Genomic DNA, 103,054 nt, shown 5'->3' with positions numbered 1-103,054 from the left:
GTATTACTGTTCCTACAAATATAGGTTCAGTCTTTATAGGGTATGGAACAATGAGTATATATATGAACACCCCTAATCCTGCATCGTACGGATTTTGATGTTTGTGGTTAATCGCCGCATATAAAACGTAATTAGAAACTGGTGATCTGCAACATATGTATTATATAGTGTCTGAAGCAGGGCCGTACTTAGCCATCGCGGAGCCAAGTTCTTTCAAAAAGTTTATGGTTTGGTTTCAGTTCTTATGTTTGCTTTGAAAATTACAATTTATTTGCTTCAGTTAGACTTTCTTAAAACTAAAAATACTTAAGGATTAAAACCTTTTTTTTTTATTAATTTTTAGTTGTTTTATGTCCAGACAGAAGTGTGCGAAGGGCCCGTAGCGATTGCTACTCTTGCTACCAGACTAATACGCCACTGACACGAAGATTTTTAAACCGTGACCACTCGCACGGTGTGCTGTCATCACATCAGAGCTTAATTTATTTTTATTTACATTAATGAAATAAAATAATATATTTGCATTATATGACACTCATATTAAACATATCTTTAATATTGAGTGTATATATAGGGTGGCCACAGAAGGACAAGCGAGTGATCACGGATTAATAAAGTTGCTGTGACATATTATTGAATCACAGAATATGCAATTAGAACCTTTGTCCTGTTAGATATTGACAATTTGTAATAGTATGTGTGTCTTGTACGTATGTACAGAAGTACGTTATTCCGGATAATTATGTAATACCTACATATTATTGAGGAAATAAAAAGACATATTAATGCTAGAAAATGCTTAATATGGTTTGGGTATGACATACATTTTAATGATATTATAAGCCTATATTACATCAATATATACGTACAGTCAGTTTCATATTAATAGAACAAAATTCCACTGTTACTCAGGTACTCGATTAAATTAATCGTATTGTTGTACTCGCATTGTTGCCATAATAATTTCGTCATTGAACCTTTTCAATATTGTCGATGAGTAAGTACTTTAGTTTGTTAGTTTAGAACCCAAAACTTAGCTATAACTTTATGAAACTGACTGCTTATAAATAATCAAAAACAAGTTTTTTTTTAATTCTAAAGAGGTGTCCATAGATAAAATGTAATAATTATTATAATAATATTATAAATAACAAAATCATTCATTTCCAGGAAAGCATTTAGCTAATACCTGCATTACCTACAATTGTTAATAATCCCCAAAAATGAGTTACTATTTAGTTTTGTTACATCGTAAGCACTGTAAAGTGTTGTTGCCCTTTAAAGGGATTTTAGTCATTTTTAAGGATTAAAATATATGTTAATGATTAACGTCCTTATTCATAGTTTATATTATTGAAATATAACGTAGAACTAATCTAAACTATATTCATATTTTGTTATAAACATTTATAATAATCGAATTAAATACTAAAATATGTATATTGTAAGAAAATTACATTCCTTATACATTTACTTTAATATTTCACGTGTGCGCATTATTTGTATTGCGTATATTTGGTGTCATTTATCTACCCAATATATAAATGAATTATTGTCAGTGATAAGCTAGTGTGTCCTATTTTAGGCACATACATAGAATACATATTATTTGCTCCAGGTATGGTGCTAATTATGTAATAAAAATAATGCGTAGACTTGATGAACTGTACTTAAGCCTAAATATGTCTATTGTACTTAGGTCCTTCATATATTTTTATTACAGATAATAAATTATTTTATCGAAAAAGACATATTTTATTATATTCCAGATACTGGTCTTAAATTATTAATATAATAAGAGGCAACTTAATAAAAAAATTAAATCCTTTGCAAATTGTGAAACCGCTGACCTATATAAGCTTACTAAAATCTAAACGTAGGTATAATCTTGAGAGCTAATGCTCAAGACACTTTGTCTGGAATGAATATATTCATCATGATGTTGATGATTACAATTAAAACAAAAATACACACGCTGTATTAGTATAGATACTAGTTGTTGCGCATTATAGCGAAATTGTTCCTGCTCAAGCAAAAGTTCTTCAGAGATCTAGATTCGATCTGCAGCATTATAATGGTTTAAAACAACAATACATTTAGGTACTACCAGGTGGTAGTCAATAAAAATAATAATTAGGAGCCTTGTTGTATTAGGTGTAAGGTTTATTTAAGGGATTAATGTAGATATCGACACATCGGTTCAAAGGAATGTTATGAAATAATTGGAAATTTAATTGAAATAACATGCACCATACTTCTGTCCACTTATTATCTCGTCAGAAGTATTATTTAGATAAAATATAATATCTATCAAGCGGGCCTGATATAATTTACAACGTGATAAACACTACTACTTGTAAAAATGAGATCAGTAAATTGTACCTAGATCGGACACGAACAGCAAGAGTTCCAAATCAAAATTACTTTAAATTATAAATCAGCGTTTATATTGAAATCTAGGCGAACCAAAAGACCAGTTTTACTTACTTCAGGATTAGAACCCTAAAAATGTCAAAAATAATGTCAATTTTAATTGACTGACTGGTATATTTTTTTTTATTAAAAGTATCCTCGCAAGTCATTAATAATATATTTGACATATTATTAAATTTTAAAACTATTGTTACTTAATATTCAATAATTTATTTACTAGTGTTGAAATTAGGCTATTGTCGAGAAAGAATGAAGAAATCGTTGGAAAAAGTATCTTCAGACAGATCGTCTTCAGAACCGGGAAATCTATTTTCCTTCAAACGTTATTTTATTAATAATTTGGACTCATATCATGGCGAATACGTCTTAAAGGAATTTTCTAAAATGTTAGACAAAAATTTGGTTGCATCTTCAAGAGAGTCATCTCTGACGGCCGTGGGAGAGGATGCCGAGCCCCTGTTACGACCACCACCCGAACAACCATATGAAATTATTGGTATATTGTAATATATATTCAAACAAATGTCACAATTGAATATACATTAAGACTCGAATTAAAAATTAGGCTTAGAAAAACGTATTAAAATCCGAATTATTAATTTTAACTGATGCAGGAAAGAGCAGAGAGGCTAGAGCATTACGGAAAGTAGTTCAGTAATAAGGCACTTAATTACATTATCAGTTACATTTAACAAAGCATTTGTAGGATAACAAATTTGAGATATTATGGAACAGAGTGTAATAGCTTTTATCGTTCTTTAATAACGTTTCAGGAAATTTTGATAATAATAATATTACTAACATAATTATCATTCCCAGGTACTGTTAGTGACATAAAAATGAAAAGTTTAGACAATGTTACCAGAATAATTTCAAAAGCTGAATGTTTACCTCAGATGCTTACTTGTGGTACTGTTATTTTGGATATAAGCAGCGATAGAACCGAACTTAATATTGTTTTAGACTATTTGCAAAGTAAGATTATCTATATAAATTAATATTTAGTTCCTTAACAGAATTTATCCGTAACAGTTTTGAGGTTAATAACTTTGTTTCTTTTATGTAAATTGTGAAAATATGACGTTTATACTTCACTGAAAAATTAGAGTAAAATCCAAATCAGTTTTAAGCATACTGAAGGTTCGAAAAATATTGTAAGTAGATTTTTATTTTATAGGTTTTGTTATCTATGTAAATGTGAGGTAATTGATTACAACCTTTAGCATTTTTTGACCTGGCCTGGCTAGCCCACGCTTTAGACCAATGTAAAATGCCTAATAACTAAAAACAAACTGTAGAAAGAGTGTGATTGTATCTACTTAAATGATTCTTAATCATTTTTAAAAAACTACTAGTTACGGACTCATACAGTTATAAACGTCCCAATAAACCATTTTGGTTCGTATTTATTAAATGTTGAATAGTATTAATGACGATATCGAATATACTTATCGTACACATTTAGTACGTAGGTATACCTACCACCAGAGAAGTATTTTTATTGTTCATGAGTATTTGAACTATAACCGATTAAACAGACTATTACTGAATTTAATAGTTCTGAAGGATTTATTAGAAAAACAGACACTGCTAAACACAACATCATCGGTTGTGGAAGACGGAGGAGGAGAGTCGAAAAAACGATATTTAATATTAATTTCAACTGTTATGACATGGGCTGCTACAAAACCGTTGGACCCGGTAAATTGTTTTATATGTTACTTTTTATATATTATATAGTTGCAACCTATTTTATATTCTACCGTACCTATTTAGGTATTTGAAAACTAATTGCCTTTGATAGAGATCTCTTAGTTATGCCTGTGTTTAGTAAAGAAATCTATATTTATAGGACACTCCAGACATGCCATTCATCGAGTCGGATTTCCGTAAAAGGAAGCCCCATTCTAATTACAAAATGCATTATGATATTGAAAATGAAATAATAGCTATCGCGAGAAAGTATAAAACACAAATTGGGTAAGTAATTATTAGTAGAGTGCTATGTAGTTAGTTCCTTCAGAATGGATTCTGATGATTTATCAAAAACTATATATAAGCGTCTTTCTCGTCTGCTATTACTGTATTTTAGAAACTTTTAAAATAAAATTATAAAGAGTATTTTTATAAATTCAATCGCCAGTTTAAAACTACGGGACATAGATATAATAAATATAGTTTAGGATGTATGAAGGAACTCCTTTTACAATTAAATTTTCTTAACTTCTGATTCTAGTGCTCTTGCAAAGGCAGTGTAGATTACATATTTTCAATTTTAAGTAAATTAATATTATAAATGATTATTTTTTTCGTGGGCCATCAGTAGGTATATATAATAATTCCAAATAATTGATACCATTACAATTTAACTATGTTTCTACAATCTACTAATGTGTCTGACCTACGAGTATAACTCTGTAACAGATGGACATATTAAGATGCTATAAGGGATGCGTTTTATCTTTTTGTGTTGTAACAGTAAAAACAACTGTTGCTTTTAATCTTAGATGTAATAAGGTATTAGGTATTCTATGACTAAATAATTAGTAATTTGTATGTAAATTACAATCTCTGCGGTTAGTACGTATAACGTATTTTTGTACACGTAATTGTTTGTGTCATTGACGTCAATTTTTGTAATGAATGTTTTTATTACCACTGGTAGAGGATCTTTGATTTTGTGACATCGTTTCATTTTTAATATGTGATGATAATGGAATGTTGCACCCACCTGCGCTAACGGTTTACGCTGGTGGGGCACCAGTGGAGGATGACAAAATGAGCATGAGGTCAGGTCAGTTAGCCCATTGTAACAAATTCATCAGGAATTTATCACGATGGTTTCCAGGGGGAACCGCGTGGAGGTCAAACTGACATGGTACATTGCTAGTAATGGGGTCATGAGTCCACATTATTAAAAATCCCCTTCACCCCCATTTTTAATATTAAAACCCGAAATTCATTTGATGGCTTCATTTGGTACAATAAAGACTTATTATTTACTAGCTACTCGCCCCGGCTTCGCACGGGTATACATTTATTATATATTTAAACCTTCCTCTTGAATCATTCTGCCTATTTAAAAAAAACCGCTTCAAAATGCTTTGCGTAGTTTTAAAGATTTAAGCATAGATACATATGGGCGAACAGACAGCAATATTGACTTTGTTTTATACTATATAGTGATAATAATATGAAGCGATTCACAATGATATCAACATAGGTATAAAGAAACCAATATCCTTATATGGTTAAAATTTTATAAATTTATTATTTCAGTCTCGTTTTCTTATACAAATCAAAAATATATTTTATAAGACAAATCTTTGAGATTTTTTTCTCTGCTACAAAAGTTAATCAATTATTTAACGAGAATTGTTAATATGGAAATAGATGTCAAAGATCTGAAAAATGAAATACCTAAATATTAGCCCCGAAGGATTTGTAATTGCTGAGAAAAATTAAGGTTTTTGTGGTCAATATTTGCGATGCGTCGCCTTAACATAGAGTATATAATATCGATATGATTTTAACAATTCTTTACATTTTATACAGTATACTCCTGTTGTATTGAGACCAAGTTAATTATGTTAGGTGTGGCTGAAATATTTTTCTTGTGTAATAATATCTTATATTATAACAATTTTAAATAGTGCTTTGGTCGTGAACGCTGGTGTAACATACGGTGGACGCGAAGATGTTCTCTTCTACTGGTTCCAGAAGGCCTGGGAATGTGAAAGGATTTTACCATTACTTGGTCACGGTGGAAATGCAGTGCCGTTGATTAATGTGCTCGACTTAGCACAGTTAGTTTTATTTTTACTTATCCCAGTCAAATATTAGTTATTTTTGTTTATTATATTTATTTTTGACCCATTAAGAGATTTTAATTTATTTGTGTGGGTCGTTTTAATGTCTTTTGCAATTTCAAATGGAGTGGAATTATGGAATTATGTAAGTGGTAAATTTAGTTATTTATCTATACTAATATTTTAAATGTGAAAGTGTTTCTATCTGTCTCTTTGTAAATAACAACTTATAGTCGTCCAATGGTAATAAATAAGTAGGGAGGTACCTACTTATTTATTACAATTGGACGACTATACGGCTGACTGATGGTAGTGAATGATTATATCACGACACTTGTCAAGGATATCTTTTATCTCAATAAACAAATAGGAAGGGCCTGATATAGAGGATGAAAGTTTGTACAGATGAAGTAACGAAAGAAAAAAGTAATTATATTAAACTACCTTTTATAAAATTATAATTGATAGATAAGTATAAAAAAAATAAAGAAGAGATCTTTATTTTTTTTTTGTGATGTGATTATTTCTTATGAGTAGTACATTGATCATCAACATTTTGTTTTCAGAATAATATACAATTTGGTGACAGACTTCCCGAAAAAGCTTTATATTTTAGCAGTAGAACAAAATGTCACAAAACAAAGAGAGGTAATAAATTTGCAACAATGAGATTATACATTCATTTTGATAATAGATAGTACGATAGATAATTTTTGTTCTTTATAGATAATAAAACCACTTGGCCGAACTGTGGGATCGGGAATGTTTAAGTGTATACCCCCAGAAGACGCTTTTTTGATTCCGGAAATTAACGTAAGACATAACTTAATTTAAAAGTAAAAATTTCACGTATCTAATGGTTACACTCACGCGTAGGCGGTGCCCGTTTACCGGCATTCTGCAACCGTTATATATATTGTACAAGCCCTAACCCTTGGTAAATGCTTATGTTTAAATTTTAGTAGTAATCGAATAGATAGTAAAATATTCGTCACCATAAAAAGACATGGGATCTGGAATGTAATAAAATTGGCAGCTGTACGTGAAATAAAAGTTTTTATTTAAGGTTAGATGTGAGCTCGGATGCTCGACTCTTGAACCTTTCATACTAAATTGATGACATCAATTAGCGATATGTTACATCGTCATCGAGTTAATTGTCCAATTCGGAGAATTATCTAATTGAACTATTATTTTATCCTATGCATGATACAGTTGTTTAGGTGAAAACCCTGATTGTACGCCTGGCGTACACATCGTCTTCTCCTATAAAAAATATTATATTTACAGCAAAGGATTTTCGATTTGATGACGCTAAATTTAAATATGGAACCTACCTTTATTGTGGAGACAATGGGACTTCAGTGGAGTTCAGAATTATCCTTTGCCGAGAACGTACCTGTGCTTATGAAGCAATTTAAAAAAGAGAGAGGACTGAAATCGTTCAAAGTAATATAAAACCATAAATAATTTTGTTTATGTTGTAAACATAGATCATATTAAACTATTCTATTTTTTCTTCGCAGGTTATAGTTTATGGTCCGCCAATCGTAGGAAAGACGACATTGTCTAAACTGATATGTGAGGCATATGGATTAGTGTATATTTCACCAGAAACAGTAGCTCAAGATATTTTAGATGATCTTGTCAGTATCCTATCCTATCTATTAAAGACAATATCTATATATAATTTATATATATGTATACCAATCTGGTAAAATATTGCATTGTTGCAATTAATTTTTAAAAACTAGTATATATCGCTATTAATTTGTTAAAAACATATGTCCGCGTGGAACTTAACATCCTTTTTTATTACAAAAAATAAATATAGCTTAAGATACTCCTTATAACCTTAACTATCTCTGAGTCAAAGTTTCGTCAAAACCAGTCCAGGCGTTTCAGAGATTAGTAAGAACAAACAGACAGACAGACGAATATTTTTAATGTAAGTGTACTTTCACATGCATTTAGTGAAAAGCTGTTATTTTGAAATTCCAATCAGACATTTTAATTTCATTTATTTGTATACATTGGGTAGATTTTCTACGTTACTTGTTCTTAAGGCTTGGCGAGTAAATCACTGGGAGGTTGGCGAGATGACAACTGTTGGAATGGCCGTTGGCGATGAAAAGGCCCCTGCGTTGGCAGATAATGGTGACGATATTGGTGATGAGGAAGGTGTGCAGGAAACTGCAAAACAGGCATTAGCCATTTTGCGGTCTGGCCGAATACTAAGTGATGATGATGTCATGGGGTATATCAATTTATTACTAAATTCAAGAGCTTCGGCATCTAGCAGTTTACTACTTGGATCCGAAAGTTCTGGAATTGCAAATTGGTTTACTCTAAAAAATTAACAGTTTGTAGTTCTGTGTAAATCTTCAGTGCTTTATGGAAAATCTAATAACAAACCAAACCAAATTAGGCCACACCATACGAGTAATACGTACTGTGGTCAGTAGGATCACCAAACTGAAATGTGAGATTCCAATGACCGTACTTAGGGAACAAAATTTTTAATAATCCTTGAATGACACAGTTATAATGGGGAGGAAATTCAACATAAACGGAAATTAATAAGGACATTAACTTTCTGAATCCTTAGATTCCATTCGATACTACAATATGTGTATTGTGTTGTAATGATAAGTTTATTGTTACACATATATACGTATATGTTTTTATATAATTTAACAGATATATACGCCAGAGACTTCTGAGTCGTGAAGCTTTGAACAGAGGTTGGGTTCTTGATGCATTTCCTACATCTATGGCTCAATGTATAACACGTAAGTCCAATTATTATAATTATCCCTAATTAATAATTGTTATACTAATAATAAAATAATATAAATTGATTGTCTCCTTCATTCAGCGAGTACGATTGCCGCACAATACAAACATTTGTATTCATGTCTAAATGTGTTTTATTTTAGAGGATGATAATGGAATGGTGCACCCGTCTGCGCTAACGGTTTACGCTGGCGGGGCAGCAGTGGAGGATGATGGCATGAACATGAAGTCAGATCAGTTAGCCCAACGTGACAAATTCACCGGGAATTTATCACGATGGTTTCCAGGGGGAACCACGTGGAGGTCGACCTGACATGGTACATTGCTAGCAATGGAATCATTAGTCCACATTACTAACAATCCCCTTCCCCCCTGTCTAAATGTGTTGGTCTGGGCGTTTTTCTTTGTATATTATGTGTGTATTTATAAAAAAGATGTCTAAAAGTTTTCGCTTTGGGATTGAATGGGTCTGTATGCTTATTTATTTAATTACTTAATATAATGTTTTTTTAAGTTTTCGATAAAGCCGATGAACAAGATTCTGATATTGGGGTTGAAAAGGAAGAAGAGGAATTTGATGAAGACATCGATTTGTTTAGCAATGTTTTGAAAAAGTTACTTCCAGGTATATGGATGATGGACTTTTTGTACATGAGTTATTTATTATAAAATAGACATTCTGTGCAATTACATTATATTTGTAGACATTGTGGTATCTTTAGAAGCAACGGACGATTTTATATGTGAGAAAGCGATGCGTCAGCCAGAAGGCGACTCGCGCTTAGACGAAGAAGCCGTACTGAAACGACTAAGCGAGTTCAGGGCCGGGGACACTAGAGACGTATCGCCTCTTAATTTTTTCGATGAACTGGATATACATCCTCTTGTCGTGCCTGTTAAGGAGCATGCCGACTACTCTATGAAAGTATCATACGCAGCGGTTACTCTACGAATGGGGAGGCCTTGTCGGTACGGCAAACTTATTGGTGAGTTAGACATGGTTTTGTAATTATAGTACTTGTTATTTAATTTATCTGTTCTTTTTTGTGAAAATGTCACTAATAATATTGTATTTTAAAGCTCTTATAGAAGCAGCTGAAAAGAAAGAAAAGGAAGAACTTGAGACGTTGCGCGCTAAAGAAGCCAAAGCGTTAAAAGATCTGGAGAAAAAACTAAAGGAGGAACGTGAAGAGAAAATGGAGTATTGGGTAAGTACCTATAATTAATAATAATAAATAAATTATATTGGTATTGGTTCAGAACTATTTACAAAGATAAGTTGTTTAAAAAAATAGAAGTAAATACAGGTACATATATCTATTCTTTAATGTTATTTAACTAGATAGTACTTACCAGGCGGACGGTGCTGCAGAATATTGCAGAATTACTAAAATGTTCTGTACGTCACATGCTCCACATAGGTTAATCGTCTAATATTTAGCGCAATTCACAGAACACAATGGCAACGTTTTACATTAAGTTTATTTACATACATTATTTTGTTTACAGTCTGAATTATATGCATTGATGCGCGAGGAGGAGGAAGCTGCCCTAGCTGCGGCAGGAGAGCCTATGCGTAATTACTTAGTACATCATATATTCCCCACCCTAACACCAGCTCTTCTCGAAGTGGCTAAATTGAGACCTGAAGATCCCATTGACTTTCTTGTACGTATCTCGTAATATTATCATTGTATGTATGTTAGACTTTCTTTTCCGCATTTAGCCTCTTATTAATTATAGTTCATAAATGTTGTCGTCATACATCGCTCTATTTATAGAAAGAAGTATTTACGAAAGATATTTTAAGCCTTAGTATGATGTATTGAAAACAAACGCATTGCATATAATGTAAAAAATCTTTACATATAGTAATGATAAAAATAATAAAATCGTGACGAGTCGAAAACTATCCGTTTTTTGTTTATGTAATAATATTTCACGTAAAAAGGGCTAGAGAAATTAAGAAGATTTTTTATGGAATATGCTACTAAATAAATATATGTTGGCCTATATATCGGTATAGATTAAACAAAATTGGAAAAAATACCCCCAAGAGGGATACATTCCATTATGTGCGTACATTAAAAACCTAGCTAATTTTGTTAAATCAGTAAACAAATAACAAATGGAGTCATATGTCCTATGGCTATTCATGGAGTGTGATATGAAAATATTAACAAAAAGTTGTACGCGGACACCACTCGATTTTAATAATTATACAACTGAAACAAAAAACGTTAATCACAAGGGAACTGAGTTACAACTAATATTAATTAGGTACATATTTCTGGATATGGATCTCTTCCAATAAACGTAGAATATTATAGCCTAGTATTCCAGTAGTAGTACGTACCTGATTCATATTTTCCTATTTTTTTTTATATGTTTTGTATTTGCCATTTATTGTTCCTATGTATATAGTATTTGTGATTGACCTAAGACAACATTTTGATGACGAAAACATGAGGCAATTCTCACCATACAAAGAAATCTATAAACCGTATACATATGTATTACAGATGTACCTATATAGATATATATTTTCTAATTTCTTGATGATCTGTGAATTTAAATACGAATTAGGTACATGTCCTAATCAGTATTGTAGTATTAATTATTGAATGATTGGTCGTATTGTTGAGTTGGACATTTGATATTTTTATTATGATCATTAAATTAGATTTTTTGTACACATTGAATTTATATGAGATTACATTATTTGTTTCTTTTGCACAGGCTGAATATTTATTCAAATTGAATCCAAGTGGGAAAATGCTTGAACCAGGTTACAATTTACAAGCTGAAAAGTTGTTGGGGAAGATTAAAGTACTAGACGATGCACTTAAAGATTTAGACATTAAAATGGATCCGCTTTTGCCACCCGAAGCTGACGTTGATGAAACCTACATATCAAAAAAGAATATAAACAAAATGAATGCCCTTTAAATAAAAATAAATATGTATATCGTACCGACACAGGGCACTTTTTACAATTTCAATATTGCATTTATACTTACTTATTTTAAATATTTAATTTACGAACCAATACGAATAGTTGAATATTACCTTTGGAAATAATTATAGCAATGCCATGTTTTGTTAGATTATTAATTGTAGTATAATGGCATGTTAGTACATTGATGTTATCTGTATTAGATCGATGACACATACCGTGCTGTGTATTTTCTATATCTACCATTATACAGTTGTGTGTTGTGTAATGTTTGTGGTTTATATGCCACATGTTTCAATATTGAGAATGGAGAGTAATGTACGTAGATATATGATGATATAAAATACCTCATCATGTTGCTATTAATAAAAATATGTAAACAATACTTAAGCTTTGCTTTTTATTTATTTAATGAGTAGTAGATATACTGTTAAATAATTCTAAGTTTCAGTACTTATACATAAACTCGAACACAGTATAATATAACAAAAAACATTTTCCATAAATATAATATTAACAATATATGTATAGTAATTATTATGACGTGACGAGTAGGTAGTTCGGTGTAGTTATATGCTTACTAATATGTTCTACAATATGTACCTATACTGTATACCTAAAGTTGACTGTAAAGAGAGTCAAGCTTTTAATTCGCTTTTTGTACGAGTACGTACCGCAGTTTAAATAAATAAATAGTTTCTTATAAATACGTTATTTAGGTACTTCATTAAAATGTGATAGATAGTAGCTTAGTACGTATATACGTATAGATATAAATACGTAACATGATAACAATCTACAAAAAGTTTGTCATATGAACGTAACACGCAATGGGTGGTCGATAGTTTCGATGTTATCGGAATAGCCTGCTTTAGTTTACGTATTGTTATTATAGATGACACACGAAATGTAAATTTAAAAAAAATGTGAAAAGATAATATGAGGGTGCATCCTGAACCGCTGGGACCACGCGTGAGGAACAAATCGAACAGGACAAGCGGCGACGGAAATGGAGAACGCTTCTCATTGTTGGCTGCCAGTCTGCGTCATCAGACAACAGAATTCTTTAACAACTCTACATTACATGGCGTTCGTTACATCGCAGAGAAGGAAAGACCTTTCTGTGAAAAGTTTGTAGAATCTACAGTATCGATACCTACTATTTTTTTTATATATAGATCCGACTGTTAATTGTTTTTTTCTTTGTTCATTGTAGGTTCATGTGGTTTAGTTTTACAGCAGTAGGTGCTGTTACAACCTGCATCATTATTGTCAGCTTGTGGGAGAAATTTCAAACTAACCCTACTATTACTGGTCAGTTATTAACATTTATATTTTGGCATAAATCTTATTAAGAGGACTATTACAAAATGATGCCGCTCAACTTTAGGTTTAATCGCATGGATTTACGCACACATACAGTAATACACGCACACAGACGCAAATAACCGTGTAGCTCAATCGGTGTGGATTTAGTATGAACCATTTTGATCCTTGTAATATTTTAATTAATAATGTGATATGTTTCTACTTAACTAAGTAACATAAACTACTTATTGGATTTTTTTAAATAACGTGATTTATCTTAATTATCAAAGTGCTAATAATGACCATATTTTTTTATTATATTATTCCTAGAGGGTTGATGTCAGGATGCTGGCCGATTGTACAACTAAAAGCCAAAACCTTAAGTAATATGAATAACAAATAATTGGGACAGGAAGACGAAATTATTATAACATAAATTTACTAATTAATTCTTCTTACGTATTAATTCAGTTTATTTATTAATAGATACAATATAATTTATTATAAGAGTCGGATACATTATTGCCATATTCACTTGTTCTAAATATTATACTTAGCAAATAATTATTTTATTTATATATAATAGTTGTGTTTTCAAGGCTTTGTTTTGATTTAAAGGTCCCATCCTTATATGTATATTAGGTGTGTCTGCGACTTCGTCAGCGTGGTATAATGAAATTGACCAAATAAAGGAAATATATTTAGATTATATCCTAAAAAAGTTTATTTGTTTCACTTAAACAATGACGATACTTTTATACAACCTTTCATCTCCGCTTTTAATCCCTTACAATACTTTTTTCGCACTATAAAGTAGTCTATGACCTTTCTCAGGGTATACTATCTGTGTATATGTATATCTATCTATATAGACTACCTGTGTATATATATGGTAGTGAATTTACAAGGTACAGGGGAATAACACCCGAGTTTTCAGGAATGGCAACGCATGAGGGAAACAATGTGCTGATATGAACATGTCAGGTACTGCTCATGTATATAGGCGACGGTTACCCCTTTCCATCAGGAGAGCCGTCAGCTTGTTTGCCATTCTAAGTTGTAAAAAAAAAGCTTCAACTGCTATCATTGCTGTTCCTGTATCATTGACGTCGCCGCATGATATTGGCTGATATTGCAGCTTCTCGTTCTTGGTTGGCCGATTCTTGATTCTTGATAAATAATTAATTGTTAATGTCAAACCTTTTTATAAATTATTATAAGACGCCTCATTGATTATATGTAATGAAATCACCATGAGCTATAGAGATTTTGGACAGAACCTTAAAAGACCTTAGAAACACCTCTGCTCTCATTGGCGGGATTACTTTTATACTTTTGTTGGAGATTTCTGAAAGACTCTGTGTCATTAACATCGTCTCCCTTATGGACTTTAATTGAAAGTTTAAAACTACTGACAAATTTGAGAGCTCATTTTTATGGAAGCACAGATAGTGATTTCCCACACTAAATGCTCAAACTTGAGGAAGGAATTTCTCAAAAGCATGATCCAGTCATGAAATTTAAGCCCGCCGAACATGTGCAATGGCGTCCCATTGGATATATTGCTTATTAAGAATTGAAAGACAATTTAATTGTAGACCATTATAACCGGTACGTTAGCTGGGCAACCAGCTTATATACCAAGAATACCGATGATTCCAACTGATCTGCCAATACCATTTTAACGGCTTCAATTTCCGGTTAAAATATCATCTACACATGTAATAGATCTATGTATGTTTTAATCTTAAAAAACTACGCAGATTTTGATTCGTTGTTATTTTATAGACAGAATAGATAGACTCAAGAGGAAGGTTTATATATAACGTCCCAATACTGTACACGGATCTTTAAACGCGCGATAACCTATATATCCCATATTCACGCGGGCGAAGCCGCGAGCTAAAAGCTAGTCTCTAAATAAAAACATTCATAATGTTGTTGACTTTTCACCCAAACACGCATAATTATTTGACATAACTGTACAGTAATGAAAGTCCAACGAGTATAATAACAGAATAGCTGCAATTTAGAAATATCTGTATTGTGTAAAATAAAATAAAATTGGATAAAATATCTCTAAACATTAAGGAATATAATTTATATATAATTTGGTAATTTATTTACAATCCACATTGCATACTAGATGATATACACTATATAACACAAGACAAATGTACGTAAAAATAATAATGGTATTTTTATAAACAATAACCCTATTTTAATTTAGAAAAAAAACTACAAAATAAACATAGAGTAAAATTGGTTTACATTTTCTTACATTTTTCTCTCAGATAAGCGTTATTTTAAAAAATACTAAAATGTTCTCTTTTTTAATTTTAACAATTAATTGCCATTAGTGTGACGAAATACCATGCTCTTGTGCTTTTCATAGTCCAGCAGGGTAGGTAGGTTTTATTTGTAGCATAACTGTACTTTTGTCTTGGCATGCTAAAATAAATATTATATATATATATATTTAACAACAACTTTAAATTAATATTCGTAGAAATAAGTATATATTAGTAAAATTAATTAAATATTACTTAAATTATCAAAATTGTTTAGTCGCTCTATACTAATGTTCACTGACCAATGTCTATCTTAGCGGTGTTGTAAAAAATGGCATAGGTACTACCTCGACGAGCGCTAGCGCAGCACTGAGAATTTACTTTTGGCGCAACGGAATTTATACAACTTTAAATTATTATTATTGTTTATTTTTTTCTTAGAAACTTATATTTTTTTTTCATATTTCTAATTTACAAGTATATTAACTTTATTATTATGTTTTTTTTATGCAAAAATTTCGTAGTATTTATGAGAAAATTAGAAATGATTATGGCAAAGTTTTGTTGAAATTTCGGGTTTAATTATGATCAATTTTTTAGATATTTAAGTTGAAAATGAAAAAAAGGACGATGCTGTCTCAATTTATAAAGTAATTATCAAGTTTTAGTAAAGTTATCATATCAATTTATGTTTGTTTATTAATGAACGACGACCCCAAACTTCTGTCATTTAGCGTTTTTGAATAAACTATTTTAGAAATTAGGAAGACTAACAAAGAGAAAATTAACATTTCAAAGATGTTGTTTTTAAGATTAGATATCTATCTATATAATTCAGGAATCAAAATGTATATCCGACTCTTAATTTCTTAGAACCAGAACCCCAAAGACACTGCTTTTAGGCCAAAAAATGTGAAAGGCCTCTTAAATACTAGAAGATGCGCGGAACGTCATCGCCTATATATTTTACTATCAATTTTGTTTCAACGCTACTACGACTTAGGTACCTACGCTTCTTTTGGGCACCTTAATAATCACTATAAAACTGTACTTAATTGCTTTTACAGTCATACAAATCTGATTTTTCATCTTGACAATTTTGAAACCCTTACTAAAATTCCACGCTCATTCTACTCTATTCCATTCAACCTTTCGATATTTTCTATTGTACTATCTGCGTTGTTGTTCCCAATATAGCCCAAGAGCCCACGACGGCCAGACATACGTCTTATTAGTTAATGTGAAAGTTTTTGTATGTGTGTCCCCAACATAGGTAAGAACGATCTCGAAACATGAAACCTGGATCATGGTTCCTTTGGCAGGTAACAGGTACTTACGACATCGATATGAAATTGTGTGCACCGTTGTTACCCAATATACGGTTTCAATGCATCTGGCAGGATGATAGAACCAATAAAACTGTCTGGCAATTTAGGGAACACAGTTTAATAGTTCTCTAAATAATATATATAATTTTCAGCTTTATTAAAATAACGTAAGTTTATTCTTAAATAATCCGGCGGGGGTAGGAACCATACTAAGTGTCCGGCAATGAGCAACGCAAGTTATAATACTGCTACGAATTTGATATGAAAATTTTTACACCTTTGTTGCCTATTACATGCCAAAGGAACCACGATCCAGGTATCATGTTTGGGGATCGTTCTTACCTTTGTTGGGGACACATATACAATAACTTTCACATGTAGGTACTAATAAGAAGTATGTGTGGCCGTCGTGGGCTCTTACTCTACTAGAGCGCCAGAAGTTTGGAAATACTGGAAAACTTAGTCGTGCACAAAAATCTTTCTACTATGTAAAAATTTTTTATCTACCTAAGTAATTATTTATCTAAGTAATTTATTTGTGTTTTTAGTTAATATTTGTTGTTTTTGTGAATAAAAATCTTAAATTGTTTGAAAGATAAGCCTAGTTAATACAATATTTGTTTTTTAATTGCTATAGGTTTGGACACTGACTTTCACAACTGGGATGTACCATTTCCAGCAGTCACATTATGTGATTTAAACCCAGTTGACGATGAATTGTTACAGGAATACATTGGAAAGTAAGTCATAAGTCGCATGAAACATAGCATATTGGCAATGGGGTTAATAGTTCCTTGTATACCCAACCTCTTCTCTTAGCATAAGAATTAGCAGAATATTTGCAGACACGTTTCTGTATGTAATGAGTACTTAAAATTCCATTATAAGTTAAGGCTATTTGAGTTCTGTGGGAATATTAGCAAGCTTGAGATGTTTTCGTTTTCTATCATGAGCTATCATGAACTAAATAATTGCTATGTTTATGTCTGATGTAAGATTATGTCTTAAATTTAGAATACTTTCCTTATGCTCCCCCATAAGGAAAGTATTCTAAATTCAAGACATAATAACACAATCTTTATATAAGAAGAGTTGAGTTTATATTTTTCACATTTCCCACAGTAATTATTATAATATTTTTACATAGTTTTTAAAAATTCAATGATATGTATATTTGTCAGTAAACTGGGTATATGTATGTATAAAAATTGTTACATGTTTATATAGCACATGGGGTGCGGAACCTCCTGAAAAAGCAGCAGATATGATGCGGTGGCTGGCAACCCTGAGCTATACTAGCATTGCGGAACATGCCGCTAAATACGCGGATGATCGTGAACTTTTAGGAAACTCAGAGAATACTCCTACGGAGCCATTTACTAACCCGAAAGATGCAATTTATAAGGTACGAAAATTACATCGGCTATAGCTAGTTTTGAAACAAACATACATTATCCCCGATATTACTCTAAGTATATAATAAATTATATATAATATAATTTGTACTTTGACAACGTTTTGGTCTTGATGTTCTTCTCAATAACTAATGATTTTCAATAACATCATTGTAAATTGACTCTATACATAGGTTGTACGTCGGTGTGATTCATTATTTTTTGATTGCGAATGGAAAGCAGACTCGGAGGAATGTTGCGATTTACTTGTCCCGGTGTTCACCGAAATGGGTTTCTGTTACGCTTTCAATTCCCGGCATGCAGAGAAGACCTGGCCATGGTGAGATGATATTTTATATTAAAATTTATAATATAATATATAAGCAAAAATTAGTCGGCTGAGTTAACTGCTGACGAAAATTCTTTTAAGGGAATATTTACCATTATCGTAATTATTAATCATAAAAAAATTACACTTACCAACGTTCTACCTTCCCTTTCATTAATAATAGTTAGTTTTTTTGGCTTAATTGGAAGGAGGATTCCTTCCAAGATTTATATCGCTAGATTACATTTGATCTTAAATTTTAGGCAAACAGAATCACAGCCTGAACAATTCTCTGAAGCTTTTATCCACGAGACCGATGCAAAATGGTCTTTTCTGTTCAACTCATATCGTAATGATACTATAATCGATGTAAGTATGTAACCCATTGTATATAGGAGTTACTGTGATAACTTTGTTTTTAGTTAGTAAACCCACTGCATATAGGAGTTACTATGATGACTTTGTTTTTAGTTTATTTTATTAATTAATTGTTGACCCAATATCATCAATTAGCCACTGAACAGATATAGGTACTAAATCAGATAAATAACCATATTTGCGTATTTTTTATTGGGAGACTATAAGTGTCACTTTGTTGTAGTAGTAATTTTGGTAACAATAAATCGAAATAGAGTCCGATCGAAACTAATAGATAAGTAGTTACGGCCGATTTTAGCCGAAACTGGAAGATCGGTCAGACAGTACTGTAATACTTAGATACATATGTAAGTAATTAGGATTTCGGGGTGTTTTTCGTAGTATATTGAAGAGCGAATCGAAAGTAGTATAATTATAAATAACGCAATTGATAATAGCCATCGACATATTGTTTTATAAAATTTATAATAAATAGATAAAAAAGTTGGCAACGCAGAATGTTTAAGTTAAATAGCTTTATCATAGAGTATTTTCCGAATAAAACAGTTCACGTAATGACAACAGTACAATATTCGTAATATTTTTATTGTAGATATATATCCATTCTGCGGAAGAAATGGCCGGCCTAGAGCAAAGCGCGCAGCATACATGGGATCGGCGAGTAGAGAAAGTGTCATTTTCGGTCAAACACACATATACGACCGAAGATGCCCGCCAACTATCTATACGACAACGTCGATGTATATTCGCAGACGAACAGAAACTGGAAACTTCTAATATATATACATATTCAGCATGTATGCGCCAGTGCCGTATGCAAAGAAGTCGCTTGTATTGCAAATGTGTACCACATTTTTATCCTCCTATGAGTAAGATCAAAATGCGAATCTATATTACTAATACCCATATTACAGGCCTTCTCGAGGGAAACCAGTTTTATGGTAATATGATCTAATTTAGAACTCAATCAGATGAGACTAAAAAATGAAATGAAATCCATTACAACAATACCCATATTACAGAACCCACAGATTACCAAGTTCTTTTACGTAAGCTACATTATCGACTTTATTTGACTTCTCTCTGGATTTGTTTGTAATGAGATATTTGGAGTCAAATTTAGGTATTTTTCGTAGCTGACATTCTCTCATAAACAATTGTTTTGTTGAATACAGTACAGGTACAGCCTTCGTAAATGACCTACGGTTTAGTAATTCGCACGCCTGTTACCACACACTGCTATGTAGATATGACGCTCGGTTACATATATATATATATATATATATGTAGGTATTTAGCTACTGTACTTTAAATATATCCGTTTATTATTTAATTGTAGATATGTGAAAATTATAAAGTTACTAATTTTATGAAGCGTTCGATATATTGACTCCTTGAATAAATAAGTAACACATATTTAATTACATTATTATAAATTTGTCGGATTTTAATGCAAGTTACGTAATCCATCTATACTATTTTAAATGCGAAGTTTCTGTCTGTTTGTTTGTTACCCTTTCATAACTAAACGTTTGAATGGAATTAAAATATTATATTACGTGGAGAGACACAGGATATCTTTAATCTCAAAAGAGCAGACGGAATCGCAGGCTACAGGTAGTGGTATAAAATATAGCTAGTGTCGTAACTTTGCCAAATTGTCGAATGTGGTAAAAATTCTATTGATTAAATAATTTGTGTTAAAGTCCGACAAATAGTAAATCGTACTAGTGTGCTAAAATTCACAATAGATATGTCATGTTTGTTTATATAGGAGGATATAAACAATGTTCCATTCAGGAACTAACATGCATCGCAAAACACGTGGCTGCCATTACGGACGTAACACGGTGCCCTTGTGAGCTGGGCTGTTCACACACTGTGTATGAAGTCGAGAAACTTACAGAAATCGAGTAATTATAGTTTACCTATTTACCTATATATTTACTATAACTAAGAGCACATAAAAAAATGTCTTCTTCAGTCAGGACATTTTGCAACAAACTTATTTATAAAAATGATGGGAAAGCAGTAATTTTGTAGGTGCCTACGATCGTAATCTAGATATAAAGTTACATTGTCAAAGTAACATTGTTAAGGAGTTCAAACATATTTTAAACAGTAGATACCTTAATAGTGTTAATTTGACAACTAGTGCTTTTAAACCCAATCAGAGCAATTTGAAAATAATTTCTTCTGACAACACTCTTACTATTGTTTGTCATATGTACCAGCGCGCGCACCGTTTATAAAGGCCTGTTTTTTTATGTGTAGGTACTAAAGTGTTGTATATTAGCAATTGTTTATCATATTAACAAGTTGGTATCTTCACTTATCCAAAAACATTGAATAACTTATTGCTACATATGTAAGGAGAAATATTTAAAATTAAAATAACAATACCTATATTATACCAGTAAACCATGTATGCAGATACATAGATATACCACATAAGTACCATAAAATTAAATTATAATTTCGTGCTATGCATTTTATTGTTATTCTTATAATATCTGTTGCTATAACTTTCAGCACAATGAAAAGTTTGGGAACAACCACATCTTTGGAGACAGAATTTGTTTCCTGGCCAATGGTGCGCTACAAGAGAGAGGTGCTCTTTGGTTGGGTGGACTTGTTAGGTATTATATTACACATTAAGTAATAGCTGTGTAAACAGCCTTTAGTGCTCTTGTCTGTAATCTTAAATGTACTAGTGATTAATAAATCTTTCTCCAGTATCCTTTGGTGGTATAGCTGGTCTCTTCCTGGGCTTCTCACTACTCTCAGGCGTGGAACTCGTTTACTATTTCACACTGCGTGCCTGGTGCGCCGCCGTGAGAGAGACGGATACATTACGACGTGAGCGGGCAGAGAGACTCGCTCAACCTAAACCACCCCATGATCTCAGTCTAGTTCCATGGTAAATATTATACAATAATAAAATAACATCGTGACCTTGACGCATTGGCAGGAGTTTTGCATTTTTTAAGTGAGGTAATGGGTTCGATCTCGGTGTTTCAAGTTAAAATAGTTTTACAATGTGCTTTGAACATTTTTGCTAGGTACCTTAAATGGTATGAAGACGTGAAATCATGGTTCACAGAGAGCAAATGAGTAATTTAGTCTAACATAAGACGTTTTTTATTGCATTGCTCTTGGCAATGGCAAACAAGTGTACGGCTCATTTAATGGAAAGCAATAGATTTATAACAGCACCACATTCTAAGATATACCTTCTGTAACTCGAGGTTGGTATGTGTTTTCAATACTGTTATAAAATGTTACAACATTGCTTATTTTTCCTTAGGTGGAAACAACCTCCAGGAAAGCGCTCACATCGTCCAATAATGGTGCGTTCGAAAGGCGATAGACCTCCGGAATACTCGCCACCTCCAGGCTACAATACTTACCTACCTTAATGAGTTTCTTATCGCTCTTTACTTACTAGAACAGACTAACGTTACTTATTGCATTTCTTTGTGGTGATTCACGTGTATTTGGTACTTATAAATAAAAACTAGATTATAAATTATATTTGCTTTCTCATTTGATCTATATTGTAGTAAATTATAAGATGAATAAGAAATAGTAAATATAATACTTTTTAATTGTTAAATCTATACGGTTTTGTACAAATCATAATCCACCCACTCTCGAAAACTACAATGGTTACTTTCCAAATAATAAATACCATCGACTACCTACCACTGTCTATACCAAATTACTAAGATATTAAACTTTTTTTTAATCTATAATTAGCCATAACATATAGACGATTAACTTTTCTATAAGTAGTAAAAAAAATGAGAGAAATACGTTATATACCCAGTTAATATTTAAATTTGAGGTGGACTAGAATGAAATATCGGATTCCAATTTGGTGTAACTCTTTTAGTTCAAAGTATTTTACAAGTTAATAATATATTTTCACAAACTATAGGTAATGGTTGTAAAGACATATCGTGGATTGCTCACGCAAGTTTTAGAGAGACCCGGCGCGACCTGACCCTAGTTGGCCCTACGGCTACCATATTATTTCTGTATTTTAGGTAGGAATGTCCTTTTTAATGGATAATTATGGAACGGTGTTCACTAGTGGCGCACCAGTGGAGCATAATAAAATGAACATGAGAACACTATTAGGCCGTCGTGACAAATTCATAAAAATTTATCACGATGGTTTCCAGGTGAAACCGCGTGGAGGTAAATCTGACATGGATTACTGCTGGGAATGAGGTCATCAGTCCATATTATTAGGAATCCCCTTTCTGCGTAAATAGGCATGTTATGACCAATAGATATAGCGTGGGACTTTTTACATGGTGGTTTTATATATTTTGAATTAAATATTAAAATGGTATTATAGGTAGGGGAAAGTCCCCTAAGCCCGGACGGCTCCTAAAGCCGGACATAACTTGAATCTGTACGAACAAGCGCGCCAATTGGTTGCTTATGCCTAGGTAAGCAAGCTTCTCTCAAGTGAAATGTTGGGGAGGAGTGTCAACAGCCAGTGCTGACTTGTTCGTCGCGGAGCGTGGTTTAAATTTTGAGGTGAGTAAAAATTTTGTTTGGTTTAATAATATGTAGTCTATAAACAATACATATTTAAAGTATAGAATTTTAATCATTCTTAATAATTATTATTGCTATGGTACTAATTTAATATAAATCATGCGTTTTTATGTGATTCATAACTCACAATGTTAAATAGAATTTTTCTTGTATGTATCTAAGGGTCCCTAAGTTCGGACACTCTCCCAATCAAAGTCCCCTAACACCGGACAGTTTTAGAGCAAGTTAGTTTTTGTTTAATTTCTTATTTTTGTTTTTTTTTATTTTAGATTCAACATGGGTAAACCCAAACCGAGATGTGAGAAGAACATCAAACATGAAATATTGAAGAAGGCCATTGATAAAGTGATCAACAATTTAAAAGATACTTCTGAAAAAAATTATATAATAGATATTGTATTTTTACCAATTGTTTATTAAATAATGTTTAAGTTTAAAAATGAACGAAAAGTTCGCTGTCCGTCTTTAGGGGACCTTTTTGAAAACGTCCATTTTTCTAATTATTCTTTATTATCTAGTATATTTTAAGTAACATTTGGGACTGATGATATATCTGTATTGATTAGTTATATAGCAAAGAACTTATTAAAGTGAAATAAACAAATTAATCTGTAACACGGTTTTTTTTATTTTTGTTATTCCTTAAGTGTCCGTTTCTCGGGGACCTCCCCCTAAATATAATAAGCGAGATATGGCTTAATATATTAAAACAAATGTTTGTAATTATTTATACTATTTATTTTTTTCTTCATCACATCCATCTAAAAGTCACAATATGAATAAAACTTACAAGTATGTTGAACTACATTATTATAATTTTTATTAGGGGCGCAAAAATAGTTAACAATTTCTAAATATTAAATAAGTACAATGATGTTTCCACTAGTAATATTCGTTATTGCTCCCATACATTTGCTGAATATAACCAGTTTTACGTAAAGTTTACTAGTGAATACATTGCTTATTATGAACCACAATAATGTAGTTCAAACAGAATAAGTTCAAAAAGAGTATACAATCTTTCAAAAATTTTGTATCTTAATTACTGGTTGCCAATCTTAATTATTAAGTTAACGATGTATTATGTTTATTCCAGTGGAATTAAAATAAGAATTCATAACTTAAAAATAAAGTTTTGAATCGAAATTACTTTGTTTTAAATAAGTGTATGTCTATACATAAAGTAAATCATAATATAAGCGTAGTTTCTTAAGTATACAATAATGACAGCGTTAAATATTCCTTTACCAACGGTGTATCAACCGTCAGTCTTTAGGTCTTCTAATCGGAAGTACCCATTATGTTAAATGTATTGTATATAATTAAGCATGAAAGATTTTTTTTGGAAAACTTATCGCACTGCATCTCTCAACCTTTGTGAAACAGAAAGAGGTCAATAGAATACACAAATAATGTAATAACAAACTATATCAATCGAGAACACCAAACGAATACTAATACAAACAAGCACCAAATAGCTAATTACTAACTTAACCAATAGGAATGCTATAAAGCGTGTTGCTTGTCGCTTGCATAATCTAAGTAACAAATTCCATGTGTAAGTACTAAAATTCACACTATTTGCCACAATACAGGTTTTAACACGTAATTAAACTTAAAATATACTATACATTAAATAAATTTCAATTAAATACAAGTATTGTGATATCAAATTCAAGTAATATTTTACGATATTTGTAAAAATGATATATAAAGTATTGTATATATCGAATTAACATTAAGTAAATAAATATACACAACCAGGAACATTAGGTAATGAACTTTGGTATTTCCAATTTTGCCAAAAATGTTAATAGGTTGATTTGTTCAAAACGATAGTGTTATTGAAAAAAAAAACACATTTAGAGCACTTGGATTTGGTAATAGTTATTTAGTACCTTGTAGTACCAAGCCTATGATAGTAAATTATTTACTTTTTTCACATATACATATTTTGGACAATGGTAATTAAAATTAAAATAATTTCAACAATCTGCCATACCGATATGAGAGCTAATATCATTTACAATGGCTAAAACACAAGGAAACAGAATCACTGAACATGGATGGAATAAGTGCTAATGAGATTAATGGTACGACAACGAATATAAGGGTATTTGGCACAATCGAGTTCTGCAGAGATAAATGAATATTATTAGTATGTCATGGGTTTAACGATATGGTATTGTTCGAGTTATTTTACGCAGACAATACACCCTAAAATAATTAAATATGTAGTCTAATTTTCGTAATTAGACCATGTACTGGATTTTGTGTACTTATCTCGTGATATAACCATGCAAGATATCTTTATACACATCCAATTATGTCTTTCTTTAATCTAACTTATGTGTCTTATAAATCAAACAAGCATATGTATTTAACAAGAAACACCGAGCATGCGAATTCCCTTGTTATATAGTTTGTATAATAATTTACGTATTTCATATAATAATACAGAACAGATACCACTGCAAGCAAACTCTTCCACAACGAAAGTATGTGTTTTATTTATACGCATCATGGGTGGTGCAGAGAATATAATAATGTTAGTGGCGAAAATATAAATAAAAGATGACACCCACCCATATATATACATATGAGTAAATAGCTACATATATATATATATATATCTATAACTTGAGTAGTATATTTCATCACGAGAAGTCCGTTAAAGAATAGCAAAGGTAATTGCTTGAAGAATTAGCATTACATTGCAAGAAGTAGCCAAAGATATGAGGCAACGTATACAAGAATTATTATTTTATTTTAGTCCCACATAAAGTAGGCTATGATTAATGTTCTTGATATGTAAGAAAAGTGGAAATACAATCTTTTTGTTTACCACCTCTTTACAATGTGAATAATGAATCAAAAATAACGAATAGTTCAGTTTACGGTTTACTTTTACGATAAATTAAAAATTAAAATACATATATAACCATAAAAATTCTTTTCAAGGGGTAAATAAGAAATATAATTAAATTTCATATTGCACCATTATTATTGCATGAATATTTCGTAATTTTACAAGGATACTCCTTGTAAAATTACATACTCCATACACGAAGCTTTTTATTCCTCAATGAATCGTTTCAATAATACTATGTGTACGGACTGCGACTAATGTTGGTACCGAATGGCCTTAGGAGTGGCAAAATAGGTGCTATAAACTGTACAGTCACTGGGTATATGAGTATAGTCCATGAGGGTGTTTATATTCAATCATATCGGTCGACCTTTTGATTTGATTTGCTCCGAAATGTGAAGAAATCGCCTTCGACAAGAAATTGATCAAGCCATGAAATTGATCAGTTATACTGAGTTTTTCATTGACTTTTATATTTTTTGTTTGTGCATTGTTAATGTTATAGGTATTTACTAGACTTATAATGCATACGCTATATAAGTAACAACTGAATCACATTCACGCATAACTAGACCAATTTTGAAATAATCACAAGCATTAATATATGCTAAACTAATAAATATGGTTAAATATACTGGCTAACTACTACATATTTAAATGTTTACTCAAACGACTAATCATACAAAACCTCTATGCTTCTACATTTATTTACAGTAAAATAGGACATTACTTACAACAATATCTAAGTACTAAAATAATTCCATAATTTACAGTATGTTGGATTTGCTAAATCATTTTATCTATTACATATAAATACAAAATATTTTGTAAAAAGGTAACCAGTTGGGAAGTTAATATTATGTTAATTTATCTTATCACTATATATTCGTAAAATTAATACATGTTAGTTAAAAGCACGCGTTAACCATGCTCGTAGCATACGGATAGTATTAAAAACTATTATTGAATTTTATTAATTCCCAGGCAATAATTTAAAGTTGACCTTATAATATACATATCGATTCCATTCCGCATGCTACTATTTTGTATGAGAACACATCAAAATTTATTTCGACTTGACGCGACGGGATTTCTAGTAGGTTTCCAACACACTATGTGTTCGTCGCGTTAAGTCAAGAAATTTAAATAATATGTGTAAAAACGTTGACATTTAAAATCTAAGTACATAGTTTCTATAACAATAATATAAACGAATCTGAAACTGATCCAGTTTTATCTAAATATTGCTAGTTGAGAACTTGATAAATACACTCACTATAAATTTGTAGTAATTGGCTAATGTAGTTTTCCGTGACCACAGAAAGGTCTACTTTTAGAACAAAATAGCACTGTAAGTAATATATTATGCACTAAGCTAAATCCATACTATTGACAAAAAATGGCAACTGCCTAACGTGAAAATAACGCAGTGCACACTAAGTTAGCTACGGGCTATAGATGTGTCGATTTATATATCACAGCCTCGTCACATCGTCAACATGTTCCGCCCACGTAACGGTCACAGCATGATGATATAGTGATGTTAAATTAAATTATAATGTAGAAAATTAAATCTACTGACGTTAGTGTGCAATAGCACGTGACACAATCATATATTTTTTTAGGATTCATACATTCGAACATACAAACTGACCAGCAGAAAGTATGATCAGATTTATAGTATAATTTTAACTATTTCAATATTCGAGCGACGTGGAGACATTCAAATCATTTAATACTCAGAAGCATACATATTTTGTATTCATACAATAAACAAATACCGCCTTGTGTGTCTGCTCGACAAAATATACCAAAATTTATTAATTAAAATATTACGAGTTCTAAGACTTCGAATAATATTAATTTGTAGTAACAATTTATTTCAACAAAAAAGATAGTCACATAAATTATTATCATTTTAGATCCTTTTCTGTATAACTAGACGATTCCAATGAATCGAAGTTAGAGCTCTGTTTTAATTGGTAAAGAGTTACCTAATTGGTATTATATAGATCGAAATCTAGAATAACAAAAAACAATGCCTCTATATCATCACCGTAATACGGAAAGCTTACTCAAATAATATGCATGTACCGGTGCATGCATGTAACGATAACAAATCCAGACCGTTAGTACATACTAAATATTTACTATAACTTAGTTCAGCACTAACACGAGCTGACGAACTTTACTAACTCGTCACTGGGTGTCCTTCGAACCCGTTGCGGGTTCGTATCTCCTATTTTAAAAGGTAGATAAAATCATAATATGTATCCCCACAGTTGCGTACAGGAATGGTAGGGTCGCGTCGGTCAGCAGGCGTGTGCGGGTGTGCGCTGGTCGGCGTGTGCGGGGGCGGGTGCGGGGGCGGGGAGGGGCGCGGCCGCCGCCCACGGCCAGCCCTCGTCGGACCGTTCCTTGCCGGAGCAGCGCCGCCGCATCACGCGGAACATGGCGCTGAACTTCTCCGTGTCGGAAAACGTCGCCTGCGAAACGATCTCATGTAAATTATCTGGCACAATAAGGTCTCTTAAATATCGTTTATCCTACTGAAAATACTTTCATTCGAACATATTTTAACTATTTGTCACTTGTAAAGAAAAAAGCTACGAAACAGTTAAATAGCTAAAGTAAATTTATAAGATGTTTAGTGTGTACACTATAACTAAAATAACATTCTGTTTATACTTTAATTACTTACCTCTATAGCTATAGCCAGAACTAAATGCAGAATTGGCATAAGTAACAAGTATACGCGGAATATTGTTTGTTCATAATCATTAATATTCATAACTTCAACTTCCATGAAGTCGGCGAGCCAATGCCATGGACAAAGCAATAGTACTACCACAAAAACAGCTTGTGTAATCAATGTCACGACCATGTAATCTGTGAACGAAAAGGCAACGTGAAATACCTATAGCTTATTTCTGTAATTTCGCCCATAACTTATACCAAAATTGTATATAAGATAGTTTTTAAAGATTTTGTTCCATATTCACACTCAAATGACTGGATTCGGATGAATATTGGTAACCAGAAAGATAAACAATAAGATACAATAAATAATTTCATAGGTTCGTCTGTAAGTTTGCTTTTCTACTAAAATCACTATTAATTAAAACAAAATTCATATTTACAGTTGGCACAGAAGGGTTGTCGGAAGGGCCAGCCTTTCGCATATACACATGCCATAATTAAATACTGGAACGAGGAGATAATGAATATAACTGTGTTCTCCCAGCACAGTATCACTTCTACATCAGCAGCACCTTCGACAGGCTTAAACCTGAAAATATATATTTATTATTAATGTTAGATGTTCTTGGTACTTAAAAATAAATCTGAAATAACAGGTGTTACGTAATTTTAATATAGATTACCGTGCCTCTGTATTTAATAAAATAAGGTAACAGTTATATTATTGTCATTGAATCGCAATGTGTCGCAATCATTTTTGGAAACCACGTAATATATAAACAGAATCACGGACATCACGTCATCAATCTGGAGAGCTAAGATGTCGACCGTCGTTTCCCTATAATTTTACACTCTCATCCTTCGAACCGAAATGTTTTACGAAGCATACTGCTCGGTGGCAGAGACCCACGCAGACGACTACGTGAAACATCTAAACATAACATAAGTGTCGAATTAGTGCTATACTTGGGGACCGATTCGTTTCGTTTTTAATGTACCAGGTCTGCTCGTAGAGGAGATAGAGTGCGGCGAGCTGGAGGAGCAGCACGAGCGCGACCTGGAGCACGAGCGGCAGCACGCCCGCCGCCGCCACCAGCGACGCGGGCGGCGAGCGCCGCGTCAGCAGCGGGCCCGGCGCCGCGCGGCCCAGCGACAGCGCCAGCAGCGTCGTCAGCACCAGGTCGATGTACAGGAACTGGTTGTTGCCCAGGATCGAGAAGAACTGCCCGCGGGCACGTCGCACATATTACATACGCTTTTACAGTCGAATTCAAAACTTTGTATTTAGGTAACACGGTTAACACGATATTTACTAGGATCTATATAGTAGTTGAAGCCTGCTTTTAAACGTAAGCCCGTGCCAGGAGGCTCTACTCTTCCATAGCACATATAGTGAGTGATTTGAAAAATATAGGTATTATAATTTTCTTTATTTATATAATTCAACTTTAAATGCACACATTGTTGTGATGTGTCTGACAGATCACAGATAATAAAAAAATGTCCCTATAATAAATAGTAGTCTCAGTAAAGATGCAATGTCCAAAACAAAACCAAAACCAAAAGATATTCGACTTACGTTGTAGAGGATGAGGATAGAGATAAACTGTATCAGGGAATAGAGAGCCATGTATTTGAATATAGCGAAGGATGTGCTCAGAGCGCAGCGACCTTCCAATGCGAGCAACTTCACGCATCCGATGTTCTGCACGCGGGAAGTAAACGGGGCCGCCACTGAAATAACAAAAATATCGACATTAATAACACACTGTCAAAAGGTTACATGTCGATTGAACACTATTTTAAATTGAAGTGGATAGTCACAGATTGTAATCTGTTTTACAGGAATAGTTTATACACAATTTTATATGTCACTCCAATGCTTTGTAGTTGAAACTGGAATATAATACAAAAAAGCACCAGCATTTATTTAAATTTTTAAACCAGTTCAATTTATTGGTTTCTCTTAAAAAGAATTGGAATACTTTACTATTTTAAAATAGTCTGTCGGGATAACATTTACTAATTGAGTGTATATGACTAACACTTTTGGGTATAATATAATATTACCTGAAGCATCAGCCTCTGAAAGCGAAATCCCAACGTGGGCAGCTTTGAGGGCGCCACAATCGTTGGCACCGTCTCCGCACATTCCCACTATGAGCCCTTCGCCCTGCAATGCTGTCACTAATTGCGTTTTCTGGTCAGGACCGAATCGACCAAACACCATTCCTGAAAGAAAAGTACTATTATATACTACGTATTACGATACTTCGGAATTTTATTATTATTATTTTAGAAATGAAAATATCTCAATTTGCATTAATCAAGAACGGAACCCTAACAATATGTGTATTGACAACCTAAAATATTTTATTTTCATATTTATACGACATATATACTGAATATGATCACATTTACATAAATAATATCCTAACTAACTTTCATGTGAGTATACTAGTGGATTAATTTAACTAAACCTTTTAATGCTACCTAGGTCACGTATTATAATTCTACTCATGTTGAATGCCAGCATACATACTCACCCTTACTCAGAACGACAGGCATCAGCTCCGGATAATGCGTACGAATTACTGACCATGTCTTTCCTTCTAATGCTAGCACATATGAGTCGATTGACAATTTTGGGGGACCGCCTTCGCCCACTACCTACAATATGAAAAATATTTATTATTTAAGCATATTATTATTATAAAATATTCTGTCAAAAACGGAAATGGACACATATTTATCCTTTCCTCCTCACATCTATATTCCACCACAGGGAGTACATATGTTCAAGCAAAGAACTGCAATTCTATTAATAGAATAGTCTATATCTATATATTTAACCAAATGAACTCAATAATAAAAAGTATAGTACTATTTAAACGGGCTTACGTTTAAATAGTACTACTGACTCATCACAAGAAAAAGAGCAAGATACTTATGTGTTGCCGTCTTAAATAAATATTGTTCAGCATTACATTTTTAAGATTTCGTGTCAAGAAATCTAAGTCAAGTACCTATTTATTATCCATAAACAGTTACTGGTGTACCAAAATAAATCAGTCATAGTTATCCAAGCAGTGCAGTCCCTACAAGCAGCACCCTTTCACGGGTATAACAAGTGAGCCACCCAACATTGCGGTCTACCATATTTTAGGGAGCCCAATGACCTGTCCCAAACAAGATAATGTCGCAAATGACGCAATGCAAAGTCCAGTTTAACACATAAGGTATACTTTACTCACTTCCATACAAAGATGAGGCCTGGATTCATCTGTCTGCTGATGGTCAATGGTTATCAATACTAGTTTTTGGTGTGGTTGCACCATGAAACATCCACGAGCAACTGACATTGCAGTCATAATATTATCACCTGGTAACAACGAATAAAATAATCTGAATAAATTGCTTTAGGGCTGAAAATAAAATACATTGGAATAAGTAGGTTTTCATAACGACGAAAAGGTCCTACAAATGTAAGATACAAGTCCACTGGTGAGTCAACATTAAACATACTGAGCTTAGCTAACGGTTTAAGTCTAGAGAAAAGCAGCTGTAATTTTAATATATAATATATATCTAAGTGAATGATTATGTCTAGTAGTTGCAGTCTTAAAATATGATGTTAGCTTTGAATCATGATATATGACGGCCCCGGTGGTCTAGCGGTTTAGCATACCGCCTTGCCTCTGGTCGCCGCGGGTTTGTTTTCTGTCACGACGTAAACATTTTTATTTATGAATATGATGGTTTGTATTGATCTGGGTATTTTCTATGTACGAGTATATTATCAAGTTCTGCTTAGCTGAGGACTAATGACGCTGTCTAAAGTATCTATGGTTATTATTACTACTATTTATAATAACTCTTAAAATTCAATATCAAGCAAAATCGCATAAGAGCATAAATAAATAAACAAATTTTAAAATATATACCTGTCACCATTATCTGCCTCATATTCGCTTCGTGGAGCTCTTTGATCACCTGAGTGGTTTCTGGCTTCAGGCTATTTTGCATGACTAGAAAGCCTAAAAATGTCATGTCACACTCAAGTGTTTCTCTCTTAATTCTTTGCGCATCCACCCATTTCATTTTGCGGTCTAGTTTTTTATAAGCTAATCCAATTACTCTGAAGCCATTCGACGTATATTCATTGAGGACTGAACTGAAGTTTTCAGGTAAAGCCTTTTGATTGCACATACCTGCAACCTTAAATTGTGCTTTCAAAATAGATTTATGTGCCATGAAACAGCAAAACAAACAAAATATTTTATAATGAATAAGTTTTTTTAAAATTAGTTGAGTTAATTGAGTTTCATATATAATATTATTAAATAATATTTTGATTTATATGTATGGTACGTCATATCATCACCAAAACTGAAAACGGGATTCAGATAAAATTTTGCAATTTTTATGGTTTCCATAACATTTTCTCCGAAACAATATATAATTGCTATTAAAAGAGCAGACTGAGTAATGAACACTATCGAAAGGAAATAAAATTGTTAAATGATAATTTTTGAGTATGGTCAATTCAATATCAAATATTATAGTTAATAATAAATCAAATATAATGGCTTGTAGAAATTTGCAAAGTTGTTTACAACAACAGTGAATTATATGTTTGATTGATCTATAAAAAGACTACTAATATGATGGCCTAAATTATACCGATGGCCGAGATACAATTCAATTCTGATTTGGTCCAGATTTTAATTGGTTATTAGGTTAGATTGTAAGTTGCCCAACTAGTAATAATTAAATTATTGCTATTACACCGCGTTGGTAACAGTTTCAATTATTTATTTTATATAGATGTTATTTATCTAAAATCAATTACAAATCTAATTCTAAATACCTTCTCTGGAGCGCCTTTAACGAAATACACCATCTGTGGTTGACCAAGAACTCTAGCAATAACTCCCATAGATTGTTGAGAAGATGAGAAATGAAATCTCCGTAACAAGCCAATCTAAAAAGAATGATTAACTATTAAGAATTATTAATAGTAATAACTTTGACTGTTAATATTTTTTAAAAAGCTATTGACTACAGGTCTGAGATTTAGGAACTTGTAAAATTATATTCTTATGTGAAATAGAAATTAAAGAAACTTTAAAATGTTTCACATTCTAAAATTTAGGCGCTATATATATATTGGCGCATCAAAGTAGTAAATCGATGAAGACACCTTGATTATGAATGTTAATGTACAAATTTAGTTTGCATTAGTTGTTAGCAAAAAACTATTCGTTTATTGTTAACTTTTAGCAAAACACGACTAGTTTTTGTTAACTTTTCGTAAAACAAATCCAAATTTATTTACACCATCTCTTGCAGGAAGCAAATGATCTACTTATGTTATTGTTTGCATACATATTAAAAAATAATATAATTTGTCTGAGTTCATTATCTTAAGACTCTAAAAATAATAGTTTTAAGTTTATGTCATTGCTACTATAAAATTCTAATTACTTCGTATGGTATTTCCATAGTAAAAGGGTCATAATTTTCTAAGTCTTGTAGGCTTCCATCATGAGTTGCAGTCGGTTTAACTATGGCAGGCGTTAAATTATCATATCTCGTGTTCTCAGGGCCCGGCTCATCGAGTACCTGTCAAGATTAAGTCACATTCATCAGAAGTGCGCCGACACATGACGCAAACCGATCGTTTATTTACTTAGCAATGTTAATGTGGTGACAAAACTGTTTGCTGTGACAATATTAAAGATAAATGCTTGTTTGTTTCGGTTGAATATCGGTTCCATTAACAGGTTTTTTATGAGCATTCCATTCTTTACAACTATAGTAAATCGAGTTTGTTTCGATTAAATCACATTTACCAAGTTTAAAACTTACTAAGATGATTTGGATAATTTGATTTGGCAATTCTTTTAACTTTAACAACACAGACAATTAAAAAAATTAAGATCTAAATGTTTTATGTCTTATAAATATTTAATTACAATAACAATATAAAAAGGCAGAGAGAGAGATTTCATTATGAAGAAAGTAAACTGTAGAATGATAGAAGTGGTATAAATTCTGAAACCAATGAAGTGGCATTGCTTTCAGAATTTATATCACTATTTGAAAGGTACATTATTTCACAAAGATATATTAAGTTGGGTTGGGCCATTACTAATTGTATAAAAATTTTAACTTTGGAATATATTCAAATTACGTTATGAATCATCATAACAATGACTGTTCTGATATATCGAATATTAGTCATTATGAATCATATAAATGGAATAATTAGAAGTACATTATGAAAAATGTTATAAATACTATACTATACCACCAACTACTACTACTAATTTCTATTCTATAGTTTAAAAATTCTAATACAATTTCAAAATCTGTTAATAAAAACCATAAGCCACAAATATTGTAAAATTGAGTTAAAACTTTTAGATGAAAAAAAAATGTGAATGGTATACACTATTGTTTTAACTTTAATAGATCAGAACATTTTTTTTTAAATAATTAATATGAACCGTTATTGTACTTACCCATTGAGTAAATTCAAACATTTTCAAATCCAATGGATCGCCTTTGAGCTGTCCTTGTATACTAGTGAGTGAGTGGCAAGAAGCCAGTGCTTGCATCATAGGACTCTTAACAGGCAGTAAGTTAACATCCACTACGCACGTCCCGAATTTATCATTGGACTGTGCTGGTATCACCGAGTAGAAATCTAAACCGTCTTCAGTAAGAGTACCAGTCTGTCAGACATTTTTATAAAAATTAATAGAAAATAAGTATGGTGATTTTTATAAAATTAGAGGCAGTAATAGTAGAAGTTAAATATGTACCTTATCGAAGCACATAACTTGCAACTTTCCACAAATTATAATTCGGGGTGGTGACACACAAAAGATTTTATTTTTACGCAGACGCTGTTGACTGTACACAATACCGGCCGTCATAGCAGCAGGTAAAGCGGGAGGTACCACGATAGTAATTATATCCAAAGTACGTAGAACTATCGTGCCTGCATGACTCTACAACGAAAATTAATATTTACCATTAAATTAATGGGAAAGGTAGAATGAAAGAATAATAATTATATTATAACAAAATAATTAATAATACAACTTATACTAATAAGAATATTTAGACATATTAAGCGATAGTATACAACTACATGTAGTATAATTTTAATATAAATATTAAAAAAAAACATACTTACGCCTCTTAAAACATAAAGCCAAATTGAATACGCCATTCCAATTGCGGCGATACAGAACATAAATATGACAAATTTAACAGCATCTTTGTAGAACTGAAATCCGAATCTCTTGGGAAAGAGAATACTTTTAATCAATTCTCCTTTAGCAGTGTTGAAGCCAGTTCGTACAACTTTAGCCAGAACCTAGAATCAAATAAATAAAATACATTTATACAAATGGAGAGTAATTTAATAGCGTAATTGTGAAGGAAAACATTATACTGACATCTGTGTGGTAAAATTTGTTTTGAAACTATAAAACATAATAATTATAAACACTGTGAAGACTAAATAATACTATTTACTTTAAAGCTAAATTAATATTTATTAATTGTAATAATGAAATAAATTTTAAAGCTTACCTGATTGTTACCATAGAATCTTGTTTGAATAACATGAGTGCCAGCAAACAGCGTATGCCTTTTGTGTCCCTCCGTTGAATACACTTCGGGAGAAATGCATGGCGGGCCCTTCATTACTGGTACACTCTCACCTATTGCAGTGATGAATAATATGTATTTAATATCGAATTGATTATTATATACTTATTCTGAGTGCAAAATAGAAATAATTTTTGAATCAGCTGCCTACGTCTGTAAACATTTGATAACATTAATATTTCGATAGCATTAAAAACTATATATTATGAGAAGGCGACCTAGTGGTTCATTACGAAAGTATGTTCTGATGTCAGTAATGTTCGTAAGCCACACACACACACACACATTTTACTTACGGGGGTAAGTAAAATGTGTGTATTTATAAAAAAGATAAAGGGGGGGCCTTCATCTTTTTTATAAATACACACATAATAAACAAAGAAAAACGCCCAGACCAACACATTTAGACAGGGGGGAAGGGGATTGTTAGTAAAGTGGACTCATGACCCCATTACTAGCTATACCATGTCAGGTTGACCTCCACGCGGTTCCCCCTGGAAACCATCGTGATAAATTACTGGTAAATTTGTCACGATGGGCTAACTGACCTGACCTCACGCTCTTTTTATCATCCTCCACTGGTGCCCTCCAGCGTAAACCGTTAGCGCAGGCGGGTGTACCATTTCACTATCATTCCCAAAAAAAAAATGTTCGTATGAACTATATTTTTCACATTTTGTATGACACATATTCAAATACGTTGAAGACTGCTAATAAAAAAATTACGTCGTTTTGAACTGTAATAGGAATCATTTTCAAACAATCAACATTAATTTTAAGTCCCAATTTGGAGTAATATAGACGAAGAAATATAAAATTATTCTATTTTGAATTTATTTCAAATGACAATATTTTAGATTATTTCTGTATTCTTTTATAGAGACATTACATTACATTTCTCTTAGGATTGTGAGTATAAAAATAATATAAATCAATAGCATTAGGAGTTTTTTTGTTTTTATATTATCTAAATTGATTTTGGGGTTTTTGTTTCAAAACATGTCAACGCCATTATATAAAATGTATGTAGTGTATGTAGTATGTATGTAGAAATCTTACAACTACTAAACAAAATTAAATAATTACTGATTGAGAAGGAACTATTTATGAAATTGTATTTCATAAACTCCTAATGCCATCGATATGACATCATTTTACTTATTTAATTGATGCTAATTAATTAAAATAAAATATTTATCTCTACATTATGCAATTATTGAACTGTTAAATGGTCGATTAAAAAATATAAATAAAATTTCTTACCAGTGAGCATGCTCTCATTAACTATGCAGGTTCCAGTCAATAGCATGGCGTCACACGGCATCACGCAGCCATCAGGAGGTAACACCAGCACATCGCCGGGTACGAGCCGGCTGGCACTGACCACACACTCCTCACGTCCAGTACGCGATGGACGGACAACTGTCACAGTAAATGCGCTGGTAGAACCAGCCATACGATGCAGGTTGATACTCATCTGCAAATTGTTATTGTAAAATAAGATTAAGCCTTTTTTATCTGAGCAATTTACACATTATTCCTCAGTATCATAATATCAGTAATATAGCAATGATATAAAAAAATAACTAAACCTTGCAAAAATTTATTATTAAAACTATAAAGGCAAAATAATAAAATAGAAGTTATTAACTGTTGTGTATGATAGTGCATTACAGAGTATTTTACCTGTTTTGTTTGATATAACGCCAACATACAAGAAACAGCAGAAAGAAGGAAAACGCAAGTGGCATATTGATAGTATTCATCCAGAGACCAAAGAATTATGGAAAATACTTGAAATAGATAAAATGGGTTGAAAACTTCATTGACGAATAGTGACCAATAACTCTTCACTTCTACTTCCACTGAATTTGTTCCATAAAGTTTGATCCTAAAATTATACAGTACATGGTTAAAATATAATAGTTACACCTATAGTATTACATATTCATGGGAAAGTTCAGAACAATAGTTATTTTTTTTTATATGAAATCACTTACTACATAAACAGTAATTTAACTATAATAGGAAATATAACAACGATATATTATGTTTAATTGGTTTTCTAGATTTAATTGCACTAATGACTGATCTAAATAAAATAGGAAAACAACAAAATTAAAAAGAATAATAGATAAATATTAATAAAATAAACAAACATTGTTAAAAACAAAACTTATTATTACTAATATAGTATGAAAAGTATATATTATAATTGTAATTGCATTATATTTACAGAGAATATAAGAGAGAAGATTGACCCAATCATATTATTAAAAAAAAACGACACTTTCACGTCAAAACTACTGAACCGATTTTAATTAAATTTGGTACACAGTCTAGACCCTGAGAAAGGTCATAGGCTAGCTAGCTTGAAACTTAATTTTGAGGCTGTTGATTAAATTTAAATAAAGAAAAAGTGTTTGTAAGGGGTTGAAAGAGAGATGAAGGTTGTATAAAAGTGTCATCATTATCAAAGCTAGATGCTTGAAACTTATTTTTTAGGCTGTTGATTGATTTATATTGAATTTTGTATCCTCCTTTTTTAAGCTAAAACAAATGAATGAATGAAATTTTTTTATTTGGCTTTCATTGGGTTAGGTAATTAAATTTTTTTTCATTATTTACGTGGACGTAGTCACAGGTACAGCTATTATCTATATACCTGGGTTGCAATAGTTAAAATCTTTATAGAATCTAATTTAGAACTTAGTTGTTATAGTTATTCTTTTCTATCATATCTGGATTTTCTATATATTAAAAACTGTATGTACATTAATGTACAACACACACACAAACAAAATAAAAATACGAGAACTAAATGCAGAAAATACAATTATTTAAAACTGATACCACAGTTACTAATTTAAAAAAAATTGTATTCTAGGATTCAAGAAATTAAAAACATAATTTGAACAGTAACATTTATGTATGACATTTATTAAGCATTATTTCTCAGTCTTACCTAGTTCAATTGCTAAACAGCTTGCTTTGTAATAGCCCAAGAGCCCACGACTGCCAGACATACGTCATTTTAATAAACGTGAAAGTTCTTGTATGTGTGTCCCCAACACAGGTAAGAACGATCCCCAAATATGAAACCTGGATCGTGGTTCCTTTGGCAGGTACCAGGTAACAAAGGTGTAAAAAAATCATACCAAATTCGTTATTTTAAGAAACTCCATATTTTCATATATTGTTCGTAGCACTTAACTTAAGTCAGGAGAAAAAACTGTGGTAGGTAATTATAGGCCTATATCTATCTTACCAGTATTGAGTAAAGTGTTTGAAAAAATTATGCTCAATCAAATGCTACAACACTTTAAAGTAAATAAACTGCTTCACAGTCGACAATTTGGTTTCACGGCCGGTAAATCAACTACTGATGCCGGTGTAGCTCTCATTAAATATATATTTGATTCTTGGGAGAGGTCTCAGGATGCAGTCGGTGTATTTTGCGATCTTTCAAAAGCATTTGATTGCGTTGAACATGAAACACTTTTGCTCAAACTTGAACATTACGGTATTAGATATGAAGCACAAAGCATGATGAAATCCTATCTAAATAATAGAATGCAAGTTGTCGAAATAAATGGTGTAAAGTCTGAAGGAACTAGTATTAAAATGGGTGTTCCTCAGGGCTCTATTTTAGGTCCTTTCTTATTTTTAGTTTACATAAATGATCTTCCTTATATGGTAGAAAAGATAGCTGACATAGTTCTGTTTGCTGATGATACTTCATTAGTATTCAAAGTCAATCGACATATTGATGATTTGGACGAAGTAAACGGTGCTCTTTCTTATGTTTTAAAATGGTTTACGGCTAATAATATGTTACTAAATGCAAATAAAACTAAATGTATCAAATTTACTCTCCCCAATGTAAGGCCGGTAGATTCAAAAATCATGTTGGACAATAAACCTATTAATTTTGTGGATGATACTGTATTTCTAGGTATCACATTAGATTCCAAGTTGCAATGGGGTGCCCATATTACTAAATTAGCGAGTCGACTTAGTTCTGCCGCTTATGCGGTAAGAAGAATTAGACAATTAACAGACGTGGCAACGGCTAAACTTGTGTACTTTAGCTATTTCCATAGCATTATGTCGTATGGTATTTTGTTATGGGGCAAAGCAGCTGATATAAATACAATATTTATTTTACAAAAGAGGGCCATTCGCTCCATTTATAGCATGGGTTCCAGGGAGTCTTTGCGAGAGTGCTTTAAGGAATCAAATATCCTCACCGTTGCTTCTCAATATATTTATGAAAATATCATGTATGCCAGGAAGAATATAGACAGTTTCAAAAGAGTTAGTGATTGCACTAATAAAAGCTTACGTAACAATAACAAACTGATTTTACCTAAATGTCGTTTGGCTAAAGTTAGTAATTCGTTTTATGGCAATTGCGTAAGGTTTTACAATAAAATACCAGAGTCTGTTATAAATCTGCCAGAAAAAAGATTTAAATGTCAAATAAAACACTTCCTTTGCAAAAAAGCTTACTATAAAATTGAAGAATTCGTTAACGATAATAATGTTTTTGTAGAAAAATTTTAAATACATAGCACTGACAATATTATCTGATTACACTAATAATGAGTGCGTAGCGATTTCTATGTTGATTGTCGCATGCCTCTTACTTGTTACACTGTAATTATTTATATAAAAAAAACATCTATCAAAAAGAGCAACACACAAGTTTCTTGCTCATTCTTCTTGTGATGAATCTGCATTCCGAATGAGTGGTAGAATCAAAATATGACTATTCAAAAGTGCTTGTAATGAGTTTATTTGAATAAAGATTATTTCTATGTCTATTTCTATTTCACTATTATAACTTGCGCTGCTCATTGCCAGACACGTAGTGTGGTTCCATCCCCCCGCCGGACCCCCCTAAACTATACTATTTTAGAAATAAACTTACGTCATTTTAATAAAGCTGAAATTTATATATATTATTGAGAGTTCTCTCAAACTGAGTTTCCTAAATTGCCAGACAGTTTTCTTGGTTCCTTATCATACCAGACTCATTGAAACCGTATATTGGGTAACAACGGTGTATACAATTTCATATCAAATTCGTTATTTTAAGATGCTCCATTTTTTCACATATTGCTCGTAACAGTATTATAACTTGCTCTGCTCATTGCCAGACCTCTTAGTGTGGTTCCAACCCCCGCCGGACCCCCTCATAAACTATACTATTTTATAAATAAACTTACGTCATTTTAATAAAGCTGAACCTTATATATATTATTGAGAGAACTATTAAACTGAGTTTCCTAAATTGCCAGACAGTTTTCTTGGTTCGACAACGATCAGAGCAAGTTATAATACTGTTACGAGCAATATGTGAAAAAATGGAGCATCTTAAAATAACGAATTGGGTATGAAATTGTTTACACCGTTGTTACCCAATATACGGTTTCAATGAGTCTGGTAGGATAAGGAACCAAGAAAACTGTCTGGCAATTTAGGAAACTCAGTTTGTGAGAACTCTCAATAATATATATAAATTTCAGCTTTATTAAAATGACGTAAGTTTATTTATAAAATAGTATAGTTTAGGGGGGTTCGGCGGGGGGTTGGAACCACACTAAGGGTCTGGCAACGAGCAGAGCAAGTTATAATACTGTTACGAGCAATATGTGAAAAAATGGAGCATCTTAAAATAACGAATTCGGTATGAAATTGTTTACACCGTTGTTACCCAATATACGGTTTCAATGAGTCTGGTAGGATAAGGAACCAAGAAAACTGTCTGGCAATTTAGGAAACTCAGTTTGTGAGAACTCTCAATAATATATATAAATTTCAGCTTTATTAAAATGACGTAAGTTTATTTATAAAATAGTATAGTTTAGGGGGGTTCGGCGGGGGGTTGGAACCACACTAAGGGTCTGGCAACGAGCAGAGCAAGTTATAATACTGTTACGAGCAATATGTGAAAAAATGGAGCATCTTAAAATAACGAATTTGATATGAAATTGTATACACCGTTGTTACCCAATATACGGTTTCAATGAGTCTGGTAGGATAAAGAACCAAGAAAACTGTCTGGCAATTTAGGAAACTCAGTTTGAGAGAACTCTCAATAATATATATAAATTGCAGCTTTATTAAAATAACGTAAATTTATTTATAAAATAGTATAGTTTGGGGGGGTCCGGCGGGGGGTTGGAACCACACTAAGGGTCTGGCAATGAGCAGAGCAAGTTATAATACTGTTACGAGCAATATGTGAAAAAATGGAGCATCTTAAAATAACGAATTTGATATGAAATTGTATACACCGTTGTTACTCAATATACGGTTTCAATGAGTCTGGTATGATAAGGAACCAAGAAAACTGTCTGGCAATTTAGGAAACTCAGTTTGAGAGAACTCTCAATAATATATATAAATTTCAGCTTTATTAAAATGACGTAAGTTTATTTCTAAAATAGTATAGTTTAGGGGGTCCGGCGGGGGGGAATGGAACCACACTACGTGTCTGGCAATGAGCAGCGCAAGTTATAATAGTGCTACGAACAATATATGAAAATATGGAGTTTCTTAAAATAACGAATTTGGTATGATTTTTTTTACACCTTTGTTACCTGGTACCTGCCAAAGGAACCACGATCCAGGTTTCATATTTGGGGATCGTTCTTACCTGTGTTGGGGACACACATACAAGAACTTTCACGTTTATTAAAATGACGTATGTCTGGCAGTCGTGGGCTCTTGCTCTATAAGTGTTTCATTTGCAAATCGAAATAAGGCAATGAAATTACAAGATAATTTTAATCTTAAAGATAATTTCAATTATAATTAATTATTATTACTAGTATTAGCTATCAATAAATAACATCACAGTAATACCTGCCATTTAACCCCCCCACACTCTCCAGTTACAATAGGTTTTTAATAGGTTCAAATTTAAAGCCTTTATTAATTGACACAAAATTATACAATCTAATATAATATTTAATTTAAAGTTTAAAAGATAAAAGAAATATTAGTTATATATATTTTAATAGGTACTAAAATTCAAACATGTTTTAAAATCCTACACACATACATAAACTTTGTGACTCTTATACCTTCTTGTAATACAAATCCCACCTTAGCATGTAAAATAATTTACGGAGGGCCCCTTAGAATTATTACATAAATTAATTTGTACTCACAATTCATTCTGTTGTCTTTTATTAATTCCAGACATGTTTTCCATTAGAAGGCTGATAGTGATTCTTTCATTGAGCATCAGCACATTGATAAAAATGCCCTGATCATGAATCCAGATAAATCGGCTATGTTGGTAGACAAAATAGCGCAATTTATTACCCTTATGGTTGGACAAGTTCAGCTCAGTTTCCATGATCTTCTCTATTTTAAATAAACCATCCCCATCCAAAACTGCAAAGAAATCAAAATATATTAATAAATTTATAGACAGTCCATATATTAACATTAAGATATTATATTTATAAGACTTACTACAAATTTCTTCAGCCATTTTCAAACTGCATTTTATGTATTTGAACCGGTTGTATGAGGGATAAGAAGCCAAAATAAAATATGGTAGACCACATAGTAATATGCAGAAGGTATGAAAGAAAATTCCTCGTATTTTTGAATATTTCAAACCATAAATTTTGATAATTTGCTCATCTCCACTGTTCTCCAAAGTTTGCCATTGTGCTTCACCGATAACTTCATATTCGTCTGAAATTAATACATAGCATAGAAATTGTTTAATATCGTTTTTAACCTACATATATAAATACAATTATTAAAATTAACTACTTTTTACACATGCCTTTTGTTTGCATATACTTGCATATATTCAGTTATAGGTGTAGTATTAATTCAATATTAATTTTCCTAAAATGGCATATTCTTAGCGTACTATATAAAGCTTTTTAATTGGTATGGCAGCAAGGAAAATATGCAAACAGTAAGACATATGCAATTAACTTAATTTACTACAGATTTCAATGCAATTGCATAACTAATAGATAATCTAAATTGTGCAACCTATAATCAAATTCAATTGATAACATAAAATATATAGTAATGAAACTGACAGTTTACCCCTTATTAGTTACAAATAAAGCCAGCTAACTGCCCTGGATACAAATTTATGACTAATTTAAGATTCTAATATTAATTTTATATGTAACTGATAAGGGACCATGAGTTAATGGAAATGACCCAAATAACAGAACAAAGATCACTAACAGTAATAACTATTTAAGGAGTTCTATAATTGTTATTTCAAGATGATTAAGATTTGTATTGCACAACATTTTGATATTTATATTTCTTATGAATGGGACCAGTGAGTGCTTGTTTTTGCTATATGTAACATATACATTTAGGAGAAAAATAAAACAACAGATAAGTGTTTTTAGAACTTAATATAACAAAATAGACATTCAATTTAAAGCACATCAATATTCAATTAAATAAAAAAAAGGTTAAATACAAGTCCATAATTTTCAATAAAACTTATGACCTCACATTATAATATCAAGTAAATTGCAAGTATTATTTATCACTCTGAATATCGCAAGCTCTTAAATTTAATTTGATAACCTATAGTGATGCTGGATTTGTCTAAATTTGAAGGGTTGACAGATATAATAAAACCAGGTTAGAATTCTCTGTAACCTTGTAACCCAATTAATTAATCTTAGCGCTATAATTTAAATACAATGTTTTAGATTTTAATACATGATTTATTATATATTTTACAGTAATATAAGGTAATAAAATTAATTCATATTGCACAGCGAGTCAAAAGCGAAACGTCTAATTAAAGGTTTAGTAGTCATATTCATTATTGTTTACAATTGAGAAATATAGGAAAATGTAACCTTTTATAATTAATTTCAGTGGAACAAGTTTCAGTGATTCATAAAGTATTTAATCAAGTGTAAAATGCTTACCACTGGCGACGGTGGCATTGTTCAAGTTCAGCATTCCCGCAAAAACTAATGGACGATTTATAACAGAAAAAAATTAAGGCATATTATTTTGTGGTCTTTTTTTAGTTACTGTTTATCAGTGCTACCTCATTGCAAATATATAGTATTTTATTTCTAGTGATTTTTGTTGAAATATCTCGATCACATTACAACAAATAGGTATGGAAGTACCACAGATTAACAGAATACTATAGTCTGTTTTTTTATCTCCGGACAAATTTGACATTAACTATGTTGCCAGTTTTGGGCTGCTCTTGATACTTGGCTGCTCTTCTATAGTGTTGACGTACACTCGAAAATTAATACGAATTATCGATATATATCGGTTACACTCAAATAATATTTGGTATAAAAGTAGTAATTTTTAGTGACATATATTTCACTAAAATAAACAATAACTGCCTTTTTGCAAAACAAATGACTTTCGTACGTTGTCACATTTTATAAATCTTACACCTCTTTAAAATATTTTGCTGTTCGAAAGAAAAAAATATATGGTTAGTTTGTAGCTTATTTCCGTTAAAAATACAATACGTGCGGAAATACTAAATGTATTTTTGTGTGGTTACCTTACAACAATAACCTCCGTAATTGATGCTGGGGCAAAGGGACTCGCCTCAAAGCCCTAACCTTCACCCCTCTAGGGGGATGAAAAAGACCAGTCTCAACCAGAAAGCTTTTTACCTTAAGCCTATTTTGAGAGGTCTACATTAGTGACGCAGCGCAGCTAAGCAATTATGAGTGTCCTCCCGACTGCCTGACACAGTTCGTACACTATCCTATACTTCGTTCCAACAGAACTTATAGAAAACGTAAACAAACATTTTGTCGTCGACAATATTACAGAAGCAATCACATATCATTTCTCTACTTTTAGTAATAGTACTGTAATAGGCAAAGGGAACTGTGCCCATACGGCCATGTCTGCTTGTTATGGATACTCTTAGTTTATTTTATGTCTTCAATTGTCGAGATAATGTAGTTATAGAATAAAAGAAATGTTCTTGAGTTTATAGAGAGTGCGGGATATGTGCTCTTCGATATGATATATATCAATAAGTCTTGCGGATAGAAGAACTTGTTGTATAGAAAAAAATTGACACTAAAAATATCAATGATTGCAAATTTCCTGTGTTGCAGTGGGTACAAGTGGGAGAAGAAATCATATTAAACAAACAGAATACATTGTAATATGAATGAAATATTGATTGACGCCAACCGCAATAAGCTCCATTGTCAGTCAAGATCAAGCAGTCAACTTTTCCATCCACAGATTATAGTAAAACTTATTTTCTCTATATTTTTATAATGTAGGTAGGAATCACAGAACACCAATGCTTAAAAATCTTACTATTGCTATTTATTAGTTCACATTAGAGCACATAACTCAACATAATAAAGCTAATGATAACTGCAGTTTATAAAATATATAGGTAGGTAGTAATAAACATTGAGGAAAATAAAAGTACTGTTTACGTCCTTTTTGTAGCAATAAACAATTGAATATGTTTAATTGATCTCTTCTCCACAAGATGGCGCAAATTCTAGATTTCTGGGGCATGTCGTACAGATTATTGATTTGGCGCGAAGCTGCGAAGTGCGAGCAGCTGAAAAATTCGTAATTTATAATCACTACGAATGTCTAAGGACATATTTACAGTAATTATTTAATTCCAGGGACCTTTAAACTTTTCTAAAATAAAGCATGTCTCGTGGTGGATTACGGTCAATGACAGAATATTTGGAAATCGCCGAATATAATTATTCATGGCCTGGAGAAAATGGTACTTTTCAAGAATTCGGATCTGTTAATTACACAATGCCTTCAGGTAAGCAAATAAATACTTTATTAAAAAAACTGCAAAAAACCTAATTAAATATATAAAAAACTAATAAAAATATACATAAAATTTAATCCTATGTTTTAGGACCATGGTATTGGCCCTGGTGTCCGCTTTGGAGAGTTCCACAGCATCCTTTATTTCAGGTAGGCACATACTGCAATGGGTTAGTATCATTTGATTTTGGCCTTGTTTTGTGTAATATGTTAGGTTTCTAATCTAATAACGTTAGGCTTTTCTTTATTTTGTGGTCACTGTTTATCCTTATATATTATAGTAGGTAATCGTAAATTGAAGTAAAATAATAATTGATAGTGAAGAACACAATCTCTTGCCCAAATGTCAGTTACGCACCTACCTAACAGTTGCATTATCTTCCTGTAGGACTACTTCTAAATCTTGGTAAAGTTTTACTGCACACCAATATGCTTAAATATTAACCTTGGATGCTTGTTTGCGATGCCTTGAATACCTTGAATGCCTGAAGAACTAATGAATATAATGAAAACATTTTAGCTATCCAATGTATTGTTTGTGGCTTCATACTGCGCCCCAAGTACAAAAAAAGGCCAACTCTGGATGCATACAATTTTAATTTTCGGTAAGTAGATAATTATTAAAAAACTATTATTTTGTTTAAAAATAAAATATAATAATTAAATAACATACAACTAACATTATAAGTTACGTTAACTAACATTACAGTTCTAGAATTTATAAAAGTGTAATGTAGATTAAATCGCGTAGATACGTCATGTAGGTACCTACTAGTTGACTTGCACAACTTCGTCTGCGTTATATTTTACTCTTTTTTACAACATTTTTCATTACAGCTCTGATCCTATAAGTCGAAGCTAGAAGTATATATGTTGGTATAGATATCGCCATAAGTTTTAAGCAAGTAATTTTAATATTTAGGACCAAGTTATTTATTGATAATACCTATATTATCATTATACGTAAAAATATAGGTGGTTATTTTATAATTATAAATTTAATTACTTTATTATGAATTCATTAGGTTTCATGCTGTATTCAATATGGGCATGGCATGTAATTTGTTCACCGGATGCATTTTCCTGGAACTTTGGATTTGTGTTCCTGAATCTGGCCCAAGTCGTTTATTTGGTGTACGAGATGCGACCGGTAAAATTTGATCCGGAGCTTGAAGAAGTGTATCATACACTTTTTGAACCTTTTAGAGTGAGTTATATTTTTATAGTGAGATATAAACAAAAAAAATGTAATAGTTTTTTATTGTATATGATTATACTATTTCCCAGGCGTCCACATATTTAATCCCTCGGAAATTAGCATTTCTATTTATATATAAAAATAAGGAACTATACAAATTACTGACATAAGGGGCCGATATAATAAGTATCTTGTACAGTCGTGATACACTGATACACACGCGATATAGTAAGTATTTTGTACTTAATGTACCAACCATAATAATTTCTTTAACTGTATAGAAGTTTTATAAGGCCATAACTATAAGGTGAGACACAGGATCCGAACCTACCGATTTTTACATAGTTGAGTAATAAGGAGATTCAAAGGTAAAATTTTATTCGTTTCATTATATATGACAGGTATCGAGACTGCAGTTTAAACGGATGGTGTCACCGGACTTTGCTCACATTATGTCGCTCCACGCCGGTGAAGCTTATGCTTTGCAAAACTTAACTAAGACTGATCGTTTAGGACTTTTACTGTCTGGAAAGGTAAGTTATTATTAAAATTTACCTTATATATCTATCTGGCCTGGTAAATATGCTCCCTCTAATACGATTATGTGCAATGATGACTGGATCATTTGTCATACTTGCGAACGGGTGCTGCTAGTTATGTAAAGATAACAACCAGCTAGACACTTCCAAATTTAAGATAGTATGTATAGATGAGATAAACCAATAATATGCCGCTCATCTAATGGTAAATTCTCGCAAATAACAGAATATTATACGTAAATTGCAACGGTTAAATTCACGTAAATGTCGTAATTGTTTCAGTCACGTAAACGTTGCGGGTAAAAACTAGTAACCTATAAGTAGAAAATACAAATAGAATGGTTCGATAGATATAGATATTTGGTAGGTAAAATTTAAAACAATTGTCGATGTTCACGTGCCAAAGTTTGTAGTGTATAAACTGTAGCTATTCCAGCCGTTGGTTAACGACACAAACGTGCCTGAAGGCGTCATAAACTCCGCCGCCACATACAAATAAAAAACATCGATATCACTGTCATCAGTCGTAGTAATTTAAGGCAATTTCGTGTCATTTAGTTGAATAGCAATAACGGTACGAGACTTGTTTGAATTAATCAATAGGTATAATTTTGATATAAGTTCATAACCTTAAGCATGGCCATTATTATATATTAATATAATGAGATAGGGTGACTAAAACCATAATAATAATAACAACGCGCAACCTCTCCCACACTTGGCTAAGGCCCGTGTAGGTGAGTATTCTTCTTTATCTAGTTTAAAAAAAGGTCTTTTAAACTAGATAAAGAAGGGGAAAGAAAAGCTAAGTATTATTAATACGTAACTTTTCTTTCCCATAATATGCTTTGCACGGATGCATCATCTTTCAATGTCTTGGATAGTTCTATATAATAACACGCATGTATTATACATATAAAACTCCCCCTTGAATCACTCTATCAATTGCTGAAACTGCATTAAAATCTGTTGTGTAATCTAAAAGATATAAGCGAACGGCGGCACCTTTTTTTTATACTATGAAAAAATTATTTTTTTGTAAATCTAGTGCAGAGATACGAAACCATTTATTAATTATTTTCGAATTTTTTTTTCGAACGGTTTTCTTCGAACATATTTCTCTGTATGTACTATTTGATTATTTTTTACAAAGTTAGATCTTCAATTTGTATATTATTATTGTATTCATTTACCAGGTAAACGTTATGAGTGGTCACCAATTTCTACATCCAATTCTGCCCTGTGAGTTTTTGGACTCACCCGAGTTTGAGTCCAGTAGAGCCACAGTTGACGAAAAGTTTAAGGTGAGAATATAGGTATTACCCTAATGTTTAAATATTAATTGCCTCGCAATAGTATCTACCAAATTAAAACCTGTTGAAAATAGTAGATACTTAAGAAATTGGAGGTTCAAGATACGTAAGTTCAACTATTGTTAAAAGATTTATATATATACCTAGATATGTATGGGCTGGTGTAAATGAAATGTTTGTCTGGTACACTATCGGATTTAGATGTAGTCTTCATGATAAATGGGATAATACTGACATCGTTTAGATATTCAATGTTTGCGTTATACAATGTTTTAGTATAACGTGTAGCTCACTCACAAGAATAATGTAGGCATAGGTATTATAATTTCGTATAGACTCCAATATTACATTTACATTATGCATGCCAGCATGTTACAACATCACGGAGCTGCTTTCATATCATACGCCATCAGAAAGCTTATAACATACCTAATTTTTTGCTTTTCTGCAACGCCATTAAAATGAGATATTGTTGCTATTAAATGCCAACTCAGTTTCATCTCGGGCCTTATATCTTTTATGTCAAATGAAAGCATCTTATTTCACGCAAAAATGCTCTAGGAGGGTTTCACCTTGTTAAATAACGCAATGGGGCTAACTAACACGGCCGGGCGGTAAACTGATGAGATCATTATTCAAGGGAGAGCAGCGCTGGCAACGTTGTCCGAAAGAGCCTCAACCCTCTAACCTATATAAACAAATATTACAGGCGATGGATGGAGGCATAGAGGTCATGCTAATGCCAACTATAGGCGCCAAGTTTGATGAACGGATTGTGCTATGAATAGATTTTATACTATACTAGCTTTTTCTACTGCATACTCTTGAATTTTAAATATTTTTCCTTAGTGAATGCTTACCTAATAATTATATGTATTTATAAAATTTTAACTTTCTGTTCTTTAACCGTTTTAAGCGGTTTTGACTGTGCATTAGTAGTCAGTAATGGCAAGATTAGATTATAACAGTCTGAAACGGAAGATGGACGGTACGGTTAGTACACCGCTTTACTTCCAATTGTTATGGGTTCGATTCCTCGCACAGTGCAAACATTTCTATCCTTCAGAATGATTGTGTGTATCGATCTAGGCGCTGTCTTAATATATTATGTACATATATATTTAAAAAAATGTGTCTATCAGTTTTCTGGTATCCATAACAATCTCTGATTAGCTGGAGACCAAATGTGTGAAGTGTTCAGGGATATTATTGTTATTATACCAATTCTTAATCGTACAAATAAAAGTATGTATGGAAATTGGAAAAATTTAATAGAAATATGTATGTACCACTCGGTGTAGTATTCTTGTTTTAGATACAAAAGTAAGTTAGTATCTATAAATGGTTGTTAAGACACGAGGCAAATTTTGTACATTTTTTTCGTTACAGAATTACAATTTGTATACTTAACTGTACCGACATATAAATATGTATCTTTGCAGTATCATTATTATGTACAATTATAGTTACTACATCTATCTCTACTTAAGGTACATGCGTGAGTTTATTTTCGTGATCAGTTTGCTATGTACCTAGTGGTACGTCACTGCTCGCTTTGGCATTACCTACCTACCCCATTCCGTTGACCTATTTGTTGACTGATATGGCTGTGTAACAGCCAAAGTGGCTATAAATGCAAGAAACGGGGTTAAATATCGATGAAAGCCGAACAACGTTATACTATGTTTACAGTGATTAAATAGAGTCTGCTAGATAATGTTAACAATGTAATTATGTAGTGGAAAGATATGTGATCATCAGAAAATGTCGATATAGTACGTTATTTTTTTACCTTTTTCTTTTTCAATTCACATATATACATTTTATGTTTATATGCTATTGTTTCATGTACGGTATATTAATTTTCTAATGAGATTTTTAAAGATAGACTTCGATTCTCAAATATTTGGACTAGATATTTGAGAATAGAATTTTTATTTTCTGCTCTTCTGTAACTTAAAGTATCCTATCGGTGTCTAAAAATAATGTGTAATTGTAAGATTTATCTTTTGTATGTTTGTTATTTTAATAATAAGTGCAAATTACTTACTTATTCAATTGGGTTTACTTCAGTTAATATCAATTTTACCTTTTAAAGGTGCAAAACAATTCGGAATTCAGCTCCTAAAATTGAAGAGCTTTCGCTATAGAAGATTGATGCTTCATGCAAATTGCGCAGTCACGTGATCGATTTCCTACATACTATAAAGTACATACTTCATTTTCTTTGCTAATGGAGTGATTCTTCGTTATATTTTCATTACAGATGCAGGTAGTTTAATTAGTAGAATAAATTGGATCATTTAGTTCTTTAATTATTTGACGATTTAGATGAATAAAATTAGATATCTATGAAGTCTAAGAAAGCAATATAAATACTAGAATAAAACATACATATAGATATATAACTTTATTATAGCTAGTTGTTTATATCACAGATAAGGGAATATATATACAACTCAATTCAACTTTAAAAAGTAAGGTATTTTAATATTGACTCTTTTATATATGGTAAACTTATGTGTTTTCAGTTTTAAACCCATTTTGTAGCGTTTTAATTATACATTAGGGCTATTTATTAACGAATTTGTGTGGAACAGGTATCAATAGTAGCTGCATCATCCTGCCGCTACGTGTACTGGCAAAGGAGTTCCCTCGAGTATCTGTTCGTGAAAGAGCCTTATCTTGCTTGCGTGATCACTACACTAATAGCCCGCGACATCACCACCAAGCTGTATGCGATGAACAACAAAATAGTAACAGAGAGGGGATCCCATTTAGATATAAGATTACCAAGCATCTCCCACGCTCTAGCTCGGAGTCCTAGAAGACTACGGTCTGCTTGCAAGCCACCACCGCCCACAACCGTGCAGCCTGTGCCACCTGAGAAAAGACCCAGTGAGTACTTTATTCTTTGATCAATAATGCTAAGGAGGTAACCGGGGTATCATAGATAGGCAAACAAATAATAAACACCTAAATAGCATAGCAGAGCGATCAAAGAATAAAAAAGTTTGAGTCAGTTTAATTGTTTTTTAATAAGGTGTAAATTACATGAAAATTAATTAAAAGTATTGGTTCGAGGTAGTTAGAGAATTTTATATTAAAGTTTTTTTGTATTATTTGTTTCTTTGTATGTAGTGATCTAGTTATCAGCGGTAGACTTTCTATAAAGTCGTCGTCGTTGGTTTTGAGGCTCTCGTTCACCCCCACCTATTTATAATATACGGAAGCATAAACTCTTAGTCCTCCGGATTAGCAACATACCACGAGGACAACAAGGATGTGATGTCCATGGTGCTGTTCATGAATATAGGTGATAGTTGCCACTTACCGCCCAATAAACCGTCAACACAGTTACAAAAATAAATATCTTTACAATAATACAGATTGTTGGAGTCGTGAAGCTGATTCCCTGATTAACACAATAAAACGCAATGGCGTTACCACCCCTACATACGGGATAGGAGACGAAGAACTAATGCCCCTAGCAGCGCATGAGGCTCCAGCAGCTTCGTCGGACGACCTGTCTATAGCCGACAGCTGTCCCGATACTTCCTCCAAATACCACAGCTGTGAAGCCGTGGAGACTGATGATGAACTTAGACACTAAATTCTTAATTAGAATAATAGTTTTCAATTCTAGTCGCAGCAGAATTAGTTATATTGTTTTCTAAATATCAGTAGTTACTATACAGCGTTGTAGTATGGTACGAGTGACAGTTGATATTTTGGGATTTTTTTACGGTGTAAGAATTGCATTGAATGAGATTTGTGAAGGTAATATATATAATTGATAATTTCTCGTAAAAAAAGTTACATTGTCGTAGAGTAGAGAGTTACATTGTTGTAGTGAGTAGAGTTTGCTTACCTATCATCTGCAGCTTATTATCATGCGCAAATAATAAAAATAAAATTATATTAATTTTATTGTTTTTATGACCATGAATTGTTGTTGTTAATTGTAAAAGTTTGATGTTTGAATATAACTTTTGAAAGAAATGTTCATTCAGGTTCTTTAATAATATCATGAATACACTAGAACGAACATTCAGACTATATCGAGGTCAAATCAGTGGATTATGTTGGGCCATATTATGTGGTGTTATATTTATTTCATGAAGCTATTAACTGTTTATTCAAACTTATTCTAATCTGGGATTAGTACCCAGTTTTGATACGCACACAGTATTTGCGTATTATACTTGAAATTTATGTCAGAGAAAGAGAGACGAAGAGTAAATTTATTAAAGGACTATTCACATGCCTGCCTTCATAATCGTAATACATTTTAGAGTACCAAAGAATACCAGATTTGATACACGTAATATGTATTGGTATAAGTACGTACAATGGTTAAAATAAACTGTTATATACCATATACAAATCGTGAATGGTATAACTATCAATTATGTTTTCAACATATGTATATAAAGACTGATATATTGATGACCTGATCGTTGTACCAAGAATATGTTGATATATCGACGAACGCGATGAATATGAAAGGATTTGAATGTTTACGCTGTCAAGTATAACGTGGAAGAACATGGATAGGTATTATACATATTGAACAGAGCATATTTTAATATTAAGCACAAGGAATACATATTAACTAACTCGTAAAAACAACACGTTTAACTGAAAGAACCATACGTAAGTTTTAGATGACGATAGTCTATATTTATAAAACCAGGTTTCAATTATTTCTGAGAAAATAGTATTTGTTATATATATTTGTTAAAATAAAAATAAATTCTTAACAACATGTTATTTTCAACATACTTTTATTTGAAATGTGCGTTAACGCAAATGTATGCGATTTATTTATTGAATACATCTAGAGTACTTTATGTATATTGGTTTATCTTCTAGGATCCGTCGCTCTATAATAAAAATATATATTTATGTCAAGGTATGTAATTCACTATAAGGCTCATTGTAACTACAAAATTATTGAATATTGTATCTTATTTCTATAAACATATGGTCGAATAAACTGATTGCATGATTATGATGTAAAAAGGAATGCCCACTGCTTTTTCCAGTACATTATTAATGATAGCTTTGAGGTGGTCATGGATGTGGCACTATTGCCGATTGAGTGCTTTTTAATTTGTATTTACTTATTCTAGGGTTGCCATCTATGAAATCGGAAAATATGTAACCATGTTTTATATATAAAATAGCGTTAACAAATATACTGTACCTAGGTGTGGTGGTAAGAAGTTATCGTGGCCTTTGAAAACTAGCAACACCAGGGGTATCACTTACATGCCTCAAAGTACAAATTATAATACTAACTCAACGTATCTACGTCAGCAAAAATATCAAATAATTGTACAATAGTTATGTACGTTGTAGAGTATTAATTCCCGAAGTGTATCCATACTACAGGTTTTTATTGGTCGAGAGAGTTCATGTGATATTTGTATTTATATGATATTAGAGTAACCAAAAAACTTATGTACATCAGTTTCTATTAAAAATATTTATTGTTTTTAATAATTTGGTGACTGCCTTTGTATAAAGTTGTAGCGCTGTCCTCTAGTCTTCCAAAACTAGGGCAAATTGTAACAAACTCGAAACTTATGACCCTAAACTGGACAATGTAATCAATCAACTTCTTTCCATTTTGTTGTGTCGAGTGAAATACTACGAATACTTATAGAATCATTCCTATGCAGTATATCAAATAACACGATATTATCACTTTACTAAATATTACTTTTGAATATAGAATTACAGTTTTTAAAGCCTTCCTAAACTAGGTACAACTTTGTTATCCATGTTTTAGTAGCGATTGGTAGGCCGTTTGTTCTTTTTTTTTTAATCAGATATATTTATTTTCGGTAAAAAAACTGAGATATCTAAAACCATACCAAAGGTGGCTTTAAAAAATAAATAGTATGACATATAAAGACGTTAATAATGTCTTCTTAAAACAATTGAAATAAATCACTAAAATATTACCTGTAGGTACACTGAATAGAAGCGACTCAATGTGTGACTTTCTTCAGAGGTGACTTTCACTCGAAAACGTATTCATATATGTTTTTTTTTCAATCATTATTTGTAATAATTTTATGACTTTTGAGAACTAAGATATATTTGGAACTGTTTTGCTATTCTATTATAAAACACTCGTTACGTGATATACATATATATATAAACATAGTGATTAAAAAAGAGCGCAATTTGTAAAAAAATCATGAGTGCTCAAACCTGATTTGGTTTATAGAGTTTGTTCAGACAAGATAGAATAATTTCATGAATGTTAGTCTTGTAAGACTTATATAGCAAGTAAGATATTACGTTAAAATAGTTTATTTTATATACCTAAGTCATTGTTACATAAGAACATTGTTACTTCGATGCACTATTACATTTTATATAACCAATATGCTTTATTATTTAAAAAGTACCCTAACATTATTAAATTAGAAGCAATATTAACATTGCTTCTCTTTTTTAATTTTAAAATCATGGTACAACATATATATACATATACATAAAAATGTTCTGTGACTTCTTCGGGGTTAAGAGCTAGTTTGTTTCTATTATAAGCACTGGTAAATATTTTCATTCTAGTTTCAATATTTAAAAAAAAATGTGCTCTTAGAGCGACATTAGTAGAATATTTTGCTATTAAGTCCACCATAAAAAATATATTTAATGCCTGAAATAGATGTTTCAGGTTATTTCTTTTTATTTTATTAATTTAATTCGGATATATATCCATATTATGTTAGTAAACAACTTATAAACTATGTTAATAAATTACAATTTATATTCATTCAAGTATTTATGTCTATGTCCAGTCCAGAAGTACGGGGTTCGCGGCAGTGCAGTGATGTCAAGTGTCTCTGGAGCGAACAATCCGACATATGTCCAATATAAGGTGTGTAGGAGGCTGTTTGCGCTCCCAGATTTCTACACGTCACTGAAACAGTTCAAAGCCATCTATACGCACTGCTACAAACATCTCTGATGCGCTACAGAAATTACGATATTAACACATTGAAAATTATTGTTCGACTTTCGCGTTACTGGATAATTTGACTGATTTAAAAACTTCATTTTAAAAGATTAAATTGTACTAAGTTATAATACAATATAAATACAAAATATATATTCATAATAAATTAGGTAATCTAAATAAGTAAAATACAATAGTGTTTTTTATTAGCGTGCAACTCTGATTTATCTGATTAGTTACCTACATTAATTCCGACAATAGTTTTTACATAATGCTATGACTATAGGTTCCATACATAACTATGAGTATTGATTGAGTTGAATACAACATTATAACAGGTACGTATAGGATCTAGTAAGATTTATAATATTATGTAGGCCATGTTCTAAATTGTCACCACTACATATCTAATTGTCTACCTGCAGTGACAACGAGTCAACTTTCTAATCCTGTGCCATCTGTGGAATTAAACTCTTATGGTCTAGTCGTTTGGCGCGAGCCTTCGGTTATAGTGCCAGCAACAGTAGCAGATATCCGCTCCAGAGTGCCAAACACCAGATGTGGGTCTTACAGCCAAATGAACTAAACTCTAGGTAGAGACGAGTTGACCCGGCACTTTTTGGCCAGTGTAATGCGATGATTTGCAGTGGAGGTTGGTTCTACCTAAAGCATAAATTGGATGATTTAGTACAATACACAAAATTTACAGGAGAATTGTATTAAGTAATTATTTATAATTCATTCCACAAATAATTTTCACAAGCTATATGATTAGCTTTCTCGCACAGATATTCTTGCCCTGTTATGTTAATAAATGTTTTATATATTTATTTTATTATTTAAATAAGGTCGACGCATATTTTATGCCGAAATTATACCAAACAACCCCATAAGTATTTCTACTTCAACAGCGTATTTTCTCACGGGTACCACTTTGCCAGAACAGACAGGCCTTTTTTGTTGTTGGTTATATAATCTAATTCTGGTAATAAAGACCTCGATGGTCTAGCGGTTTAGCACATTGCTTTAGTTTCGATGATCGCGGGTTCGATTCCTCGCCTGGTGCAAACGTTTGTATTCATGAGTATGATTGTTTGTATCGGTCTGGGTGTTTTCTATGTACGAGTATATTATGTATGTATTAACAAAAACATGCTTAAGTATTTATATCACACAAGATCTGCTTACCTTGGGACTAAATGGCGTTGTGTAATCTGTACTAGATTACACAACGCCATTTCAGAATTAATTTGATATTCACTTATTAAAGTTTTATATTCTGATTTATTACGTGACAAAACAAGAGCACTAAATAAAAAGTAATTCATTTAAAAATTTGCAAAGCTACTATAGCTCACCTACATTTTAGATAGCATCGATTTAACATTTACGAACTAGCTGGTTTATAAAAGTTTGCCAATCACGATAATACTAAAGTGCTTCACTAGTTTTGGTTTAGAGTTATAACAGTAAACCAGCGCTTATTAGTAGATTAAAATATGAGCAACGTGTAATCCTCTTAAGAATGTAACTTTAATCGTGGTAGTTACTTAACTCGAGGGCCATAATTTAGAAAATACACATTTGTATATTACGTAAGAGGGTTTTTTGGCTTAGTAAGTAAATAGTATTTATCCTGAGAAGCTAATTTCGAGGGCAAAGGGTGTAATGATCTGAAATTTCGTTTTGATTCACGGTTAAAAATATTTGCGGTTTGGGTAAGGCTAAGATTTATGTAGGTAATAGAGTTAAGTACCAAATATCGCATCTGGATAATTTCATATATCAGGGTTATAGATTGTATTGTATTAGACTGTGATTTACGTCTCATAACTATGTCAGTATGTTTCTTATTGGCATCGATATTGTTGCCAAAATTATTTTGATAATGCATGTGTACCTACCAGTTAATATGAATAATTCACAGTAGGTACATATGTATACGTAAACAAAAAATTTCAACTGATTTAAAAAAGACGTATCGACTGCGTTTTTATATGTGTTATACATATATTATGAAGTAACTGAAGTGATTTACATTCGTATTGGTACTACACTGTTATGACATATAGATACTATTGAAATATATTTGTTTGTGGAAAATAATGTTAAATCATTTAAATATTATATTTCGCTTCTGTTTTATTGTGCTCTACATACCGTTTTTTAATAGGTAAATAAAAGTTTGAGGTATTTTTAAACAAATTTTGTACAAAGAAATAATAAACAAAGAATAACCTTGATGATGGTATGGAATGAAAAATATTAGTAGGTTTTGATTGCATAGTTCCCTGTAGTTAAAAAATAGCTCTACAGCGAGTTATACAGCTATTACTTTGTAATAATTTTGTTATTATTTAATCGTTCTTGCGTGACCACTATTCTGTAGGCCACCAAATGTTTATTTAAAAATATTTATGATTGCAATTTAAATACGATTAACAAACCATATTATAATTCAAAGAAATATGTCTTAGGAATCAGTATTAGATTAGTTAAGCTTTAGTTTGATCCATTTTTAGTATATAAAGAACGTTGTTATAAAAATACATAATTGAGGACTAGTATTATTGATTATGTCATAATTAAGAACCTCGGTTGTCTAGCGGTTTAACACAACGCTTTATTTCATATAGTCGCAGGTTCGATTCCTCGCAAGACATTTTCTTCGTGAGTATAATAATTTTAAAGCTAGTTTGCTAGCTATACTTTATTTTTGGGACTAGATGGCGCTATGTAAATTGTTCAGGGTTATTATTATATTATTCTTAAATGTAATTGGATAATAACGAGTGAATATTAAATAATTCAATGGAAACATTGAACATTTCCAAAACTAACACGTACCAAAACAGTTTATGATTCTGTTATCTATAAGCAGATCATGGTAACTTAGCACGTTTCGATATTAAAGTCGAAAAAGTATGTTATGACATATTCTGTATGTATGTCTTTATGTTTTATATGGAACTTACTTTTATATTTAAATGGTCAGAGACATTATCATGATTGTGGTGGACAATAGTTACATGATCACAAATCACTGTGAGTATTTGAATACGACGTGGAAAGGGCGTGCCAAACATTGTCTCTCCGATTAATTTGGTTTGTCATCGATGTTTTCGATCACCGAAAAGTTATAGATAGGATAACGCGACTTTAGAAGTCTATCTATGTTCATTATATCTCATAAATTAAATATATATCATAAATTAAAAAGTGGATTGTATATGATAAACAAAATTGAAGTTGTTTTATCAAGATACTCTTGTTATATATTTTTTTAACGTTTAAAACCACAAATTGGAACTAGATATTGTTGTTTTATTAATATATCAATTCACTTTATAACACTTCGATAATCAGTACAATGAATGTTATAAGCGTTTACAAAAAAAGATAATTAACAATAACATAAAATAATCCAGAGCATGGGTTAGGCAAATCATTTGCATTGTAAAATAAATTTAAAATATCACTTATGATTGCAAGGTATTTATTGTGTTTTGATTCGCCCGTATTTATTTATAGCAATAACCCACTTCACCTTTATCTGTTCAACCATTGCAATAAAGGTGATTTAACAAAGCGATGTGGATGATAGCATCGAATCAGTTCAGGCCGAGGTGGTCAAGGTTGGTTTGCCCTGCAGTTGAACATTACTGCGAAGCTTCCTTATCCACGATACCGTACTACATTTGAGTATTACGTGCGATTTACCATTTCAAGCCTTATCTGATGACCTGTACCTTTACTAACAAAGGAGCTTTGAATAATAGTTACTGGACTTAGATCGATACGCTCTACCCACCGAGTCTTCAAACATACCACATATTGTATACGATGCCCTAGGAAGAGGAAAGATCAGTTTACACGTCACATGACATAATTTTACCAATTCACCGTCCTCTGCCAATATATATTTTTTTTATTTGTTTATACATCAAGAATAATAATATATTATATAGTTTATCCTTATAGGTTATATAGAGAATTATCATTGAAATATTCTATGGCTTACTAATGTATAAACTTTTACATACTCTTGCTTAAGTACTAAATTTTATATATTCAATTAAAATAATAAATATAAAAAAATAGTAAATTGAATAACAATTTACTATCTTCCTTTACAAGTACCAACGCCAGACGGTTTCAAAAATTTGATTACATATTTGATCACCTTTCAACACATACTTCAGAAGTATGCCTGCCAGATATACTTTCCAAGCATTTGTACTGGATTTAGTGCAACTAGAGTAAGTATCAATACTATTTGTTGCATGTATTTGATGTTAAACTATGCCTGCTTAGGATTATAATTTTTTTTACTTAATTAGAATGGCAAACAACCGGCCCATCTGATGATAACCGTTGCCTATATACTTCTATCTACATGAATAGCACAGCGGTCATATTACTCCCGTGACATAACACTCATGCGTTGCCCTTTCAGAGGACTAAAACGACATGCGTCCGTAATTTCAATCTATTTCACCCTATAACCGAAATACACGCTATTTCGATAGTCGTGTCGTTTAGATTATACGTGTAAATCAACACAATGAAGCAAGATACATTTGCTAATATATAATTCAAGCGGTCTCCGTCTTGCTGTACCGTACAAGTAATAATTAATGTATGGCATTACTAAGTGTGCATCTAGACAAGGAAGCTGCAGGCTGTGGCGCGCGTCTGCGGCTGCAAGGTCCCTCGCTGGCGACGTCACACGTCACGCGCTGGATCTCTGCCAGCCGCTAATCGTCACGCAGTTATATCTATTGTATTCAATCGGAGGGTGCGATTTTCAACAGTTTTAAATGTATGCTTTAAAAATAGGAAATTATGGCTATACTTATATAAATGTTATAAATCGGCTTTGAAATTCGTAAATAGACCTCTTTTTCTATAACTAAATAATATGAAGCTTTGAACAAATATAACATAACCTTTGTTACAATATATATAATATATAAATGGAAGAATACTTTTCTAATTTTGACAAACAATTAAATATTCTAATGTATTATTAAATATTCGCATATTCTGCGTTTTAATGATATTTTCAGGGCTTCGTAATTAACTAGAATGCCTAAAGCTGCTGTAAACATTGAATAGAGTCATTTCATAGTAGTAGTAAAAGTATCTATAAGAGTGACCACGTGTACATTACATACGTTGGTGTATACAAACATGATAGTATTGTCCCCAGCATAATGTCTATCTACATAATAGACAATAACTATACATATGGCATACATTGGAAAAATGGAGTGGATACAAATTGGTCTGAAAAATTACTTAGTCAGTAATATACCTTTTTGCATAGAAATTTCCGTTTTGATACAAATTTGATTATACACCATGAATCTATATTTCTGACAGCTGAGCCTTATAATTTGTACAATCTGATTCTATACATTTATTGTAAAATATCTATTGTATTAATGGAAATTTTGTCGTTGTTAACGAATTATGTATGTACAATATTTTATCAATTTTCTGGAACAAAATACACATGTTATTAATATTATTATTAAATTAAACTTTGATCAATACCAACCATTAATTTATTGCCAAATTACTTGACTTCATGAGCGATAAGCGTAATATTTGACTGGTTGCAGCTATCGGACGAGTTCATGTCGTACAATAATTTTATTGATAATATCTAAGTAGGTAGTAGCGAGATGGGAGTAAGGGTAGGCGAGGGGTGCTGGAAGCGGAGTGCGGGGGTGCGCGCGTGCGTGCGGCGCCGCCGCGCCCGTCTTTTCGGAGAGCGGAGAGAAACGGGTGAGCGGACAGTCAGTAGTGTCGCGCGGCGTCGCGCTCCAACGCCGCCCAGCGCCGCTTGCGCCTCCGGCACACGCTACTATGCAACTCGCGTGCCGCGCTCACTCGTGTTGTGGTGCTTTATGATGGTACGGTATGAGAGTGCAAGATATGCGGACGTTCCGTGAGCGACGAGCAGTCGAACTCGCCACCACCACTGCTACAAGTGGGCGGAGAGACGGGACGCGTCCTCGACTACTCAGGTGAGCGGCCCTTCACATCTCACACCGCTGCACGTTGGGCAAAACCCTGCGAATTCGGGGTTGATATGGAAAGTTCACCTGGTTTTGCTATATGTTAACAGGATGTACTAAAGACATGCAAACTCATTGCTACGAAATACGTAGCAAATGCTACGGACGGTTGTTTTTTGGCTGTAACAAATGTTTCATTCGAAAAGATGTGTTTTGGTACAGAAATGATAATATTACATCAGATTTCATCCGAAATATTGTGTCATATTAACATTTTGCATTATTATTAGGACTTCACTCAAGGCAGCTAAAACAAAATGATCAACAGATGTGCCATCTTACTAAAACGTTTTATGTCTGTAGAATATACAGAACGAACTATCGATACACTTGTACAATCTGTATCCAAATGCAATAACTGAAAACCAGGTAGATAGTTCATGTCTCATTATTTTTATTTGTTAATAATGCTGGTATGCTTTATTTATGGTAAATATACTTATTGTTAATTTTGGTTTAAGGTGTAAATTTTAAGTTGACACATATATAATCTCAGGACAATTCACACAGCGCCATCTAGACCCAAGTTAAGCTAGCTAAAGCTTGTGTTATGGGTACTAGACAACTGATACAAATACATAGAAACCAATACAAACAATCATACTCATGAATACAAATGTTTGTGCCGTGCGAGGAATCGAACCCGCGACCATCGGACATAAAGCGGTGTGCTAGACCGCTAGACCACCGAGGTCGTCGCGACATATGATCACAATAATTAATTTCTTTTAATATGTTTTTTAGTATGGTTGATTTCGTAATATTATCGATCACATAAGACCTTTTTTTGTCAAGACTTTTAAAGGTGTAGGTGTGCCTATTGTTGTATATGAAATTTATCTAGAGTATTCATAGTATAATAAAGCTGTTCATTTCAAGAATGGAGTATAAAATGTTTCTATGTACAAATTAAATACTTAAAGAGTAAGAAAAAATATTTCAAAACGTACACTCTAAAACGATTTTCTATACATAGAAAGTGGAGAGTGAAATCAGCCTGTGTAGGTACGTCAATAAAATCTGAAAGCATATTCGTAAAAATGCTTTGGATCGTGACTTGTGAGTCGTCACGCAATACCGGGAATACACGTTATCTTTGAGTCAGAAAGCTTTCATTCGATCGTCATCAATCTTAAGCCTTCGAACGTCACAGGATTGATAGTACTCTACCTGTACATATTGTATAAATATGTAGGTACAGATTCATTTATATTTATAGTAGTTGTTCATGCATTGTTGAACGCTACTCTAAAAGTAATATATGTTGTTATTGTTATAAAATCTTCTCTTAAGAGACTCTAAAGAGATTGATTTGCCGTCTTCTGTATATGACTATGTATCTACTTATTTTGGGTTTATCTAAAAAGCAATTAAAAAGAAAACGTAAAAAAAATTATTGTGTGATTGAATAAGTACTCGTGGTAATGATACCTAATACTCATTAATTCTCATAATTACTATTGTTTAAATATATGGGTGGTCATTATTAAATAAGCTTAAATATGGCCTTAAATCAATTGGGTACATAGTTAGAATATATCTATATATATATACTATGTACAGGGGTTTGCGCGATAATATAATAGAGTAAAACATCTGGAAAAGTTACGATATAACTGTTAGTGAATAAAATATATAACGTGGTAAATTTTGAAAAGACAAATATATTATAACAATTTCATTTACAAATATATACGTAGAATTTCACTGAATTGTTTAATTTATTCATTTTCAATACGTTCAATGTAGGTAAAAACACAAAAATTTTGCCCCGGCAATAAAAAATAACAAAAATATAGATAAGTTAACTGTAAATATAGATAATTTAATTTAATGAACAAAATTATCTATATTTTTACTGTAATAATTTATATAATATTTATTTTAAAACTATACCAACATGTCACTACGAAGAGCACATCTATAGATATTGTTAGAGATAATATTATTAAAATTTACGCCGTGCAGGCGCCAGTGCTCTTACCGTGCTCTTATAGTGCCGTAACTGACCGTGCATTTGCTAAGTGGCTCATTAGAAATAATTATACACATTTCTTTTCATACTTTAATGCTTGCTTACACTTTTTAAATGACACTAAAGTATCTGTCGAAAAAAATAACATTATCTCATCAAATAAAATAATCAATTAATACTATCATATTATGTCCTATACCTAACCGAGTTACACATTGTACAAAGTCGATTTCTTCGTCCACCTATTTCTACCGCAAAGTAACTTGCTTTATAAGATTTGTTTTCATCGTTAGGCCTCTGAAATTACAGGTTGCGGAGGCATGATATTTTATCCGTCCGGAATGACAATGCAACGTGATATCTATGGTGATGTTTATGTAGCAAAACAGCTTACGGCTTAAGCTTATTATTTAGTGGCTAAATGGTAAGCGGTAACCGTTGGATATATAACCGTTATATATATATATATATAACTGTTGCCTATATATTTACATATGTAACGGTCATCGCTTTCCATCTAGTAGACCGTAAGCTTTTCGCCATTTTATTTTCTTTAAAAAAATGTGCCGATTCAGTAATTAGGTTTCTCGTGAATATTTACCTCCGAATAATTTGGAGCACTTCCACCAAAACTTTGCAATATGAAAATGCATACTGGATTGCCATGTTTGATTAAAGTGGAGTAGTATTTGAAGAGTAAGAAAATACGGGAGTTGGAGACAGTTAGACGGCCGCGACATTCTGTCGCCATAGTTGGGTTCAGTGCCAACCCGCACACCCCGGCATTCTACAATAAAGCCTATTTATTATATACAAAGGAATATTAAAATAATGTAGCTTACCATTATTATTTCACAAATTGTGTTTAATTTTTATTGACTTAACTTTGGTGGACTTATGTATCTCTATATATTAATAGAATATAAGTATTAATAAGTATCTACATATATTTTGAATTAATCCTACCTGGGTACTACTGCTATTCCTAGCATAAAAAGGACTAAAGGTTACTCGAGAATAAAATTTATTCATATTAATTGTATTATTACATAGTACTGCCACTAGAAATGCACATGAGTGTGATATGCAGATAACTTAAAGGTGAATGTATCATTTATGGGACACGTTGTGAGTATGGCGCTCCCATGTAATATCCCTAAGGGCTTTTAAAACTTGCATATCGCATAACGCTTTCTATTTCTACCAATTATATTATAGATAATATTAATATATAGTTCTTTCTTTATGTATATCAAGTCAATAACAATTTTTAACAACTGAACAAGATTTTTCTCTTATTTTTAAATTGTACATTGACACAAGATGACGAATAAAATAAATAAAATTGTGGTACATACACGAATTCATAAGAATTCCCGAAGAGAAGAAAATTCGTCACTGCATTGTCTCTAATAAAATATTTTAGTCTGCTATAGTTTTAAAGCCAAGCCCGTTGCCACTATAAACCATTGATGGCGCTGCACTATAGAAACATTTTACAACTTCGGAATATAATCTAACTATAATTAAAACTAATTATCTGTATGTAGTTCCTAGTACTACTCATATATTATTCAGTTGTACGAACATGAACACATGTATTGTGATTACTATAACATTATTTACCTACTTCTCTTTTAATCTTATCACTTTAAACCTTATCTCTGAAGTTTAAAATTATGACACCCTACAGATGGGCACGGGTCTGGCCGTGAGGTATTGCTTAATGCAGACCTACAATAAGACAGACAGACTGTCTTATTGCAGGTATGTATTTAGCAATATGTCCAAAGTACGGATTTGTTTACATCCAAAAAAAAACATCAGTAAGACATCTGTAAAAGTTTGTTTTATATTTTCTAATTATTTGTCATATGATAATTTAATAATATAATTAATTATTAATTTATAAATAATTTGTCATAATTATTTGGATAATACCTTGTTTCTTAGATTTCTACAATGCACTTTTTGTCTATAGTCATAAAAAGTCATAAAAAGTATTATATTAACGGTTTTGGTAAAATACCGCAGAGTAGAAGACATGCTGTACAATATCGACGTCAAAAGTATAGTTGTTGTGCAGGCCACAGCGAATGCAATTTAATGCAAATGTCGCGATAACCAAGCGAGAGTATAGTGCTATGATTTTCTATAACCGACTATACCTACCTGGTTAATAGCGGCACAACCGCTTGAATTTAGTCTAGGAAAACTACTTAGTATGCGGTCGTATAACGTCTAACCAAAACAGCATGTTCAATCGTAAACAAAATATTAAACTTATTCTAAGAATGCACCTGTGTTAGTATACCATAATTTTACAAACTATTATTACAAATAAGTAGTCCATACTAATATTATAAATTGTATCTATGTATGTAATGTAATATGTTTGTCTATCTGTTTCCAATCTATTCACGACTAAATGGTAGACCGGATCTTAACAAAAATAGTCATTAATTTATTAAACGCAAACTTAGCCGCGATAATCTAGTAATCTATATATTACTGGTAACTCAGCTATTGAAGCTGTTAAAACAACAAAAGTAGTTGATATTCTATAGGTACGTGTACTTACATGCAATATTTCGATGATTGTAAATATCGTGAATATACATTACGCTAGTATACATTTGTCTCATTCCTTTTCATCCTAAGAATGTTGTAAGAGGATAATGAGAAAAAAAAAGAAATACAGCAATGCCAGAGAATAAAACATTAAAATAATCTTCTAAGCCAAGTCGCCTAGGTAACATGGTAATAGTAGATGAAATGCGGGCCCAGTAATGAGACGACAATGACTTAAGATCATGATAGAAATAGGTACAATTGTTTAAAAAATGAGTATTATATATAGGACAATACATTCGTTCATAAATCGATATTCGTTCTAGATTTGGTCTTCAAATTTAATAAAACCCGTACAGAGTTGCTATTACTGGAAAAAATCTCATTTATGTAAATAAGTATTCAAGCTGGCATGATGAAATAGAAGTCTTCATGAGAAAGTGCCCGAAAAAACTTTGTGAGTGTAGAAAAAGTAATATTGGGAGGGCGTGCAGCGCTTAGACAATTGTTACAGCAGGGCTGTTACTTGCTTGAGACTAAACCCGACATCTGGTCGATTTTTATGCCTGCATGCAAGTCATTCCATAATTATTGGGCAATGATAATAGTATTGAATGTTTGGTAAATATGACTTTAGATAGATATGAAATTTCACAATTTTACAATAAATACTTATGTGTAAATCATTATATCTGAATTCTGATATTTGTTGTTATTTTTATAATCATTGTCCCACCAATTTTGTCTAAGATTTTTGGGGTCACCTATGATACTCGTTACCTTATTCCGATACATTTTCTTGATAATATTATAAAAAAAGCTATTTAGTGTAGAGCAAATCACTTTTTTAATTTAGTAGGAATTTATAATGTAACAAATATATGTATATAGTAGTAAGTATAGCAAATTCATGTTTACCTATAATCACCTCGCAACCTCCATTAGACTCGACGCAAATAGCTTCAGGTTTGTTACTACATGGAACATTTATTACTTAGCATAATAATCAAGATCGATCATCAGGAACCTACTATATGTTACGTTTCTTTAATTTAAGTATTTTACATACGATTATTTAGTATTTTAATTATATAAGTGCCTATGCTACTTAATAGCGTCTAAGTGTTGTCATTGATGATTATGCAGAGGTATTATTGTATTATAAATCAGTAAATCCCTGTCATTATATATATGTATATATATAATTATATCTATGTTATCATATATATTATAGTTATATTTATTATAGGCCCAAAAATAATAATAACAACAGTCATTATTCTATTCCGTATCACGCAGTTATGACGCAGACGGCGTAGAACCCGTTAAGTGATGGCCCGTGGGAATATCTGGAATACCTTTTACACTTACTTATCTTGAATGTTGATTCACAAACGTCTATATAGAATTCAGTCAGGCGGTTTCTCTTTTTATGTAAAATAAAATGTAGTTACTCGCACTCGTTCCTAGTCATACTAATACTGTACATTGTCAGGTTAACCAACACGCGTTCCTACTGAAAATGAAGTGATTTCATTACAATGATTTAACACAACGCATCTTATTATCCCCCACTGGTACCCCGCCAGCGTTTACTGTTAGCGCAGACGAGACTTCCATTGTAATCCATTTAAAAAATTTACAGATGTAAAAAATTACTTTTGACGACAATATTATATTACTATAATACTAGCCAGTAGATTATGACATACGATAATATAAATTATTTATAATATGTTTACAATTATAATGTCTAAACATTATTACGCATTTTTCTATAAAAACTGATAATTTGAATAGGGTCTACTCATATTATTTTGTTACAGATAGAAAGGACGCGTTGCTCGTACATGAGGTGTGTTCCAGGGTGTGGTGATGGAGTTGGTAATATTGAAAGCGAGAGCCCAACTAAATCGTCTTTTATCATCGTCGTCGAGTGAGCGGCGAGCAGGGCGCGCGAAGAGCGAGGCGCGCGCAGAGGGCGGCGGCGGGGGCGCGCGGGCGGCGGGGCGCGAGCGCAGCATGGCGCCCGCTGCGCCCGCGCCGGCGTCCGCTGCGCCCTGGCTCAACGCCACGCTAGCGTACAACATCTCGCGCCTCAACACCAGCTTCGATACAGATTACGAGCTACTCAATGGCAGCTCCACCGAGGAACACAACAATCACTGGTTCTGTGCCAAGTGGACCAGTGCACAGCAGGACCTTTTTCAGGTCAGTACTTATAATATCAGTGCAATGTATTTTCTAAGATATATTATATGAATTACGTAATACTTGTCTGTGATATGAAATGAATGGATACGAATAATCGTAAAGTTGTGTATATATAATAACACATTGACTTCTTAACAAAAAAAGAAGTGTGATTTTCATTTTATAACAATCTAGCAGTCCGTCCCGCCTTCTTTTTATTTTAGAATTTATTTTTATGTTGTGACTTTGTACATACTCATCTGAACCTTTCAAATGATGAAAGAGTTTTTCAATTTCCGGTTCCGGGTCGGAGATTACCCTTCACATACACAAAAAACTTCACATCCAACAAAATTGGATCTCTCTATTTATTACATCATATTACGAACTTTTCCATCTACATATATAGTAATTAAGCTGATAAATAGATAATATAATATTTTAATACTCCGAAACCAGTAGAAGTTTAAAATTAAAAAGAACACAATAACTCACATTGTATAATTTAAAGAGCGGTGTTTATTAATGTTATATAGACTTTTTTTAACAAATAATCTACAGATAGGTGAACTTAGGTATATTTGTGTTGCAGTTAGATATAGGTATACATATAGAACTCAGATAGAATAGATAATTACAAATGTTATTGTTGTATACAGGCAGCAAACCTGTGCTTCGCGATCGCATTCTTGGCGCCGAAGAGTTTCAAACAGAGTATCTTAGTGTTACGAGCGCTGGCTGCAGCGGGCGCCGTGCTGATGGGGATGTGGGCGGGCGCCGAGGTCTGCACGCCTGACGTATTCGCCTGGAGCCTTGCGCTTGTTCTCGTCAATTCTGTACATACCATATTCTTAATAATAAGGTAATGTGTGAAGAAATTATTATATTGAAAAATGTATTTATTGTTACGCAATTATATCTTTGCTACCGCAATCATTTAAGTAAATCAAAGGTATAATTATTTGAAATTTAAATTTTCGGTAATAAAGGGGAAGTTTTTACACTTATCTTGCATAGAATTGGTTTGTCTGTAATTACTGAATAAGACCTATTAAAGTTTGAAATATGATTTATTGAATTTATGGATTACGTAAAAAGTTAATGTCTACGGACATAATATACTGCGCAATTCCAACAGATTCCTTCCACCGGCCCTATCGCTGGAACTGACTGAACTGTACCTGAAGTTGTTCAAGCCTTTGAAGGTGAATAAAAAGCACTTCCAAGAGCTAACGAGAGAAGCACGCATTGTTCGACTCGACCCAGGAGAAGCTTACGCGGTAGAGGAAGTCACGCCCGCCGATGAGAGATTATCTATACTTCTAAAGGGAAAGTATGTACTTCCATATATGTATATATCTGTAATATTTAACTATTGTCTATATACTTTACTATATTTTTGAATAAAATAGTAGTTAAAAAGAAAAATGTTTAATAATATAATATTCTTCATAATCTTAGGAAGTCGATATATTATTAGTTATAGTATATATTATAGTATTTTTATATTTATATTAATTAAGATATTGACTATTATCTAGTTATAATTTAACGCATTGAATATTATTACAATTCAACTTACCTACATATATTTAAGAAGCAATAATCCTATTTTTATGTCTTATCAGAATGAGAGTCAGCTGCGACGAGACCCACTTACACTTTATACAGCCGTACCAATTTGTGGATTCACCAGAATGGGAGGCTAATCGAGAACAGTCTGACGATGTCTTCCAGGTAATGTATTACTAATGTATTACGATTTATATAAAAACCACCATATGAATTATTCATATGGTGGTTATATGAAAAATAAAAGTCACGTTGCAGAAGGTAGGTTCATCATCTGTTCAAACTGCCGGTTCTCAACCTACGCAAGCAACACTCCTCCGCTGCTGATGGCGTCAACCTGCTGTAAAAGTGTAGATATGAATTTATGTGTTTAGTGTGTAGGTGTTTTGTTCATAGTATGAATCACACTATGAACAAAACACCTAAAGCGGATAAATTCGTATCTACACTTTTACAGCAGGTCTTTAATTTTCTGTAGGTTCTGGAGTCTCCTGTTCTTGCTCACTTTTTAAATATGTAATTCCTTAGGGTATGGTTTGATAAAAAGAAAACATATATATCATATCCTACATTATGATATGATCAGTTCTTCGATCTAGCTTCGACAGACTGTTATTTTGATTGATTTCAATAGTCTTGGAAACCCACAAGGTATGTTTTTTTTATCAAACCATACCCTACTTTTCACAATTAATCCTAATGTAACGCAATAATCAGCCTTATGGAATAATAATACCGCACACATCGAAAACTTATCCAATAACTCATGGTAACTTGTTCTTCATATTTATTTGAACATTTTATCAACAGCAAGTTATCAAAATTTTGAAGTACCTAATCTTTGTATATTAGTTTTGTTATATACCATGCCCATATATATTTTCAAAAAAACATTGACACAATTGGTTTACCTAACTTGATTGATATCATATTTTGGCTATAAAATCCAAATGACAAAATTGCCAGCATGTTCTAATCAAGTCGATTGACATAAGGTTCAATCCAACAGAATAATTTGCAGATCAGGGATGGCCTTAAAGGCCCAAACGTTGTGATTATCTGTTACGCTCGACAGCAGAACCACTGACACGTCTCATTGTAATTCTGCGCACGATTACGCTAAATAATTCAGGGGCACCTCATGAATAACGCATTATCCTTATGACTGAAGATTTACAGCTAGAAATTAGTAAATGGTTGATATTAACATATCAGGACCTTATAGTTCAAAAAACTATCAAGAGTGCGTTTCTGAGAATATACTGAGGACAGTTTTGTGGTCGTAATTAATTCGTATTTACTGAATTGCTAATAATTTTGTGTTGAGTTACCTGGACATTCCAGTTATTACTAAATTACGCAATACTGAGTCTCCTTAAATATTGAAACATTTACTATTAGTATGTAATATTATGTTATCTGTGCTATTAGTGTAAATATTTTGTTATTGGTTTTTAATTGACCTATGTGTAAAACAAAATAAAAAAGTCGTTTACTTATATCTGATACTTCTCGTATATTCGTCGACAGAACTTTAAAGTTTATATACCTATTAGTGTATTTCGCTCATGATCAAACTCATGACCTTGTTTTGTATGGTACATATACAGAACTAATGTAGCGAATAGCATTGAGGTGACTGAAAACAACCCTTTAAAGTTTAAAAAAAATTTGCTATAGTTATATATGTGGAGACGAAACTGTGTTAGAAATGTACATTAATATTATTTTATTAATTTTTCGTAATAAGATTAATTTAGATTCATTTTAGGGGTCTTATTAATAATTCATAATTAGCATATAATAAATATGTAATATCTTACTCATAATTATGTATATTATTCAGAGACGTTGGACGTTAAGTGAGGTAACTATTTCATTTAGCTTAATTCTATTAAGTTTCTTACGGTACAGCTAGAGATAGTTAAGTGCAAAGTTCTCTCTATATGTTGGCAGGTGCCAGATCCCTCGTCGCTTTTTATCTATATATTAGGGAAGTGCCAAAAACAAGTTTCATTTAACTACGGAATATATAGCCGAATTTCATTTTAGTTATCTATTCAATAATATAGGTTTGTAGGTATTGCTGTGTACTTACTGTAACATAGATTGGTTACATATCATATACTTTTTTAAATATCATGTGTAATGTTATACAGGTGACAGTAGTCGCAGAGGAGGTGTGCACGTGTGTGTGCTGGCCACGCATGCGTCTTGAGCGAGTCCTGCGTCACCGGCCCGCCCTCAAGGTCGTGCTTGACTGTCTCATAGGTCAGTCCACCCGATGTGTTTATTGCTCTCTAAAGAACATTGATAGATCCGTGTTTGCCCAGTTTATAACCGCTGACCCTTTTTTTATACGACCACAAACAGCAAAGAAATTAATGGGACACCGGATGCATGATATTAGTATACTGACATGAATATTATTATGGATAACACAAAATGTACACTGATCCCAGATTAACTCGCAAGCACCGTACTTCGGATGTCAAAAATGTTATGGTACCGTACATAATTATTAACTGCCGCGTGCCCCTTGAAACTGGAACAAAGATTGCATGCAAGCTGATGAACGTCGTGACGCGCAATTCGTATGAAATTTAGATAATCTACGTGCCTAATTATAAAACTGAAATAGGTCAATTTTGAATTCACATACAATGTTTCATTTCTTGATTATAACAATACTGACATTAATTTTCTCGATGGCACTACAAAGAGAAATTTGGACCTGCGCGGACTCTTACCTCAGGGTACCGAGCACTATAGTGGATGTGTATAATTTTATTTATTTGTTTACGCTTTATTGTCTCCAAAGGATACGAAACTTACAAATTGGTAATTGTAGCATGTACTGCAGTAGCTTCATAATTATCTTATTTCATTTATGTACATATATGTACTTATAGAATACATGTCCATAGATTTTCTATTTTTTAAATTCACAATAATATGCATATTTTATATATGGAGTTTAGTATCTACCAATATTCATTCGAAAGTACCCAATAACAAGTCGCCTAGCAAATTTACTGATGGAATCGCTGGCACTTGTTCTGAAGATTACATGCCAATGACGTGGCGTTTCTGCACGAACCCTATTGTATTCGATAGTAGGTATGCCTATATTTAATCTATAATGTTGCATAATATAAAGATCGTTTTATAGGTAGCTAGGTATATTCAAATTATAAGATAAACGGTAATAATTGTATTTTGTTTTATTTCAAAAATATTTGCCAATAGGTATTTGTATTTCAACATTATCTAAATAAGAGAGAAATTGATTCGTTTATATTAAAATATTTTCTTCATTTATTTTAGACGCAATAATATAAATTAGATACATACCTTACAATCTAATCATTTGAAAATAAACGGGGTACACAAGTTTTCTAAGTTATTTATGAAACCTTTGGCCCATAAAGTATGGATTTTATAGCCTACACGTGTTTGCTAACACTCCGACATAGGTTCAAAGGGTTCATAAAATTACTAAGGTAAATCGTACATGACAGGTATGAAATAACAAACTTAGGTATTTGAGCGAAAATTGTTTGTAAATACATAAACGTGCACTTTAGTTCTTACTTTAGTCTATCAAATAACTGGATGATAGAGAAACAACATTGCAAATAATTTAAGGTTTACATAATAGATCTATTTTAACCGCACTCCAATATCAAGCCTCATCTTAAGAAGAGATTGTAAATAACTTGATTGAGGTGATTTTAAAACATAAAACTTACTTGAATGATGTACTAAAATATAAAATTTTACTGTTGTTAATTATATGCTATTATTTTCATGTCCGATCGTTACTTAATTATAAGGTACTAGCTGTGTCTTTGTCTTGGACCACGTGGAATAGTGACCTAGACCAAATAAAGAAAATTATTTAATAATCTAAGCCAAAAAACCAGACATAAAGTATCATCGTTCCAGCTACAAAAAAGACAGTAAAATTTTCCATTTGAACATCGTACTTATTTATATTTATTAAACAGCGTAAAAATAAATTTAAAGCATCATTCACGGTAAAGCTACCATAAAAATGACAATACTTACATACAACCTTTTAACCCCTTATTACCATTTTTTCGCATTAAAAAGTAGTCTATATCCTTCCTCTGGATCTAGACTATCTGTGTGCCAAATTTTATTTAAATCGGTTCTTTAGTTTTAGCGTGAAAGCGAGATAGACAGACAGACAGATATAGTGATTTTCTTTATTATATTATTGATAAGGATATGGAAATAAAGCGATGTACCTATTTATTAAGAAACATCTACAATCATGTGGTTATCTCTATGCTAATCATTTAGAATCTTCTAATTTCCAATGTTCTAGGTAAAGATATAACGCACAAGTTGTATTCTGTAAGCGAAGGGTTGAGTGCGGGAGGAGTGAATGATCGGGAAGGCGCATCGGCGCACCTCACACGCTCGGCAAGTGTGGACGCCGTACACGAAGGTGCGCGAGGTCGTCTCCGCAGTGTTGCATGGCGAGCGCGAACTACCACACCCAAAGGTATATTAAAATATGCATACCTTACTTCACTTCTGAAAGAGATTAAATATAAAATAGTATTGTAAAGTTTTTTTAGAATTTGTTTTTTTTTATTTTGGACACCAGCGTGATAGGATAAGGTGGTATGATCACTTCACCATACGGCGACCATCAGATCACATGACAAGAACAATAGGGACTTGACATGAGTACCTACCCAGCCCAGAAGACGCGACTGACCCCGCCTCACATAAATGTGTTCTTAGTAAGGACCCAAAAACGCTGCATTAATACCCCAGATGACCCTTGACAGACCGTACTGCCGAAGATTGACGGACAGACGGACCGACCCCAAATAAATGACACTAAGGCCAAGCAAAAGAAAGAATAGGATAATTGGAATGGCAAAGACAAACTAGATACCACGGTAAGCGGTAACCGTCGCCTATGTACGCTACGGATATCAAGTTATCATGTGACACCAGTAATACCCCTTATATGTTGCCTTTCCAGAGGGCCAAGATGTCATGCCTTTTAAGAGCTAGAAAACTTAACACACCAAAACATAACAGGATACAGAAAAAGATATAGAATATGGCTTAAACATAAAAGAAATCATAGAGAAAATTAATGAAAATATTAAGGAAGAATTTATAAAAAAAAGAAATATTGTAATCATACTATTATACATTTTATAAAGAAAAACGAAACAATTCTTGTATTTAAGATATTGCAGATTTTATAAAAAAAAGTGTAGAGAATGTGATTATGTATGTATAATACTTTCTGTATAACTTACGTATGAATACGAATAGGTGATATTGAGGGTTTATGTACCGCCATGTTTAATAAACCCCGTATCCTTGTCACGTAACCACTGTATAGTATTTTATAAAAAAATATATATTTTCAGGAAATTCATACTGGCAACCAATAGTAGCTCGACAATTTCTGCGGCAATCGCCATTCGGGCGTAGCGTTCCTCAGCCGCCGCGGCTGCTGACACAGGTGTCGTCGGCCAGCCTGCAGCCGCCGGCGCGCCGCCGCAGCCCTCCGCGCCGCACGGCGTCGTTCCGACGCGGTCGGGAAGTAAAGTTTGCGGAGGTGCCGTCGGCCGCGGAGCCTGCCGTGTGACGTGGGCCGCGGCTCCAGCCCGAGCTGGTGCCGCTGGTCGCGTCACGTCCTGCCACACCCACTTCGCCCACCACGAGCCCCTGACCACAGGACGAGCGAACGATCATGCCACATACGACTGACTTCTAAGTTGGAATCTAATGCTCACACACAAAATAATGCTCCTCGATGCATTTGAATCTTTAATAATCTCTGGACTTATAAAATGGGTGTGCCGATGGAAATGATTCCAATATATTGAGTTATTTAAATATTAATAAAAAGAGCTTCCTGTCACAATATGTAAATCAAAAACACTGTTCAGTTGTTGTATTTCTAACGTTCTGTGATTAACATCGTTCGCTCGAAGATCAGACATTACAGACTGAAATGGTTATTGTGATTGTTGGTAACAAATGACAATTGTGTGAATTGCTTAGTAATAAACAATTGGGTTTTGAGGAGAGAATAAGTAGTGAGTATTAATCACTTGAACTGTAATGTTTGTGTGAGGATTTATATTAGGTATAGCATAGAATGTAAATATTATAATACAATATGTTACGTTGCAATATTACGCTCAAGCACCTCGGATAACACTACAGTAGCGATACCAAAGTGCTAATTTTTATAACTTTAACATTAATGAAACCGTACTGAGAAACATTAGTTAAATTGCTGAATGTGGATTTGAATTTATGATTATTTAGCAAATGATACATTTAAATGTGGCATTCTAAAAGTATTTTAATATTACTGTAATTGTTTAATAGTATTAAGATGTGTTAAATTCGTTATAAAAGTATTTAAAGTTACCGCGAGAATTTATATACAATATTATTCAACAATGTACCTTTTTTCGTTATTCTATTGTAACAAAATGAATGGTCGCGTTATTATCTAGTATCATTCACGCTTTGAAACTGTCAGTGACATTTGTTATGCATAATAAACATGTATTATACACAATGTATGAGCACCATACCAAATTCAACTTGTAAAATCACATAACAGATCACAATACTTCATGTCTAGTTATCTTTACACTACTAAAATACGTATATATGGGGCCTAAGTTAACTAAGACTCCATTAGCATTTCTGGAATTAGGAATTCTTGTAACTTGCTTATTGTTTTGCTTGCTTACGACTTATATGAAGAAATGTTTCTGACTTTGTTAATAGGATTTCGTTATATTCATTCAATTTTAATTCTAAGACCACCGCTTTATAGAGGTTCATAATATATATACTTACACTGCAGTGGTTCGAAAAGACATAAACAAAGTGATATAAAAATGGATAATTGTTGACAACGAATGGTACGTTGTAAGGGACGGATGGCCAAATGTGAGTTGTACACTATACAAGTACGTCGTTAACTTTATTATTAATAAATAAGGTAGAATTAACGGACAAAACTGAGTGCATTAACTAAATGTCAGCAAAGCCACTAATCATAAATAAGATCGAATCATCATTGTTTTTTCAAACTAAATAATAAAATATGTATCAGAAAATCGCAGTTATAATTAATATAAGATTTTATATAAACATACAGAAAACGCACATTGATATTTCTCGTATAAAATTGACATAAATGCTTTAGTAAGTCTTTAATATGTATCATCAGATCACTGGACGAGTTTCATCCTTAGCCGTGTTAAATTAGGTGTTCTCACATCTGCATAATAATTCACGTCGTCGGTGTTTAGTTGATGTTGTTGCTTCATTACTGTACGGTGTCAGACTAGATGAGCAAGTAGTGTTCGTGTTTATTATAACTTTTGTCGAAATAAAAGTTTACCCTTCGTCAATATTCGTTACATCCATAAATTATAAATCCTTTGAAACATTAATCAACCTCACTCATTTGCTACTTACCAAACGAATCTTTTATATACTTTAAAATTATGTAAAACACTTTATAAGAATTTGTACTATCCGACAATAGATACTTAAAAGCAATAGGCATTTAGTGTACGTGTCGATCGTATGTTTTGTTTAGGTACACATACATATCGTTCTTTATCTTGTCATGGTCCCATTACTTATTTCTATAATGATATTATTCAGACGTCCGGAATAGACTGCATTTATTTGTTTCAAAATAATTCAAATAGATTTATCATACTCGTAACTATCATGACGACTATCAATGTCTTCGATGATATCTTAAGACTTCGACAAAGAGAGCAGTGTGAGTTTAAAGTATAATGTCATAAGTATGTTATATCTATGCTACCGTATATTTTTAATTTTATGATCATCTATTACCATAACTAGAGCTTATGCACACTTTTCTCTTTGTCGATACCTTGGATAAACTACAAAAATTTTGGCCTTGCTCTTATGGTGTAAAAATATAACATTGTAAAAGGCTAGTGAAATTTTGATAACTAAATAACAACTAGACTTGAAATTATAAATTGATAAGATGTAAAACATAAAAATTTGAATAAAATAATTATCGTATTACTCATATCCATTAGGCTTTTCATCTCTAAGAAAAATATTATTCTTAGCTTCATATTGATTTTCTAGGAAAGATCAAAAAGGTTAAAGTTACATGCAAACATACCTAAATAACACAATTTCTTTATTTAATTTCAAGAATATTATAATTAAAGTCTATGATACTAAACAAATTGTTCTTAACTTTGACATCTTTATTCAACGTCTTCCATTTTCATTTACCATATATCAAATACAGATTTATCAATAATTTAAAGTGTGTTGTGATTTTTCTAATTTGATTGAACTTCCATTTTAATTAATAATAAATGCAATCCTTTATTATAAACATAGTATTATAAATTTTAACTGTAATCATTGATTTTGTTATTAGATGTATTCAGTGATATCGCTATATACATATAATCACCAATAATTTGTATTGTTACAGCACATTATGGTAAATAAATATATTATATAATTTATTCCAAATAAGAAAAGTTTATAAATTTGACTTTGTCTTTTCACAATGATATTTATGCGTAGAATTCAATAAAATATCATGTAAAGGAAATAACTTACATAAAAGTCCTAGCGGTGGCTATGACTTTTATTACGCATACACACAGTGATGTGCAAATAAAAAGAAATTAAATGATAAAAAATATTTTGTACTGACAATGTATATCGGAATTAACGTCTTCCTTCAAATACGTTAATTTAGTAAAAAAAGACAGTAATTTTATTTCATTAAGGTATTATTTTTTAAAACAATTATACAATTCCAAAAAAATATGACTTAATGATTATTAAAAATAGTAAATTGGCTGATAAATGAACTACGTAATTAGTTATTGAATATAAAATTGAGCATGAGAGAAGAAATTTGGCGTGGACAAAATTACCTAATTATGGGATGCAAATAGTATGTGTATATATAATATAAATTGATTTTGAAAGTGATGAATGAGCATTAGCGTTACATATAGCATTATAAAATATCACTTTTTCTTTTATATTTATATATTATTTTTTAAGTATCTATATATTTTAAAGCCGAGCAGATTCTAGACAACCTGATTAATAAAATGCGTTAATTCCGTTATATGTTCTAAGAGACCGTAATAGGTTCACCTATGTATTAATACCCGGTGAAATACCTATTATAATTAGAAGTTTTCTAATAAGAAAATTGGTGTCCCTCAAAACGTTAAATCGTGAATTATAGTGTTAATTCTTAGAAAATACTGAACTAAATAGATTACAAGGTATTTTTATATAACACTTCATTTAAATGTTAATCTTGTAAGCATATTCTTCGAATACCTTCGTAACCATAAAAATAATACGTGAAGGCAGTTGTAATGTGATAAATATCGGCATTATTTAGTATTGTTCAAGGCGCGAGGCAATCTGCTCAAACATTGTTTTAGTTCTTTTCTAACATAGTATACCTTTTCATTAAATTCTTGTTATGTACAGTAAAATATAGAATTTTTATATTTGCGAAATTCCAATAATATTGTTTTATACATAAGTATATAAGTGGTATACGAAATTATTTGGATACACTACTACACTACCTCAAGAATGACAAAAAAAAGTGTAGACTTTATACGAGTCTGTAGAGGGGCTTGGTATCAATGAAGCTCATACATTTTGCTATTCGTAATTCGTAACATAAATATAGGGCTATACCTAACCTTGTCTGACCCGTTGCCTATATCTGTAATTAATGCAAAAACAGTGGAAATTGTACTTAGTTGCAATAATATGTAGATATATTATTGCAACTAAGTGAATTGCGAAGCTCTCTGTTTACAATTCGTCTAAAAATATCTTACAACTATCCATATCGCAGTAAAAGTAATGCTTTTACTGATATTAATAATGAATAACTATAAAAGGTATTGGTGTGTACAATATCAATATATGTCTTCTTTTTATTTTATTTCGATATTATATAAGTTTACAATCCGCGACCACATGATAGCTTAATAAATATGACACTTTTCCAATTGAAAAGATATTTTGTGTAGAAATCTTGACAGGTTTAGATGCAAGTGTAAAAACTAAAACAATGACAGCATACTCGCGTAAGAGCGCCTCTGTGATACACGTTAGCTATATAATAGGAGTCATCGCGTTTACCATTATTATTGTACCAGTAATCTGTTATTCTATTATAGGTTGCCCTCTGCATCTCATCATTACATTTATCGAATATATATTATTGTATTAATTCACTTTATTAACATGTTTATTATGTCTTTAATAAAACAATTGCTTATTGTGTGGTTTCCTTTTGTAGTGTCACTTTTACGTTAAGTACGATAATATTTATATTACCTTAGTATCCGATAGTTTTTCCAGTATATACTATATGTATAAACTACTAAATTCAATTCTAACCGATAGATATAGGAATACGCTTTTTGCAGCATATCGTACTGTTGAGTCTAGTGTATCTATATCTACACTAGTAAAGTTGCTTTATATATGTTTATTGAATTAACTAACCCTTAAACTAATTTTTTCTGTTATTACTCTATATCGGTCGAAACCAATGCAATCCAGTATGAATTGTAAAGAAAATAGAGATATAGATAGATAGATACTAAAGTTTAAAGCGTATTCGAATTATTTACTTCCTATTTAAGTGCTGGTCGAGTGTAATACAAAAATTAGAACTCACTTTCATATAGAGCATTTCTTTATAACTAACTAGAAATTGAAACAGAAATTAAAAACACCTTTTGTAGGTACTTTTAACCTGCCTGTGGTTTTAACCGATAATATTTATCATTTAAAACACATTACATAATACTGTACACAAAATAGGTTTCAATAACTACTACCTACTTGTCCCAAATAATATTTACAGCCATTTTATTTCATTTCTGGATTTCATATATGTAGTATAGCTATCTAATATTATTACTAATACAAACTGTGACCTCTGATACTTACGCGTCGAACTACTTACAATTCAACTTGATTGTATTATTTAAAGTTAAAATGTTAATCGTGCTCTTACGCTGATAATACGATAGCGTTTATTTAGTTCGACATCGGTCGTCACAATGCTAGCGGCATCTGTCCTCGATATGCTCAGTAAAAATAGTTTTACAATAATTTAATTCTGTAGACATAAATTACTCAAATAATAGTAGATATATTTGTGTTTGTGATTGTATAATTATGTCGTTTCTTACGAGAAAGTGTATAGTGACATTAAAAAATCTCCATAGATTTCAGAAATTGTGCTCGTTGAAATATAGCACCGTAAGTATACATTAAATATTTAAAAAAATAACCTAAATAAAATCTTACTTAAACTTCTTAATATTACATATATTGTAAGTCGTCGCCGCTAACAAAATAGGTAGATAATCATATAATACTGAAGTATTTTTTTATTGATGATAATGGAATGCTCCCGCCTGTTAACTATTTACGCTGGCGGGGCTCCAGTGGAGGATAATAGGATGAGTATGAAGTTAGGTTAGTTAGCACATCGTGACTACTTCACCAGCAAATAATCACGATGGCTTCCAGAGGAGATTACATGGAGGTCGACCTAACATGAAAAATTGTTAGCAATGGCGTTACAATAGCCCGTTTTACTAACTTTAGTCCGTAATACTATATTATATGTAATATTATATTATGTGTGGTAATACTAACAGTTCGTCTCCCAACATTTACCTATTTATTCCATGAAGTGGTTATCTAAGTATATTAATTCAGAAAAGTAAAAAATGATACACTTAACTTATTTACTATTTCAAACACAACTTCGACAAGTAGAATGTGTCTGCATAACGCATGTATTTTGCACGATTACGTCTATGTTCATTGACGTTTATATTGAATATTTACGTAAAAAAACACAAATATTTACTGTAGCTAGGTTATTTAAGTACTTAGATACATCATCCATCCATAGCAGCTATCTATATAAAAATATCTGTATTAACAATTAAAATTACAATTATGATAAACCGGAGATAAAAGTTACGAATATTTAACATGGTCATGAAATTAACATTAATAACGTTTAAAACAAATATACCTACACAATCCTGATAAGCAAGCAATAAGATAACGATTACGAAATAGTATGCTGATATTTCAAACATCTGCTTATCAAGACAGCAAATATAAACACGCTATATACGAAATATAATTGTATTTAATGTAATTACCATCGACTTTGTTAATTAGGAATATGTACCTAAATACTTACTTTACTTACATACTTACATGGACCGAAATATAAAAAAAAGTACAGTGGAATTAAGACAAAAATAAGAAATCACATATTTTTTACAGAAGAGTAATCTGCTATGCTGTAATACCATATTACGATACTCCAGAACAAAAGCATATGTACAGTGGCGCCAGTTTCATACAACTCAACTTGTTAACAAAATTATCGCTTTCAATTTATCTGACATTGGCGAGGGAATACGAGAAGTTGTCATAAAAGAATGGTAAGGCTTCGAGCATACACACTACATACAGTATCAATGTTTTATGTAAAGTTTGTTTTTCTAAGTAAATAAAAATATCTACCCCGATAATGAATCTTGACCAAGAAATCACTAAGCCTAACATAAATAAGAGAGTAATCAGAATAATCCCAACTAAAACCTATCAACGATTAAAACAGGTAGGTAAATACATAGGGAAGTCAAGGGTCCATACACCTCATAACACATACATTAGACAAACTAATTTAATTCGAAACAGAAAAAACGACGGAAAGAGTTCACAATGTAGGTATTTATATTGTAGTAAGAGCAATTACGTTTTCATTTTAGGTTTGTAAAAGTTGGCGATAAAGTTCAGCAATTCGACAATATTTGCGAAGTGCAGAGTGACAAGGCTGCAGTAACCATTACCAGCCGGTATGATGGTGTTGTTAAACAATTGTACCACGAGGTTGATCAAACAGCGTTGGTTGGTCGCCCGCTGGTCGACATCGAGATCGACAACGATGATAATGAAAATGAAGGTAATTTTATTATGTAATTGGAATAGTAAACACGTAATATATGTTATTTACAACAACAGCTATCGTATGACACCCGTTGTATCACTAATGCGTTGCCTACAGTCTACCTATGGAAAATTAATAATTGTTTGTGCAATTTCCAATTATTTTAAATTGATAAAATGATACATAAATAGAATGATTGAATATTCAAGGCATTATTTTATTATTAGTCTATGTAAGAACTAACACTGTTTTAACGAAAATGTCACGGAACATATAAGTATACAGAATGTAAAGCATTAATATAAGGGGACGGAACTCTTACAATTACTAATTTATTTGCAAATAACTCTAGATAGATAACACAGCGTTATTTAAGTCGTATTATTTAATAAAGTAGAAATAATTTTTAACTAATTTTTCTTTTAATATTACAGGTACGTCACTCGGATCAGGTATAGAAACAAGTTCAGAGGAGGTTCCTAAAACAGATGTAAATCAACGACCAAAAGTATTGACTACTCCAGCAGTTAGAAGAATTGCAACACAGTTCAATGTCAGTGTAAACAAAAATTAATATATTATACTCATATACTACTTTCACGGTATTAGTAGTACTAGTTAGTTAGTTATGATTAGTTAGGTAGTTATGATAAGTATGTTATAAGGTTGATCAAGTCACACAGTACATTACAATTAATAAAAAAATTAGACAAGTAAAATGACCACAACAAATTCTTGAATACTTACGAAATAATAATTATTTTACATTGATATCTAAATGAGAACAATAACGAAAAACATTTCGTAAATGTGTTTCATTTTATTCATTTCATTTCATTTTATTTCAATTAAAACCTCGATTTACAGGTAGATTTAAGTACGGTAAAATCAACAGGAAGAAATGGCAGAATTTTAAAAGAAGACCTTTTGGCACATTTAAATATAAGTTCAGATAAATCGAATGAAGTTCCAGAAATAAGTGAAATAATGGCAGTCCCTATATCAGTAACAGGTGCACAGGCTCGAACAGAAGTTTTAATAGAAGATAGAACAGTGCCGGTAACCGGATTTACGAAAGCAATGGTGAAGTCGATGACTGAAGCAATGGTAATATAAAATTTAATTCACATTACAGTTTTTTTTACGTTAGAGTTTGAGTTGTATTACCAACTAACAGTTAAGTAATTAAGCTCTATATCGTTGTGACATTTACGGATAGTCTTTAAAATCAAGCGTATTTCTTGGTCACACTTCTGTGAGATTGTAAATATACAGAAAATAAAATCTAGCAGATTTTATTTTAAGTGAACATATTTTAGTTCAATTGAGAATTTATGCCTAATGAAGAATGTTAATTAATTTTGAATATTAGCTTTCCATATTCTCTGTCAAAAATAAAAAGTATAGTGAAAGAATTACTTCAATACATCAATTCGTTTCTGATTTATAGAAGTAAACATGCGATGCGGACTCGTGTGACGGTGTGACGTCATAGTACAACACTCGCTCTGTCCGCTCGCGCTCTCAGAACCACGTCGTCTTACGTTTCATTAGAAATTATAAATATCTTCAAAAATTAACAAAAATTAACCAAATACTAGAAAATCATGTGTTGTGCCGAAATACATAAATACAACCACCAAAGTAATAGTTATTTTTATAATAATCACAAAAAAATTCAACAAATTTGATAACAGTCGTCGGGTCCTCTCTTTGGCGATGTAGCCACATTAAAAATGCTATAGTACGTTTACAGCCTCTGTTGGCGGCACAATCTTCGCAAGTTAGTTTAAAACTTCTTGGTTGTTTTCATTACATTCTAAACTGCAACGGTACCGTGTGGTACGTTCGCGCGTGATTCACGCTCTTTTTACTTGTATGTAACCTATAGCATCATCACCAAAGCTGTCTCTTGCCGACTTGATAAGTTACAAATAAAAATAAATAAAACGGCCTACGTACTTTATTAATAAGACAAATCAAAATTAAAAAAATATTTAGTATATCTGTTCAACCCACTATAAATCAATATATATATTTAGTTAAATTTACTAAGAGAAGTACCTATATTTACAGATGTACATACGTACTTATAGATATAAAAGTCTAACACATATTTGTTGTCTATAACGTAAAACTTAAAAGTTTTGGTACTTCTGCCTATTTTAGTTGCAATACTTGCAATATGACATCAGTTGGGTATTTCTTTTAACAAAACAATTTAAACCAGATAAATTATTTTCTAAATAGCAAGAAAAGTTTTTTACTTGCCTTTACATTTTTATTCCTCGCATTTCGGCGTCAACGATATCACTATTTGTTGATAAATAATGGGCAACCATTAATGCATCTATTTTAAGCATATTATCCGATTGCTATTTTTCGAATCCCTCATTCAACGTAATGGGCGGATAAAAACAAAACAAAATACTGACGACTCGCTACTAAGCGGGCGTTGTAAAATGACGTCACACGTCACGTGACTGTTAGCGGGACTCGAAATTTATCGTAAGTTTAAATTTCGAGATACACTTTTTAAAAATATACTCTTTTTTTTTAGAAAATACCACATTTTGGATTTTCCGATGAATACAAAGTATCCAAGTTGGTTCAATCGAGGGAGAGTTTAAAGTCTTTGGCACTGGAACACGGAGTGAAACTGACATATATGCCGATAATTATTAAAGCTGTATCATTGGGATTGACCTCGTATCCTATACTGAATAGTAGCTTAGATAACTCTTGTAACAATATTATATATAAAGCAAGTCATAACATAGGCGTTGCGATGGATACTCCCAATGGCCTTGTAGTTCCTGTAATAAAGGTAAAAGAAACCTAAATATTTAAATTTTATAATAATCAGACCGTCTAGTATTTGTAACACTTACATAACTTATCGGTTTTCTTATTTATATGTAACTTGAAAACTTAGATTTATTATGTAAAAGAATTATAGCGATTAACTATACTAATTTTGAAGACCTACCTGCCTATCTAGGCAGTTATCATCTGTATGTTATTTGAAGGCATCTGTATATTTTGAAGAGTTATTGTTTTTCAGAATGTACAAAATAAAAACATATTGGAAATAGCACGTGAACTCAATGTTTTACAAAACAAGGGTTCGCAAGGACAGCTGGGACTTAATGATTTGACTGGTGGTACATTTACTATTTCGAATATAGGCATTGTAAGTCAATTTTCCAATTATTAAAATACAAATCAAGTTATAGGTATATAATCAATATTAAAAACGTTGAAAATATTCTCATTTCAGGTTGGAGGAACTTACACAAAGCCCGTAATTTTTCCACCACAGGTCGCAATAGGTGCTTTAGGAAAAATACAGGTATATAATTATTTTTGTTGTTACAATTGTATTTTGTAGACACAATAAAAAATATTTTTTACTTCAAATTTTGTTTTTCAGGTACTACCGAGATTTGACGTGGAGGGAAATGTGATTAAAGCACACATATTAACAGTTAGTTGGTCTGCGGATCACAGAGTCATCGATGGGGTCACGATGGCACGATTCTCGAATCTCTTAAAAAGATATCTCGAAAACCCTTACACACTTATATTAGATCTATAGATATTTCTTGTTATTTTATGTTAAAATTTTTGTACAAATTTGTACTAAGAAAAATTAAATAATTTATATAATCTCAAGCACTCGTATATTAAAATGTATATGTAGCTTATATATTAGTGCTGACCACTCGCCCTTATTTTTTTACCATTTCTAAGCGTTTAGTATGTCGTACTATTACTAAGGATATTATTATAAATTGCACACATTTTCAAAGTACCAAGTTAATTAGTCCTTTTGTTATATAACAAGGTATAAACTTGTTGCATGTACTAGAATAGCAGTCGACTCTATGTAATTATTGTTTACAAAATCGTTCTGAATATAATGATTTATACAGGCAACATTAATTCATAATATATATTTATTGAAACACTTTTACAAAGTATAATTGTCATTTCACTTTTTACTCTGGACCATAATTATCGACGTAACACTTCAAACCGTGTAACCTTAAAATAAGCAATGGTCCATTCTGGAATACTGTGCGGAGTATATTCGCGATGAAATCTGGCAAATATTTCTGTGAATATCAAAGCATCGATGCTATTTATAGGAGTCCACTTAAGTGCCAAGAACGCCATGTCCACATCACAAAATTTCTTATCTATAAAGTAAAATAGCAAGCTATGAAATTTTCGAAATTAAATTACGATCTTTAATAAGGTAAAGTTTGGGCATGTTCTATATTGATGCCCTATAAAAGCAGCATATTTAATTTTTTAATAACCTGCCCCTGCTTTATGTAAACCGCCTGAAAATACTGTCAGACGCGGCGGGGTGCTGTTCTATATATAAATATGTATGAAGTATCTGCGACAAACATTATGCTTCAATTTTAATTTAATGTCTATATGAAACGTTACCTATAAGTGTACATACCAGCAATTCTAATAAAATAAACCTTGCGCGGAGAAGATATCTGAATATCGTCTCTATGTAATGCCAGCAGGGATCGCTGACGCTCGTTCCAGTTGCGTTCAAGCTCACGCAACAAGCTTTGTCGAGCCGCTTTTGTCAGCAAACCATTCAACTCAGCATATTGTCCTTGGCTTATCACTTGAGTGATTCGGGATATAGCCTACATGCATAAACACTTGTGTAAACAAAAATACTCTAACGTCTACTAAGCAAAAGCAATTTAATTATAATAGCACGACAAAAACGGCCACTATTTTCATGACACATTGCGTAAATTTATTTCAGTATAATGTGATAGTAAAATTACTATGAAGCTATAACGCCTCATGCATCGAAATGGTAATGTTGATATTTCTTTTTCGATTACATAATAGTAACTTTAATTATGCATATTATATCTAACGTCAAATAATTAAAAAAACTGTTCTTACCTGCTTTGTACCAAATTTAAATTCTTTTTCTATAAAAGTGGGATCCCAAATATTTCTTAACACGCTAAAATCAATTTTTAACATTAACCATGTAAATGGATTCTGGACCAATATAAGTTTAGGTACGCGTTTTTTCCGTTTCTTATTATCTCTTTTGCGAAAAAAAAAAGATTTTGGGAAACCGTTAAGGAAATCAAAAGTTCGCTTTGACCGCTTTTGTAATAATTTTGGGTCGATTAGTTGCCTTGGAGGATTGAATTGCCGAAATTGGAGTGATGGTTGAAATTTAAATCTCGATGAAAGTAAGGTGGGAGTGGGTGTGTGCAATGGAATAGGCAAAATCCATGTTGAATTATATTTACAACATGTCAGCAATGGTTCAATTATATATGCAACTGGCCAACTGCATTTTACTAATAATCTTGCTGCACCTGCCATCTGTAACATACAATATAGAAATAGTGTTTGTAACTACTTACAAAACTCTACTGAACTATACTTATTTCTCTTCTTTTTTTTACTCGAAATATAACTATTCTTATAATAATAATCTGACAATTACCGCAATCCCATTAACAAGACATATAAAATGTTTCGTTTATTGTATTTTTACAACTGCATTATTTTTAAACTTGTAAATTTTACCATTTTTACTGATTATTTTTGAGTAATTGTAATGAATTCTGAGTTGTCGTAAATGTCAAAATGATTTCTTTTTATTAAATGTTATAACAAATAGACAGTTATTTACAAATGATTAGACCTATTTTTAATACGTTCAACATATTCTAATAACTCCCTGTGTTGACATCAAAATCTACAACATTCACGTCTGCTCAATCTTTCTTGGTTTTGTCCTCAATTTGTCTTATCATTATGATTAATTTGTAGTATAAGCTAACTAAGGGCTGTGCTAAGAGCTAGGTCATTTCACTACACTAGAGAAATACCTACCTACCTCTAATCGACACGCTAATATATAATCTGCTAATTGGCTTTATTAAATATATCCAGACAGACCGAAAATAAGCATTTAAATATTCTAATGATAATATTGTCGTATATTTGTTATAGAAATAGAAATAGAAATAGAAATAATCTTTATTCAAATAAACTCATTACAAGCACTTTTGAATAGTCATATTTTGATTCTACCACTCATTCGGAATGCAGATTCATCACAAGAAGAATGAGCAAGAAACTTGTGTGTTGCTCTTTTTAATATATTTTTTTTTTATATAAATAATTACAGTATAACAAGTAAGAGGCATGCGATAATCAACATATCGCTACGCACTCATTATTAATGTAATCAGATAATATTGTCAGTGCTATGGATTCAAAGTTTTTCTATAAAAACATTATTATCGTTAACGAATTCTTCAATTTTATAGTAAGCTTTTTTGCAAAGGAACTGTTTTATTTGACATTTAAATCTTTTTTCTGGCAGATTTATAACAGACTCTGGTATTTTATTGTAAAACCTTACGCAATTGCCATAAAACGAATTACTAACTTTAGCTAAACGACATTTAGGTAAAATCAGTTTGTTATTGTTACGTAAGCTTTTATTAATGCAATCACTAACTCTTTTGAAACTGTCTATATTCCTTCTGGCATAGATGATATTTTCATAAATGTATTGAGAAGCAACGGTGAGGATATTTGATTCCTTAAAACACTCTCGCAATGACTCCCTGGAACCCATACCATAAATGGAGCGAATGGCCCTCTTTTGTAATGTAAATATTGTATTTATATCAGCTGCTTTGCCCCATAACAAAATACCATACGACATAATGCTATGGAAATAGCTAAAATAGACAAGTTTAGCCGTTGCCACGTCTGTTAATTGTCTAATTCTTCTTACCGCTTATAAACTCTCTTAATATTAATAAAATATATGATGTGTAATTTGACGTACATTGTCATCTATGAATTCAATAAATTGTTACTACTAACTATAAATACTTATTTTAATTTATAAAAATATTGAAGATACTTCATTAGAATCGAGCCGCATAGCGAGTTTCATGATGTTTATGTTAAGCTGCTTAATTCCATTTAATACTTTAAATAAACTAAACCAACATAACTGTACTTTATTTTATAATATATATATATACTACCTACGTGTTCTGCTGCAAATGAATCATTAAGTAGCCCACTTCCAGTAGCATAAACACGTATTTTTGTATGTTCAAGGTTTGCATTATACGTTTGAAATGCATGCATCTTATATGTTTTTCTTTGTATATATATATATATATATTTTATATATATATGTATTTTAACTTTCCATCGCCGTTATAATAGGTATTGTAAAGGTTTAAACAGACAGCTATTTGTATGTAGCATGCAACTGAAAATGAATAAGTTGATCTAGAGATAATGATCTATTATGGCATTGGTTTTGCGTGCATTGCGTACATGTTATTATGAATTATGATGTCACAGTATAATAATATGCTCGTTATTTAGAAATAGATGTAAGATAATTATGCACTACTAACAGTGTATCCGTTATACAAACGCGATATGGAAACATTATTCACTTAACAGGTTAGTAATTTATTATTACTAGTTTCAAATTTATACGTTATCAAGCTTCCATTGTTAAATACTATTTGTTTATCAAACGAAGTGTATTCCGTGTAATATTTTTTTTAATTTCTTTTGTATTAAAAGAAGTAGCTGATTGATTTTATTTTTTATTTTATTTAAGTAACTTTAATGTACTTCATACATAAGTTAAAAGTACATATGGCGGACTTAACACCAAATGGCATTTTCTACCAGTCAACCATGAGTTGTGCAGAGATAAGTTGTTGGCGGTGCGAATAATGTTATAATATTTTTATTAAAACATAGACAATCAGATATATATAGATATATATGTTTAGCATTATAGTAAAATGAAGAGAAATATATTTGTGTGTGCGTCAGTATGTAGGTATATATGAGTGTAGCGTGTGTGTGTGTGTGTGCATCAGGTAAGAAAGAAGTAAATATATTGAACAATGTTTTTTTTTTATTCGACTCAAATATGGTTTACGTAATGCTTAGAATTTATTAATTACTCCTAAAATTAGACCCCTTTAAATTATCATACATAGCTATCATTGTACGTCTGTAAAATGCGATTAATGGTGTGCGAATGTTATTAATTCTTTCATTAGTTCGATTAAAGAAAGTCTATATATTGTTAACTATCGTGTGACGCACCATTAATTAAAAATGGTAAAGTCAATATCATGTAACCTGAAACGGAACGTCAGAGGCCAGAGCCACAGTAATCTATGTGACATTGACAAGTGGAGGACGGATGATTGAACGTAAGCAGCGGGAGTTTTGGAGCGAAAGTGTTGATATTATTATAAAAACAAATAAGAGATAGGTAATTGTGAATATTGTAGGCATTGAGGTGTTTCTCTCCCTGACTAACCGGCATTACGCCTAAGTCGTCAGAATACTAGTGATTTTAAAAGTTCAGAAGCGGTACCAATCCCGCCTACAAATTCGACCGTAAGGTAATTCTGACTAGAAGTTGTGGTAAGTGAATTTACGTTAATAACACGCATACCATTAAACGCAGTATCTCACTTGTTTTATTGAACTTTTGGATGAATTGCTTTCTACATATTAAATAGATTTAGTATGTACGATAACTTGCGAGAGTAATGACATGACATGTAGCACGATATTGAGGTATACAATATACCTAAGAAAGAAGTATTATGAATACATTAAGTATAAAACAACATGGATATCTAATTAGTTTAAAATACAGAGTAACTATTGTTATGTTATTAATGCCTATGATAGAGTATGATAGGATATCAACAGATTAGAAACAGTTACATCAACTATGTTGACATACAGGTTGAACATGAGAACACATACCATGTTATACATATAAACAGTGTAATGGTATTGCTGAGTTTGTTGCTAATTCACAGTAAATTAGTCAAACTTACTGTTCAGTTTTGTGTGTTTGTTCTACATGAATTGAATTGAAGAATTGTTATTATTTCTTTACATAGGTACACATATATGTTTGATGATCCCATTTCAGATAAATGACAATCACAGGCATAGTCCAGGTATATGTCTTGATTGTGGTTATATTCCCAAATTGAGATACTGTCATATATATATTATATTGGTTGATACTTTGATATGTGTTTATTAATGAATTAATAAAGCATATTAATATAGATAGACACAGTATATTGTTGACATAAACTGATACAAGCTACATAACATGTTATATTTCATAATATTACATATTAAAGACATTTTAGATGCTATCTCAGGATTAGCTGTGAAGCTCTCAGTGAAAATAGTACTTAACTCTGATAGTACAATTATTATATTTATTTCTTGCTGTGTTTTGAATTTTATAAATGTATATCTATATATGTATATATATATAGCAATGGCTAACAATTGGTAGTAAACTCCAATGTTAAAAACCGAATAACTGTAAACTATTATTATTAATAGTTCCTTATTTAATTATTAATTAGTATAAAATCCAATTGAGATCTATTAGGATCCTCGAGGTTATCATAATCATATGATATTGATTATTAATGTGTTGAAAAAGCACCTAGAGATGATATCCAATTCCTCAAAGGTGTCATATTATGCTGGAATTATATATTATATGTATGCTCATATTGAATGTATTATATGTTTGAGCAATTGGTTCACTTCTTTGATGCTTCTCTTGAAATTCATTAGAATGGCCCTTAGCAGCCATTGTTGAGCAATAAAGGTACTTAAAGGTCCTGTGCAGGTACCTGTAGCTATGTACATTTGTCATTTGAGACAATGTTTAGTAAGTGATTGTTGGAATTTATAAGCACCCAATTAATATGTGACATGTTAGAAAGTGATAGATTACAGGTAAGACTATTCTTACATGGTTCAGTTTTGTAAACTATGAAGTTGTCTTTTAACCTAAAGAAAGGCTTTTGGTAAAGCCAGAAATGGATGTTGTTGGGTCTTGATTGTACAAAAGACCTGTTGACTTTAGTTTAGTTTTATAATTTATGAAGTTGTCTTTTAACCTAAAGAAAAGCTTTTGGTAAAGCCAGAAATGAATGTTGTTGGCTCTTGATTGTATTATTGATTGTACAAGAAACCTGTTGAATTTTCTAAACAATACTTGAGCAACAAGTTTGTCTTTAAATTTACTATTAGTGTTATGAATATGAATAAAAGTTTTTGGAAATAAGTTAATATTTGTGTACATACAGAATGTTTGGATATATATATTGAGTCGCAACAGTGAGAGTATTTGCCTTTTGATGAGTTATAACTCTCCATACAGTAAATTGCACAAAATGTCATGATTTTATAATTTGAATATGTACAACATAAGACAATTGTTATCACAATAATGAAAATAGACTATTGTAATATATTGCAATGTATTGCTATATTGTCCAATCTTGTGTACTGCATAAGCTAATGAACTGAAGATTTGCTGCAAGGATCTGAGCTTAAGTTATCCATTGAGTTTTATTATTTAGTGTCATTTGTAGAATGACAGTACTAAGAAACTATAAAGTGGACAGATTCATTGTTAAATCTGTATTGGAATTGAAATGTGAACCAAGGAGGAAATCATAATTGTTTAAATTCAAATTGTATTATATATTTGTGAAGTACAGATAATAAAAAAAAAATAGAATGTATAGAATGTATTATTGAATATTAATATAAATAAATGTATATCAGAAGATGATAATAACTGATTTAAAGCATTCATGAGTTAATAATGAACTCATCTTGAAGTTAGTACATGGATTGTGTCAAACAGTGTGGTCTAGAATTGTGAAATTTGGATAATAAACTTTATAATTCAGATATTATGGCAGGAAAATGGAAATAAATGAGTGCATAGCACTCTTTTGTTGTATATAGGTATGGACAGATGGGAGAGAATTAAGTGAATACATGTAAACTGTGATATGGTGAAATAGAGGAGAAAGGAAAAATTGGATACTATTTTTAAATGGTTTATGTAACTTACCTTTTATGTATTTGTATACTACAGGATTATAAAATATTTTATGATTTGACTAATGAAGTTTCTGTATATTAATTAGTTATTATTAAATAGTCTCTGTGGGAGGCAATGTTAAGATATTCAAAGTACATAAGCTTTAAAATTATTATAGAGGAAAATTATGAGACACAGACAGACAAGATTGTTAGGAAAGTAAAGAGATATGGATATTCTAGAAAACTTTGCTGATGACCTTGGTAATGTGGTTATTAATAGGCTGCATAACTTTCCATGCATGGAAATTCGTTCCCATTCTATACAACCGTTATATATTTATGAGAATTCCTGATTGTTGGTGTTTTATGCTATGCCTTTATAAGCATGTGGTTTGTTTTATTTAATATAACTTTGTTACCAAAGAGGATGAGACTGAAGTTAGTCAGTTTTATGAAGATTCATTTTATGAGAGCACTCCTATACTGTGCCACACTTCCAATTATCTTCTGTGAATCTACTGTACTGTAGAGGACAGTGCATGGCGATTTCGGTATAGCTATGACAGGAATATATATAAAAAAAAAAAAAAAAAAAAAGAATAGGAAAAATCCTCAATATCTTGTGAACACAAGTTAATCACTGCAAATGTAACTTAGATTGAAAGTGAGATGTTGGTATCCGTTGGGATGAACAGTGATTCACAAGCACAGTATCAGTATAATTTATAGAAGAAAAAAATATATAAATAGCAATGATTCAAAAGAAGATTGTATCATATGTACAGGTATAAATACATATAGTAATGCCTATTTAACATTTAAATAGTATTCTGATTGATTGGATTGTATGACGCCATATAATGAAATGAAAAATTTATAAGCCAAGAGACCAGTGATAGCCAAAGAATATATATATATATATATATATATGAAAATGGCAGAGACGACAGACAAAAGAAAAGTAGGACAGCAGAAAAAAAGATAAGCAGATGACATAAGAAAAAAAAAAGGAAACAGCAGGAAAAGACTGGATGCAAACTTCCATAGAGAGAGAGAGAGAGAGACGTGGATAGTCAGTATGGACGAGCTGGTTTATGAATATGGATACTGGCGTAATTTAGGAGATTTTTATATGGTTTCCTGATGGATAATAAACTACTTTATGAATAGCATATATGTAGAATGAAAAATAAATACTGCATGGTCTAAGTTGTAAGTTTTACATGTTACAGAGAAGTATTTGTTGAGAAAATGTTAGCGAGCTGAGCCATTGTTCTTTAATTATAATGGTATTATAGTGAATACAAATTTAAGAAGCACAGGTAGTTAAAAGAAAAAAAAACAAAGAATATATAAGAAAAGTTACTAGAGGATATAAATGAAAGTTAAGATATAAGAAAGTTAAATATTGTTAAGGATTACAGTTTACAGTTATAAATTACTGTTGTAGATGGTTTTGCCAATTTTATTAATTTCTAGTTAACCTTTGTTAAATCTTGAGATATTGTATCTATTAAGATTTTAATTGAAAAAAAAAAGAGAATAATCGAAGCGTATAATGCTAAATTAACGAGCATGTAAGAATTGTTGGTATACATGTTGACTCAATTGACTTGAATATGAGATTGGATGTGTTTAGGTAGGTGTATTAGATGTATTAGGTATTTAGACCATTGTAACTTTTGACATAATTGTTGAGTTGAAGTAAAATAAAAGTGTTAACTAAGGCTTTTAATAGTGAACTCATCAACATATAAGAATTGATGTTGTCACTTGCATAGCATACGAGAACGGATGTATTAAATAAGTGAGGGTGTTTTAATGTTGAATTGTACAAAATTACAGGTGTAGAGATATTGGAAGTTTATAATAATAACGGTGATGTTGTTTTCAAATATTTGGTTGATATTCATCAGATAAATAAGATTGAATTAAATTTAAAGCGTTGTCTTTGACGACGACGGAAGTTAAAATTTTTATAAGTAATGATCAACGCAATCAAATGCTGGGCATTTGATTCCATAGATTAGTCTGAGCACCTATATGCACTTGTATGTGTGGCTGAACGCCCTTTGGAGAAATCGGATTGACTATTGTACTAACTAAATAGTTTAAATTGAAATTAATCCTTTCAGAACTGATTTTATGTGTCGGGAATTTAAATACAACTAATGGCTTGATAACATGGTCTGCTAGTAAGCAGAAAGTTACAGCCGAATACGCAGAATATTTTAGAAAATGTGTTGTAATTAATGGGAAATTAGAAGAGGTGCTAATTTATAGAACCCAGACACCGTATACAGACACTTTTGAAATATTATGAATAAAGCGCTCGAGGTGTACAAGATAGTTACACTGCAAGATTGTAGTAAGGACGATCACAAGGTAAAATTTGATACACCTCGATGGAAAATAGTCGGTAAATATACGCGGTGAAGAGTTGTACATGAACGAATAGATCTGAAAGATTAAGGAATGCTAGTGATCCAATGATGAGTTACAATCGATGACAAGCTGAATTATGAGCAAAATGGCTAAACGGGCGGTTGATATGACAATGAAAAATGATTTGCAATACTTTGATGAAATTATGAGATTAATATAATAATCATATGACTATGAATACGATTTATGGATTTTAAGGTAAATGATGGTGATTTAGATTTGATGATATACTGATGAGATGATTGCGCTGAGATCGCGGCTGATGGTTCCGTATACGTTAGTTCACGGAGAAAATGGGGATCCGCGTGTGCTCAATGCGACGTACAACGAACGACTCGCTTTTTGTTGATGCTACTCAAGATTTGGTAGATAATAATAGGAGTAGGGTATGTGGTAGTAATATATTGCAAGTTCGTTCAGAAATTGATAGATATATATCAACCAGATATATAATTCGAATTTGGTACATAATTAAATTGAATTAACTTATGATTAAATGTTATAATGTCCTTTAAAGCGTTGGAGAAATAGTAAAATGGAACCAGGAAATCCAGTTCTTAAAGAAATGTAATAGAATAAAAAGTAATAGTAAAATTTGATGGGAGTACATATAACCCATAGTTGAGTTGCAATGTAGAGCACTTGACTTGAAGTAAAAATAGCATAGTACCATAAAGAATATGACTAGTTGGAGGCCGTAACTTCTTGTGTGCGCAAGCGGTGAATGCCTCATTGAGAAAATGACCAGTTGTTAAATATTTGATGTGTTTCAGTTGGAGACCGTAGTTCCTTGTGGCGGCAAGCGGTGGCTGAGTCTAATGAGAATCTGACCAGTTTGAGGCCGTAGCTCCTTGTGTGGGCAAGCGGTGGCTGAGTCTAATGAGAATTTGACCAGTTTGAGGCCGTAGCTCCTTGTGCGGGCAAGCGGTGGCTGAGTCTAATAAAATCCAGATCTGTTGAGACCGTAGCTCATAGTGGGCAAGCGGTGGCATTTTTTTAATGTTTTGTTTTAACAGGTATTTCACTAATTAGCTAGGCAGCCGTGTTTGCAGAGATGCTGACTAGTACCTGGTGTGAAAAATTAAGTGATACAACTTAAGGCGGAAAAATATAACAAAGACTGAAGTCATGATGTTGAAATGTAATGTGTAGTTGTCAGTGGCAACTTTCATATTTTAAGTATGTAAATTATCTCAAACTAAATTTTATATGATTTTAATTTTATTATATTACCCGATGTTAACTGTTATGATAATATCGAATGAGGCCCTTCGATAACGTTGGATGGCCGAAGTGGCTACGAATACCATCGATTAAATATAAAGTGAATAGTAGGCTTACTAAACTCACGTTCGTTTGACGAAAGTTAGTAATTCGTTTTATGGAAATTGCGCAAGGTTTTGCAACGAACTCCCAGAGTCTGTACTCAATTTGCCAGAAAAAGAAATCAAATGTGTCATAAAATATTTTCTTTGTAAAAAAAAAAAGAGGCTTATTATAGAATTGAAGAATTTATAAATGTCATCATTTATAAATCAGTGTTTTTTAGAAAATATCTAACTTGAAATTCATAGCGCTGTCAATGTTGTCTGATTGAACGGAGATTAAGTGCGTAGCGGTTTTTATGTTGATTGCCGCATGCCTAATCCTTGTTGTTAATTAAATATAAGTAAATCAATATTTATTTAAAAGAGCAACACACAGGGTTCTTGTTTGTTCTTCTTGTGATGAATCTGCGTTCCGAATGAGCGATAGATTCAAAAAACTTGACTACTCAAAAGTGCTTATATTAAGTTTATTTGAATAAAGATTATTTCTATTTCACATTAATCACATATTGAACATTGGGTTTTGGTTTATGTTAAACTGGTGTTGTAAAGAAAATTGAGATCAGTATCTACAATCTTTTATAGTCCCCTAAATGTACAGGGTTCAAAGGGTGCAATAGATTACTTGACCAGTGAGCTGATGGTATTATTAAGTAAATCATAACTGAAATTCAATGAATTATGTTATATTAAAATAATTCTCTGGTAAATCAAGAGTATCGTCGAAGTAAAATAGTAGTAGTAGTATTGAGGGTATTAGAACCACTTGAATAATATTGACCTGTTATTTTCTATTGGTTAGGTGAAGGCAGGCAGCGATTTTGTTCTAATTTTATGTCACGAGAATATTACTTTCTCTTTATATTTTTTTCTCTATATATGTAGGTAATTAAGTTTTACCTTTTGTAATGTGATATGTTAAATTTATCCGTTAAAATATTCATGATGAGAAATGTCAAGTTCTATTTTGGAGGTATAAAAACAAATGCAATGTTCATAAGATCGGAAACTTACATTCTGATGGTGATATGTTACAGTCTGACTCATAGAAGTCAATCACCGCCAAATAAATGTTTGTTACTCTAAAAGGTTGTTCATGTTTTTGGGTGATTTGGATTATGTAAATTAATATATGTTATGTTATATTTTGTGCATTTCTGAATGCATGCCGAAACTTAGCTCTGTTAGTATTGAGTTTAGATTGTAAACCTTTGACAGTATACTAAGATAGTCAATGTTATGAAAGTAATGTGTATCTTTAGTTTATTTAGTTTAGTATTTGTTATATGATCCTGTAGACACTATATCCTTTGATAAGCATGACTACGCTCATAAGTTACCTATGTGTCTGGGCCAGACACTATTGCAGGATGGCCGACTGTTAACTATCGTGTGACGCACCATTAATTAAAAATGGTAAAGTCAATATCATGTAACCTGAAACGGAACGTCAGAGGCCAGAGCCACAGTAATCTATGTGACATTGACAAGTGGAGGACGGATGATTGAACGTAAGCAGCGGGAGTTTTGGAGCGAAAGTGTTGATATTATTATAAAAACAAATAAGAGATAGGTAATTGTGAATATTGTAGGCATTGAGGTGTTTCTCTCCCTGACTAACCCGGCATTACGCCTAAGTCGTCAGAATACTAGTGATCTTAAAAATATATACTTATCTTTCTCTATTTAAAATTACGAAATATATAATTTTTAATTAGTATTAATACACAAGAAATGATGATAATGAAGAAAAATATTTTATCGAATTTACTATTAGTATGTAATATTATGTTATCTGTTAGTTAGTTATAAAATGGTAATTACAAAATGTTCATTCTATATTTTCGTGTAGTTTATTGATAATAAATGTAAAATTATGTTGGCGACGGTAGGTACAGGATCAGACAAAAATCAATAAAATCAACTCAATAATCAGGTAGGTTTAGACTAGCTCATTATTAAATTGATTTGAATAAATATAGGTATTTACTAAATTCAATTCAATAATGAGATATACCTACAACAATTATATATAGGTATATATTAAAAACATTATATTTTAGATAGATACTTCAAAATATATTTTCAATTTATAAATGGTAGCTAATAACAAGTATAACTAACGTAATTAATTAGTAGATAATGATAAATATAATTGATAATTATTGATTATCTTCGCAGGAGGTTTATTATTGTCACAAATATAATCAATAACAGATATCTATCTTTTTGTCCGGAGTTCACAGAATTCTAGTAAGCAAAATACCAGGAATTCTATTGTATTTAACAGGAGTGACGTTAACGTAGGTTTTTAATTATATCATAGGGATTTTGTACCTACTATTAATTGCGTATCTATATCGTATTATATATACTGATGATTCATTCTAGTAATAATTAAAGGTTACTTAGTATTGGATATTGATATTGACTGAAGATTCCTTTTTCTCTGGTTGGCGGTAGAAGTAGGTAGAAACAGATAAAACAGAAATAGCAAGAATTAATAAAAGTCATTTGAAATTGTATTTAATAAAATCAACACGTTTGAATTCTTCTGAGTACGTTACAGTTGTTGACACAGTTGTTAGCGATAAAGTTATCGGTAACAACTAATGTAAATACGTACATATTTTTATGCAATAATTATTTAGTAAATAGGCGCGTAACTAAAGTATTTTTTTCTCTCTAAAAATAAAAGAAGGAACAAACAAACTCGAATAATTTTGTAGCAGACCACTTTGAAATTTTTATAAGTTACTAGCTGTGCCCGCGGTTTCACCCGCGTTAAATTTCAGTATATAAATTTCAATAAAAATATAGTCTATGTGTTATTCTGATGCATAAGCTATATTACTGTAACGTTTCATCAAAATTCGTTTAGTAGTTTTTGAGTGAAAGAGTAACAAACATCCATAGTCGCAAACTTTCGTCTTTATAATATTATATTATATTATTAAAACTAGCTACCCTCTTCGGCTTCGCACGAGTCAATATGTATTATACATATAAACCTTCCTCTTGAATCACTCAATCATCCACTAAAAACTATATTAAACTCTTTTGACTAATTTAAAAGCGAATAGACAGCGGAAGCGACTTACTTCATGTTATTGTTTAAAGATGTATTTTTCAAACAATTA

General features: G+C 31.8%; 7 protein-coding genes across 11 annotated transcripts; 5 read left to right on the top strand and 2 right to left on the bottom strand.

The window, feature by feature from the left end:
- Positions 1-2,625: 2,625 nt before the first annotated feature.
- Positions 2,626-12,368, top strand: LOC131854977 (adenylate kinase 7-like). 3 transcript variants are annotated; one of them, XM_059206170.1, is made up of 16 exons: positions 2,626-2,929; positions 3,253-3,408; positions 3,992-4,134; positions 4,286-4,413; positions 6,087-6,239; positions 6,809-6,890; positions 6,969-7,055; positions 7,533-7,691; positions 7,769-7,888; positions 8,309-8,499; positions 8,943-9,034; positions 9,553-9,663; positions 9,761-10,024; positions 10,119-10,246; positions 10,548-10,706; positions 11,778-12,368. In XM_059206170.1, the coding sequence occupies exons 1-16, from the start codon at positions 2,683-2,685 to the stop codon at positions 11,985-11,987; spliced, it is 2,430 nt and encodes an 809-aa protein (XP_059062153.1). In that variant the 5' UTR covers positions 2,626-2,682; the 3' UTR covers positions 11,988-12,368. The 3 variants fall into 3 exon arrangements, with proteins under 3 accessions (XP_059062153.1, XP_059062151.1, XP_059062154.1); XM_059206168.1 differs by having other exon boundaries at positions 9,743-10,024; XM_059206171.1 differs by lacking the exon at positions 3,253-3,408 and having other exon boundaries at positions 9,743-10,024.
- Positions 12,369-12,769: 401 nt separating this feature from the next.
- Positions 12,770-22,517, top strand: LOC131854973 (sodium channel protein Nach-like). The gene is made up of 11 exons (XM_059206164.1): positions 12,770-13,124; positions 13,211-13,308; positions 17,559-17,661; positions 18,149-18,326; positions 18,510-18,655; positions 18,907-19,012; positions 19,614-19,890; positions 20,796-20,934; positions 21,554-21,660; positions 21,758-21,941; positions 22,329-22,517. Exons 1-11 carry the CDS (start codon positions 12,934-12,936, stop codon positions 22,438-22,440), a joined length of 1,641 nt encoding a protein of 546 aa, XP_059062147.1. The 5' UTR covers positions 12,770-12,933; the 3' UTR covers positions 22,441-22,517.
- A 6,257-nt stretch (positions 22,518-28,774) lies between these two features.
- LOC131854990 (polyamine-transporting ATPase 13A3-like) lies at positions 28,775-45,994 on the bottom strand. Its single transcript, XM_059206188.1, has 20 exons — positions 45,794-45,994; positions 44,340-44,567; positions 44,030-44,258; positions 38,535-38,739; positions 38,112-38,325; positions 36,771-36,901; positions 36,370-36,552; positions 35,993-36,181; positions 35,690-35,902; positions 34,650-34,787; positions 34,033-34,146; positions 33,107-33,380; positions 32,417-32,544; positions 31,709-31,832; positions 31,233-31,394; positions 30,742-30,896; positions 30,161-30,384; positions 29,603-29,751; positions 29,164-29,351; positions 28,775-28,948 (listed from the first exon to the last, which is right to left on the bottom strand). The coding sequence occupies exons 1-20, from the start codon at positions 45,825-45,827 to the stop codon at positions 28,775-28,777; spliced, it is 3,456 nt and encodes a 1,151-aa protein (XP_059062171.1). The 5' UTR covers positions 45,828-45,994.
- A 1,434-nt stretch (positions 45,995-47,428) lies between these two features.
- Positions 47,429-56,617, top strand: LOC131854974 (popeye domain-containing protein 3-like). Of its 2 annotated transcripts, XR_009358086.1 has the most exons (9): positions 47,429-47,661; positions 47,761-47,819; positions 48,190-48,274; positions 48,695-48,876; positions 49,269-49,400; positions 50,603-50,710; positions 53,320-53,617; positions 54,109-54,499; positions 54,733-56,617. XR_009358086.1 is itself a non-coding variant. In XM_059206165.1 (8 exons), the coding sequence occupies exons 1-8, from the start codon at positions 47,538-47,540 to the stop codon at positions 54,330-54,332; spliced, it is 1,212 nt and encodes a 403-aa protein (XP_059062148.1). In that variant the 5' UTR covers positions 47,429-47,537; the 3' UTR covers positions 54,333-54,611. The 2 variants fall into 2 exon arrangements, 1 of the variants encoding a protein (XP_059062148.1); XM_059206165.1 differs by lacking the exon at positions 54,733-56,617 and having other exon boundaries at positions 54,109-54,611.
- Positions 56,618-63,491: 6,874 nt separating this feature from the next.
- On the top strand, positions 63,492-80,795 carry LOC131854953 (blood vessel epicardial substance-like). Of its 2 annotated transcripts, none has more exons than XM_059206140.1 (8): positions 63,492-63,733; positions 70,161-70,541; positions 71,183-71,385; positions 71,662-71,856; positions 72,152-72,260; positions 74,255-74,366; positions 76,450-76,629; positions 77,522-80,795. In XM_059206140.1, the coding sequence occupies exons 2-8, from the start codon at positions 70,206-70,208 to the stop codon at positions 77,740-77,742; spliced, it is 1,356 nt and encodes a 451-aa protein (XP_059062123.1). In that variant the 5' UTR covers positions 63,492-63,733; positions 70,161-70,205; the 3' UTR covers positions 77,743-80,795. The 2 variants fall into 2 exon arrangements, with proteins under 2 accessions (XP_059062123.1, XP_059062122.1); XM_059206139.1 differs by having other exon boundaries at positions 70,157-70,541.
- A 2,335-nt stretch (positions 80,796-83,130) lies between these two features.
- On the top strand, positions 83,131-89,020 carry LOC131854952 (lipoamide acyltransferase component of branched-chain alpha-keto acid dehydrogenase complex, mitochondrial). Its single transcript, XM_059206136.1, has 9 exons — positions 83,131-83,459; positions 84,510-84,670; positions 85,001-85,194; positions 85,614-85,732; positions 86,047-86,286; positions 87,740-88,006; positions 88,244-88,372; positions 88,460-88,531; positions 88,613-89,020. The coding sequence occupies exons 1-9, from the start codon at positions 83,376-83,378 to the stop codon at positions 88,775-88,777; spliced, it is 1,431 nt and encodes a 476-aa protein (XP_059062119.1). The 5' UTR covers positions 83,131-83,375; the 3' UTR covers positions 88,778-89,020.
- Positions 89,021-89,120: 100 nt separating this feature from the next.
- On the bottom strand, positions 89,121-91,193 carry LOC131854954 (m-AAA protease-interacting protein 1, mitochondrial). Its single transcript, XM_059206141.1, has 4 exons — positions 90,689-91,193; positions 90,127-90,564; positions 89,657-89,855; positions 89,121-89,381 (listed from the first exon to the last, which is right to left on the bottom strand). Exons 2-4 carry the CDS (start codon positions 90,562-90,564, stop codon positions 89,197-89,199), a joined length of 822 nt encoding a protein of 273 aa, XP_059062124.1. The 5' UTR covers positions 90,689-91,193; the 3' UTR covers positions 89,121-89,196.
- Positions 91,194-103,054: the final 11,861 nt, after the last annotated feature.

The sequence above is a fragment of the Achroia grisella genome, unplaced genomic scaffold (assembly GCF_030625045.1).
Source record: "Achroia grisella isolate CSIRO2021 unplaced genomic scaffold, CSIRO_AGI_Agris_v1 utg126, whole genome shotgun sequence".
Classification (NCBI taxonomy): domain Eukaryota; kingdom Metazoa; phylum Arthropoda; class Insecta; order Lepidoptera; family Pyralidae; genus Achroia; species Achroia grisella.
The sequence above is the reverse complement of the archived record's forward strand: the minus strand, read 5'-3'. Positions and strand labels throughout refer to the sequence as shown.

Coding starts and splice junctions, on each gene's coding strand:
- LOC131854977 (XM_059206168.1), top strand. CDS start 2,683: ATGAAGAAATCGTTGGAAAAAGTATCTTCAGACAGATCGTCTTCAGAA. Junction 6,240..6,808: donor AATGTGCTCGACTTAGCACA/GTTAGTTTTATT, acceptor TTTTGTTTTCAG/AATAATATACAATTTGGTGA. Junction 8,500..8,942: donor AGTGATGATGATGTCATGGG/GTATATCAATTT, acceptor ATAATTTAACAG/ATATATACGCCAGAGACTTC.
- LOC131854973 (XM_059206164.1), top strand. CDS start 12,934: ATGAGGGTGCATCCTGAACCGCTGGGACCACGCGTGAGGAACAAATCG. Junction 18,656..18,906: donor GCAGAGAAGACCTGGCCATG/GTGAGATGATAT, acceptor CTTAAATTTTAG/GCAAACAGAATCACAGCCTG. Junction 21,942..22,328: donor GATCTCAGTCTAGTTCCATG/GTAAATATTATA, acceptor ATTTTTCCTTAG/GTGGAAACAACCTCCAGGAA.
- LOC131854990 (XM_059206188.1), bottom strand. CDS start 45,827: ATGCTGAACTTGAACAATGCCACCGTCGCCAGTG. Junction 35,903..35,992: donor AAGTTATGTGCTTCGATAAG/GTACATATTTAA, acceptor AATGTCTGACAG/ACTGGTACTCTTACTGAAGA. Junction 31,395..31,708: donor GCCTGTCGTTCTGAGTAAGG/GTGAGTATGTAT, acceptor CTTTTCTTTCAG/GAATGGTGTTTGGTCGATTC.
- LOC131854974 (XM_059206165.1), top strand. CDS start 47,538: ATGTCTCGTGGTGGATTACGGTCAATGACAGAATATTTGGAAATCGCC. Junction 49,401..50,602: donor GACTTTTACTGTCTGGAAAG/GTAAGTTATTAT, acceptor TTCATTTACCAG/GTAAACGTTATGAGTGGTCA. Junction 53,618..54,108: donor GCCACCTGAGAAAAGACCCA/GTGAGTACTTTA, acceptor ACAATAATACAG/ATTGTTGGAGTCGTGAAGCT.
- LOC131854953 (XM_059206140.1), top strand. CDS start 70,206: ATGGAGTTGGTAATATTGAAAGCGAGAGCCCAACTAAATCGTCTTTTA. Junction 71,386..71,661: donor ACCATATTCTTAATAATAAG/GTAATGTGTGAA, acceptor CAATTCCAACAG/ATTCCTTCCACCGGCCCTAT. Junction 71,857..72,151: donor TCTATACTTCTAAAGGGAAA/GTATGTACTTCC, acceptor ATGTCTTATCAG/AATGAGAGTCAGCTGCGACG.
- LOC131854952 (XM_059206136.1), top strand. CDS start 83,376: ATGTCGTTTCTTACGAGAAAGTGTATAGTGACATTAAAAAATCTCCAT. Junction 84,671..85,000: donor GAAGTTGTCATAAAAGAATG/GTAAGGCTTCGA, acceptor TTTTCATTTTAG/GTTTGTAAAAGTTGGCGATA. Junction 88,007..88,243: donor TTGTAGTTCCTGTAATAAAG/GTAAAAGAAACC, acceptor ATTGTTTTTCAG/AATGTACAAAATAAAAACAT.
- LOC131854954 (XM_059206141.1), bottom strand. CDS start 90,564: ATGGCAGGTGCAGCAAGATTATTAGTAAAATGCAGTTGGCCAGTTGCA. Junction 89,856..90,126: donor TTAAATTTGGTACAAAGCAG/GTAAGAACAGTT, acceptor TTATGCATGTAG/GCTATATCCCGAATCACTCA. Junction 89,382..89,656: donor TTATTTTATTAGAATTGCTG/GTATGTACACTT, acceptor TTTACTTTATAG/ATAAGAAATTTTGTGATGTG.